This window comes from Tasmannia lanceolata, unplaced genomic scaffold, assembly GCF_043159265.1.
Source record: "Tasmannia lanceolata isolate RefF3 unplaced genomic scaffold, GAP_Taslan_0.1 ptg000048l, whole genome shotgun sequence".
In the NCBI taxonomy this organism is placed as follows: Eukaryota; Viridiplantae; Streptophyta; class Magnoliopsida; order Canellales; family Winteraceae; genus Tasmannia; species Tasmannia lanceolata.
This window is the reverse complement of record NW_027518725.1, coordinates 1911919-2032595: the sequence shown is the minus strand read 5'-3', so window position 1 is coordinate 2032595 and position 120677 is coordinate 1911919. Positions and strand designations below refer to the sequence as shown.

Here is a 120677-nt window from a genome sequence, read left to right as displayed (position 1 = left end):
AAAAACTTCGGCAAAATCCCTGAAATTTCGGGATAATATTAAATAATTAATAAAGTCCAGATTTTTTGGTGATTTTCCTTAAATTTCGAATTTCGGTCGAAATTTAAAACCTTGCATCCAACAATCTCCCCTTCAACGAGGAAGCTAAGTATGAACTATGAGATCTTCCTTAAGCTCTATTCACTCGCGTTCCCGGGAGACCAAATCTCAGGAAAACACCCCCTTTTTATCTCGAGAAAGCTAAAATTCGCATGTTCACTTGTCTTCACGGGATTTTGAAGGAGCCTAGGTGGAAAATGTCACATCTGACATGGAAATTGGGGGAAAAAAATGTGGAAATGAGTCTTTTCTCAAAAGTATGAGATTCATTTTCCCTTTATTTTGGTCGGATTTGCTTTCCCGGAAAAACTAGTGAAAAAAGTGGGCAAGCAGTTTCTCGGAAAACCTTTTCCTGCACATTTTCCCTAAATTTCTTTTCCTAATGCCACGTCAAATTCCCGGGAAAACAAGTGAACAGAGCCTTAGTGTACATACCACTATTTTGGTTTCAGTCTCAACCGAAACCCAAAATTTTGGATTTCGGTCGAAATTTAAAACCTTGCTTCCAACAATCTACCCTTCCACGTGGAAGGTAAGTAGGAAATATGAGATCTTCCTTAGTGTACATACCGCTTGTTGGGGGCCAAGTGAACTCATCCTTGAAAGCTAGCCGTTAAGGGGAGGGTGCCAACGTCCTTATAAACCCATCCACATCTCTCTCACATTTCCAATGTGGGATCTTTGCTTTCGAGTGGAACTCCCAACACTCAATTTTTTTGTTTTAACATTATAGGTCGAACAACCAGACCGTTGGATGGCATTGCTGCGCTAGAACGACCAATCCTAGTCATTTTCGATCAGGTGGGTGGCCCACAACATCTCTCTCTCTCTCTCTCTCTCTCTCTCTCTCTCTCTCTCTCTCAACAATTGGCTCTCGCAGCTCCACATGTGTGAAAGGACTTCGAGGAAAAACTAGGCGTCCACATTTAACACCCCTCCTCCCAATTAATTTATTTACCATTAAAGCTTATGTTGTTAGAGTTATGTTATTTAATCATTTATACTTTAACACCTCGTGTGTGCCCCTCTTGTTTTAGGTTGGCAATACACATGGATTTTTATTAGCAAGGAGTTATTGGGTTTTAAACCCAAGACCTGTCATAAGGCAATAGCTCCCATGCCATGTGAAATAACCGATTACTCCAAAAGCTTAAGTTGTTAAGAGTTGGTGTTATTTAATCATTCATACTTTAACATTTTCCTTCTCCAAAGTTTTCTTATTAATTTCTTTTTGTTCCGTCGCTTTTATTTTTAAAAGATGTTACATTAAGGGAGGTAAAAGGACGATTCTAGAAGAACGATTAGATCTCACATACACATGCAGGCTTTTAGTTTAATGGGAACCAATAAGAAACAATTTTTATTCAAATAATTTGACATCATGCCTGTGGGTGGGAAAATTTATAGGGGCATTTGTGAGAGATGGACGGGGAGGGAGATACATTTTGTCTGTTTGGTTGCCCAAAAGCCGGAATAGTTTAGGGATATGATTTTGCTTTGCATTTAGATGTCACGTCAGCAAAATCTCTTGTTTGCCAATGTAGCATCGAAATCCCTGGACACTATCAAACGAGCTTCATATGTAATTATTGCATGTCTTGTAAGGTGTCATCCACGTCCCCTCTTTATACCTTCCAAGTCAATTTCTCAAAAAAGGTGAAATTTGGCTCGGAGAATGATACTTTTTCTCTTTCCCTCTTTCTCTCTCTTCCCTCTCTCTCTTCCTTTCTATACTGACAATGACACATCCTCCCAGTAATCTATGAGGTTTGCAACCAAACACTGCTTATCACTATTCTACGAGGTAAATCCTATGTAAATCAAATGTTTATCTCCTCCATGTTGACTACTTATACCACTAATCTAAGTTGTCTGGTTTGTTGCATCCAAACGGGTGAGACTGAGAGGAGCATGAAAAGTTCCTATGAATCAAGAACAAACCAATTTTAGGTTGATTTATTTTGGAGATTTTGTAGTGATCTCTCATGCTCCCTCTACTCCCACCAATTAGGCCCACCAAGATTCTATGGAATAATTTCCCATGGCTTCCAAACATGGCCTCAGTATGAATTTATGTCAAACCCAATAGAGTGTAATAGTAATTACGGATATCAATTCCCTTTTGCATCAGTCTTTCCATGTCTTTTAAGAGGGGTGACAACACTACTTATTTTGTGTCAGGGGACTTGTATCGGCTTTAGAGATAATTGAGGAAAAATAAATAAAAGAAGAGAAGAAGTTGGCGGTGAGCATTGATGAAGGGAGACATAGAACAAGCAATAAATGGAAGTAGCTCATTTTTTCAAATTTACAACTTTGAATTCACACCAGGAATAAGAGATTTTCTCATTTGCTCTGGTCTCATAAAAGCACTTTTTATTTTGTCCACCTGAAGGAGAAGAAATTAGTAAACCCCTGCAAAAAGTGGCTGATAAGGGACTCAAAAACTACTAGAATGCTAGAATGAAGGGAGCCCTCGCAAAAATGAGATGAAAGGGCCCCTTTCATCTCATTTTTGCAAGGGCTCCCTTCAGTCTAGAATTCCTGATGATTTTGAATTGATGAAATGAGTAAGTGGAATTTGGAATTCTATTCATACATTCGCCCTTTATTTTACTTGGAACAGCCCATGTAATGTACTTATGACACTCTTTTAAGCTAGAGAGGACTGTCCCAATTAAATAAGTGGGCGAATATATCATTTCCGTTTGTGCATTTCATACCAAAAAAACCAAGTCATGGGACAGAAATGACACATGTGGAATTAAAAGAGGAAATTTTCAAAATATGTTTCCCGCCGCAAGAGGTGGTTTTCTGATTCGGCTTCGGTTCTCGTCGCACTGAATTTTTTATTAAATTTTTTTTGAATTAATTACAAATGAAGACTTAGAGTATTACATTTTTAACTCACTCCTCAGGCAATTAGGCCACGTTTGGATACCTCATGTTTTTATATTTGGATTTGGATTTGAATTTTGGATACTAGATCCATCAATCATCCATCCTCATGCTGATGTTATACGAGAGAGAGAGAGAGAGAGAGAGAGACGCGGTTGTTTGGGGTTTCTTATAAAATAGAAACAGGACACTTGTTATCTATAAATATAAGTAAAGCGGAATCCTCTAAGCCGTGGTGGTGCCACGTATCAGTCCCTCCTACACACGCACCTCTGTATCGACGGAATTTCAAAAAGTTTTTTATTTACTTTCCTATTTACTCTCCATAAATATAGCACAAAATCATGAAGAGACGGTTTCAATTCCCCTGATTTTATGTTTATGGCTTTCCACATTCCTCTCAGAGATAAACTGACGTTTCAATTAATTTCAACACATCTCATTATCGCCTACTTAATTCTCACCTACTAAATACGTAGAGAGGAACGGTTACTTTCTCCTTCTGTCTCCGATTTAATGACAATAAATCGGTGAGACATCTACGTTGAGTGGGAGTGAGATATGAATTATTGGAAAGAGATACGGAATAGAAAAGATAGGATCGGCAATAAAATAGGAAACAACCCCAAATAGCAGTTGCTATAAAATAGTTCTGTTGATTATTTGATTCAGTTTTTGTTGGAAAAAACCCATGTTTCATTTTGTTCGGGGTTCTTCTATTTCTTTCTAAGTGGGAAAGATCTAATACTATTTTCTTCTATTCCCATTGAAAGGTGATGCTGAAATGATTAGACACATGAGCAAGACCATGGTTATGACTTTTAGAATTGATTTGTGATTATCAGCACATCAATTTTGTTTAACTCTTGATGTTTTATAGGTCACACCAAAGATCTTACCCATTAATGTTTGCTGAGATCGATCAATGCAGCGTATAGTGCATGAAGCGTGTATGCAAGAGGGACAAAAAATGTAAGCCGGGAGTTGCAACTAGATGGGTCAATTGAGTGGATGGATGGATCAAGATATCAACCAAATACCTCCCCTGCACATCGAGAACTTGAGTCTCCTTCGTATTCCTTTTCAAATGTAAATGTTTTTCCATGTTCATTGAATGTCTAAAAGAACAATCCATCTATGGCTTTAATTTTTTTTGCATGTGAAAAACCACATAGATATGTGGCTAAATCAATACCATATTCAAGTTGCTTTCAGTTATGCCATGGGTGAGAAGGTACAGAAAACACACAATACTACAGTTGATTGTTTGAGGATGAAATTGTGTTGAAAAATTAGCAGTGGAAACATATGGAGTAAATGTTCCATTTACATTTCTGGGTTATTTTGTCATCTTAAACATCACATCTTCTCCACTGTTTCAATTTGAGACGACAAACCTGATTTGCAAATCACCAAATCCTCAAGTATATTCTACTATGTATTTCTGAGGTTTAAATTTGTGTGTCCTTCATCTCCATACATCTCTGGATTTAAGCTTCATATTCCATATCTATATCTGTATTTTTTTCATGTTAAAATGAAATTTATTGAATTCCTTATTTGGCAGCGAGGTAAGAGGTGGTTGAGGTGGCTAGCAAAATGGGAATAAATGAGACTGAGGCTTCAAGTGAGGTTTAGTTCATTTCTCTTTAGTTTGTGAATTTAAAAACAGGGCAAATACAGACTTTTATTTCGTATGTAGTTTCTATTGCTAATCACATCACTATAGACAAAAAAAACTACCACAGATGCAAGATTTACTTATGTATAAACTGTGAAAGTTAATGATTATTTCCTACTATGTCAGTCACTTTGTTTGTTTAAGAGCAGTACTGATAAAATATATAACTCAACACAACTGAATAGTAGAACGTGGATAACCTGTAGGAGATCAAATTAGTGAGAAATCCAAATGTGAGAAATCCATATCTTAATCTTGTGGGATCCAAACTTGGCGTTAAGGATAAGAGAACTTGTTTTTCTCATAAAAATGAGGGCTATCTTGATGGGTTGAGGTGTCTTGTTTCCTACAAAGCAAGAATAGTGACTCCATTTTACTCAAGCTGGTGTGTGTGTGTGTGTGTGTGAGAGAGAGAGAGAGAGAGAGAGAGAGAGAGGTGCGTGTGAGGTGCCTGTGTGTTCCATCTTTGTTGTTTTTTCCCTTGGGGTTTGTGTATGCTCTTTATTGAGAAGAAGAAACAGAAAGGGTTGTAGTTTGCGGGCTTTGAGTTAATCCTGATATAATCCTCGTATTTCGTTTCCTCGTAGTGGAAGATTGTGTTCTTGTCTATGTATGTAGGCATCTTGGCCAAACAACATAAAATCTCGTTGTATGCATCTTGCCATTTGTTTATTTCTACTAGGGATTTGCTACGACAGCTCACGAGGTGGCTGGTCGACGTGCGACAGACCAGCTGCGAAATGCCTTTTGCGATGGATGCTAGCAATTTCCTTTCTACTACTCTATTTCTTTGCCTACGGTCAGATCAAATTTTGCTCGACAGATTTCTCAACACATGGATAGAGTTGACACGAAGGTAACAAGAGTTCTACGTCCATTGGGATCGAATTTAGCTTTCAGTAAAATAATTAACAAAAAAAAACCTTATTATAGGAGTAAATTTTTTGACAAAGTACGATCTCCAACTCCTAAGGGCGAATTCAACCCCCCCCCCCCCCCCCGCCCGTGCGGCAATACACATGCGCCCCCTTATAATGTGATTTGACGTCAAAAAGCGTTAAAGTTGCCCACTGTTCACATCAAATCACGTTATAAGGGGGGCGCATGCGTACTGCAAGGGGTGAAAATATCATCTCACAAAAATTAATCTTCAATCGGAAGTAGATTTTTTATTAGCTTTCACCAGACCACCATTCATAGAAAGTGTAAAAATTACTTGAACAAAAAACCTTAGAAAGGGGTTAAGACTGGAAAAATCCATAGCCTTCATCAGAGCTCCGTAGTGACTGATGAGCTCTCTCTTTTGAAGTTAACCGGGGACTTTTGGGGGCCGAATGACCAATTTTATTTAAACCGAATGGCTTATGTGCCTTATATTTATATTGTATCGTCTTCTCCTTAACCTTGTGAACCATTCGGTTTAGATGGTGGAATCACCATGTAAATCTAATGGGTGAACCATTCAAATTGGACGGTTCAGATCAGTTTTTCGGCTCAAATGAGTTCTGATCGGACCGGTGCTTCAACTGTTAACCAGATGAAGAAAAGTCTAAAATAAAGAAGTGGCATTATCAAAGAGGAGTGCAGATATCATCTCCTAGAAAACAAAACAAAAAAAGAAGAAGAAAAAGACATTCAAGACTGCCACAATAGTTGGCAAACCTCCTAAGCCATGTTCCTTTAAGATCATGCCGACCTATTATTGGACTCAAAATCAGAGGTAAAAATTTGAGTCCAATGATCGGTTTGGCACTAATAATCTTAAACGGACAGGGCCTTTGGATTTTGAGAATCGATTTTGAATTCAAAACACATTCTTGGCAAAATTGGGAGTTTGCATCGAATTTGTACTCAAATTGATGCTACATCCCAGCAAGAAATACACATTGTTGGTATGTAGTATAGATTTGAGTTTGAGGCAAGTCTTGCAGCCAAGAAATTATTTTTTTTAACATGATAAAGTAGTCATTTTGAGCCGGATAGATCCTTTCACCTCCTTCATGAAAATTTTCTAACATTAGCCGACCCCAACTAGTTTGGGACAAAGGCTTAGTTGAGTTGAGTATGATAAAATAGTGTCCGAGTAGTGAGAGAGGGGTAAGTCAAGTGGGAGGTGGAGAGATAGAGGGACAGATTGAGGAGGGTGAGAAGCGGCTGAAAATAAAGGAAAAAGTCGATCCTAGTTTTAGCCACTTCTCAACACTTTGGAGACACTAGACACTAGTTTCCTCATTTTTAGCCACTTCACCACTCCAGACACTAGTTTATCATGAAAAGAAAATTCATGGTAGCGAAGCATGCCCTAAATCGATTATACACTGCAAACCAAACGCTCAACTTTGCCAACAATCAGTTTTGGAGTCGAAATTGATTCTCAAAATCCAAAACAAATGAGACATAAATGATTTGAAGACACTACAAGACGCCAGGGCCGGGACGGCCCCTGCTTGAATGCCCTAGGTGAAGGCTACACTATGATAAACAAGGAGAACAACAACAATGCAACTTGGGTCGGGTCGGGTTGAACTTTTTGCTAAAAAATGAATTGGAATCAACCCGAACCCAACCCAATTTTATGGTAAAAGCTCAACCCGAATTCCCCAAAATCAACCCAAGTTGCACCCCTAAATTTGTTCACTCATAGGAATTATTAGTGGTTCTATAATCAGTAATCACAAACAAGAAAAAAGCTCCATAAAAATGTTATACTCATTCTATAAGCAGTAATCACCAACAAGAAAACAAATTCCATAAAAAATGTTAAACTAGTTCTATAAGCAATTATCACCAACAAGAAAAAAAGAGTTCCATAAAAGTGTTGTTAAACTCATTCTATAAACAGTAATCACCAACAAGAAAAAAAGTTTCATAAAATGTTGTTAGACTCCTCGAGCTTCTCTTCACAGAAACAAAAGGAGAACCACTATAAGCAGTGATCACTAAGAAGAGAAAAAATTCCATAAAAATGTTGTCAAATTCGATCAGGTTTCTGTTCAACAGAAACAAAATTCCCAAGCCAAAAAGAATGATTACCAAGTGCTTTAAAAAGGCAATAATGTTTTTTCCATCTTCCAGAACATAGAGATAAAATGTCTTAATTTATTTGCAGAATAAGAAACAGCAACAAAAAATTGCTCTCCATGAAAACCAGACTAAAGAGAAAAAAAAAATAAGATTAAAAAATAAGTAACAGACCCATATGAAGTGCGGCGGCATCCATACAAGCAGCCATTAGGCTAAAAAACACACAAACTACCAAAACTGTCTCAGTCCTGCATTCCCCAATAAACTTGAGAAAGGATGGGGAAGAAAATCGAGAGAATAGGGAAAAAAATACCAATTTGCTAATCCATAAATATTAGAACACCTTTATAATCATTTCAGTTGAAGCTTTTGCTCCCATACTCCTTCAGTTATCAGCCACTTCACCATCGACTTTCTCAGCCCTACAATATAAGTTTTCAAAAAACAGTCAAATACAGAGCCCACGGTAACCGTATAAATGATTTGAATATGTCAATAATTATGACAAGAAGCAAACAAAAAAGGAGTTAATTATTATAGAACAACTACTTTTAGAACAGTTTGCAGTTTGGTAGTTGTAGATGATGCAAATATATCTGATTATTTGATTATATTGTACAGTTGAAACACACCAGAATGAAAAGCTGTAATTGGGTGTAATATTTTCTGAATAATCAGCCGTTCGAGGATGTATGAGGGGATTAAAGAGGGATGACAAAAACACTATTTGTGTTCTAAGAGATGTCATAAGTTCAAATGCATCACGAATAGAATGAATTTGGACACAATTAAGATCGATCAGAATAAAAGAATTGCAGAGGATGCCATTCAAAAAAGGCTCAAAAAAGCAAAAAAAGAATTACAAAGAATAGCACATGTATGCACACCATCATCATAACAATAATTATCACAGACAACACAGGCAATGGGAACTAAAGTTACATTGTGTTTATTAAATCAGGTCAGATTAACTAAGATATTTAGTAATGTATAGCAGTAATAGATAATGGCAGCAAGGAGGGAGAGGGCGATGAAAAGGAAGATTCGTCAATAATAAGGAACTCATTGATGATGATTAAAATCCATACTTAGATGCTTAATTTTCAGAGAAATTAAAGAGCATGGATTTTCAGAGCAATTAAAGAGCTCAAGCTATAATCTTTTTAAGTGATTCGGACCAGAGAGTCATTACGCAGAAGGAAAACAACGAATAAAAGGATGACAAGAACTCCATCAGGCTTCTATAAGATCCAACAAATAAAGTCAAATGCACCATTATTACGTAGCAAGGGAAAATTAAATGTGAGACACCAACTATTTCATATTTAAGGACAGCAGAATGGTTCACAGCTGTTTTCTTATCTATCTCTGTTAACAAGAGTAAAGCCTTCTATAAAAGTTCTTCACAGTAAATAAAGCCCACCTTATCGGGAAGCTTGGCATAGCTTTTATTCAAGCATAATGAAAACTAATTGATTGTGAAGTAAAATAATATTAAAAAGGCAAGTCATAAAAAATCTGCAACAAAGGACATCTTCTAGGATATGCAAAGACCAACCAGGTAACCTTCAATGCTTTTGTTCGTCACAAACCTTGAATTAAATGAACCAATGCCATTTTCTTAGAAGAAGAAACTGATAGGACATCCTCTAAAACCAAAGGCTGGAAAGAAACACATCAAAGATCAACCAATAGCCACTTAGCATATTTAGGAAGGCCTTTGAGATGAACTACATAAACCATGCCAATGATTTTATCCTAAAGACCTATGGCTCCACAGCTCAACATGCGTTTTTATCAAGAATAGAACACCTGAAATACGTAAAAAAAAAAAACCCTCTAGCATAGGCCTTTACCAAGAACAGTTTCTGACACTACTGCTTGGAAAAGTTGAAACAAATACACTTTTGGAGTTTTGGGGGAATGCGAAGTATTAAAATTGTTCTATAGATGCCAGGTCTCATGCATGTCACAACACGAAAAGGCTTGGGAAAATGATGACATAAATTTCAAGGATGTTGAAAGTTGAAACATGTAGAAAGGATGAATCAGGGACTTGATAAAGAACCAAGCCTGCATGAATAAGCTAGCATTAAAATTTGCTCTCTCTTGCATCCAGAACGTAGTTGTCCAGGAAGTAAGTTCTGGCTTGGTTGTTGAGCTTCCTTTTTGTTTTTGTTTCTGTGTTGTTGTTGTTTTTTTTTTTGAATGGTGGTTTTTTAATTTCCTTAGAAGAGAGAAATATTCAAAATTCTAAGTAGTTATCATGTTATCCAGTGTTTCAAAATGCAGATGCAGGTCAAAACGGGCCAAAGAAAATCATAGTCGACTCGGACATTCGATCCATAGGGATTAGTCCCGCCCTAAAAATGGGGTGGGGATACCCTATGTCATAAAAATAAAAATAAAGACTCGCCCAAGTTATGACCGCGTCAACCGAGTACTCGACCACATGGGCAATCACACGATATGTGACCCAGCTTACCACAATTGAAACGTTCGAATGTAGTGCCTTGTGATTTGGGTCCTAGAAGTCCACAACCTGTGTTCCTCTCACCTACAGGTGGTCTCGTGGCAGCGCTCTTTGGAGAAAGAATATGATTCAAGCGACCAGTCATAGAGTTCCTATTACCTTAATTAGAGGGGCCACTGTCAATTTCCCTTCGCAGAGAACGATAGGTGAAGAGAAATGCATCAACAAAAGTGAGAAGAGTGTGAAGAGAAACCGACTCCTGGAGCAGCCTGTTAATAAATCGAGCAGAAGCTTGCTCTTCATCTTCAGCTATAGCATTATGGACTGTTAGGAGATGAAACTCTTCTACGTATTCCTTAACGGATCTAACTCCTTGTTTAAGGCCCAAAAGACTTTGGTAGTGTCCCCTTAAGTCAAACGGCATGTAATTTCATTTCATCTTGGCCTAGTAGTTAATCTTGGGCTTCCCTCTTTTGAGTTCTCATATTTTGGATTTGTTTCTATTAAACAGGGTCAGCACCTTTTAGTTTCATGGTAATAAATTTGACTTTCTTATCTTCAATGAGGTTTTTCTACTCAAAGGAATTATCTAAGTTGACTACCCACTCAATAAAATGCATCAAGGTTGGGGATGACCCTTAAAATCCCCAACATCAACTCCAACTCTACTAGTCAGTTACTTCACAACCACCCCCCCCCCCCCCCCCCCAAAAAAAAAAAAAAAACCTCTGCAGTCTTTTGACCCTTCTAAGACTCACACTAGCCTATCCTCAAAAATGACGTCTAGGCTTGTCATACCTCATTGTGTTCTACCGCACCTTCATATTCAATCAGATCCAACCCTCAGCTACTCATCCCATCTTGCATTGGTGGATAGGTTTGGCATGAATTCCCAAGGCATTTTCGGGAACCCCAAGCCCAACATGCTCGCAGATGCGGTTTAGGGTGACTCTAATCTCATCTAACATGTCCGAGTGTTGGCACAACGTAGCTTGAATGCTTTATTGCCAGGCTCATCAGGGTTGGCCTCGACCTTGCCCTCGATGTGGAACAAGGGCCCTAATAATCATGGGTTAAAAGTGAGTAACTTATGTGCAGGACAACCCTATAAGCTTTGGAGAGATGCTAAAACACCTAAACAAGAATGGAAGGGCTCAAAGCTAGGTAAAAAACACTCAAACACTCTACAGTAGACTCTATGACCTAGGACAGTATTACGAACTACAAATCCTATCAAAAGATTCCCTAGCAGACAAAAAAAACGACTAACCAAGACGCTATTAGGAATTTTAGCTAATATCTGAATAGCACTAAATGTACTCTCTAAGAAGTACGACTGAGGAAGACTCGGTACTATTGCCGAACACCTAGAGGGCATAAATTGAATGAATTCTATTAGTTATCTAAAATCAAAGCTCTGATACTAATTTGGTGCAAATATAAGGTTCGCATGTCAGATATCGGAACTTTGGATTAATGGAAAAAAGTTTATAACTAAATTAGGGCAGCAACATACTTTCCCAAACAAGTTAAATAAAACATAGTAATAATTTGCAGCTTGAGTTTTCATACAAAGTTCAAAGATATTGAGTTCATTCATCAATAAAGAACATAACCAATCCTTGCAGTGTTTCATACGTCATATCTATAATAAACCAAGCTAACTAAGAAAAGAAGCAGATCACAAATATATGTGGCATAAACAATAGATACAAAAGTAAGTCTGAAAGTGGTTAGATCAATACCTAGGTCGTGGTAAAAAGGGTGAATACCTAGGTGGTGGTAAAAAGGGTGACAGGATGAGTATGATGGTGATGATAGGAAGAGGTTGGGGAATGGTTTCTGAAAGAGGAGATCAAGAAGTAGAGGAGAAAGGTTAGAGAAATAAAGAAGGGAAAGGGAAATGGAGAGGGAATAGAGGGATAGAGGAAAAATAGAAAAGGAATAGAAGATAATGGGAGAATACCTGAGAGGGGCGTGCTGGGGCATTGTGCCCTGGTCGTCCCGTGAGAGAATGGGAGCAAGAGGAGAGAGATAGCATGAGAATGAGGTGTGGCAGTTCACAGTCGTGAGTAGAGGAGAGAGAGGAGAAAGAAAAGAGGGTGCCTATCTCAGTCGTTAATGAAAACAAGGGGGGGGGGGGGGGGGGGGGGCGCGTAAAAGAAAGAACGAGGAGGAGCAAGAGGAGGGGTTTCTTTTCCACGTAGTAAAGTGGGAGAGGGGAAAAGCCATACAAAGAGTTGGATTTAGGGCTTTATGAGGTGGTTTATGGGAAATGTCAAAAGCGTTTTAATATGCATAAAGGGTTTTGGGCTTAGGTTATGGGTCATTCAGGTCATAGGACTTTAGGTGGTTTAGGTATTAGGCTTAGGGTTATGAGTGCTGGGCGATAGGAAGAGGGGTAACTCATGGTAGTGATGTGGATTGTGGACATCCAGTGGAATCAATCAAATATATTAAAAATAAAAATGAAGTGCCTGGATGAAATAAAACAAACATATCCAACAGAAATAAACTAATCCTAAGGCCACATCACATCAGCTTTGGGCGAGAGCTCTTCTGTTCGGTCTCTGATGGTGTAACCAATGTATGTCCATCCCCCTGATTGTGGAAGGTGACTCATCAAATGTGATTGCATGGGCCATCGGTACTGCGAAAGGCCCGTGGCGTCTCCGGGCGGTCATAGCGGAAATTCGGGATTTGGTACAAGTTTTCAACCCCCAAATTGAGCACAGACTTCTGTCTCCTAATGAAGCAGCGGACTGCCTGGCCAAAGCAGGGGTCTCGAGAGAGGAAATACACATCCAAATTAATACGGCTGTCATGGGAACTGGATGAAATTCACAAACTATGTGTGTACTACGTGTATCACCCATCTTTATGAATGGGTCATGGATCCTTAATCCTATCCTGTAATCGGGGCCATCTTGTCCCCTCTCTTTCTAGCCAATAAAGTCAACTTTCAAAAAAAAAAACATCACATCAGCTTTGTACCCATAAAGATCAAAGGCATGAATTCATAAACTAAAATAGAGTAGCAGGAAGAGCATCTAGATCAAACAATATAGGGTCATAGATAAAATCAATAGCTAAAGTCAGCAGTTAGCTCATAGCTCATACAAAAACCCCATTTATAATTACTTAATGATAAAAAAAAATCACTATTTTCATGTATGACTAATTGATATATAAGCATTAAAGCATCGATCATCTTGTAATCACCATTTTCAGTGTATGACTAACTGATATATAAGCCTTATAGCACCAATTATCTCGTACTCACCATTTTCAGATCATCAACGGTACCACACAAGAATATTTTGAAACAAAGAATTATACTTAGGAACTGATATTTATAAGAACTTCACTTAAAACCCATTAGCTAATTGATCTGAATTATATGAAATCCAATCAATCACCTTGCAGATTTATTGTTTTGTTAAGAAGAGGGTGTTCGGTACCAATCCCGGTGGGAATTGAACATGAGACCGTAGATAAGGTTCATGTACCTTTACCACAAACACAACAGAGTGGGGTTGGTAGATTTATTGTTTTGTTATCTCTACAATCCAAATATTTAAAGACAATTCACTGATATAAGAAGGTTAGGCAGATACAAGTAATGTTTTCATAGCACAGAATAAGAAACTGAAACATACTAAATACCACATAAAGTATAAAAGCAAAAACCCATTAGCTGATTGATCTGAATTATATGCAATTCAATCAATCACCTTGAAGATTTATTGTTTTGTTATCTCTACAAACTAAATAAAGAAAAGACAAATCACTGATATAAGCAGGTAGGGCAGATACAAGCAAGGTTTGAAATTTCGGTTTCGGTTTCAGCCTTAGCACCGAAATTTAAAACCATGGATACAAGTAATTTCTTCATGTAAAAATACGAGACTCAAACATACTAAATACCACTTATAAAGTATAAAAGCAAAAACCCATTAGCTGATTTATCCAAATTATATACAATTCAATCAATCACCTTGCAAATTTATTGTTTTGTTATCTCTACAATCCAAATAAAGAAAATGCAAATCACTAATATAAGGAGGTTGGGCATATACAAGTAATGTCCTCTGGAATAAGAAAACATACTAAATATCACAGAAAGTATAAAAGCAAAACTAATTTGCTTGCAATTCAATAAATCACATTGAAGATTTATAGTTTCGTTATCTCTAAAATCCATATAAGGAAAAGACAAAGCACCGATATAAGCAGGCTGGGCAGAGACAAGTACTGCCATGAATATGAAACTCAAACAACATACTAAATACCACATAAGCTACAAAACCAAAAACCAATTTGCTTAGATAATCAATCAATCAATCAATCAGACCTTGGAGGAGTAACATCAGCCAAATCTGTCTTCCTCCAATTCGTCTCCGTCAGATCCTCCGCACGCCCGTTCCCACTCCCAAAGCTCTTCTTCCCAAAAGAAGGCCCATCGCTCGAACCCAACTCCTTAATCTTCATTGACTCAAGCTGCTCATCAATCTTCTTCCAATCCTGTCCTTTCTCCGCTAATACCTCCTCCCTAGGCCGAGCTTCCCCAAACGGATTCGAACCCTTTCCTCCTCTCACCGGTCCCACTTGCTCCCCATCGCTCACCGGCAAAGTCCGTGGCTGTAACACAATCCGCGGCCTCCCACTCCCCTCCTCCTTCTTCTTCCCCCACGAATCCGAATCCCCACTTCGCGGCCTCTCTTCATTCTTCCTCCCCCACGAATCCGAATCCGAATCCGCATTCGAACCCTCCTTATGAAACATCTCAAAACCATCCCTCTTCTCTTTATAACCATCAAACCCTAATCCTCCCCCAATTCTCTTACTCTCAGAAGGAACAAAGCTCTTATTTGATAACCAGTTATCAGAATCATCAGCCCTAGATTGCGAATCAAAGAAACTTCCACTCCCTCTGTCTCTCCTCTCCGGTGGAGGGGCCGATTTTTTCCCAGCACCCCAATCATCAATCTCATCAGCCCTAGAAGGCCCTGATTCCCGATTAAACCCTAACCCACCATTCCTCCTGGGCTCATCAGAAACCCTAGAAGAACCCCAACGTGTAGAATTTGCCTCGTCACCGCCCACCACCGGTGACCTCCGGTCATAATCCCGGCCACCACCACCGCCATAATTACGAAACCCACCACCGAGGCGGGACCGATCGAGCTCTTCAGCAGAGCGCTCGCGTGGGCCCGTAGGGAGTATTATGAGTTCACCTGCTGTGAGGCCCACGGGCCGGGCCTGGGCTTGGGCCTTGGCTGCGCCATGAGAGACATTCTTACCTGTTGTGAACTCGGCTAGAGAAATCGGTTGTGATTTCTTCTTCTTAGGTTTTACTGCCGCTGTAGCCAAGGAAGGGAAATCAGAAAGGGGTTGTTGTTGTTGTTGTGGGTTTTGGAGATTATTCTGAGTTGAATCCGAGTTGACTCGGCCGTTCTCTTGTTCTAGAATTTCTAGGTCATCTTGTTGTTCAGAATCCAGAGCCCATGCCCCTGGTTTTGCCCACGCCGAAACTGTTGTCGCCATTCTTCTCTCCTTTTGCTCGCTCTAGTTTTTTCTCTATTACTTTTCTGAGAAGAATAGTGGGTTTATAAAGAGAGCCGTGTACATGTGTTTTACCTAGAGGGTGCAAGTTTGGCCCTGTCAGCCCCGAGCCCGAACAGGGTCGAGGCTGGATTTTCTAACCTGAGAGCGGGTCAGGATTCATTTTTTTACACCCTGACTCAGGTCAGGCAGGTTTTGGGTTAATGCCTCTGGTACCGTGACTCGGCCCGACCCTGAGTTTTCTATTATAGAATTGAACCATCTGTGGATGTTTCTTTTGCTAATGTTTTCTATTATTTTGGATTGATATTTCTTTAGATTATTATTATTAATTGTCTCTGTTTCCCGTCATGTTGTTGAAATCATATTGTCTTATTTTGTTCCTTTTATCTGTTTATTGATCATTTTGTTCCATATGATAAGTTGTTGCTTTATTTTTGGCACTCTTAACAGGTATTTGCACTACGATCAATTAGGGCCGGGCCGGCCCTGCCCAATCAGGGCGGGCCAGGGCCAGCACAATACCCTGTAGGGCAGGTCATGGGTTGAGGTTTTCCGGCCTTGACTAAGGGTCAGGGCTCAGATAATGGGATCCAGAGTTTCAGGGCTCAGATAATGGGATCCAGAGTTTGGCTAGGGTTTTGAAAAACCCGACCCAACCCAACCTGTTGCAACCCTAGTTTTACTTCTATAAGGATTACATCTCATTAAGTTACTAATTTAGGAATTTGATAGATTCCACTCCTGTTTTACTTGGGACAGTTACCAGGGGCTGTCCTAATTTAAAAAAATACTGAACAATACTGGCTTACACCATATAAATCCAGTATTTTTCAATAGTACTATACGGCCCACAACCCGTAGGATGATCCAAACTGCTCATTTAATGGGTTACAACGTAAATCGGAGGGTTAGGATCAACCTATAGAAATGTTTTTTGGGCACAATCTGTTTTGGTTGTGGCCCATCTAATGGACGGTTTGGATCAACCGTACTTTTAACAAAGTGAGGAGTGCGATCATCAAAATACAGTAGTGCTGATAACATTTTCCTATGTTACTAATTTTAATTATACATATTATGTCTCCTTCTCAACTCAAGCGCTATCACCGTTCCCAACAAGCTCTCACAAGCCAATTTAAAAATAAAAAATTAATTGTCGATATCAAATAGCGATCGGATCCAAAACAGCTAAAGCAGGAGGGACAATCCTATATCCGATTTAGTTAGGGAAATGTTATCAGCACTCCAATATTTTGATGATGGCACTCCTCACTTTATTAAAAAGTAAAGTATGACCCGCACCATAGGATGATCCATATTGTCCATTAGATGGGCCACAGCCTAAACAGGTTGTGCCCCAAAAATCATTTCCATAGGTTGATCCTAATCCTTCGACCTACAGAGAGATGGAATATTATTGGGTTGATCCTACTCCTTCGACCTATAGATCGGAGGGTTAGGATCAACCTACGGAAATTATTTTTGGGCCACAACCTACATGTAGGTTGTGGCCAAGTTTTAAATTTCGGTTTCAGGGATAATTTCGGACCTAGCCGAAATTCAGTAAAGACGCATGGAACATTGATTATTTTGGCCCAAATTTTGGCTGAAATTTGGGAAAGGTATTTTTTTCAAATTTCACTGAAATTGACTAAATTTCCGAAATTTCGACCAAAATTTGGTACATTTCACCAATTTCGGATTTCGGACGTTTCGGTTTCAGTCTTGACCGAAATCCAAAATTTCAGACTTCGGATGAAATTTAAAACCTTAACTGTGGCCCATCTAATGGATGGTCTGGATCATCCTATTCTGCGGGTCATACCGTACCTTTTAATGAGGAGTGCCACATCAAAATACTGGAATGATAGCATTTGCCTTTTGTTATACTACTTTACAAAATAACCTCTAATTTTTTATAAAAGTATTATTTTGGGGTATTTAAGTAAAGATAAAGAAGATGGATTTTTTTAACATTTATTATTTTTAGTATTTTTTCCATTCATCTCTCAACTCTGTAGTCACCCTCTTTTCTTCAGTCTCTAACCATTGACCCTAAGTCCCTAGCCCACTGTGTCGTTGCCATTGCAGCTCACTCTCGTGCTTGCCGTTTTATGCTGTGTAAAATGTAAATAGGACCTACTAGGACGCTCTGATGGACGGTCCAATTTGAAATGGAGAGTTACCGAGACATAGGAAGTATAAACTGAAGAACGCTCTGAATAGAATCCTACCGATAAGAGATTTGAATGGATTGTGACTGTGACACAGGTGGATCTGATCCCGAAGTGGATGTGTTGACAGCCCTAGGGAAAAAGACTATGGGTCCACATTCGCATTTTATGATCCAACGGTTCTAAATGCTTAAATGGAAGATCAAGATCATGTCCTACATTACATGAGTGTGTCATCGCCACGGTGGGAGTTTTTATAGAGTGTTACATGATACAATGGGCCCCACATTATTAGATGATCCAAACCTTTTATTTGTTGGGCCTCGAAAATTATCTCTACACGACGATCGTAACCCTCCGATTCTATAGAGGTCTCAATCGAAAGGTTAGGATCATCCTATGGAGATGATTTCTGTGGCATGGCCCATTTAAGTCGGGACTGAAAAATTGAACAGATTGGATCATTCAATAATGTGGGCCCTATTACAATTTTTGTTGTATATGCATATACAAGCAGATGGCATATAAAAACTCCAAAGAAGGTTTTTATTCGCTTCTGATATTAGTCAAGTGCTTCCCGCTTATGCTAACATATTCCTTAAGTTTGAATTCTTGGATTCATTGAAGAGGAGGCAAAGTAAAGTGAGAGTGACTCGAAGAATCTTATTCTATGACTAGTTATAAGTTATAACTAGGGGAATATGTTAGCTTAAGATATGTTATTCCGAAGGTGAAAGTGAACCATTGTGAGATGGAAAGTGATCTATAACTCTAATTATTACTTTGAGCTACTGATTATCCAATGTATACAATACACATACAAGAGATTTATAGGGTTTTGTTAGTGGTTTCCATCATGTACGGGTGTGGACTGAATAGTTTGTTGATCAGTTTATCATGTTTGGCAACATTGCAAAAACATTAAGGGTCCGTTTGGCTACCATGATTCTTTTTCTTAGAATATTAGCTTACCTAACGGTGAGGAAGGCCGGGAGAGGGACCGAGTGAGGAGAGGGTACGAAAAGTCTGAAAAAAAAGGAAACAAAAAACTCTACCCAAAATATAATCAACTTATTCCTTATATTTTAGCCACTTCTCTACTCATTATTGCCCTCTCAAGTCTCTCCAACTCCGACCTACACTACCCTCTCACCACTTGGAGAAACTAATTCACCGTGAAAAAAAAAAAAAAAATCATGGTCGCCAAATATTGGCCTACCAGAAATAAATTTTGCCTAGAAAACCAAAGTAACATTCTTTTACCTTTTTCAACAGTGCTTCAACATTTTTTTTCTGTTGCGGAGAATGAAAAACTCCAAGAATTATGTTATTCAAACACGACCCAATGCAAGTTTAACATAAGTGTGAGAACACGTTCCCAATGCACCTTTAATATAACAAAATCAGATTTAGGACTGTCCAACGGGCTTTTGTTAGTCGTCTGGATCCCGTATGTAAGAATCTCGGATCCGTATGATAGGGTTCTAAAATGTGTCCGAGGATCCTGGTAATGTGTTTGGGCCTTGTTTAAGTTTGGATTCGAGTCGCCCCACTCACGCCCTACACCTATCATGTGAAATATCCTTAAAAAAGAGTATTGCTAGAGAAACCAAGAGTAGGGACCTAAAAGAGGACCTAACAAATTGATTGACGCCACAACATCACTAGTGACGTGAGATTTCCCTTAAGTTTAGGGAAAGAGTAGTGATAAATCGACCCCCTATTATCTTAAATCAACCCCCATCTCTCTCTCTCTCTAAGCACTGCCTTATATGGGGTTCGATTTATCACTGCCCTTAGGGAAATAATCAAAAAGTATTTTTTTTAACACATGGCATTTTCTCACTGCAAGTCCCCTATTAAGGGGTACTCTTGGTCTCCATATCATTAGGTGTTAATACTGGCACTACCATATTTTGATAACTGCACTAACTCAACTTGTCCTTTCTATTTTAACCGGCTTCTGAGAGCATTTTGGGAAGTGTAATAACTTTGACAGCTGTTTAAATAATAAAAGACAAGACGATTTAGTGCAAATATCAAAACATGGTAGTGCCAATATCAGTACCCAAAAAACAAGAAAATCTATAAAAAAAGGGTTTTTTTTCGCTCTATTAAACCCTGCTAACCGAACATCAGGTCTCTCTCTCTCTCTCTCTCTCTCTCTCTGTGCAAAACCCTAATTTTGATCAGATCTTTCTGCGAAACCCTAATTTTCTCAGATCTCGAATTCCCAGATATGCCGCAAGTGAGAATCATAGCGAAGAATTTCATGGACATGGTTGGTGCTCTACCAGCAATGAAACTCGACAAGCTCTACGAGAATGCTTTCATCTGTGAAGCGGTTTTAAGGTTTTCTTTCAGATCTTTACATTTCGTGTTCATTTGATCTTAAATTTTATTTTTCTTATGTTCCGTTTTCTGTTTGGTTTTAGGAGTTATCTACGTTCAAAACTTGTAAAATGATCCATTTATAATGCAGAAAAGCCTCCAATTTTTTAAATTCAAACCCTAAAAGGCATTGTTTGATTTCCCATTCTACGTTCAAAATGTGTAAAATGATCCATTTAGTGTAGAACAGTCTCCAGTTGTTAAATTCAGACACTTAAACATGTTGTTGGATTCTCATTCTCTATTGCATTCCTTTAGGTTTTATTATCTGAAATTGGATTGGATCGTATTTACATTGAATTTTGCATTGTTCTGTCGTTAAATTAATTGGTACAACCAAGGAATTTTAATTTCGTAAGGTCAATTTTGAACATGCGGCCGTTGATTGTTCAAGGTATACGATAGATGTGATGTATACTCTAGTTTGATGCTTAGATGCACCTCACTTCTTTCAAACTAGCTAATAATATTGTTTTTTTTTTTTTTTTGAATGGTAGCTAATACTCAACTCAACACAACTCAACAAAGCCTTTGTCCCAAATTAGTTGGGGTCGGCTAAATGAATCCTTTAGAAAAATTTCATGAAGAAGGTGAAATGAATCTACCCGGCTCTAATCCTAGCTCTAGTTATGTTCTTCTGCTATCAAGTCTTTCCTCACTGTTTCTACCTAAGTTGTTTTCGGTCTGCCTCTACCTCTTTTTACTCCATCAATTTGGCACGAGTCGCCTCTTCTCACTGGAGCATCCAGAGGCATACGTTGGATATGTCGAAACCATCTTAAGCGGTGCTCTCTCTCATCTTCTCCTCAGTTGGTGCCACCCCCACCTTTTTTTGAATGGTAGCTAATAATAGTTAAATCTACAATACCTTTGATTCAAGTCAGCTTACCCACAACAACAACAACAAAAAAAAGACCAACAACAACAACAACAACAACACTACAACTCAAAGTCCTTTTGTCAAAGTTGTGGTTTGCAATGGATTTTTTTTTATATATTTTCATACATTGTCCATTTTCTTAAAAATGATTTTTTAAGATTTTGTAAAAGTAATTTTTGTTTTTTAAATTCGCGCCAAGAGAATGAGAAGCTGATGTTGAAAATTTGGTGCATTTAATGGAATTTTGTAGGTTTTGGTAGAATGTTTTACCCTTTTCGATCAGCAACCTTACCTGGTTCAATAAAATGGATACTAGATTCTGAACTCGTACAAAATGCACCGGTTTGGAGTATGGTTCATCTTCATCGAACCAATTGAGCCTACCTGAATGTACTGGGTTCATTAAATGACTAGCATATAATTAACCTTGAACCCGTGCTCGAACCAGGGTTTTGCCACACAACCAGGTAACTATGTGAGAGAAATTGTGTAATCTATGGCAAAGACTGAATGCATGCGCAGAATTTGTTTCAATGAATTTTGGGGAATTGCGTCTTAAATGAAACACACACAGACATGACAAAAAAGAAAGAAAGAAGAAGGGATAGATATCATATTAATATTACTTTTTTTTTCCAAAATAAATATCATATTAATATATTGTTGTTTCTTGTGCTCAGGTCGCTGCCTCCTTTGGCAAAGAATTATGTTTTGCAGATGTTATATGTTGATGCCCCTGTAACTGCCAAGTCAATGGAAGAATGGGTGATTTCAGATGGGTTCTCCAAGCATAAAGTTGCGGTTGATAGGTTGTTGCAATTAAGAATATTCCTTGAAGCTACTGACAGGTATGAAATATTTTTCCTTTTTAAATAAATTGCTCCATAGTTTTTGTTTTCTATACAAAAAATTTCTAATGATATCTGTGTAAGTTGTTCATATTATGCTATCTGTGCAATTTGTTCATATTCTAGATAGGATCTTAGAAGCTAAAGGAAACCCTGCAAGGTGATTCATATTATGTTCGAGGTGTAAAATAATGCAACATCTTACTTTCTGTATGGGTTACTTTTTTTTTTCTTTAAAAACAAGAATATGCCTTACATACATTGGTGAATGCTAGCATGGCTCTATAATTTGTGTTATCTCTACAAATAATTCTAATGCTATTTGTGCATGTTATTAATATTCTTGATTGGATCTGAGGAGCAAACGAAAACCCTGCAAGATGATTCATATTATGTTGGAGGTGTAGCATGATGCAACATCTTATCTTACCTTCTGTCTAGGGTTACCTTTTTTTTCCCTCTTAACTAGAATATACTTTATGGATATTGATGAATGTTAGCATGGGTGCTGTTCTGATTAATCTTATCCTTCTAAAACCTCAATACTTACAAATTCTTGTTATTAACAGCGCCCCCCCCCCCCCCCCCCCCCCCCAAACCACCACCCAATTCTTCGTACAATCTGTAATACATGTTGCCAATATGCTGAAGTCATGTACGGTCTTTTAAAATAGGGGTCGTTTTCTTACAACAACCGTGATTCACCATTTAAGATTTTGAAAATAATGTTGTTTAAGAGTTACATTACTAAGATGTTCATTCATGTATCCTCCAAATTTTCATTGCATATAGATGCTCGGATCTTTCTAGACTTCTAGTGCTACCTCTGATATAGCAGTATTACACTTTTGCATTCTTTCTTTTAACATAACGGTAATGATTTTATTTGTTTTAATTGTTTATTCTTTCCAAATGACCAAATGGATGCTTCAATATACTAGAGAAGATCCCAAGATTGAGAAAAATTTCTGCTAGTGTTGCAATCTCTGTGACTTTGTCTTTCAGCTAAAATTCTTCTTGTTACACTGTCAGGAAAAGGGAAACTAGTTACAGACTAAATCCGAAGTTCCAGCGTAATCTTCAGACATACTTGATATATGGGTATGTGTATTAAAAGCTATTGGTTGATATTATTGATTTTCAAACCAATCTTTAGTTTTGTTTATCTACAACAAATTAATATACCTTCGGTACCGTATGCTACTTCAATTTTTTGGTGCATTGCGATCTTTCCAACCCCTTTCTCCTCATTTGGTTGTTATCTGTCAGTTAGAAGGAGGTTCCATTCCGTGCATATTCTAATATATTACTGATATCCCCATTTACGTTACTAATTTTCCATGCAATACATTTGTATTGTGCATTCTAGAATGAAAATTATTGAAAAGAGAACACTGGTACACAAACCCGGACGGGTGTGGCTCTTTGGCTTAAAGTGATGGGTATGCTCCCCAGTGATTGCGCGCATCCATAGGGATTAGTCCCACCCTAAAATGGGGTGGGGATACCCTATGTCATAAAAAAAAAACACTGGCACACATATTAGTCATGAAACATGATCTAATATCAATTGGTTTTCTACCTTGCCCTATCAGCTCAAAAATCTGATCTTCATATTTATCGATGCATTTTTCTAGATTTTAGAAAATTGTTATTAGTTGCCATCTTTGGTTTATCTCACATCAAGTAGTTTCGTTTATGTCCCACCATGTACCAGGATTTGAAATTTGTGTTATGCTTTCATTATCATACTTTGTCATTTAGACAGAACACTTTTTTTTTTAAGCTCTAGGTAGTGCATTGATCCAGAAGAGATGAGCTAAGCCTCTAACAGGAATGCAAATCGGTGCGAGCGTAGTTCCTCGAGATTGGCTTTGGGAATATATGATGTCTGAATGTTTTTTCTTCTTGAGTGTCTTAATCATAATTTCCATGAATTTTAGTTACTTTGTAGCATCAAATTTTACTTAATTTGTAGCATCTCTTGATGCATGTAAAACATGGTTACCTGAAACGTTAAGTGAGAATTTTCTGTATATAATAATAATTATCTTTGTGAGAGAAGCATAGTCGTGCATACAAGATTAAACTACATTTGTTGTTATAATTATGCATGTGTAATTATTGGTTCAGCTTCTATTTTTTTGGGCTTCTTGTTCTCTTCTTAGTCCTAACTCTTAATATCTTAAACTAACAATATCAGATAACTACACCTGAAATCTAGTATTTGTAAGTAGATCTTGAGATCCAGCAAAAAAATCCAAGATAACTCCAGTGTAACTTTTTATTCTGAATGATCAAGATTGAACAATAACCTGTTATGGAAATTTGTAATAGAAACTTGAGTCGCAGAACATTATGCTAATTCTTTAAATTGCAATAGCATAGTTTAGAAAAAACCCATAAAAATATTCACATTATGGCGTAAGATGTTGGAACTTAAAAGTCATACTGATTTCCCATGAAATAAGGAATGATTTTCCTTATTCTAGGAACAAGTTTTTATTTTTTTTAGGAAATGCTAGGGAAACGCTTAAGGATGCTATTTTCCTGGAAGTGGGTGTACTTATGAAAATAATGAATTACCTTCAGTAAGAAAAGTTCAATTGATTTTTTCTCGAATTTATGAAATATCATATTAACAAAATACTAGAGTTATTGATTTTTTTTTTGATAAACTCATGAAAATAGTTGTCGATTTTGTTTCGACGGGCATTCGTGTTTTTTTTCTAGAATGAAAGATTTCTGCATTTTTGCTCATTTCTGTTTTCTGATTCGGTAAAGTTGCGACAAAAAAATTAAGCTGCTGAAATTTAAAAGTTAGAACAGAAGATAGAAAAAGATAAGAACACTAGAAAAAAACTAATGTAAAACATAAATATATATTTTATTAGACCTTCCAGTTATTATAATCATGTAAACATCCATCCATCAAAAATCAACATAAGTACCATTTATGTTTATCCACATAAAGAGAGGGTTTTGTTATTGTTAGATGCATTCCTTACTTCTTTTCCATGTTGGAGTGACTCGCCTGCTTGTCTTGCTTGGTGAATTGCTAACTTCAGTCGCATGATTTTGCGAGGATTTATTTGACAGATTGGTCTGTTTAGGCTTGTACGGTTGGGATTTATCTAATGCTTGGATTAGGGTAATTTGTAATTCCCTATAATTTTGCATATCACCTTCAACAAATGCTAAGTGGTTCAGCTGCTGCAGACTTGCATCTACACTTTGGTGTAAACTTTGTTATCTGCTCATTTTCAGACTAATACTTTTGGTGACCAAACAATACACAGGCATATTTTTAACTTTCGGCCGACATATTTCGGCGTCGGTTTGGACTGAAACCAAAATTTTGATGGAAATTTCGTTTTTCACTCTTATTTACAAAAGTTCCACCAAAACGTTAAAGATTTCCACCGAAATTTCCTCTAAAACCACCAAAATTTCCAAATACTGAAATTTTTATCAAGGTTTTACATGATTTCAGCCGAAACTAAAATATTTCAGTTTCGGCAGTGGCCGAAACCAATACTGAAACCGACATTTAATCCTTGTACTGAGGTCCTTTCTAACTATAACAATCAGTACCCTTTATCGTACTGTCAACCATTTCACATTTTCCTATAGTGTAATATGCATTTTGATTTTGTTGAGTGACACTGTGACTACATTCTTTACACCCTCACGGTGCATATGTCTGACCATACGCTTGATCCACCTGAAAAAGTTCTTATATTGCAATAATTTTTTTTGGGCCTAATTAATATTGTTTGTTGAAGAGAATTTTAGACTTTTTAATATATCAAACAAAATTTATATATCCTACACGATACTTGCCAATCTGGGTGTGGATTTTGATGTATAAACATGGAATTTGCAGTGGAGCTTTACCTAGAGAGCCTATGCCTTCAAGTATCACCGTGAGGCTGCCAACCTTGGATGATCTAGAGGCTTATGCACATGACCAATGGGAGGTTGCCATCTCTGTTCTTATGATTTCATAGCCTGTTTATTTATGTTTGCAGGCACTGCGTTGCAGATTTCCAGTACTAACTTTATTATGTCATCCTACGCTTTTTGGGATGAAAAAATTGGTTTTTTTTTTCTTTTTCTTTTTCTTTTTCTTTTTTTGAATGGTTGAAAAAAAAATGGTTTCTGTCTCTGTTCAATGTGAACTTCCATTAATTTTCAGGTGTTTCCTTTTTTCATGACTTGAAATTGTGGTAAACCAGTGCTTCTTACTGCAACTTGTTAGCTCAGCTCAAGTGGAAAGGCCGACAAATTTTAGCTCTTCAATGATGAAGGTTTTCCAGCGAGGCCTTTTGAGTGCAAGGTCATCGATTTCTAATATTCCTTTGTTAAGATGATTGTTGGGTTTGTTTGTTTGTTTTTTTTTTTTTTTTTTGAATGGCTAAGATGATTGTTCTTTAGGCACTATTTTATGTTCCTTTTCTAAAATTGGATATGTAGGATGAGTATCCGGGTGGCTGATATGTGCTGGTATGCCATTCATACAGGGAAATGGAAACTCCAAGATTAACTGAAAGTGGGTTCCAGTTTTTGGTGCGTATCATTTGAACTCTGGGCTGTTACCTTGATATTTTGCATCTTATAGTAACATATCTTGTTGAATTAAACCACAGCTGATGGATACCAATGCGCAACTTTGGTACATTATCAGAGAATACATCTCCACTGCCCAGGTATTGGCTTTGAAATTTATATTTTTCATTGGATTTAACTTTCTGCACGTCTTTATTGTGCTTTTAACTTAGTCCAGTCACTTTCGGAGTGTCAATGGAGACAAAGTTGTGTTACCCGTACCATGGCAAAGACTTGCATATTTCCAACTCTGGTTTCTAAGTAGTACTTGAGGGAGCATGTACTTATCCCTTAGATTAGATATTCTTATTTTGGTTTTTTCTCTCAATATGGTGCAGGAAAGAGGCTTAGATCCAACAGATTTAATTTCATTTTTGCTGGAGCTCAGTTTTCATGCTATGGGTGAGGTAGTTGATTAGTTCTCTGTATTCATGATTGCTTTTCACTAGTAAATACATATTTTGGCTGATTAAAAAAACCATATAAGCCATGTAGATTAGTTCTTTAGTAGAGGAGTTCTCTTTATTCGTTTCATGTTTGGCTTGTCCCTGCTTCCATATGTTTTTTTCTTTTTGAAAATGATCCCTGCTTCCATATGTTATAGGCATATAATCTAAGTTCCCTGACCGAGGTTCAGAGCAAGGCTATCAAGGACCTCGCAGACCTGGGATTAGTCAAACTTCAACAGGTTGATACAACCCCTACTGTACCTTTATGTGAATGCAAAATCTTTTTACTGGTAATATGAAAAGTATTTCTCTACGTCAGTTATTGGAATACTGAACTCTTCACTTTTCCCCTTAGGGTAGGAAAGAAAGTTGGTTTATTCCTACCAAATTGGCTACCAATCTTTCCGTGAGCTTGTCAGATTCATCTTCACGCAAACAGGTTTCAATTTTTCCACATGCATTTACTTTAAATCATGCTGAATGGTGAATCCACTTGTCCTTTTTCTTATTAGATGATTTGTTATCACAAATTTCTTTGTTTGAGTGCTGCCATTGTATGCATATTCTTGTCCAACTTTCAATGCTTAGGGAGCTTTAGTTATTTTCATCCACACATGTATGTTTCTTTAGTTAATTTTTGTGTTTCTCTTCATCGTTTCTTCGAGTATCTATGGGCAAATATCAAGCCTTTGATCTACACCAGATCCAATTTTCAAGATTGGTAACTTAGCATGCAAGTGGGGGTCATCATTAATTTGTACTAAAGACTATTTTGGTGGATTCAAAGTTACAGGGAGAATTATATCGAGCTATATGTTGAATTCTTTCCCGACTCCATTTAAGGATTTTGAATCCCTTTCGACGTACTATTCAGCTCATGAGAGCTCTAGATCGCATAATTGGCAGGGAATTATAGTGACTATCTCAGCTAATGACTTTCTATAAGTTTGATTTTGAACATGTTGTGATTGGTAAGGAGCAGCGAATGCTGGTCAAGTATGGTCTGCTTGGTCGTCATGTTTATTGTTTTCAAAATCCTTTCACAGTGGGGTTCTGATGCAATCCAAAAATCTGGACGCTCTTAGTTGCTTAGCGGCGGAGGCAAAATAGACAAAATAACAAGAAAAGGGGCCCTTCGATCACCGTCGTAGGGAATAAATTCTTCAATCACCGTCGAAGTCAATAATCAAAGTCTATTACAATGCTTACATAACATATATTTATAAGAAAAGAAACGTAAAAGCTAACTTAATACCCAAGCAACTAATCATAGCAGTCCGTCTAAAATAACATAAATAGAACCTAAAATGTAGTCTAAAACTTACCTAAAATAGTAATCCCGTAATAAGCATATACCATATCTGTAAAATGCCCACAACTTGCTCAAATCACAACCAAATCATGTGATCTTGGGCTCGTTAGATAGGTAATTGGAAAACCTTTCTAAAAGATGCAAAATATGCCAAACGGAGGCGATTTGATGCCTAAAAAGTAGGCTACAAATAAAATGAAGAAAATAATAATTAAAAATATGAAACTTCTTCCACGCCGCATGTTCTTGGCAGTTTCCAACTCCATCATGTTCCCTTTACACATGCATGACTGAAGAGATGATTTTAGTCCAATTGCCTGTTAGAATATATCAACTTCAACTAAAGGTTTAAAATTTCTGTTTCAGGTTCGGACATAGCTGTAACCGAAATTCGGTAAAAAAGAAAAATCTTTAAAATCCAAAATTTTTACCAGAGTTTCAGAAATTTCAGCCGAAATCTGGGTAAAAAATGAAAATAAAATAAAATAAAATAATAAATGCCGAAATATGGGCCGAAACCGACATTGGTACTTTCGGCATCGACCCCGGCCGAAATCCGAAATTTCAGCATTTCGGCCAAAATTTTAAACCATGGCTTCAACATATTAGTGGATTGCGGTTCTTTATCATCACTTGCGAGTTGTCAATATAGTTTTTTTATTGAATGGCGAGTTGTCAATATAGTTAACTGGTTATTATCCATTTATTATGCACTATGAAATGATTTGCATTTACAATTGGGTGCAGAGTTTATTTTCTTGTTTCCTTGTCATATATGACTTCTTCATCCATTGTTTTCTTGTCACCAATTTCAGTTTCGGCCCCGGCTGAAATCCGAAATTTCAGTATTTCAGCTGAAATTTTAAACCATGACTTCAACATATTAGTGGATTGCCATGCGTTATCATCACTTGCAAGTTGTCAGTATAGTTTTTTTATTGAATGGCGAGTTGTCAATATAGTTAACTGGTTATTATCCGTTTATTATGCACTATGAAATGATTGCATTTACAATTGGGTGCAGAGTTTATTTTCATGTTTCCTTGTCATATATGATTTCTTCATCCAGTGTTTTCTTGAGAACATAATTGTGAGTTGCCCGTTTATCCCACCTGGTTAGATGATATCGATCAGCCGATCTTCCAATCAAGCTTTCTTTGTTCTTGTCAATTAGTATTCTACCAACTAGTTTCAGACTTTTTATTTTCCTTTTTCCAGTTTGTAATAGTTCAACGTGCTTTAAATTGTTCATATGTTCAAACGTCAAGTTAGCAATTTAGTGATATTTCCTATGTATTATTTTCTGCGCAGGGAATTGTAGTTGTGGAAACAAACTTTAGGCTGTATGCGTACTCATCATCTAAATTACATTGCGAGATTTTACGTCTTTTCTCAAGGTATGCAACCCTTTTAACAAGTTCCTATGAGATGAGCATATTATGATGATCAATATTGTTTTCTATTTGTGGGTCACTTTGAATTTATGCATCAGCTTTGTGTCATTTGTTGATGTAAATATTGGCTAGCATATGATGAGTTGCTCTTTGAAATTAATCAGATTTGTTTTTAAAATAAATAAAGTTCTCTTATATAAGAATTTTCTTTTCGATACTTATTAAATTATCTTTGTTTACTGTTTAAAAGCCGTGGCTCGAAAATTGAATCGTTTCATACAATAATTTGGGTGGATTGGATCGAATCCTATTAATTAGACAATTATTGATGCGTACAAAATTCTCAAATGGATGAAAATTAAAATATGGCTGCATCAACCTTATTCTAGCAGTTACCATCAATTTTGTGTGTTTATAGCACTCTTTGGTCTGGCTATATAGTAATGATCTGCATATGAGGAATCACCCGTCTGGACCACTTAGACATGGTAGAAGTTTTATTACCAGCAGTTCCATTTCCTTACCCTTAGTTTCACGTGACTTCAAACACATTAAGGCCCTGTTCATTTGAGATTGTAACAACCAATTGTGGGCCCCAAACCTTTTATTGGACTCAAAATTACGTTTAATTTTGAGTCCAATAATCAATTTCGGGCTCACAATCGGTCATCACTATCTCAGACGAACATTGCCTAAGAAACACGTAACCATACACCATTTTGTCTTTTTGAATGCATTTTTGTCAAACAGGATTTAAGTTGAATCATGAATAATTTTCTATAGGAATGGGATGTCATAGGACTTCAACATCGCTGGTGCTTTCTTGAGTTTTTTTTTATTTAGTTGAATCTGTGACAAAAATGTGCTCCATTAATGTTCATAGACTGTATAAACTATAAACTGTCAAAATGTGTTACCTTATTGTCGTTAATTCTTTACCCTTTATTGTTTTTTGAGCATTTTCTAATCAGTTATTAAAGTGCCAGTTTCCACATTGGTACAATGCAGGATAGAGTATCAACTTCCAAACCTTATAGTTGGAGCAATAACAAAAGAAAGCTTAAATACTGCTTTTGAGAAAGGAATTACAGGAGAGCAGGTAAGAGTTCATGGTCTGGAGGAAAAAATTCTCTATTGTTTTATTTGTCTCTGATGCTATACAAAAAAACATCTTTGTACTTCTCAACTATGATACCCTGATACTTGTCTAGCCCCAACTGATGATGTCTGACATGACATTATTCTAATACTCATATCGGAAACTTCATATGGATGAAGACTATTAAAGATTCACAGATACTCGTACTGGGTGCCTTTTTTTAAATGGTTATTTGAACTAGATTCTTCATAGAAACTTCTACTGTTTAAAACAACTATCATGTTTCAAACATACACCATTCTCTTCGACTCAATTATCATGCTTTTTTGCTTGCTAGTGTCGCATAGTCATATAGATGCTATTTTAAATTTAGAGTCTAATTAAATTCAATCAACTAACAATGAGAGGCCTTCTATGACTTGGCCCAATTTCTATATTTTTTGGTTGCAAACTCCGTTTAGTTTTGCACCACTATGTGAACAGGGGATTTGCTAGGCAATTTTGCTGCTCAGTTTTTTAAGGAGAAAACAGCCACATCAGATGAATTAAATGAACAAGACAAAATCTGCTATGATCTATCTGTTCTCTCCTGAAAAAGTCAGCCACGAAATGGCTTTTTTGTGAAATTGCCTAGCAAATCACATATGAGCACAAATGCATCATTTGGATTGAGTTACGTCCAAGTTATAGATAGGTAAACAAAAATTAAAAGCATGAAAGCAAAGCCTTTATGGGTGAAACTGAGTTTTCCCTCACAAAAATTAAAAGCATGAAAACTGCGTTTTCCCTTACAAAAATTAAAAGCATGAAAGCAAAGCCTTCATGGGTGAAACTGGGTTTTCCCTTGCAAAAATTACAAGCATGAAAGCAAAGCCTTCATGGGTGAAACTGAGTTTTCCCTTTATATGTAGTATAAATTTAATGCATATTTATTTCTTTTACTAGTCTCTTTTTCTTTGGAGTTTTTTAAACCCCAAGAATTTCTCATCTATCATCCACTATGTATTGCTTTTGCCCATAGGTGTTCCTTTTGTGGCTCAAAAATGTGATAGGATGACCAAGATTTAATCTTAACTCTAGTTTCAAGCTCATCTATGAGTTTTTGAACATTGGAAGACATACTGCATTACTGGGTTGTTTGTGATCCCTATGTTCGACACTGACCCATGTGGCATCGAGTTTAAATAACATGTTAGTGCAAGCCAATCAATGGGCTTCAATGTACTTGTCATTTACAGTCAAACGTTCTCATCATTCAACTAAATGTGCTGAGCTCTTCTTTTCTGACAATAAGTATACTTTGTAGATAAAGGTTTAGAATCTTAAGACTAGAGTGTACCTAAACTGGTCTCAAAGACCATGCAAATTATATTCAGTTCTGAAGAAATTGGGAAGTTCTTTTATTATTATTATTATTATTAGGAAGTTCTTGATCCTTGATTTTCCAAGTATCTTATTTCATGACTTCTTGTAAATTTTTTTCTTACTTAAGCAATTAACTGACCTGCATGTTCGTAAAATATTATATTTGCAGATAATTTCTTTCCTTCAGCAGAATGCCCATCCTCGCGTTGCAGAGAGGACACCTGCAGTTCCAGAGAATGTTACAGATCAGGTGCCCCTTTCATTGTGCTTATTCAAAATTGGACTAGCGGACAGGTAGTCTGATCAGACTGGCTTCAATTAGATTGATCCCAATCAGTTAAACAAATGTTTTTGATCAAATCAGAAATTCAATAATTGAGTAAAAGGTGTAGAGAAAGAGAAATTATAATGAGGGTTGTAGAATGTAATTGTCTTTTTCTTTTCTTTTTTCTTTTTAGTTTTTTCCTGTTTCCCGTTTCATGGTTTTATATCAATTTCTATGTAATAATTAGTAACTTTTATTAAGAGGGCGAGCCTTGGCGCGAATTGTGACCTGGTGGTCACGGGTTCGAGTCACGGAAACAGCCTCTCTGCAAAGCAGGGGTAAGGCTGCGTACATCTAGCCCTCCCCAGACCCCGCAATGGCGGGAGCCTCGTGCACTGGGCCCCCCTTTTTTTTAATTAGTAACTTTTATTCTATGATTTGTGGATGCGACATGAATGCCGCATGTCAACATAGATACGACAAACCCCCAAAATGTAGAAACGGGGACACGGCTAAAATATAAAGTGTATATAATCATGATTTGTGGACACAGATTCATGTGTCGAGTTTCGACACGGATACAAAGTGTCTGCCATAGTAACCCCTAAAAATCTAGAAATTGTGACCGTCCATGCACGCCCATAAATATAAAATTATTGATAACTATCATAATTTTTACAATATAAATATGATATCATTTTACAAACTAATAGATCTTAGGATTAATCAATTATAATCTAAAACAAATGTGAAATAATCAAATAACAACTCATTCATCAATTTAATCTAGTTCTCTTCAATCTCCAATATGCAATAAGAAAGGGAGACCAATGATACAATAAATATAATGTTGGAATAAGAGTTTATTTAGTGTTTGAGGTTTAGGAGAGGAGATGTTACGGTACATATTAGTTAAAGAAGAGCCAAAAGAAGAGTTTATAAAAGAAAAAAGAAGAGTTAATAGTAAAAGAGATAAATACAATATTCAATAATTAAACAGAATGTCACACTTGACACAATACAAAAATGTGTCGACACTGATATTAAGTCTAACGCTTCTAGTACATTTAAGAGCGTCAACAGGAGTGTCAACAAGTGCAGACACGCGTGCAGACACGCGTGCTGTGTTGGACACGTGTGGACATGTGTGTTAGCAATAAATTCAAAGTGTCGGCTAAATCATAATTTTTATTGGAGGCAAAAAAAAAAAGATAAAATAGTGGGTATAAAAAAAGGTTAAAACTCAGTAAGAAATTGGCATTTAAAGAAATTTTCTTTTAGATAAAAACAGTAAGTCATTTTAGGGAAGTACTTGGAGGCTAGCAGATCTGCAGACTTTCTGGTTCCAGTTGAACCAGCAGATCTTGTTCAGGATTATTAAACATTGACTTTTCTCTTTTATTGCTACACTAATTTAGTAAGTATGCTTCTTACTTGTCATCTGATAAGATGACTTTTGTTCTACAGATTAGACTATGGGAAGCAGATCGGAATAGGGTTGAGCTGATTCCTTCTCATCTCTATGAAGATTTCCCATCCAAGGTAAACATGTCAAACATCCTTACATTGACATACTTTGTCTTTGCTATTTCTTCCCTTGCTGATTTTTCCCAGCCCAATTGATTACATTACATGTTTATGTTACCTTTGCAGGAAGTTTTCGAAGCTGCGAGTGACTTTGCCAGAGAGATTGGTGGGTTGTTGTGGGAAGATTCGAAGAAAATGCGTCTAATTGTCCGTGGAGAATCACACCAGGACATGCGAGATTTTCTCCGGCGCCAGAAATGGTACGCAAACTTGTTGATGGTATTTTAGCATAATCTATCCAATTTATGTCTTATTTTGAGTATATAATATATGTTTGTGATCAGTGGATCTTTGATACACCCCACTTACAAAGACTCAAATCGCAGCTCAGCTGTGTTAGGTGTTTGTTGCACACACAATTGCCAGTACGCAAATGTGTGGATCACTGGAATTATTATTATTACATGAGAACATAACATGAAGAACTGACTTTTAGCTGATCTCAAAAACTCTTTGATGACAGAATGGGATTTAGCCTCTCATGCAAATTCAGTCAAATTTCAGGACATCTTTCTTGCAGCCACTACTGAACTCTTTGCAAGGTCTGTCTTTCATTTCAGTGTTGTATGTACTTTTCTATTTTTCAGTGTAATTATTGTGAAACTGAGTACAAATTTATTCGACTTGCGGGATGCCCTATCTTTCCAAAGTATCATGTTGTAAAGAATGAAATAATCCTGGCCAATTTGCTTTGTTGTTCTGCTTCAACTGGGTAATTTAATGGAGAAAACAGGTGATGTTTTTATCCATGACACTCCATCTTTAGAAGGGTGTAATGGAGGATGCTAGGTAAACATGCAATCATGAAAAATGTTGATGTTTATCCCTTCCCTTTGTTTATTTATGTTTTCACTATTTTTGCATGTGACTTCAAATATTCTGTATAGATATTATAAAGTGAATGATTTTATGGAGCATGGCTCCACTTGCATGATGAGCGTCTACCATGGGCAGACGACATATGCTATCTGATATATAGAGTAAGAAGATGGAAAATAAAAATAAGATATACACATAATGCTCCACATTTAGCTGCCAAAAATTGATTAATGAGATGCCTAGGATGGTTCAATCAGATTGGTCTTTGGTCTTTGGCCATTGGCAATCCAAGTTTGGTGTCATTACTTGGTTGGTTTACATCTCTCACATTTAGCTGCCAAAAATTGATTAATGAGATGCCTAGGATGGGTCAATCAGATTGGTTTTTGGTCTTTGCCATTGGCAATCCAAGTTTGGTGCCATTACATGGTTGGTTTAGGTCTCCACATTTAGCTGCCAAAAATTGATTAATGAGATGCCTAGGATGGTTCAATCAGATTGGTCTTTGGTCTTTGGTCTTTGGCCATTGGCAATCCAACTTTGGTGCCATTACATAGTTGATTTAGGTCTTTCATGGAGGATGGGCTTTCAATAAGAGCTACATGCAGTAATATTATAGATTATGGGCCCATAGGATGCTTCCTAGAAGTTAGATGTTAACATGTAAAGATGTGGTGTGAATACAATTTTCTTGTCTTTGACTTTAGATATTATTATTGTACTTCAATTTTCTCACTGTTATTATCGAATTGGTATCAAGGTTTTAAATTTCAGTTTTGGTCGCTACAAAAAACGGAAATATTTCGGTTTCGGTTGGAAATTTCAGTGGAAATCCTATAAAATCACAAAAACATATGAAAACTTATGCAAATGACAGAATTTAAGGATTTTCGTGGAAAGCCAGAATAAGAACAAATACCCACTTAGAAGCTATCATATAAGCACCAATCAAAGAAGAAGAAGAAGAAGCTATCACATAAGCAAGACAATCATCCATAATGATTTAAAAACATCGAGCACACACCAGTTGCAAGCAATAGCGTCTTGCACTTTCCCAATGACCGATACACAAGCGATTTGCCATAGTCCAATTGATTGAGGAGGACAACCAATGACATGACATGCACTGTCGCACATTCTGGGAATTTAGTACATACGAAATTCATTTGTAAGTCATATAAATATTTATACATAATACATTTACCACATTTCCAATGCAATTCATATAAATATAATTATGTATTACATACTGATATAGCATATATTTTTTTATACATAATACATTAACCACATTTCACATGCAATTCATATAGATATAATTATGTATTACATACTGATATAGCATACTATTACAATCACGATTTTTGTTTTGCATTTCTGTCATTTGGGTTTCGGTGGAGAGGGAAACGAAAGCATTTCGGTTCGCTTCGTGTCAATTTCAGTGGAAATTTATACCATGATTGGTATCATCCTTGCTATGAATAACATTATTTGCTATTGTTACTGTTTATTCACTCGCGCCAATAAATCAGGACGTAAAAAGGAAAAAAGAAAAGAAAAGGATTGTTCTGATTGTTCTTGTTATCAATCTGTTTTTTAATGTTCTTGTTATCATTCAGTTTTTTTTTATTGTGCTGCAGGAAAGTGAGACAGTACTACCATTCAAAAAAAAAAAAAAGGAAGAAAGAAGAAGAAGTGAGACAGTACTTGTTCGATACTGCAGGAGATGGACAGTTTGTACAATGCGAAGCTTCGAGAGTCGAAAGAGTTTCTTAAGCTAGTAAGTTATCACTAATATTTCCACCATCAAGTTTCAAAGTCCTATGTTGCCAATAATCTAAAGAAGGGGATGTTTAATGATAAAGGTCAATATTCTCTGCTCAAAGAATTGTATGCCAAATGCATTTTATTTGTTCCTTATTTTATCCACTTACTCAACATCTTCTCACTCCTGCTCTCATATGTCTTTCTCCAGCCATCCCTGCCCCTCCCCCACTGCTTGATAAACTATTCTATGGGGAAAATGTTTGTGGCTGCCAAACATGGCCATAGAACTTTTTCTATGGAAAATTTTTTGTATGGTCAAAATGATTTTTACACTCGGTGCATATAGCATGGCTGGGTCCCATCATTTTATTTTCACATGTTTTGATAAGGTGAGGCACTTCATTTTACTCACATAGCATGGGTGGGCCCACCATTTTACACCTCATGTTTTGATTCCTGGCCCACCATATATTTGGTGGATCTCACCATTTTACACTCGGAGCGTGCCCACCATCTCCAACCGAATCCATCCAAAGGGTGTGACCCATCATTTCACCTCGTACTTTTATGGCACGGGTACCGTGATCCCAATCCAAACCAATGCATAAAGTGAGGCTCGATTTGAATTCCTCACTGGCGAACGCAGGCCCATGCACATGGTCAACATGATCCTGATCCTTCATCAGACTCTAACCGTCCGTTTGCAAGCCAACCGTGTCACAGTTAGAATCACCTAAAGTGTAAGTTAGGGTTACAAGAATTAAGAATCGGTATTGAAGTCAAATTCCAATCTTATTCCAAATCCTTCAGTGAAGGAAATATCAATTATTCTAGTGTTTTTGTAAGCATTAGAATCGAGAATTAGCTTAGGGAGAGATTTTCTCCCTAAATTTAGAGAGTTCTCACTAAAATTAGCGTTATGAGAGAGAAATGGAGAGATTTTAGGCATGGTTTTAAATTTCGACCGAATTTCGGATTTCGGTGGAGACCACCGAAATCACAAAAACCCGAAATTGTATTTTATTTCGGCCTAAACTTCGGAATTTCGGTCTAAAATTTCACCCAAAAGAACCTGTTTTTTTTTTAATCAATTTAATATTTCACCAAAATTTAATATTGAATAAAATATTATTTTCTTTGTTTCGCTGGATTTTGGCCGAAAATTTGGAATTTCTGTTGAAAATTTGGAATTTCAGGGGTCCGAAACCGAAATTTTAAACCATGATTTTAGGGAGGGAGTTAAACTAGAGAAGAGAGTGCCGACCCTCTTCAGGTTTTTCATGCTCATCTCTTCTCATGGTAGGGCTTATCCTATTAGCATTCTTTAAGTGGGTGCTTGGATGTATTAAAAACTTTTTCTATTAGAAACCAAATTTCCAATGCTTGGTAACCTCATTTTCCATGGATTTTTTTTTCCGATATAAAAATATTTCCCTGTTTTCAATGGAATTGTAAACCCACCCCGGAATTATTGAAAAAAGACATTCTTGGTAGGGCTTTTCATAGTATCATTTTTTTAAACTATGAAGCAGGGAAGCTCATGCTTGGTTGCTGTAGAGACCTCTAAATAATTTTCTTTGAAAAAAAAGAGGTTAGGGTAACCTAACAAATGAGCATAGCTTCCAATCTTGGATTGAACCGTCCACACAATGTGGGCCACTCACTAGCTCTCAGATGGGCAATTGCCCAAAACATCAAACATGTTTCAACCATGATTTTTTTTCCACGGAATATTAGCTTACCCAATGGTGAGGGTGAGAGGGAGAACGAGTGGCCTAAGATGGCCTGAGTAATAAGAGGGTAAAATATCAAACATTAATTTTTTTTTCATGGATTTTAGCTTACCCAATGGTGAGGGTTAGGGCTTAGATGGGCTGAGTAATGAGCTAGTGCAATCTGCCCACTAAGCTCTCACGTAACCCAAAATACCAAATACATTTCAACCATGAAAAGTTTTTCCATGGAATATTAGCTTACCCAATAGTGAGGGTGAGAGGGGGGAGAGGCTATGGACTGAGTACGGGAGTGGGAGCCTCTCCTCTGCTTGGATTTTTAAAACTCAATTTTGACTGATCGAGTATGGGAAACTCGGGCCAAGCCGGCATCAATGGTGTTGAGAAATGATGTAGCTTTGTGATTTGGGCGTACGCAGGCCGCATTCCTGTGCACCAAGGAATAAAATTACTAGTGAGCAAACTCTTAGACAAAATAGCGGTGGAAGGGGAATCCCTCAACGTGATTCCCCCGGAGAGTTGCAAATTTTTACCTTGAGATTAGTTACCGCGTGGGGACCTCGGATATCTCCTTTCAACATGTCAAGAGGTCTGCCACGCCAATGAAGGTGGCAGATACGCTTGCTCGGGAAATTCAAACATGCATTAATTTTAAGAAATAGTAGAAAGGGAGAACTTGAATTGAATTTTGGAAAAAAACAAACAAGAAGTCACTTTCAGGGAGCAATAGAAACACAGATGCTGGATAAGGTGGTGAAAATATCAAATACAGAGTGGCCTTGTAAAACCAAGGGAGTGCCGATATCATTTTCTCCCAAAAATGTAATAACACTCCCTATCGGTTGACAACCAAACACTACTTACCACTATTCTCCGAGGTAATTCCAAGCAAATCCGATGCTTGTCTCCTCCATGTTTACCTATTCCCCTACTCCGAGTCTATGCAGCACAACCAAAAAATGACTACGCTTGGGGCTTTCCGCGAAATTGCCAAGCAAATCCGAGAAATATAATAGCAAAAAGTCCAATGATAACGACTAAGATAATATAGAGATGATTTAAATAAACTAGCATAGACCTCTTGTTTTGATAATGCCACCCCTACACATTCACCATCTAAGCACCGGAAGCAGAAACAACATCAAAACAAGACAAGTTCGAACCTAATGAAAGCACTCGTAAGACTCGTGACTAGAGAAATGATATCGCCAACCCTAAAATAAACATGCCACCAAATGCCACTCTAACCGATGTGCAAATGGTGAACGCAGATTACATAATACAAATGCATAACCAATACTGAGTAAATACTATTCACCTATAATATAAATCGGTTGCCTAAAACCGCACTGGTATGCCAGTTTTAAGCCGTCATATCAGTGGGAAAGGCGATAAAAAGCAAAAAAAAAAAAGATCACTAATAACCTTGTTCGAGTTTCGGCATAAAGACAAAAACAAAAAAGTTTTGATAGAACCAGCAAAAGCAAAATCAGAACTAAAGGAACCCTCATTCATCACTACGATCAAGAAAGGTCGGGAAAACATAAAGACAAAACACGAACCATTACCCAGATCATATCAGATCAGATCACACTGATCCGCCAGTTTTAGCTGTCGGGTCAGTGGATAAGGAAAAAAAAATGAAGAGGCCATCACTACTAACTTTCTTCGAGTTTAGAGTAAAGATCTACCACAAAAGTCTCGAAAGAAACAGCAAAAACAAAATCAGAACTAAAGAAAACCTCATCGATCACTAAAATTTAAAGATAAAACAAAGATGAAACACGAACCATTATCCATATCAGATCAGATCGTGGCAATTTGTTGTTAAACTCAAGAGATCAGTCCACGATCAGCAATCACAACCGACTTCGCAGTCCTATCGAAGGAAGATCTGACATTCTCAATATCGCCTTCACGACATCCATTCCTTCAACCACTTATTCTCATACACTGAAGCTGACTGATGTACTTAACGTGGGAAGGATTCAACGTTCCAGATTGCCACGTACACTTCAGCTGGCTGTCCCATGTAAAGAAAAGAGGCGAATTCAATGTTTCTCTATACTGGGTTTACTAGATGTTTTGACTAGTTTTGAGGGTGTCAAGTCATCTAACAATAGTGTTCGGTTGCATGTAGAGTTTCATGCCACTAGAAGACTTTTCGGCTTGTCTCCTTGTCTTGCACATAACATACTAACTACTAAAGAAAACCTAAAACCCACTAAAAAGGCATCATTCCTAAGACGTGTCATTACCAATATATCGAGATACGAGAAGGGAACGGGGGAGAAAGAGAAAAGAAGAACCATTCCCAAGAAATTCCAAGAGAAATTTCACTTTTTTTGTGGAATTCGGCTTGGATGTTATAAAAAGGAGGGGACAAGAATGCCACGTCAACAGACATGCAATAATTACCTATGGGTGTGTATGGTTGTATAAAAACCAAGCTGGTTTAGGTTTTGCTTTCCATTTGAGCGCCACATCAGCAAAACCTCTTGCCAATGTAGCATGCAAATCCCTAGGGACTACCGTAGAAGTTTCATATGTAATTATTGCAGGCCTGGTGACGTGGCATCCATGTCTTCTCATTATACCTTCCAGCTTCCACGCCAAATTTCTCAAAAAATTGGAATTTGGCAATGATGCTTTTTTTCTCTCTCTTTTTCTCTCTTCCCCCCTATTCTCTTTCTACATTGGTGCTTTTTCTCTTTCTCTCTCTTCCTTCTCTCCTCTTTCTATACTGGCAATGACACCCCTTCCCACTACTCTAGGAGGTTGGCAACCAAACACTACTTAACACTATTCTACAAGGTAAATTCCTTTTTTTAATGGTTACGAGGTAAATTCTAGGTAGATCAGAGGAGTCTCCTCCCTATTGACTACATATACCACTAATCTACAACGTAACTACTTGCAGCCAAACAAAGCCTACATCCCAGGGAGTCTCCGGGAGTTCAGTGCTTAGCGTATTTGGTTGCACAAAATCCCACCAGCCGTCAAAATTTTGTTTGGATTTGGGATGCCATTCCTCGTTTGGTAGCCAATATTGCATTCGACTCCCGAGAGATTCGTTGGGATGTCTTCCAGGTAATTATTGCAACTCTGTTGAGGTGGAATTCTTGTCCGCTCCTTATAACTTTAAAACCAAATTCAACAAAAAAGATGAAATTTGGCTTGAAAAATCTTTAAAATGGTGTTTTTCTCTCCTCTCTCTCTATATATATTAGCAATGACACCCGCTGCTTTTTCCCCTACTCTGAGTCTCTATCGTGCAAACCAAACACTACTTGCCACTATTCTCCGAGGTAATTACAGGCAAATCTAATGCGTGTCTCCTCCCTTTTGACCACTAATTCCACTACTCTCCAAACAGTTAGGTCGGTTTGGTTGCACAATGTCCTGAGTTTACTAGATATTTTGACGGGTTTTGAGGGTGTCATGTCATCTACTAGTAGTGTTTGGTTGCATGTAGAGTTTCATACTACTAGAAGACTTTTCGGTTTGTCTCCTCCTATCTTCCTACGTAGGATACTAGCAAACTATTAGCAAAAATCCACAAAAAAGGCATCATTCTTAAGAGGTCACTACCCATGAAGAGAGAAGAGTGTGGGAATAAAGAGAGAAAAAAGCACTATTCCCGAGAAATTTCAAAAAAAAAATTTCCACAAGGTGGAATTTGGCTTAGATGTTACAAGGAGGAAACAAGAATACCATTGCAGTAGACTTGCAATAATTACCCAGGAGACATCTCAAAGAAAAAGTACCATTCCCAAGAAATTTCAAACAGAATTCCGCAAGAAGGTGGAATTTGGCTTGGATGTTACGAGGGGACGAGAATACCACTACAGCAGACATGAAATAATTACTGAGGAGACATCTCAGAGTCAAATTGAATGTCATTCCACATTTTGGTTGCCAAAAATAGCATTGGACTCCTCCTTTGACTCCCTTCGATGCCTCTCGTGCAATGATTGCATGTCTATAGAGGTAGATTCGTTGTCCCCCTCCTTATGACTTCAAAACTAAATTCTTCCAAAATCAAGGAATTTTGCTTGAATTTTCTAGGGAATTATGCTCTCTCTCTCTCTCTCTCTCTCTCTCTCTCTATATATATATATATATATATATATATATATATATATATATATATATATGTAATGACACCCCCTACTTATTCTCCTACCCTTCGAGTATATGTCGTGCAACAAAACACCACTAACACTATTCTCGGAGGTATTTCCTGACAAATCAAATGCTCGTCTCCTCCCTTTTGACTTCTTATTCCACTACTCTCCGAGCCACTCCTAGCAACCAAACATAGTCTAAAGCTTTGTTTGGATGCCACATGCTTGGCATCCTCAAGGATTTCCCAAGCAAAAAATGCACTTTTCTTCAATTTTATGGTGCTTGGTTGCCGATTTAGCATAAAAAATCCATTGAAACTACCGTACAAGTTTCAAAGGTAATAAACGCGGCATCAATGTGCTCTCCTTATACTGAGATTTTATATGGTGGCCGACCGTGTGATGTAAAGGTCGGAGAGAGAAAACCCCCCTCCCTTTATTTTTTATCCAAGAAAAGTCCCCTTTTTTGTACTTTTCCTTGGATCAGAAATCAAGGGTGGCAAGTTTTCTCTCTGCCCTTTTTACCACACAGTCGGCTCTCTCTGCCCTTTTTACCATATAATTTCTCCCGTATACTTTCCAAGCCAAATTCCACTACATCAAGAAAGTTAAGGAAAACTTAAAGATAAACAAAGTTAGATGAAACACAAATACAAAGTTAGATGAAACACGAACCATTATCCAGATAAGATCAGATCGCATTAATCCGCCAGTCTTTAACAGTCAGATCAGTAAATAAGGCATAAAAACGAAGAAGCCACACTACTAACCTTTTTCACATTTCAGAGTAAAGATCTACATAAAAAAGTCTTGATAGAACCAGTAAAAGCAAAATCAGACCTAAAGATACGATCAAGAAATCCAAGGAAAACTTAGATATACAAAGTTAAATGAAAGACGAACCTGTATCTAGATTAGATCACACTAATCGGACAGTTTTTAGCGGTCAGATCAGTTGAAAAGGCATTAAAAAAACAAGGAAGACATCACTATTCACTACTAACCTTATTAGAGTTTCAGAGTAAAGATCTACACAAAAAAGTCCCCGTAGAACCAGAAAAATTCATCACTGTCATCCAGAAATTTAAAGGAAATCTTAAAGAAAAACAAAGTTAGATAAACACGAAACATTATCCAGATCAGATCACAATAAAAAGCGGCAAAAAACTATCACTACTAACATTATTCGAGTCTCAGAGTAAAGATCTACTCAAAAAAGTCTCATAGAACAAGCAAAAACAAAGTCAGATTTAAAGAAACACTCATCGATCACTAAAATTTAAAGATAACCGAAGCAAGATGAAAAACGAACCATTATCCAGGTCAGATCAGATCAGATCGCAGAAATCTCTTGTTAAATTCAAGAGATCTGTCCGCAATCAGCGATCACAACAGACTTCTTAGTCCTACCAGATTGAGATCCAACACACTCGATCGCCTTCACAACATCCAATCCTTCAACAACTTGTCCAAACACAACATGCTTTCCATCAAGCCAAGGAGTACTAACAGTGCAAATAAAGAACTGAGATCCATTCGTTCCAGGTCCTGCATTCGCCATAGAGAGGATTCCGGCACCGGTGTGTTTTTTGATGAAATTCTCATCAGCGAACTTTTCTCCATAGATCGATTCACCTCCGGTGCCATTTCCTGCCGTGAAATCGCCTCCCTGACACATGAAATTAGGGATTACGCGGTGGAAACTCGATCCTTTGTAGTGGAGAGGTTTTCCACTCCGGCCCACGCCTTTCTCGCCGGTACAGAGTGCTCGGAAGTTCTCGGCGGTGATCGGAGTTGTGTCGGCGTAGAGTTCTATCACGATCCGGCCGGCCGGAGTATCGCCGACGGTCATGTCGAAGAACACTTTAGGGTTTGGTGCCATTTTTTCTGCAACAAAAAGTGGCTTGATAGGGTTTTGTTGGGAGATCGGTGGTATATATTGTCTGTCTTTGAGGGTTTGTTTTTGTTCAGGTTGATCTTGGCCGTTGGTTGTTTACACGTGGTGGGATCTGGATTGTCTGAGACTAGAGGTTGGAGCAGTAAAGTCATACAATTATGGATAGGGACATGATAAATCCGCACCCCTAGAGGATAATTCGTACCACGTTAACCTCAATTGACGTGAAAATAGCGTCAGTCCGCCACATACGCTCCTTTTTTACGTCAATTCACAGTAAAGGGATGCGAATTATCTTTGAGGGGTCGGATTTATCATCTTCCTAATTTAGAGTGATAACTGATAAGGCCTGTTTGTTTTAGATTGTTGCAACCGATTGAATAATGTGGGTGTCAAACAGAACAGGCCCCAAAATTCTTGTGTTTTTTCTTTCTAAATTTTTCAACAAGACAAAATTCTTGCAATCCAACCGGGCCCCTTGTAGAGTAGTCATAACCAAGGTTTTAAATTTCGGTTTCGGTACCGTTTTCGGACCCCACCAAAATCGAAATTTCGGCCGAAATCCGGCAAAACAAGATAAACAATATTTTATTCCATACAAAATTTCGGTAAAATATTTAATTAATTAAAAAAAACCTGGTTTTTGAGTGATATTTCGGACAAAAACCAAAATTTCGACCTAAATTCTGAAATTTCGGACTAAATAAAATACCATTTATGGTATATGTGATTTCGGTGTCGGTCTCGACCAAAATCCAAAATTTTGGATTTCCGTCGAAATTTAAAACCATGGTCATAACTCATAACATATCCATGGGCAGAAGGGGGTGTCATGAGAGAAAGAGAGAAAAAACATTACTTTAAAACTCTTTTAAGCCAAAAAAAAAAACACATTTACTTGTTAATTTTATATGGATGCTAGCAAATCCCTTTATATGGTGTTGCCATGAAGTAAGTATTTTTCAAAAACAACAGTACGGCCCACTTCACTGGATGATCCAAACCGTTCATTTGTTGGGCCAAAATGTAGATAGGTTCTGCCCCAAAAATCATTTCCATTGGATGATCATAGCCTCCGATCTAATGAAGGACGATTATGTGGACTCCCTCTATAGATCAGAGGGTCATGATCATCCTAAGGAAATGACGAATGATTTGGATCATCTGAATTAGACCTGGCAAAAAGTGACATGGACCTACGGGTCCACCCGACCCGCCCGTAATTTACGAGGTCCAGGTCCCTAGCGAGTGACCCGTTTGAAGTTTGACTCGGCCCTACGACTTTGATATTCTGGAAACTCTCTATCTTCAGACCTTTCGTTGGTTTCTGCAGAAAAGCTCCGCATCCGCTCATTTGAGCTAGCAATTGGGCAACAAACCTTTAGCTCCCTACATGGTTGTAACCGGCTACAGGGGTAGAACCCCCCCTACTCATCAAAGGCTATAAGTCCGCTAAAAAATGGAATATAGGATAGGGGCCAACTTCAGCTGCAAAAGCATACTTAGAGAAGGCCACAATATCTCCTGAATCCACTGGTTTCATGAAAGAAGCGAGGTTCTGCGCCAGTACGTCAAATTTGGGCCAGGCCGGTTGGACCCGTAGGTGCTAGTAAAAACACAAATGATTTAGAAAGGGAAAAATACACTTAGACCCATGTGGTTTCTGACGCAAAGTTTAAAAAGTTACAAGTAACCCCTGTGGTTTCAAAACTTGACAAGTACACCCCCTCCGTCAACTGTCCGTCAGTTTAACCTGACGGAAAGACTAAAACTAACCATGGTTAATATTTTGAGGACAAAAATACCCTCATTTTCAGAGGGATTAGGGTTACGACATTTCTCACCGCCGCCGTCGCAATCTCCGGCAACCGCCGTCACCTCCACTACAGACAATCGAACTCCACCCCATAACCCACATTTCAAGAAAAAAAACTTTGGTAAAAGCAAAAAAAATAAAGCCCTAAAACATTAGAGTTTTTGTGCAAATCATTATAATGATGTGAATGAAGAAAAATAAAACTCCTAAATGGAGGGTTTATGTTGATAAATCAACAAGGGTTTGAATCAAACCCCAATTTTTAGTTTTCAAGTATGAAAAACCTTATTTTCAATTGGGGAAGATGAGGGCATTTTGGTATTTTCCTCACGTCGTCAGCTCCGTCCAGTTAAAAAAAACCCAATGAAACTACAGGGGGTCTACTTGTAACTTTTTAAACTTTTGGGGTTAAGTTGAATGTGTCAGAAACAACAGGGGTCTAAGTTTATTTTTCCCTAAATTTTAAATGGTGTAAGATCTTATAGTCCCATTTTTTCACAAAGTACAGTACAGACCACATCATAGGATGATCTAAACCGTCCATGTGATGGAACACATCGTAAATTGGTTGTGCCCAAAAATCATTTCCATAGGATGATCCTAGCCCTTCAATGTATAGAGATTTTCATAAATAATAATATGCAATTCCTCCATAGATCAGAGGGCTAGGATCATCCTATTGAAATGACTTTTTGGGCACAATATATTTATGTTATGGCCCATCACATGGACGGTTTGGATCATCCTGTTATAGTGTGGGAATAAAAACAAAAAACAAAAAAAGAAAAAGAAGAAAAAAAAGGGGTGATCGGCAGGTCCACCGGCCCATACGGGTGGGGTCTAGGGTCACCAAATTGTGACCCGTAAAATACCCGGACCCGTACAGGTTGGGTGAAACCCGGCCCGGCCACCCGTTTGCCAGGTCTAATCTGACTAGGTGCGGCCCACATGTACATGGGTTGCCTGGTATGGTCCAGTAGATGAGCGATTCGGATCATCCAAATAGGTGGGGCCCACATGTATGTGCACATACCACTATAAAAGCTCACGCAGGACTGCAGTAGTACCAAAATAGTTGCTCTACAAGCAAAGGGGGTAAGGAAAACTGAGAAGAAGAAAAACCCAGAGAAGGCAAAGGAGAATCTCTTCTTTTTCTTCACCTCTTCTGTAGTCTACAGAGAGATGTCTGTAGAAACCTTACCTCCTCTAATTTCAGCTCAGCTCAATTATCTCATTACTCATTCCCCTCTCTCCATCAAGGTACGCCTCACTTTCCCTCACCCCTTTTCACTTATTTTATTTTTAGACCCATAGATCTTTACCCCCTTATTTTAAAAGCAGTACAACGAGAGTTTCAACAAGGTATTATTTTTTTGTTTCCTCTCTTTGCTTGATCTTTGTTATTGTACTTTGATAATCAATGACTTGTTTGATGGGTATCACAAATCAGTCATTTAGTTTAACATCTGATAATCAAGGGGTGTATATCCAAATTGGGTGTATATTCAATTTGGGTGTCCTATATTGAGTGTTTATCCAATTTTAGAGCCCTATCGCCCAAATTGAAATCTGGGTGTGTATCCAAATTGGGTGTATATCCAATTTGGGAGTCATATATTGATAATTTTTCACATATGAGAACACATAGCTATCTACCAACATGTTGTTTGCGTTATGATCTTGTAGTTGATTTGTGTCATAGTGGGGTACTGTATGATGTCTGCAGTGGGTGTATGGCACATTGTCGATAAAATGCATGTGAAGTGTAGGGTTTGATTGGGTGTTGAATCTAATTGAACTGTGGGTGCAATATGTGTGTGGACTTGCAATCTGAAAAAAAAATGGACTGCAAGTTTTCACTCAAATCGCACCCAAAATCTAATTAGATTGTGCACCCAAAGTAGCAAATATGATTGTTTGTTGCAGTTGACATGCATATGACTATGGGTATGTTAAGGGTAAAAAAAAACTTGGTGTTCAATGTGTGTATTTATGATACTGATTTTTTTGTTGGATGATGCAGTTTTTTCATATTGAGTAATTTTCTGTGCATTTAAAAGGGTGTAAATTGTGCCCGGGTAGCTGTTGGAAGGTTTTTTTTTTGTTTGTTTGCTTATTTCTCAAGAATCCATGAAATTAGTAGGGTTGCTCTCATGAATTAAATATCAGTGTGGTTTTATGTAAAAGTTTGATATTTGCTTTGTGACTAAGGGTACAATACACATTTTCTTAATTATTTTTTCCATGGTAATTTAGGTATGTAGAGTGTTGGGATAAGGGTTAGTTTCATAATCATTTTTTTTTATTGATAAAATTTTATTAAAGGACACCGAAGAATATGGTCACGAAGGCAAGCAATCAAAGAGAAAAAGAAAAAAAAGTTAGAAGACATGCACATCAAGAGAGAAGAAATCACAAACAACCACCCCCTCCCTAATCACCCCTTCACGCGCTAAAGCATTTGCCTCATTAGTACATCTACAAACGTCAGTTCAGATCAAGAGTTTCCTCCATAGGATCAGCCATCCTCCATGGATAATCCACCTTAGACCTTATCCACTTAATGGCATTGGGAGAGCCCCCGTCAATGATCAAAGGGCCCTTCAAAGCTAAAGCAAATAAGCTTGATACGAAAATTAAGTGCCAAAATTTTGGCTTCATTTGAATCTTTGAAGCCCATCAATTGGCAGCTTGATACAAAAACTAAGTGCCAAAACTTTGGCTTCATTTGAATATTTGAAGCCCATCAATTGACAGCTTGATACCAAAACGAAGTGCCAAAACTTTGTCTTCATTTGAATCTTTGAAGCCCACCAATTGACTTAATAATGTCTTTGACGTGATCTCTAGTTATGTTAGTATAATAATCTTGAATATCATATCGAACCAATCTGTTCGTAAGTATGACGGTTGTATGGAGTTAATCTCAGCTGTCATATCTAGTGTTTGATTTGATATCAAGATCCAACAATTTGATTTGGGTAATTTTACTCTGGATCATTGTGATTTTACCGTAGATCATTGTGGTTAACGTAGATCTGATATTTAAGGGCTAGATCTTGTTCTATTTTTGGAAAGCTTGTTGAAACCCTAGATCGGCTAGATTAGGGTGAGTTTTACATAGCCAAAAGTTAGAAGAAATCTCTCTCTTTGTTCTGCATCAGTCCAGATGGTGTCTTCTTAGTTTGGTCTTTCTATAGGGTTTTAGAGGTGGGAGTGTGTCAGTTGCTCCCACGTTTATGTTGTGGTCTTTCTTGTGTCCTTTGAGGGTCGTTGCTTTTTGTTGGGTTGCATGTTTAGTTAAGATACTGATGGTGGACTACCTCCCGGGGGGGGGGGGGGGGGGTTGGCATTCCTATCATGAGCAACATGGAGAAGACAATTACCCACCTTTTGTGGTCTAGCTATGGGAGCAGATCTTCTCCTTATCTGATGTGCGTTGGGTGCCTATCCCTGGTTCTTTTGAAGCATTAATTGAGAATTGGTCAGCAGACCTCCTCTCTCTTAGATGGAGAATCTTGTGAAAATTGATCTTGGTGTTCGGTGCTTTGGAAAGGACAAAATTATAGTGTTTCTCAATAAAAGGCAACATCTGACAGAAACAAAGGAGATCATTAGATACATTATTTCTTGAGCTAAAGTGATGAAGGAATTCAAGGACTTTAATTGTGAGGACTGTAGAAGGTGTTGGACCAAGATATGACAACCGCTACACCCCTCAAGAAAAGATTGGGATAGTGTCACCATCCTCCAGGGAATCACCTAAAGCTTAATTTTGTTGGCTGCACTTTTGGCTATCCTGGACCAGCTAGCATTGGTTTATTCGGAGATCATGCAGGGATGGTCATATTGTCTTTCTCTGGTTATTTAGGGGCAAGAGACTCGATTGAGGCAAGGTTTTAGCCTTCGTCAAGGTTTGAAGTCTGTTGTTTCTTTGAGTAGCAGCCCTTTGCCTGTGGAAGGTGACTCGAGGAGCATTATTAGATGGATATCCCAGGGCATCCATGTATCCTTGTAGACTTGCTGACCCATAAAGGAGTTTTTTTTAGATCATAATGCGCCAGTGGAGATTAGATTTTAGCAGTTCATGAGGGAGGTTAGTGATGTGTTGGATTCTTTGGTAAAGGAGGGGCATTGTGTGATTTATTAGTTGTGGCCTTGTGGGAGATCACTTTACTCCTTTGTTGTTTCAGATGTAGAGATGCCTTAATATGGTGTCTTTATGTCTTGTATGTATAACCACGGTTTTAAATTTCGGTTTCGGTTCCGGATGCAGCTGAAACCAAAATTTCGGCTGAAATACCGAAATTTCAGCTGAAATTCGGTAAAAAAAAAGAAGCAAATTTCATTATTGTAAAAAATTATTAAAGAAATTTCGGCCGAAATCTTGTAAAAAAAATTAAAAATTGCATTTTCCCGAAATTTCGAAATTTCAGCTGAAATTCTGTAAAAAAAAAGAAGCAGCAAATTTCATTATTGTAATGAAATTTCGGCCGAAATCTTGTAAAAATTTTAAAAATTGCATTTCCTGAAATTTCGAAAATTGGGAAATTTCCAAAATTTCGGTTTTGGTTGATTTCGGTTTTTGGTTCCGAAATCCCAAATTTCGGATTTCGGTCGAAATTTAAAACCTTGTGTATAACTTGTGTCCTGCATGACCATCTCGAGCTGTATTCCTTGCTCGATAAAATTTCTTTGCTATTGTTCAAAAAAATATAAAATAAAATGCTGGTAAAAAACCCACTTCTGTCAGGCCATATATTAAGTTGGATGATGCTTTAATCCATGTTTTAACTTGGTATGTCTGTGATATCTTTTATGAACTTGTTGATGTTAGATGGTACCTTATTGTATTGGAGTACTGTTCTATTTAACATTTGTGTTTTGCTATTTATTTATTGTACCGTAAGAACCACATTGTGTACCTTTTGTTATGGAAGTTTTTAAAAAGTTTTGCACTTATATTTTCAGAATAGAAGAAATTTTCTTGATGTGAAATTTTGTCTCTGACTTATTTCCAATCTGTATCTTATACTAATTTTGTTGTAATTGCGTGTTATGCACATGCTGTGTATGTGGCCATGCAGGTTGATCAGATATGGTCTGGTTGCAAGAATTCTTCTTATTCTGACCGGTTCTGTTTGCTGATCCCATTCTGCCTAGATTATATAAAATGTTAGTAAGAACATTCTTTTAATATTTTACCATTCAAAAAAATATATTTCTACTATTAAAAAAAATTGTTTGGTTTTCCGAGCTAGTACTTTTTCTGGTCAAACTGTTTATCTCTCGTTTTTTTTTTCAATGGTGAAGAATTTCATTAAAAAGACCAAGGAGGTCAAAAAATACAGTGAAGATGAGCAAGAATATACAAGCTATATACAAAAGAAAAGAAAAAACAAAAACAATGCGTCAGGGAGGGAGAAAATCATATTGCTCTCCAAATGCACTCCGCTTTTAGCCAAACTATCCGCTACTCCATTGGCCAATCTCCTAATGTGGCGGAAGGAGATGCCAGAAGAGCGCACAATGTCTGATATATCATTGAAAAAATCTGCAAACCGCCAAGGAAAAGGGTGAGAACCGGATAACAAACAAATGACATTAAGGGAGTCACGTTCCACCACAACTTGGTTAAGGTCTATCTTCCCCAATAATTTTACCCCTTGATGAGCAGCCCGTACTTCCACCTCATTCGAATCAGCAACTCCAATGGGCCCTGGGAAAGCCCACAAGACCACTCCCTTCTCATCCCTTAGAACTCCGCCAATATCGGCCGGCCCGGGCTACCAAGACTAGAACCATCGAAATTTAACTTGATAAAACCTGCCTCCGGAGGCTCCCAATCCTGAATGACATGGACAGCATTCTCGGCACTCGAACAAACCGATCTCCAACCGTGCCATAAAACAAAAGGGGAGACAAAAGAAAAACTAGGAAGTTTTTTTTTGAAAGTCAAAAGAAAAAACTAGGAAGTTATCTCTTGATTTTATTGTTGCCAATTGGTATTTTTGAAAGGTGTTGTTTACCATAGTTTGTTTTTTCAGGGGATATAATATACAATGCACAGTACCCTTTGGCTGCTCCAGATATCATATTTGCACCGGAAGATGATAGCTTTCATCCCCTTCCTATGTCTGGTGAGGGGGAAGGCGGAATTCAGACAATCAAGAGCAGTTTGTGTGATTGGAATAACAAAGACCCCACAAGGCTATTATCACTCATTCATGAACTAAGGTTAGACTTGGGAACCTATAGTCAGTATTTTCTTAAGAGTAAGACCATGATTACCAAGTTACTCTATATTAATTTTGATGTCGGCTTTTCTAAATTCGTTGTTTAGCACAAAGTTGCACAAAGTTTGTATTTATTTCCTGGTTGTACCTTTATTTTGATGTTATGTCTTGTAGATACTGATTGCTGCCTCGTTTTTAGGGATCTTTACATGGCTTACCAGAGGAAGCGTGTTGTGGAACTTGATGATGAGAGATTGAAGTTTGAAATTAGTACCATTCTCTCTAGGGAGGTATGATATTGTGCTTTATAGCAAATGATCTATGTATGCAATTAGTAGGTAGATCAAATTAGGAGTATAATTAAACTCCTAATTAGTCATTTTTGGAGGATAATTTAGTCATTTTTGGAAAACAGTTTAAATCACACAAATAATAAATGAGGGGGTGGAAATGCTGGAAAGGGTCTAGAAATATCAATCCCCAAATACTTTATTATCAGATTATCGTACTTTCTTACTTTTTCTTAAACATTTTTCTTATGTGATTACTTGTTCAACTGTGTTGCGTTGACTTGTCCAAACAGTTGGGTGGATTCCATGTTGAGTCCAAATATTCAGACGTTTCCTACCGCAATTATGTGTTCTCCATTTAGCTTTAGTTAATGATATTAGCGCCCCCCTGTTTTAATAACGGTGTTCAATTCTTAGTTTCATACCTTCCTTAATCATATGTTTGAGGCCGTTACAATTCGCAAAAATCTATCAACCACTGCCAATGAGACAAGTGCATAAAAAAGAGGAGAGCCATTATCAAGACAAGTGTATAATTCCCTTATATATATAATCCTATTTTCACCGCTGAAGTTTCTCTGTTTTTAAATATGATATCTTAACTATTTAAAAAAAATCCATTTTAAAAAAATTCCAAAAGAATTGGTGGACTCAGTCAGTTGCTTGGTCGATTTTTTATTCAACCTGGGATGGGCTTTACATCGTTTTTGAATCTAATGTGCATTTTCTAAACCTCTGTCCTTGCATGCACTTCTATCGGTTTGGCTGGTGAAATTTGATTTTTTGTATTAACTTCCATGATCATGGTGCAGGGAATTGAATTGTCTATGGTTTCGGGTTCTGAAAAGGTAAGTGATATTCATAGTTTCATGGCTTTTTTTATTGGTTCTACCAACTACTTTTGTAAGTGGTGATTATTTTGATTGTGAACTGGAATAAGCTTTTGGTTTTCTTGGCCTGTTTTCTTTGAGAGTATAATATGTATTTTTTAATTTTAGTGTAGCTAGAGGAAGTGAGATTCGCTGTCCCTTTACTGGACATGGACTTAAACAAACTGGTACACGGGTGCCCCTGGAGACATCAGCAAAAGATCTACTTACAGGTTTTTCTTTGGTTTCTTTGTGCTAGTGGCTTATCATATCAGTAAGATGATTCAGAACTCTTCTTTTGTACGGTTATTTGATGTAATATGTCACATATTATCAATAAATATTAGTTTAGTATGACCCAGTTTGGCACACTTATGTGTAAAATTTGAAGAAAAAAAAAAGTGATGTTATGAAGCGATATTGCATGTCTCGGTTATGAAATCCTCTTAATTCTTCTTGTGAATGCTTCCAACAACTGATCTTTTCTGGTACATTTTATTCAACTGAGTGGTTGCCATGAAAACCTCCAAACCACAAATATGGTTTTCTATTCCTGTTCTGATTAGACCTCGTATAACATTTATTTGAGAAATTAACTCAATTTGTTATTTTCCACGACATTTCCAATTCTTAAAAATTTCGTGACTTGTAACTAAAAAATCATGACCTTATCAATGATTTACAAATTTGTCAAATATATTGCAAATTTATTGAACACTGCAGACAAAAAGGAACATGGGGCCATGGGGGAACTAAACACATGACCTTTACAATCTAAGTGAATTATTAACCAACATACCAGTAAATTCACTTGTCTTACAAACTTACAAATTTTACTATATATAATTATATATAGTCAATATAACATGTATCTATTTTAAATAGAAACACAAATTATTTTTGAAAATTTCCCGATCTTTTCTTGAAACTTTACGGATTTTTTTCGAACATTTGCCTCCCTGAATTATCCCCAAGTCCGAACTTGGCCACTATGGCTCACTTGTTTCTTCTCAGTTGGGAGGTTAATTGTGCCTCCTGCATTCATAGGGAAGGCAACTCTACGCCTTCTCCTGCAAAGTATATTTGAAATGACATTTTCTAAAATCAAAGGACAGAAAATTGGAGACATTCAGATTTTTCTATTTAACTCCAGGAAGCATTTATTGAAGTAGCAGCTGATGCTTTCAGATTAGTGGTTACTGGTCTTTGTTTATTGTTTCTATGAATTCCTAATTCTTCTTTTTTTCTTGAATATTTCCTCTTTTTAAACCTGATACTTCTTTATTTAGAACTTGCATCAATGATATCTGCTATATAGGTTTGGGGCCTTAATGGGACTTATCTCATTTCTTCTTTTCATCGATCCATTTAAGTGGCTGCTTGTTCTATCATATGTAAATAACTGGGAAATAAGTTGCTTGAGGTTCTTTATTATGTTCTAAATTTTCAAAGGTTGCAGGTCGTATTTCCAGTCATCAGAAAATATTCTTCAGCTCCTTGTGCCCCACGTATAAAATTAGTCTCTTCATCAGAACTTAAGATGTTATTTTCTGTTGATGATATCAAGCTTCCTCCTTGGTTAGATGGAATGTAAGTTTTTTTTTTTTCTACAGCCACCATAGTCATCAGTCTACTAATTATTCATATATTTTGTTTGTGTTTTCTTCTCTTTCAAAGGTGCATGGCTGAATATCTTCCTACTTTTGAAGAAAATCTGAGAGTGCAGGTCAGTTACATTTTTTTTATTAAAAATGACTTCCTTTATCTCATTCTTTCAAAGGACTCTTGCTTCATAAAAGCAATTTGGTCCCTTTTAGAGAATATTTGGTTCACTAGTATCAAACAACAACCACAGGGTTGTTCTCCTATAAATAACGGGTGTTCTTATCATCTCCCAGTGCATTTTTGTGATTGTATGCGTGTTCAGCATGCGCATTACGTGTCTCTTTATTTTAAACTTCTCTCATTGGCTCTGCGTGTGAATGTCATAGTCTGAATTACATGTGTCTCTGAAAATCCGATATAGGGGGTCCCAAGTTGAATTAGAAATGGCAACTATGAGGAGGGAGAACACGGTTGTTTAAGAAAACTAGAATTTACCAATTTGAAAACCTTAAACCGATTAAGAGATCAAAAACAATATTTTAAGCATACAAGTTAAATCTAATGGTGCAATGCAAATGAAAGAGCAAAGAGATAGAAAGAGTGCACCCGAGATTTAAAGTGGTTCGGTCCTCAAACTCGAGGCCTACTCCACTCCACCAACCAAACCCGTTGATGGCTTCACTATTTGATCTTCTTAACCTTGGCGAAGATCGGTGCCAATTACAATTGCTTTAACCTTGGTGGCAATCCTCACCACGGAGAAAAAGGGCTCCGCTTCTCCGAATACTCGCCCGAATACAAATCTTGAAAGATGAAAGAAAGAACTAAAAGATCCCTTCACAAGGGTTACAAAAGATGTACAATTGAGAGCCTATGATCCAAATCCTAGAGTTGGTGATGAGAGGCACAATTGAAGCTTGATTCACTCTTGGGTATTCAAATGAAGTTTAAGAGTGTTAGGATTGATAGTTTGTATGTTTAGAACACCCATATTTATAGGAAAAACAAAATATGACCGTTCAGTGGCATTACGGTAATTCCAGCAAAATTCCAAACGGCTCTTTTTCAGACCGTTGGAGTGTTCTCGGAGTTCCGAGAAAAAATCTCGGAGTTCCGAGAAGCCTCACAGAAATTGGAAAAAGTCTACTGGACCATTTCTCGGAGTTCCGAGAATAATTCTCGGAGTTCCGAGAAAACCTCTCGGAGTTCCGAGAAGCCTATGCAGAGCAGATTTTCAATTCTGTTTTTTTGGGCTTCCAGTTCTCAATCAAGATGGGATTGCTATAAGGGTTCCAAGGTGTTGGAACTCCACAAGTACAATCACTTGTTTATTTAGGGTGTGTGAGATTACTTTAATCATGCCTCTAAAAACCTAATCTAGGTTTGGATCAATTACATTTAAGAAATGGTCTTCAATATTAATTTCTTCATGTCTTCAAATCTTCATGACTTCTTGCTTGATGACTTTGGCCTTCCAATTAGTGGTCCAATGTGGGCTTCTTGGCCTTCAATCCAAGCATCCTTGATCTTACTTTATCAAGATCTACAACTTAGACAAACAAACACATTAGTGATAAATGATCACTTGTGTATTGGAATCATCAAAACAAGATGGGAATGCCAAGGTAAAAACCATTGGGCTTACAATCTCCCCCTTTTTGATGATGACAAGCACAAGAGATTTACAAATCAAAGCATATACTCTTTTCACATTTTTCTTACACTAGAGACTTTACTCTAGATTCTTCTCCCCCTTTGTCATCAACAAAAAGAAGGGGTAAGAAAAACAAGGGTTTAAAATTTACAATTTTAAAGCTCCCCCTTTTTCAAAGAAAAATTCAATTTTAACTCCCCCTAGTTGAAATAATTTTACAATACAAGAGGGGTTATCAAACAAAACATACAAATGAAATATATTCAATTTTAAGTTAAAAAAAAACCCCTAATCTACACAATATGAATATCATCATATGGGGGTTTTGGGAACCCAAGATTTCTTGGTCCCACATCTAGCCCTACTCTTGGATGCACATTGGAATTGGTAATGACCATTCATTCCACAAAAATGGCATCTAACAAGAGGGTTAGATACACTAGTCCTATCATGATAAGCATGTTGAGGTCTAAGACTAGTTTTACTTAGGATTATGTCAATAATTTTATTTCCATTTAGAAATCCATGTAAACATAATCTAAGTCTTTCATTTTCATTATGAAGATGGGATGTTTGAACTAAAAGCTCATTTCTTTCATCTTCATAAGAATTGGAGGAGCTTGCCATATTTTGAAATTTTAAAAGTTGGCAAGTTTTCTCATCCAAGCTACCCTTAAGGGTATTAATCTCAAGTTTATGATTTTCAAGTGTAACTTGTTCTTGAGATATGGAAGAAGATAAATCACTTTTCAAAAATTCAAGTTCTTTTTCTAACTTTAAAATGGATTTTTTAAGAACTTTGTTTTTGGAAATTTGGGTATGTAAGGTTTCACATAATTCATCATAAGGTATGCTATCACTTTTACTACTAGATGAAGAATATGAGGGGTTAGAGTTTACCTCAACTTCATGGGCGAATGTCATGAAGCAAAGATCATCTTTTTTATTTTCTTCCCCTTCACTTGAGCTTTTGCCCGATGTGCTTAACGCATCCCAACCGGCGGCAAGAGCCTTATGCTTCTTCAAATCCTTCTTACCCTTGTACTTAGAGGAAGTTGATTTTAGAAGTGGACAATCCGGTCTTTTGTGTCCAATCTTCTTGCAATTGAAGCATCTTAAGGCTCTTTCAACATCACTTTCCTCTTTCTTCTTCTTATCTTTCTTATGCTTCTTTCTCCACAAGCTCTTGAATCTTCGTAAAGCTTCTTCTTCGTCACTATCCGCTTCACTTGATGAGTCTTCCTTGGAAGCCTTGAGTGCTAGGGATCTAAATTCCCTCTCCTTCTCCTTTGGCTTCTTTTCCTCTTGTCGGCTAGTAAGGAGCATCTCATGGGTGATGAGAGATCCTACAAGCTCCTCTATGGTTAGAGTCTTGAGATTTTTTGACTCTTGAATCGCGGTTACCTTTGGATCCCAATGGGGAGGAAGAGACCTAAGTAACTTACTCACAAGCTCATCGTTAGGATAAGATTTACCAAGATTAGCTAGTTCGTTAGAAATAATAGAAAAACGAGTATACATTTCCGAAATACTCTCGTTTGGACTCATTCTAAACATTTCATACTTGCTCTTTAACAAGTTTATTTTGGAATCCTTGACTTGTGATGTTCCCTCATGGGTAGTTGCAAGGGTATCCCAAATAGTCTTGGCGGAATCAAAAAGAGCAACTCTATTAAACTCCTCGGTAGCTAAGGCACAAAACAAGGAATTTATTGCTTTGTAGTTCAAATTAGCTTGCCTTTTCTCTACCACATTCCATTCTTCAAAAGGATTGGAAGGTACATTGTATCCATTTTCAACAATGTACCAAAGTTCCACATCTATCGAAAGAAGATAGATGCGCATCCTTGTTTTCCAATGTCCATAGTTTGACCCATTGAAGAAAGGAGGTCTAGTTGTGGAATGGCCTTCCGGAAGTCCGGTTCCAATTTGGTGTGCCATTTCACAATTAGAAGTTGCCAAATAAAATCTTTCCCTAGTTAGATTTTGAAATAACTTTTTCAAAAATTTTAAAATCTTTTAAGAGCCAAGGCTCTGATACCAAGTGAAAATCCGATATAGGGGGTCCCAAGTTGAATTAGAAATGGCAACTATGAGGAGGGAGAACACGGTTGTTTAAGAAAACTAGAATTTACCAATTTGAAAACCTTAAACCGATTAAGAGATCAAAAACAATATTTTAAGCATACAAGTTAAATCTAATGGTGCAATGCAAATGAAAGAGCAAAGAGATAGAAAGAGTGCACCCGAGATTTAAAGTGGTTCGGTCCTCAAACTCGAGGCCTACTCCACTCCACCAACCAAACCCGTTGATGGCTTCACTATTTGATCTTCTTAACCTTGGCGAAGATCGGTGCCAATTACAATTGCTTTAACCTTGGTGGCAATCCTCACCACGGAGAAAAAGGGCTCCGCTTCTCCGAATACTCGCCCGAATACAAATCTTGAAAGATGAAAGAAAGAACTAAAAGATCCCTTCACAAGGGTTACAAAAGATGTACAATTGAGAGCCTATGATCCAAATCCTAGAGTTGGTGATGAGAGGCACAATTGAAGCTTGATTCACTCTTGGGTATTCAAATGAAGTTTAAGAGTGTTAGGATTGATAGTTTGTATGTTTAGAACACCCATATTTATAGGAAAAACAAAATATGACCGTTCAGTGGCATTACGGTAATTCCAGCAAAATTCCAAACGGCTCTTTTTCAGACCGTTGGAGTGTTCTCGGAGTTCCGAGAATAATTCTCGGAGTTCCGAGAATTCTCGGAGTTCCGAGAAAAAATCTCGGAGTTCCGAGAACCTCACAGAAATTGGAAAAAGTCTACTGGACCATTTCTCGGAGTTCCGAGAATTCTCGGAGTTCCGAGAAAACCTCTCGGAGTTCCGAGAAGCCTATGCAGAGCAGATTTTCAATTCTGTTTTTTTGGGCTTCCAGTTCTCAATCAAGATGGGATTGCTATGAGGGTTCCAAGGTGTTGGAACTCCACAAGTACAATCACTTGTTTATTTAGGGTGTGTGAGATTACTTTAATCATGCCTCTAAAAACCTAATCTAGGTTTGGATCAATTACATTTAAGAAATGGTCTTCAATATTAATTTCTTCATGTCTTCAAATCTTCATGACTTCTTGCTTGATGACTTTGGCCTTCCAATTAGTGGTCCAATGTGGGCTTCTTGGCCTTCAATCCAAGCATCCTTGATCTTACTTTATCAAGATCTACAACTTAGACAAACAAACACATTAGTGATAAATGATCACTTGTGTATTGGAATCATCAAAACAAGATGGGAATGCCAAGGTAAAAACCATTGGGCTTACAGTCTCTTTATTTTAAACTTTCTCATTGGCTGTAACAATTCCAAGAAGCTATTATCTTCACCCCTCTCATTTTGGTATCAGCGACTGCCTCTTTATTTGAAACTTCTCTCATTGGCTTTAACAATTCCATCGAGCTAATATCTTCACTCTCTTGTTTTGATATCAGAAACTCTCTTTATTTGAAAATTCTCTCATTGGCTGTAACAATTCTAACAAGCTGACATCATCACGTCTGTATGCGTGTTCATCATGCACATTACGTGTCTCTTTATTTTAAACTTCTCTCATTGGCTGTAACAATTCCAAGAAGCTATTATCTTCACCCTTCTCATTTTGGTATCAGCGACTGCCTCTTTATTTGAAATTTCTCTCATTGGCTTTAACAATTCCATCGAGCTAATATCTTCACTCTCTTGTTTTGATAACAGAAACTGTCTCTTTATTTGAAAATTCTCTCATTGGCTGTAACAATTCTAACAAGCTGACATCATCACGTCTGTTTTAACCTCCACAAATCGAAGGGTTAGGATGATCCTATGGAGATGATTTTTTGGGCACACCCTATCTATGTCAGGCCCATCAAATGAATGGTTTGCATCACCCAAACAATGCGGGCCCCACTCTGTTTCTGGTCGAAGGACCAGATAAGTTATCTGATCCATCGACCAGACACCCTTTTCCCATATATGTGTCTGCATATGTGCTTTGTATCTCGTGTGTGCGCATCTCAATGATTGAGGATTTGTATCTCAATCTTGAGGTCGCAGGTTCGATCTCAGCTTGCCTACCAAAAAAATTTGTTTCTGCTATGCTGCAACTCTTCTGCAATTTAATGTGATTCCTTCCTTGCTAGGTCTTGGAAGCCGTTGAATCAGTTGGTGATAGAAGATGTTTTATTGAGGCTTTAGCCGTTTTCTTTGGAAGGCCAGTAGAAGCTGATCCAGTATGCATTTGGCAATTCTCCTTGTATTTGCTGATCATGTAAACCAAGAAATGATTTTTTTCTGATTGCTTCACTTGCCAGGTGTTTTGCAGGAGAGCCACAGTTCTAGCTGCCTCTGGAACTTTCACATTTCTGGTATGATAAAAATCTTGTTTATGGCCATTTATGTCATAAATGACCTTCATTTTCCAAATATTGTTGTGCTGAACATGCGTATGTAGCTTGCCATGGTTGTCTATGAGCTCTAATACACGAAGCACATGAGAAGCCTAACTGCACCCACTCACAAAACATTATCATGGTTCTAACCATTCTGCTTCTTCCCCCCAACCATGGGGGCCATGCAAGATCATGATGATTTTCATATCAATGTCTCTCTCTCTCTCTCTCTCTCTCTCTCTCTCTCTACTTTACCCCTTTCTCGCTTGTTTTGTCTCTAGTTGCTTGTTTTCTCTGGCTCGTGTGGGAATAAACAAAAAAGGGTATTTTTTTTTTGAAAAGGTAACAAAAAGGTATTATGGCACTTGGCAACAAAATTTCATGAACACAAAAGGGGTTGCAACAGCTAAGGAATAGAAATATCTCTCCACTCGCCCATCATATCTTTTCTTCTTCTTTAGTATTAGTAACTTTTTAGGGTGACGATATTTTCACCGCCCCTGCAGTACGCATTCGCCCCCCTTTTAACGTGATTTGACGTCAAAAAGCGTTAAAGTTGCCCACTATTCACATTATAAGGGGGGCGAATGCGTACTGCAGAGAGAGAGAGAGAGAGAGAGAGAGAGAGAGAGAGAGAGAGAGAGAGAGAGAGAGAGAGAGTATCATCGCCCACTTTTTATTGCCTATTATTTGCAGTTTAGTTAGTCTTAAATCTAGAAGAAGCATTTGATTGTTAAAAGATTGGCTATCCTCATTATTACATGTACCTATACCTATAGTTAGATTTGCTTTCACACACTTTCAGGGAGGTGCTTTTTTCATATCTTTTTTAAAAATCCTAAGTTTTAATCTGAATTTTTGTCTCTGTGCTGCTATTCACCTATTGCCACAATATTATTGCTCTTTTTTATTTCCGTGTCGGGAACTGAGCCAACTGTGATATTATTACTGTAGGTTCATTTTTCACTCCCAACTCGGTTCCCTAAGCAACAACCTGTTTTGACACTGCAAAGTTCACAGGTAGTGAAACATTTATTTATTGTACATACTAATTCATAGGTGTTTTCCAATTTAGAAAGAGTTATATACATATCTCTCCGTGCTTCTTTCTTCTTAAAATCTTGTCCATATTCTAACAAAAAGCTGGTCAGCTTTTGTCATTGTATTTCTTTCGAAGCCATTACTATTGTCCCTTAATTTATCAGCAAAAGATTTTGATTTTGTTGGCTGCAAGCATCATTTAATAATTCTCTTGTTCACATTCATATTTGAAGACGGACGATGATTTCATAGCTCTGAAGTATCATTTACTCACATAAAACTCAAGTGATTCTCAGTCATATACATTTTAATTAACTCGTAATGAGGAAGGATATATACACGCTTGCCTTTAAATGTTTTGTGACAACCTATGTTGCATGGATAGGGACACGGGTACTGAGTGTTGGATTCGGTTAACCTCCGAAAAAAGGATTCATGGATTCACCAATATATTAATTCTAATTTTAATTCTTTTACATTATAATAAGGTAATAACGTGTAACATATTAAGAATTTTTGTAAGTTATGTAAATATGATGTGTTATTTTCATATAAAAAACTTACTATTAGAATAGATAAAACTCAAAACATGTGATAATTTTAACTTGGGATTTGCTACGGTCCATCGCAAAAGGCATCTTGCAGCTGGTCTGTCGCATGTTAGACCAGCCACCTCATGAATGAAGACAACAGCTTTTGTCTTCATTCATGAGGTGGGTGGTCGCAACAGACCAGCCGCGAAATGCCTTTTGCGATGGACGCTAGCAATTCCCTTTTAACTTTGTTGTAGTAGTATTTAGAAAAAAAAAAATAGATAAAAGAGATCTGGAAGTTTCACAGTGAATCCTAAAGTAGTGGAATCCAACACATGTCCGATATGGATACGTTGCCCATTCAGAAGAATCCATGTAACATAGGTGACAACATATTCTTGTTACTGATTAAGCTGTTCCCTTGCATTTTTTTTAGCATTTCAATTCACAAGGTATACCAGTCATGTCTCCTCCTTTGACCGATTATCCGTGGAGCCCAAGATGGGAAGCATCACAAATGGCCGAGCGCATTTCGTAAGTTCCTACTGGATCTGTAATTTGAGATCATAGTTTGTCCAATATTTATTAGTTTGCCATCATAGTTTGTCTATAATTTATTTTATCTGCATGAATATATATATATTTTTTACAGTGAATTCATATCTGAGGAGTGTTTGAACTTTAAGAAGTACTGCAATGATACCCTACTTCAGCAACACTAGTATGGGGCCTTGAAGGTAATGTTTATCTCCCTTTACTAAACAGAATGACATTGTGCACTGTTTGTTCTTCTAATAAGTAATTTGACAAAGTAGTTTTATTGCATTTTAGTTCCTTTTATGTGGGTTTTGATCTAAATGAGCATTCATTTGTAAATGGACTTGGTTTCTAGCAGCTTAATCAATTTTCTTTCTCGATCTTCTTTGAGCATATAAATTAACTGAAAAAAGTCTAGGTAATACGTATAGTTTTATCAAGCGTCTTCATTTATATTCAACATGGTGCGCTTTCCATGTGTGCGCGAATGTTGTGAATGTTGATGGACAGGATTTGGGCACAACAGCTGGATCCAAACAGTGTCCGTTGGATCCATATCATAAGGTCAGAAAGTTTTTCGGATCGTGACCCGTAAATAGTGACAAAATCCAATGGAGGATTTTAGATCTGAATGGAGTGCCAATGTACGAAAATATCCTTCGTATTCTTGTTCATTTGTCTATTTGTGTAGGGTATTTTTGTCACATTAACCTCTCTCTCTCACCCTAAGCCCCGACTGTGTACAACTTGAGTAGGATCTACTGCATTAACCTCTCTCTCTCTCCTATTACTACTACTAATCCACCCTTGATAACCAAACATAGGTTCACCACTAATCTACGGGAGGACTACCACCCTATTACATTACCAGATGACTACTTACTATGCTAGGACTCAAAATTACATTTAATTTTGATGATAACCCCATTTCACATTGATTTGTCTAACTCCAATTATTTGACGGTATGCTTGACCCTAGATAATAGTCACATCATGAGTGCATTGGATCATGGTCATGTGTGCAATCAAGACCGTTGATCTTGTAGAACATCATGATGCAATTCACTTGGTCTTCGTCCCATGCCAAACTAACACCCAATCGTAGGATAAAAATGCTGCAAAAAATTAGCAGAAATCTCATATCTCCAGTCAAGGCTTAAAGATATCATTATCAACAACCAAACTATAATTAGGAAAGGGCAATGATAAATTCGCGCCCTTTTAAACATTAAAAAGTCTTATAGTCTGCCCCTGCCACATACCCACCTTTACAGTAGAGCGAATTATCCTACAGGGGGTGCGAATTTATCATTGCCCTTGGGAAATTTTCTGAAAAGGCCCATTCTGTCTATTGGATGTAACTCCATACACAATGATCCACAAGGGTGAATGATCTGATCCCTTTCTCCTTGTCTCAAGGATAATCCTTCACTCTCACCATAAATTCAGAAGACATTTAGGGCATGTCTGACAGCCAAGAAATTTTTTTTTTTTTCCATGATAAATTTAGGGGATACACGGATTTTAGAATACGGGATTTCTTCAAAATTGTAGCTAAGAGACGAGAGAAGAAGCAGACCAACCGTCGTTTTTCACTCGTTTTTGACTTCTCGCCCTTCTTTCCGTCAGCAAGAGAGTAGCAGATCCTCCTATATTTCCAGGTTTTATAAAAATCACAGGATGTGGGAGAGATTTTTAAAACCTGAATTTCTCACTTAAAATCCAAGAAACGCTGTCAGGACAGCATACAACAGTTTGATCATGAACCCTCTTTTACACTGTTTTCAACCTAAAAACCTGGTTTCTAAAATCCGTGTATCCAAACAGCCCGCTAGTGTCTTGAAGTGGTGAGAGAGGGGTAGGGAAGGTGGGAGGAGATTTGATAGGCCCGACTGAGAAGTGAGAAGAGGGTGAAAAGGGGAAAAAATCAGGAAAAAGTTTATCATATTTTGAGTAGAGTTTTTTGTTTCTGTATTTTCCCCAGCTCTTCTTGTCCTATCCTAACCCCCCTCTCCCACCGTCTCTCATCATTGGGTAAGCTAATATTCTAAGGGAGAAAAAAAATTTAGGATGATAAATTCACACGGATATAATTTGCACCCTATGTGACAAACTTTTAACACTTTTTACTGTCAATTCACGTTAATAAGAGGTGCGAATTTACCCCAAAATTTATAGTAGCCAAACAAAACGTGCCCTTAAAGTTCAGCAATTTTTTAAAAGAAAAATTACAGGACACTACCTCTAACTCAAAAGCGAAACTTGTTGCTATCCTCGCTCTTTCTGGTTGCTTGTTTCGGGGGGATTGTAGGAGTTTCAAATGCATAAGATCTCCCAAAGATCCCCCCAAGCATGTTTGGTTGTCATTTACACCTTTGACCACTTCTAGACATCATTATTGGTTTTTATCCTAGGTGGCGCCTACATAACTGAGATGCCCCTCCCCCCGTCTTCCATAATCTTCTCCCATTTTTTCACCAAAATGAAGAAATTTGTTAGGGGAATTAGGAGAAATTCTTGTCTTCTTCTTTTTCTCTTTCTCTCTCTTCCACCTATATTTTGATAGTAACACCCTACATCTTCCGCTAATTTCCTCACGCAACCAAACACTACTCGCAAATCTCCCTCCTAATATTCTCCACATCTTCCATTCTTATCTAATTCTCTCTGACTTATTTTTCTCTTATTCTCCCACAAATCTACAAGCAACCAAACAGAGCAATGAAAGATATTCCTCTTCTCCTATCTGTATCGAACCCATTCTTCCTTCACTGCATGTCATCAGAGACAAATAAATGCAGACACTCAAAATGAAAACCAAATATCAAACATCTTAGAACTTTGTCCCATGCTAATAAATTCTTTGCTCATCCACCAGAAAAGAAAGAGTGAAAATAAGTGTGCTATTATTAATAGAATAAAGGATTGCTGATATCATTTCCGTCATCGAAATGGTTTTACAAATCAATCTCGAACAAAAATCCCTCTTTTCTTTCGGCAGTTACGGATGAATTTATCAGCCATCATCTGTTTTTCAAAGCAAATTCATAGTAATCAACCAATATATCTTGGCTATGAGAACAGAAATAGAACAACAACAAACAAAGAAGACAGTTCTATAATAGAGCTAGAATCGCATAAGGTATTTCTCACCGAGTTCCTTTATTCTTTTCAGTTCTCGTAGCTGTCTTCACCACCCTCTTCGTATTCCCCCTCCTCATCCTCCTCCACAGTCGCATCCTGATACTGCTGGTACTCAGACACCAAGTCATTCATGTTACTCTCTGCTTCTGTGAATTCCATTTCGTCCATCCCTTCCCCAGTATACCAATGCAAGAAAGCTTTGCGTCTGAACATGGCAGTGAACTGTTCGCTCACCCTACGGAACATCTCCTGAATCGACGTGGAATTACCAATGAATGTTGATGCCATCTTCAACCCTGTGGGGGGCATATCACAGACGCTCGATTTCACATTGTTAGGAATCCACTCTACAAAGTAAGATGAGTTCTTGTTCTGGACATTGATCATTTGTTCGTCGACTTCTTTTGTGCTCATCTTGCCACGGAACATGGCAGAGGCAGTGAGGTATCGGCCATGGCGAGGGTCTGCAGCGCACATCATGTTCTTGGCATCCCACATCTGTTGGGTGAGCTCTGGGACGGTGAGGGAGATGTATTGTTGGGAGCCACGGGAGGTGAGTGGGGCAAAGCCAACCATGAAGAAGTGGAGACGGGGGAAGGGGATGAGATTTACGGCCAGCTTTCGCAGGTCTGAGTTAAGTTGGCCTGGGAACCTCAGGCAACATGTTACCCCGCTCATGGTTGCTGAAATGAGGTGGTTCAGGTCTCCAACTGCAAATATAGTAAATCACATAAGAACAGAACTCTTTAGTTCTAATAATCAAACTTTCCGTTTTTGTGGAAGTATAAATGATTAAATACCACCGACTCTAACAGCTGAAGCTTTTGGAGTAATTGGTTGTTTCACATGGTATCAGAGCTGTTGCCTCGCGACAGGTCCTACGTCGAAAACCCAACAACTCCTTGATATTAAAAATCAGCCAACCCAAAAACGAGAGGCCACACATGAGGGGGAGTATTGAAGTATAAATGATTAAATAACACCATCTCTAACAGCTTAGGCCCTGTTCCTTTTAGATTGTGGCAACCGATTGTTGGCCCCAAACACCTATTACTGGACTCAGAATTAAACAGAAATTGTGTCCAAGAATCGGTTTGTGGCTGACAATCTTAAAGGCCCTGTTCGCTTCAGACAACTGATTGTAACCCCAAAACCTATTATGGGGCACAAAATTAAACTAATCTTGAGCCCAATAATAGATTTGGGGTGTACAATTGGTTGTCACGATCTGAAACGAACAGGGCCTAAACGTAAATTTGAGTCCAATAATCAGTTTTGAACTCACAATCAGTTCTCAAAATCCAAAACAAACAGGGCCTTAGGCTTTTGGAGTAATTGACTGTTTCACAATCTTTCCCTACCTTAATTCAAAACAAACAGGCCTTAAACTCGGAGCTAACACAATCTATGTTGAAAGAACTTTGAAAACAATCCAAGTGCTATCAACTCTGAAACGGGTCCGAGTTATCGACATCTAAATCATATTGAAGTGGTTTTATGAACTATTGGGATGATACTTACAGCTTGGGGTGCTGAGCTTCAAGGTCCTAAAGCAAATGTCATAGAGCGCCTCGTTGTCAAGGACCATGCATTCATCTGCATTTTCCACTAGTTGGTGCACCGAGAGGGTGGCATTGTAGGGCTCAACAACTGTATCGGACACTTTGGGAGAGGGAAAAACCGAGAATGTAAGCATCATCCTGTCCGGGTACTCTTCCCGCATCTTTGATATAAGGAGTGTTCCCATGCCGGACCCAGTCCCTCCTCCAAGTGAATGGCATACCTGAAAACCTGACAGAATTACATGGAAAAGAAGAGATGTATTGTGTTAGCTCAGAGAAGCAGTGTCTAAAATATCACCAACATATAATGGTTCAAGACATTGGCCCAATGTATCAGATCAGATCAGCCCATCAAAGATAATACATGCTGATATTAACCTTCCACTCACTGGTTTATGATACTTACTGAGCAAATATAAATATGCAACCCAGTAATGATATATAAAGGCATCAAGGGTAGAGTTTAAGAACTTGTACTCGGTCAAGAATTCACCTCAGACAGAACTGAGTTGATTTGAGCAAGTGACACAAATTCTTTATCAGATGCAGCACAAGCCAGCCAAAACCTAGTCAAATCAGGTGAGTCCATGATTGACTCGATAAGTTTTGAAGCATTGATTTAAACCAAAAATCCAAGTCTCAAACAACTTTTAACCTTTATGTGGTACATAATTCAACATTGCTGTTCACCTTTGACACAGACTTCAGGAAAGATGGAATTAATAATAGGCAATAGCAGAATTAAACGAGCATGCCATCCTTTTTATTGCTTGTGTAGCTTGTTTGGAATATGACCAGCCATCAAATTCTGAGAAGAAATAACTTATGGTTTAATGAATGTGATTTTTAGGACCTAAAAGAAAACAAGTAAAATTTCAAGAAGGTAAGTTGTGGGCATTAACAAGAATGCGATCCTTGTCACATTTAACTGTTCCAAAGAGCAACATCAATACTCAAGGAAAGTGTCCCTACTTTGAGGCTTTTTACCATGGGGATAGCCAGCCACGATTTATTTTATCCTCGAATCGACTTGCTATCTTCTGTTCACTTCGATCTTTATTCTTGGATTAAATTTTTTTTTGAAAAGTATTCCTGGATTTGGGACAAAGGCTTAGTTTAGTTGAGTTGAGTTGAAAAGTATTCTTGGATTAAACATTACTAGAACAAAATCACTGAACAGCAGATAATATAATTTTTAGATAAACTTTTCCGAGCAGGATATCCAATCCCAAGAAAAGCTCATCCAAGGATTTCTATCTTTGTGGTGAACAGCCCCTTTGAGAGTGGGACCTGCTGTAGAAAGCCAAGAAAAAGCAAGATCACGATTGAAGAACCATATTATCATGCGATTTCCTAATCTCCAGAAAATTTCCACTTCAAGATGGATAGAATTGGAAAGACGCAATTGCTATCATCAGATATAAGAATTTTTGGGAAAATGAAAAAAAAAATCCAGGACCAAAGAATCATGATATGATGTGATTTTCAAATCCCAACCAAAATTCTGAGAAATTGGAGAGATTTTTCTTACAGAATGAGATTCTAGGAATACAGTGAAATAGGTGGCTTCAAATAATGCATCCTAGTTCCCTAAATCCACACAATTTCAGCACTGAATTAAACCAGTAAAGCAAATAATCTGGATAAGATGATACCCGCTAAGCCTTAATTCAGCATTGTAAGAAAAACACATACACAAAAAGCTAGGTATTGTCGTTACATGTCAGAACTGTATACAATAAAAGGCAAGTAAGAAGGGAAACTTCCACAGTAGAATTTCAGAATTTCATTCCAATCAATATTAGAATGGATCATCACATTACTATAAGATTGCAGCTTTAAATACAATAAAATCTAAAACCAAAGAATTCCAATCAAGGCCACACATTGGAAAGATCACCTTACTCTGAAATGAAGGAAACATAAGATAAATCATAATCTCCAGGGAGAAATACTCCTAAACAACTTCTAATCAAATGGATAAGCCTAGAATTACATTTCAGAAAGAAAGTATCAAACTACTATTATATAATCAATCCATTTTTCTATGAGATAGAAAAATAAATTATAGGAAAAATAAATCCTATGACAAGATCTTAATAGTCACGAAGGCTCCAATGTCTCATCATTTCAATCAAGATCTCTTTGATTTCAGATAAATGAGGTGCAGAAAGAACATATCCTTTAATCCAAAGTTCCAAAACTTCTCGTAAAATTGAAAAGTAGATGGATAGATCATGCTACATTATAAAGATCTTGTGGCAAAAAACAGAGATCTGAGATTTTAATCAAAATCACAGATAAAAAACCAAGATCTATCTACTAGAAGAGAAATCCTCCAAGATTTCCACATTTCGACGAATATCACAGATTGTAAACTCAATACTAGAATAGAAATCCTCCAATATTTCCACATTTTCAAATATCAGAGATCGGAAACTTGAAAGCAGGAAAAATAAATACAGAGGAATCACATGTGAGAGAGAGAGAGAGAGGGAAGAAATCGATATACCTTACATCAATTAACTGGAATAGAAATCCTCCAATATTTCCACATTTCAATGAAATTCAAAGATCGGAAACTCAAAAGCAGGAAAAATCAATAATGAAAAACCGCATTCAAGAACCGAGAGAGAGAAATATACAGATCCACAAACCTTACATCTATCTATCTACTAGAACAAAAATCCTCCAAGATTTCCAAATTTCAACGAATATCACAAATCGGAAACTCTAGAGCAGGAAAAGTCAATAAAGAAGAACCGGATTAGAGAGAGAGAGAGAGAGAGAGAGAGAGAGAGAGAGAGATCCATCAAACCTTACTGGACAAGATCTATCTACAGAACAGAAATCCTCCAAGATTTCCACATTTCAAAGAATATCACAGATCTAAACCTAGAAAAAATCAATAAACAGATCCACAAACCTTACATCTATCTACTAGAACAGAAATCCTCAAAATTTCCACATTTCAACAAACATCACAGATCGGAAACTAGAAAAAGCAGAAAAAAAACAATAAAGAGGAACCGTACAAAAGAATCGAGATAGAATAAATCGATCTACCTTGCAAACAATCGCAATTCTCAGCCTCCTTTCTCACAACATCAAGAACCGAATCGATCAACTCAGCTCCTTCAGTATAATGACCTTTCGCCCAATTATTTCCGGCACCAGACTGTCCGAAAACAAAGTTATCGGGCCGAAAGATCTGACCGAAAGGTCCAGATCTGATACTATCCATCGTTCCAGGCTCAAGATCCATAAGAACTGCTCTCGGAACGTATCTTCCACCAGAAGCTTCGTTATAATAAACATTGATCCGTTCAAGTTGTAGATCGGACGGTCCACCTTTGTACCTTCCGGTCGGATCTATGCCGTGTTCATCACAGATCACTTCCCAGAATTTGGCTCCGATTTGGTTTCCACATTGGCCTCCTTGAACGTGAAGGATCTCTCTCATTTTTCTGATCTTCTTTTTAGGGTTAGGGTTTGAAGAGAGGGGATTGAAGGAGAAATGATGAGAGGGAAATGAGGGTTTGGGTATTTATAGGCGTGGTGGGGACACGGACAGATAGATCGGACAATAATAGAGAGGCGATATTTGAAGTGAGATAAAAGAGCGGGAATACGGACAGCACGTGTGGTGGGAGAGGGGGACACGATAAGAGTGTGAGCACCACGTGCGTACCCGATTGTGCAACCATACGATATAGGGTAGTGTTATCGGCACAACCGTGTTTTGATATCTGTACAAACCCAGCTGTCTTTTCTTCTTTAATTGGCTAGTGAGTAGTGAGTGCTTTTGGGGAAATGTAATAACCTTTTGATAGCTCTGTAAATACAATAAGACAAGAGGCGTTAGTGAAAATATCAAAATATGGGTTTGTTGATAACGTTTCGCTACAATATATGTACATGCACATGCAGCCTAATAATACAGTAGGGCCCATGTTGTTTGGGTGATCCAAACCATTCATTTATTGGGCCCTGATGTAGATAGAGTGGATCCAAAAAATCTTCTCCATAGGATGATCCTATGCCTCTGATCGGTGGTGGTTTCTTTAATGTACTGTCAATATTAAACCTTCACAAATCGGAGGGCTAGGATCTTCCTATGGAGATGATGGGCCAATCTTAACCGTTGGATTGGTAGACTTGAATTTGTGTTTTTTCTGCACATTTTTTTACTTGAAACTGTTCATATCTAGATTTCTAATTGAATGCTTAGGATTTTCCCACGAGGGACATGTACACAGGGGGATCCAATGGGGGCGTCCTTGCCGTTGTTTTTGCAAGGGTGCCTTCAATTTAGCATTCCTCGAGAAATATATACTTTGCCGTCATTTTTTCTTTTCATGGAAAATTTTTATTTACTGTGAACTTTTCTTATTTTCAAGGAGAATTACAAACTTACTACACTTTCTGGGGTTTTCTATGGAATTTTTTTACACCTCATGTGCACAATGGGTGGTCCGCTGTTTTATACCTCTATGTTTTTGGATAGGGAAGGAGATGAAATTTGTGATTTTTTATCGATTTTTAACACCATATATATATATATATATATATATATATAGAGAGAGAGAGAGAGAATAGAGTTCCTAAGGTGTCACCTCATATAGCTTATATGAGGTGGCGCTCACAAAACATGAGGGGCCCACATTTTTGGGGCGATCCAAACCACTCATTTGAAAGGCCCCTATATGGATATGGTGCCTACAAAAAATCAGGTCCATAAGATCATCCTAACCCTTCCATTTATGGAGGTTAAAAATGGGCAGATTTATGAAGGTTTATACCCATCCATTTCAACTTCCACAAATGGAAGGGTTAGGATGATCCTATGAAGTTGATTTTTTGGGCACACCCTATCTATGTGAGGGCCTATCAAATGAATGCTTTGGATCATTCAAACAAAGTGGGCCCCTTATGTTTTTAAGCGCCACCTCATATAAGCTATATGAGGTGACACCCTAGGAACTCTATTCTAATATATATATATATATATATATCTCTCTCTCTCTCTCAAATGGAATAGTGGTTACAGCTCACAAGCTTCAACACCCCCCCCCCCCCCCCCTCCCTCAACAAAGCTGTGCAACGTTGCGCATGACCTCATGCGCAATGGCAGGGGGTGGAAATTTCGAACATAGGGTGTGAAAATATCGGACCATGGAATTGATATTGCGCCCTCGGGGGAGTTCGGTAAAAAAATTTCTCCGAGAGGCAAAGACTCATAGATAAATGAGATTAGGTAAGGGAAATGTTATCAGCACTGCTGTATTTTGATGAGGGCACTCTCACTTTATTAAAACTTAAAAGTACGGTATGAGCTGCACCATAGGATGATCTAAACCGTCCATTAGATGGGCCACAACCTAAATAGGTTGTGCCCCAAAAATTATTTCCTTAGGTTGACCCTAACCCTCCGATCTATAGAGGGTTCGGATGAACCCTCTAACATTCAGATCGGAGGGTTAGGATCAACCTATGGAAGTGACTTTTGACACACAACCTATTTAGGATGTGGCCCATCTAATGGACGGTTTGGATCATCCTATGGTGCGGGCCATACCGTACTTTTAATAAAGTGTGAGGAGTGCCCTCATCAAAATATAGTAGTGCTGATAACATTTCCCTTCTGTAATTATGAGATTTTAAATGCATGCACTTGAAGCCCAATATTTTTCAAAAAGTACTATGGGCCCACTTCATAGGATGATCCAAACAATCCATTTGTTGGTCCGTAAAGTAAATAGGCTGCACCGCGTAATTCATCTCAATAGGATGATCATAACCCTCCGGTCTAGAAAGGTCTCTATAATGGGCAATCCAACTCTAGATCTGAGGGTTAGGATCATCCTATGGAGATGAATTACCAGGTGCAACCTATTTACATTGTGGCCAACCAAATGAATGCTTTGGATTATCCCGAACTTTTTGAAAAATACTTGACTTCACGCGCACAGCATATAAAATCTCAGGACTTATCAGGATTTTCAAAGCATAAAGAGATTCACTTTTTAGGGGGATTGGAATTTATCAAGCGCTAGCATCATTGAGCATGGTGTAAAATAGTGGGCCCACTCATCGTAACATGCGGTGTAAATAGTGGGTCTAACTACATTAAAATATATATGAGGTGTAAATTATGGGTTCTACCTTTTGTGTGGGTTGAGGGAGATGGTGGGCCCCACCTATCAAAACATGAAGTGTAAAATGGCCGGCCCCAACATACTATAACCAAGATTTAAAATTTTGGTTTCGGTACTGGTTTAGGACCCTGAAAATTTGAAATTTCGGTGAAATATTAAATTAATATTAAAAATATTAAATTAATATTAAAAAAAAAAGATTTTTTGGGTCAAATTTCGGAAAAACTGAAATTTCGGTCAAAATAAATGACCGTTTCGGTTTTTATCGATTTCGGAGTTGGTCTCCACTGATTTCGGTTGAAATTTAAAACCATGGCTATAACAACCATTCTACGTCTCTCCTCGAGCAAATTACTGGCTCCGCCCCGGGCTGAACCTCCTCAACCGGAGAGTGAAGTTTAATGGCCCTAGTTGCACCCCTACATACATCATATGTATTTAGGTCACTTCATGTCCCAGTTGCACCCCTATATACATGATCTGTATTTAGTTCTCTTCATCCCTTGTTTTGTCTTTTATATACGAACTCTCTTTGAAGATATCCGTTCCAACTCAATTCTGAAAGATGTACAAACACAGCTGTTGTTTACACTTTACACCATACACAACTACTGAAGCTTTCTGGTTTTGTTCAATTGCATGCACAAAAACAAGAAAGAAATACTTGCATTATGCTGTGTACACCACAACCACTCAAATAGTACAAGACCACAAACATCTATTACAAGTGAAATAATTCACTCCCACTCACACGCTTTATGACACTACAAACCTAACAAGGAGACAAAGAAAAGTAAGAAGATAGAAATATCAACAAAAGGAGAGAAAGGAAAACAAAATAGAGCCTAAGGATAGATAATGGAGGATGTCACCAAGGAATTTTAGTGTTCTTAGGGATTTTGGGTTGCCTCTTTGCTCGGAGGAGAGATTGGATACTTTGGTTTGTAGAAAGGATGGGCTGAAAAGGGTGGAAGATGAGGCCAATAATGGAAAGGAGGGAGAGGCTTTTTGGGGAAAGGGGGAAGCTTAGGCAATGGAGGAAGCTTAGGTAGTGGAGGAAGAGGCTTATGAGGGAATGAGGGGAGCTTCGGCAGTGGAGGAAGAGGCTTATGGGGGAATGGGGGAAGTTTAGGCAATGGGGGAAGAGGCTTTATGGAGATAGGAGGAAGCTTAGGTAGAGGAGGTAGTGGTTTTATATAGATTGGAGGACATGGTTTTTTGTAGATTTGTGGTTTGGGCTTGTAGATTGGAACTGGTGGGGGCTTGTAGATTGGAACTTGGGGTGGTTTGAGTTTGTAGATTGGAACCGGTGGTTTGGGCTTGTAGATTGGAATTGGGGGTAGTTTAGGCTTGTAGATTGGAACTGGTGGTTTGGGCTTGTAGATTGGAACTGGGGGTGGTTTAGGCTTGTATATTGGAACTGGTGGTTTGGGCTTGTAGATTGGAACTGGGGGTGGTTTAGGCTTGTAGATTGGAACTGGTGGTTTGGGCTTGTAGATTGGAACTGGGGGTGGTTTAGGCTTGTAGATTGGGACTGGTGGGGGTTTGGGCTTGTAGATTGGAACTGGTGGGGGTTTGGGCTTGTAGATTGGAACTGGTGGTTTGGGCTTGTAGATTGGAACTGGGGGTGGTTTAGGCTTGTATATTGGAACTGGTGGTTTGGGCTTGTAGATTGGAACTGGGGGTGGTTTAGGCTTGTAGATTGGAACTGGTGGTTTGGGCTTGTAGATTGGAACTGGGGGTGGTTTAGGCTTGTAGATTGGGACTGGTGGGGGTTTGGGCTTGTAGATTGGAACTGGTGGGGGTTTGGGCTTGTAGATAGGAACTGGTGGGGGTTTGGGCTTGTAGATTGGAACTGGTGGTTTGGGCTTGTAGATTGGAACTGGTGGTTTGGGCTTGTAGATTGGAACTGGGGGTGGTTTAGGCTTGTATATTGGAACTGGTGGTTTGGGCTTGTAGATTGGAACTGGGGGTGGTTTAGGCTTGTAGATTGGAACTGGTGGTTTGGGCTTGTAGATTGGAACTGGGGGTGGTTTAGGCTTGTAGATTGGAACTGGTGGTTTGGGCTTGTAGATTGGAACTGGGGATGGTTTAGGCTTGTAGATTGGGACTGGTGGGGGTTTGGGCTTGTAGATTGGAACAGGTGGGGGTTTGGGCTTGTAGATCGGAACTAGGGGTGGTTTGGGCTTGTAGAACGGAATTGGAGGTGGAAGAGGCTTTGGGTAGATAGGAGTTGGTGGGGGCTTATAGAATGGGACTTTTGGAGGGAAATGGAATGATTTGAAGGGTGGAAGAGGGACTTTGGGCAAATGCTTGTGCCATGGGAAAATCTTTGGGAATGAAGGTAGTTTGTGCAATGGAGGGAGTTTCGAGTGAGGCCAAAGGAATTTTGAAGTGCACGTTTCCGACGTGAATTCTAATTTTCCGGCTATGCCGAATGTGTGCTTCTGGTTGGCCTTGGATTTGAGGACTAACTTGGAGGTTTCTAGTCCATTTTGAGCTGCACAAGGATTGTGCGAGGCACTATGGAGCTGTGCATAGCATTGTTCAATGAGCTTTCCTTCGTTGTCGACAATCTCGTTTGGAAGTTTAACGTGGAATTTTCCATCATCGTCTAGTTCACCGGAGCCTCTCGTCTTGAAATTCCCATTGGCAACCTTGCAATCAATTGTGACGAGGAGCCCTGTTCGAAAAAATTAAGCAATCCATGTATAATCAAGCTGTTCTATTCTTACATTTAAGAGAAGAGAAAATGTAGTGGCATAGCTATGCAAGCTTACATATATAGAAGCATACATACACACATCAAGTCAAAGGAATCATGTTTCACTTCCCATACCTTGATGAGTGAATGTAGTTTGACTAGAAGTGAGACTCTCTAGTAGGTTTTCTTGTTTTACTGAGTGAAAGAGGACGTGTTTATGCTATTCTTGAACTAGGACAGATAGTGGGGATATGTTTATCATTTTATCAAAAGATAGTGGTAATTTTTGTCAGAAAGTACAATTTTTGTACAATTCATAAAAAAATTTCTTCCTGAAAATTAATGCCTCCAGATTTTCAGGAATAAGAGAAACAAAAGGGGTGGAAATATCACTCCCTAATATAAAACCCATACGAAAACACACACGAGTTCTTCTGCCAAGAAAAAGAAAAACGGTAAAACCCAAGAAGCTTTCGGTGAATCTGTGGCTAAATAGCAAAACCCAACAAGCTTTTGATGAATTTGGAGCTAAAAAACAAAACCCAACAAGCTTTCAGTGAATTTGTGTATAACAAGCAAAACCCATCACCATTAAAACAAAAAAAAAAACCTACAAAAAAGAGTCACTTCATACCTGAAAAGGCATTGCTTTTCTTGATATTCCTCTCTACACAGTCCTTGCATTCTCCAACACCCACCACAACCACAGACTTTTCATTCTTCAGTTCAGCACTATCACAACAAAAACCCACCAAAAGCAGCGGAAATATGGCCAAAATGGCCCGGAGAACCTGCATTACTAAGCAGGAACCCAACCCAAAAAAGACGAAGAAGAACAATTAATTAGCTTCTAGTAGGATTAAGGATTGAAATGTCCTTGACCCATATAAATAAAGATCACAAAAGACTCGCCGACACAGCTCTTAAAAGCCTCACATGCTACAAGGTCCCATTAAAGGCTAATGAGAGTGATTTTTCCTATCAAACTCCATTATTTTCATTCAATGCTGCAAATTTCCAGCTGCATATTCTCTGTTTTTTCTCCACTTTAGTACACCTACTACTTCCACTCATAAATTCTGCCTCTAAATATCAACTCCCCCAAGCTGCTTTGGGCTAAAGAAGCAAAACTTGCATGAATTATTGAAGAGTTTGCACCAAAAGAAATGGTAGAAATTTGAAGAGGATGTGGGTTTTTTTGGTGAAGAATGTGTTAGTATAAAGTGCCCACGGGGGAGCTGTGAAACTCTTTCCCCTACACACTTAACTAAAATTTCAGCAAAAGTCTCATGATTTTTGGGTTGGTGAGTTTCGGAAATGGGTTAAGTTGGGATTAGTTTAGGGAGATGATATTTTCACTCCCCTTGCATTACATGCACGCTCTTCTTTTAACCTGATTTGAGGTGAAAAGTGGGCAACTTTATGTCAAATCAGGTTAAAAGGGAAGCGTGCGTGTAATGCCGGGGGATACCCCTACTACTACTACTACTACTGTAGGAGGTTGACAACCAAACACTACTTACCAGTTACTATTATTCTACGAGGTAAGTTCTAGGTAAATCCAATGCTTATCTCATCATTGTTGACTAATTAAACCACTAATCTATGATGCAAGAGTTTTGCTGACACAGTTTCTGGGCGACAGAACTTCACCTTAGTTGTTTCTTATTGCGCTGCCCACAAATCAGCCCTTCACTTTTTTGTGAAGGGGCAAGACTAACTTCACAAGAAAAACATGTTTTTAATCTCAGCCCTTGCACTTTTTTTTGAAAGTGAAACAACCTCAAAAACAAGAGGTACAAACGTACTTACAATGTTAAATAAAGCCTCATAAAACTCTCTGTATGTATAAAAGGATAACAGTGTCCGGCCTAAAAGGGCGCTGATAAATTCAGACCTATAAAAGCTCCACATCTGCCCAATCTGTCCACCGCCTCCGTTGGCTACATTGACCTAGAAGTGGATTACTGACTCAATGCGTTTGGATTGCCGGAATGAGGTGATGGAATTGGGATCTGATTCAAAATTTGTCCGATTCCAGTGTTTGGTTATAAAAAAAAAAGGATGGAATCGAGGGGACATAATTGTCATTTCAGAAGCGAGAATCTGACCCAGGCCTCAAGTTCAAGCCTAGGCATTAAAAATCATTTTCAAGTGTTTGGAATCGTGTTATTTTAGTCCAAAAAAAGACAAAAATATTAACTAACCAACTTCTCCAAAAGCTTAAGCTGTTGGAGAAAGGCGTTATTTTATCTTTTATACTTTAACACTCCCCTGCATGTGTGGCCCACTTAGCAAACATGTGGCACATGTGGTCCCACTTTGGGCTGACCATCGCATGTGGATTTTTGCTATCCGGGAGGTTTGAACTCGAGACCTTTGGCTCTGATACCATGAAAACTCACAGAAGATCAAATGGGACAAGAGTTTTACGTGGTTCGGAAATTGCCTACTCCACGGTAAGAGATATCGTTTCTGTATTTCATTCATAGAGAAGCTACAGACACCCATCAACAATATATAAAGAGAAGGAATGCACAATCTTGCCAATATTCATTTCCAATTTAATCCCATAGAATCATACAATCATCCATAAATAGCAACAAGGCTGCAATGGCAAGAATGGCAAGGATCTCCAACGGAAATATTCTTGCACGATTTCAACAAAAAAGATTCACTTAGGCCATATTGGGCAACCATATAAACTTTTTCCATGGAATACTCGCTTATCAAGCGGTGAGAGATGAGAAAAGAGCGTGGAAGATGAAGTGAATTAAGAGGGCATGAGTGAGGTACGGAGTTTTGTTTTCCCTTATTTGTCACTTCACTTCATTTCCTCTCTCATCCCTTCTCACCCTCGCCCTCTCTCAACAAGGGACGGAGCCAGGAGTTTGCTATAGATGCGGCAAAGAATGGTTGTTATAGCATGTTAGGGCCCACCATTTTACACTCCATGTTTTTCAAAAGTACTGTGGGCCCACTTCATAGGATGATCCAAACTGTTCATTTGTTGGGCCACAATGTAAATGAGCTACATTGTGTAATAGAAACAGGATTACCCGTTGTAGAAACCTCTATAGATGCAAACCCAGCCTCTAATCCAAACCTTGGAGGGTTACGATCATCCTATGGAGATGATTTACAGGGTGCAACCTATTTACTTTGTGGCCCTACAAATGTACACTCTTCTTGTGCCTCTGAATCCACAAGTACCAACGGAGAGGCAGGGCGCTATCCCCTTGACTCAAAATGATGAGAATTTGACTCCACGAGAAATTGAACAAAAAGCTGCAAAATCGGCCTATTTCTTGCGCGTACTCTCTTTTAAAAATACTAGACTTCACATGTACAAGAGGAGTTTTTATATGGTATTGCCCAGATACTCCAATATTTTTCAAACAGTACCGTACGGCCCACACCATAGGATGATCCAAGCGGCATCCCATTTGATGGGCCACAACATTAATATTTTGTGCAATAAAATCATTTCCATAGAATGATTTTAGCCTTCGAACTATAGAGGAACTTCATATTATGGAAACCTGTATAAATTATTTGGTTCGTATCATCCTATGGAAATGATTTTTGGGGCACAACATATTTACATTGTGGTCCATCAAGTGGACAGTTTGGATCATCCTATGGTATGGGCCTTACATTACTTAAAAACCGTGGACTACAGGGGAGGGCAAATATTCCACACACACACACACACAGAGAGAGAGAGAGAGAGAGAGAGAGAGAGAGAGAGAGAGAGATTACCAAAATCCATCATTAAACCTATGAAGAAAGGGCTCCCAATTTTATTTTGTGAGTGTGTGTGTGTGGCGGAGTGGGGGTGGGCGTGGGGGGCAATTGCCCCCCTCGCCTCCCTTGGCTCCGCCTCTTCTCGTAACACTTTGTAAGCTAATATTCAATGGAAAAAAATTTCACGGCCTCCAAGCATGGCCTTAGTTGATGGTTTTGGAACTTTTTGATTTGTTGCAAGGAATTTGAGATCCCTTCTTCCAATGAGAGTAGAGGAGGGTTGGGCGTTTGTATAGATTTCCTTCTTTCAAAAGATTTTGAGGGCAACCCCTTGAGCAAGTAATTCACTTCCATATTCAAAAGGGGAAAATTAATGGGCAAACGGGTCCATTTATGGGGCAGAAGGGTAGCTTTAATTAAAGGGGCGATTTTTTCAGCCTCCATCCATGTCTGGCTCGGGTAGGGTAGTGGGAGAAGGAGAGAGATTTGAGAGGGCACGATTCAGATGAGCCCAAGAAGTGGCTAAAAGTGATGAAAAAGTCTATCATAATTTGTGTTGGTTCCTGATTTTTAGCCACTTCTCATCACTTGGAGACACTAGTTTCCTGTTTTTTATTTTTTTATTTTTTTATTTTTTAGCCACTTCACCTCATCTCCACTTGGAGACACCCATTTATCACGAAAAACATTCATGGTAGCCAAACGTACCCTAAATGTTGGGTTTTGTCTAGTTTTCCATCCACATGGGTCTCTATATATGCTAGTTATCTAGGCTTCGTTTCGTGGTAAAATAGGTGTAAAACAAATTTTACGCTCATTTTATCATTTAAAATTTGTCTACAAATTTCTACAAATTTTTTTTACACCCATTTTACAATCGAAAGAAATAGAGCCCTGGTGTAAAATTAAATGGGATTTCTTTGTAGAGCTTTATAGCTACTACTAAGAAAAGAATGTATAGTAGTATGATTTAAACTTTAATAGAAAGACTGATTTTTGGAAAAGAACTTTAGAATTAAATATTTGATGACTTTGGATTGCTTTGGGGAATAATTATCTAAAGGACCATTTAAAAGGGTTTAAAGGGTAATTTAAAATGGTGTGAAGAAGTTTCAAATATGGGTCAACCAAAATTGCTTTCTAGCTCGATGTTACACTATAAACTTAGGAAAGCTTCTAAAAAAGGCAATGATAAATTCGCACCCTTGTAGCCTACCATGTAGGATAATTCACACCCCTTTAAAGGAGGGTATGTGGTAGAATTTAACGCTTTTTAACGTTTAAAGGGGTGCGAATTTATCATTTCCCTTTAAAAATGGGTTAAGAGATATTTCATTACATTTAAAAGAAAAAAAAAAAAAAATCATCATTGAAACACACAACCTTGGAGTGAACTTGTTAGGTCTTGTTAGGTCAAGCAGGAACAAAATAAGGTTCCTACAACTATTATTTATTTATTTTCATTCCAAATTTGTGCTTAAGGATATTTCAGTAGACTAGTATATTGAAATGTAAGTCACATATCATATTTTGTGAAGGACTGAGATTAAAAAACATGTTTTTAAGTTAGACTAATCTCAGCCATTTATAAAAAAAGTGAATGAACTGATCTCAGACTATACACTTATAGTCGCAGACGTGAAACAATCTCAATATTCAATACCATCTTCGAACTAAAAACTAGTCTGCTAGGGCGGTAAAATTGCCTTTTCATAAGATTTTATACTTTTTGAAAGGGTAACACACCATTTGACGGGTTCTTAGATTTTACGATCTTCGATAATAAAAAAAATGATCATTTGATAGTAAAATTTATCGTTCAACGGGATCTTATGTCCATCTATAATAAAATGGAAATGATAAATGCGCCCATTTTCATAACTTGGGACACCCAGCTGCACTGTACGATGTCAATCAGGTCCCTTCATTCCTTCCCATGTGATGATCAGCGACTTCGCAGTCATAGATACAATGCAGATGTGTGTGTCAAGTAATGGAAAGGAGCGCATTTATCATTTCCCTAATAAAATTGGCCAAACAATGGTAAAATAAGTTAAATCGTGAAATTTATTGATAGAATAATAAGCGTACATTAGGATGACATGAAACCTTGCTTAAAAAATACAAATTCCTTCATATATACAACTAGTGGGACAACCCGTGCGATGCACAGGTGTTTGAAACCAAAAAGTGCAACATGAAAAGGTTCAATCAATGGAAATAAAATTAGGTAAAAAGAATCACAGAGGAATAGGGAGAACATAAAATCGCTGCTAAGAAAATGCCAAGGAGATTTAGAAGGAAAAAAAATGAAGACAGAGAAATTAAGAGGAGAGAGTAGTAAATCGGTTCAAAAAAGCATGCATGTAATACCTATAGTATTTTTTCTTGAACTTATGGCATTTTTGCTCAGATGTGGACAAACTTGCAAAGGAAGGGGTGGCTAAAACAAACTTTTTATCTGAACTACATATAAAGAAACACTCTCATGTAGAGAAAGGAAATCAATAGAGGAAAGCTATTGGGAAGAAACATCACCGTTGTCAGAATTATAAACATCTATATTTATAATATAATTGCTAAGGAACAAACAAAACAGAACTGCTTACAACTTTATGAGATGCAAAGTGCTAGTTAGAGATAAGCAAAAAGCTTCTGCTAACAACTAACGCCTACCACTTTGATCGTCTGATATTACTTCCTCAGAAGATGCTTCACTGTCAATGACAATCAAGTCATTTGGAAAAGTGTGTTAGCCAGGCTTATGGTTTTACAACAAAGCTAGGCATGGGTTATAATGTCAAAGCATCATCTATTTTTAACCACTCAAACTTCTGCAATGGGTACACCATCTAAACACAAAAATCACCCTACAAAAGAAAGAAAGAAAGAAAGAAACAAAATAAAATAATTAGCTAAAATCTTCAGTAAAATTTATATAGCTGGAGATCAGTTAATCCTAATTGGTTGGTTGCCTTGAGTAGATTGATAAATCAGGGGGAAATGCATTCCTATGAACAAACCATAATGATATTATTTCACTCAAGATTTTCAAAAGAAAAATTTGTTAGAGAGATTTTTTTTCTCCAAAAATGAGTAGAAGAAAGGAAGTAGACGAGAGATGAAAACAAACCCATTTCAGTTTGGGTCGACAGGGAGATTTGCTTCCAAGTGATTGCAGTAAATCATTCCTTGATAGCATGGGAAGTATAGATGCCATATTCTCTTTGTATTTTATGTATATAGTATAAGCTCCTGATAATCTTTGTATTTTAAGTTGTTATAACGCCTCAAATTGGTTCGCTTATGTGGGACCCAAACATTTAAACGAACGGGAGGAGTTATAACCACTTAAGCGCACTAAAAAAAATGGTGCGCCAACATACTCCCCATATATATATATATATATATATATATATATATATATATATATATATATATATATATATATATATATGAGAAAACGGTTCCTACACATATGTGTAGAGAGTTCTCTACACACTAGCCTAAAATACAGTGGGGGCCCACATTGTTTGGGTGATCCAAGCCATCCATTTTAAAGGCCCTCACATAGATAGGGTGTCTACAAAAAATCAGATCCATAGGATCATCCCAACCCTACGATTTGTGGAGGTAAAATGGATGTCTTTAAACCTTCACAAATTAGTCCATCTTTTGCCTCCACAGTTCGAATGGTTAGGATGATCCTATGGATCTGATTTTTTGTGGACACCCTATCTATGTAAGGGCCTTAAAAATGAATGGTTTGGATCACCCAAATAATGTGGCCCCCACTGTATTTTAAGCTAGTGTGTAGATAACTTATCTACACATATGTGTAGGAACCGTTTTCTCATACATATATATATATATATATATATATATATATATATATATATATATATATATGGGGAATATGTTGGCGCACTAAATATGGGGAAACGTTTTCTGAGTGATACCTCAGATAAGTTATCTGAACAAGAGCTCAAAAAATCATGTGGGCCCACATTGTTTGGATGATCCAAAGCATTCATTTGATAGGCCCTTACATAGATAGGGTGTGCCCAAAAAATTAGCTCCATAGGATCATCCTAACCCTTCGATTTTTGGAGGTTAAAAATGGACAGATTTGTGGAGGTTTATACCCATCTACTTTGACCTCCACAAATCGAAGGGTTAGGATAATCCTGTGGACCAGATTTTTTGTGCACACTCTATCTATTTTTGGACTATCCAAATGAGTGCTTTGGATCATCCAAACAAAGTGGGCCCATATGTTTTTTTGAGCTCTTGCTCAGATAACTTATCTGAGGTATCGTGCAGAAAACATTTCCCATATATATATATATATAGGGGACAGATAAACCCACTACCATATTTTGATAAGAGCAATATTCACTATGCAGTTCTTTAATTATTATTTTCAACGCTGTTACAATACTGACAAAGTCATTAGAAACAATATAAAAACACTTAATCAAAGCAATTACAACTATATAAACCGAAAGAAACAAACAAAAGGCTTACATTTAGAGTAAAAACCATATAGATCATAGGTGTGCAATGGACTAAAACCAAATAGACGAAACTTGTAAGCCCCAAGAAATTCACAGAGCATAGAACTATAAAAAGACATGATGTACTGCCAAAGGATGAACAACAACTGCAAATATGGATTGTCATGAACGAAAGGAGCATATATGAATTGTCATACGAAAATAGAGAGAGAGAGAGAGAGAGAGAGAGAGAGATTGCCACACCTATGTTTCTCTGCCATCTTCGACTCTTAATCCATGCTGCAAGTCTAGGCCGATGTTTACGGTGGAGAAAAGGGGAGAAGGTGGAGGAGCTGTCCAGCTGACTTCGTCGAGATGGGAATGAGAGGCAAAAATCCAGGGATCTAGGTATGGGTAGATTGATGGAGAAAAGCGCGGGTATTTTTTTCGCGAGAGATATGGAGAAGGTTTAAGGATCTGATAGTATGGAATTTACTTACGATGATAAGTAGGGCTGCAACTCGGGTCGGGTGGGTCGGGTTTTGGAGAACCCAACCCTACCCGAGAAATATCTCGGATCGGGTCGGGTCGGGTTTTTTTTCGGAAAACCCACGATTCCCAAACCCGGCCCTACCCATGATAAATCTCGGGTCGGTTCGGGTCGGGTCGGGTTTTTTCACGTTGACGCAAATTTTTAAGGAAAATTCTTGTTTGGCAAGGCAACTCAACTCATAGAAGCAGAAATTACACTCACATTACACTTGAATCAAACAATGATGTAATTACACTCACATCACACTTGAATCAAACAATGCTGTAATCAAACAATGTTGTAATTACAATCAAACAATGCTGAATCAAACACTTGAATCAACTCAACTCATAGAAGTAGAAATTACACTCACATACAATAACAGTGGGTGCGTGGGTTTTCACTTTTAACTTTGGGATAATTACATTTACACCCCCTCTAGTTTCTGACACATCCACTTCCACCCCTATAGTTTAAAACGTGACAAATACACCCCTGTAGTTTCAATTTGTTTAAAGGTTTGCCCCCTCAGCTGAAGGTTCGTCCATAGATTGAAGGGTTAGGATGATCCGATGGAGCTGATTTTTTGGGCACACCATATCTATATCAGGACCCATCAAATGAACGCTTTGGATCATCCAAATAATGTGGGCCCCTACCCGAATCCAAACACTACCAAAAAATCATCCAAATAATGTGGGCTCACATTGTTTGGATGATCCAAAGCGTTCATTTGATGGGTCCTGACATAGATAGGGTGTGCCCAAAAAATCAGCTCCATCGGATCATCCTAACCCTTCAATCTATGAACGAACCTTCAGCTGAGGGGGCCTACCTTAAACAAATTGAAACTACAAGGGTGTATTTGTCACGTTTTAAACTATAGGAGTGGAAGTGGATGTGTCAGAAACTAGAGGGCGTGTAAATGTAATTATCCCTTTAACTTTTAACTAACAATAGAAAAAAAATGCACATACTATAACTTATGTAACTCGGGTCGGGCCCCTTCAAACCCGGCTCGACCCGAGATTCATGCGGGCTTTTGAATGTTGAACCCGGCTCGACCCGAAACCCATGAAACCTGAACCCGACCCAGGCTATTTTCGGGTCGGGTCGATGCGGGTCGGGTAAAACCCGGCTCGAGTTGCAGCCCTAATGATAAGCACTGGAAATTGTGTTAAAATAAATCGAAAAGGTGAAGAGACGTGTCTTTTGAATATTTGGAAAGAGTTTTAACGTACTGGAAAGTCGAACAGTTGAAATGATTCGTATTTCTAATTGCCACCTAGGATTTTAATTGCCATGTAGACGCGAGGGTGGGAGGGGAGGGCTCCCACGTCAGCGGTGAACAGTAAACCTCCCTTCCTCTTTATTTTATATACTAGTAAAATCGCACGGGCTGGCAAAGAACTGTACGGACCACGTTATAGGTTGATCCAAACCGTCCATGTGATGGAACACAACATAAATAGGTTGTGCCCCAAAAATCATTTCCATAGGCTGATCCTAGCCCTCCAATCTATAGATGTTTCCATAATTCCTCTTAAATCGGATGGTTAAAATCACCATATAGATTTTTTATTAAAAAACCATAAAAGAGGGGGGTAAGATTGAAATTATATGGCTTTAATGGGTGCCTTTGTTAAAAGCATAAAGGAGGGGTAGGATTGAAAATATGTGAGTTGAATAGGTGCATTTGTTAAAAAAAGTAAAAAAAAATCATTTCCATAGGCTGATCCTAGCCCTCCAATCTATAGATATTTCCATAATTCCTCTTAAATCGAATGGTTAAGATCACCCTATAGATTTTTTATTAAAAAACCATAAAGGAGGAGGGTAAGATTGAAATTATATGGCTTTAATGGGTGCCTTTGTTAAAAGCATAAAGGAAGTGTAGGATTGAAAATAAGTGAGTTGAATGGGTTCATTTGTTAAAAAAAGTCAAAAAAAGTGATGTGTAATTCTCATATAATTTTCAAAAAAATTAAAAAATTCTCTTCTTTTCCTCCAAGCTTATAGTAGTAGATAGATGCGCTTGTTTGGCAAACCCAAAAGATCACAACTTACAGCACCTCGAGCAAGTTTCGGGAGATCAATCTAACACTAGTAGACACTGTTAAATTTTCTATCGTAGAGCCCCTTGTCAAATGCACTTTGAATGAAAATTCATCAATATCTGTTAAAGTATAAATGAATAAATAACGCCTTCTCAGCAAATGCTTGGGTTCATACCTCCTCGATAGCAAAAATCCACATGCAATGGCCAAATCCAACAGAGGGGCAACATGTGCCACGTGTAGGCCAACCTAAAGAAAGAGGGGCCACACGTGAGGGTGAGTTAAAGTATAAACGCATAAATAGCGCCTTCTCCAACGGCTTAAGCTTTTGGAGTAACTAGTTGTTTTACAATATTTTCAAAACTCTCCAAAACTCTCCAAATCCTCTTGGAACTACTAAATACTAATCTAAGTCCCAATACATCTTCTAATTAATGGCCCTAGGTCTCATACAATGGGGAAGAGTATGTTAAGGTCCATTCATGGAATATAAAACAAGAATATAATGAATTCTCATTAGAGAAGACAGCAACCCCTTCTTCTATCTTTCTCTTTTTCTCTCTCCTCTCTCTTTTCTCTCTCCCCTTGGGTAGCCAAACAACGAACACACCTAAGCCTCTTGACGTTTTGCTGCACCCCTATTTCACGTTTTAGAGAGTTTTATACCATAGGGTTTCTATAAAACCCACTTTCCAAATCCATGTTTGCCTTCCTACCGAGTGGCGGGAAATAAGGCAACTTTCCCAGCAATTTCAAAAAAGCACTGCGATGGAGCTTTGATGATCAACACGGTCAGACTAGTTTGAAAATGGAACTACCTCAATCATTGACGACAACATATAAAATATTAACGAATCGCAAAATGAAGAGAATACGAAATTGAGAGAGAACGAAAAGGACTTTCGGAAGGCGCGCAAGATCTGATTTTTCACCAACTAGCCAGCGCTCATCTCGAACTTTGAGGACAAGGTTGATTACAAGAGGGGTGGAATATTTTGTGCCTAGTTGAGCCCACTTAGGTAGAATAAATTAGTTAATATTTTGTGAGGATAAGAGTCTTAGAGATATGTGTTATCTAGATCGGCTTGGGTAGGAGTTTTAGGTTAAGTGGCAAGTGTGTTTTTATTTATAAATACAATTTAACCGGTCCATTGGAAATAAATGAAGAAAATTGTTTCCAAAAGTGTGTTTTTGAGCACAAAGAGGATTGTGGATCAAGAGGCTGATCTTCCACCGAAGAAGATCAATTTTGTTACTAACCAAATTAGGTTTGTAACGAGATGATGCGAAGTGGCTGATAAGTAAAGAAAATAAAAACTCTATTTTGATTACAGTTTTTCTTTTCCTTGCATTTCAGCCACTTCTCACACTCCCCTATCTCACGCCCTCTCAATTCTCTCCCTCTAGCAACCTCCTCGCCTCTCTCCCACCACTTGATAAACCAAAATTTTCATGGCTGCCAAACATGGATTGGTTTGGGTTCAGATTGATCAAAATTGGATCTTATTGAATTTCTCTGTCCTGTCCAAACGTTGTCCCATCTAAAGGATCTGATGGGTCCGTTGACAATACTACCCATGAGAGTTGTTATATATAGAGTGCAACTCGGGTTGGGCTGAGGCTAACCCGAACCCGATGTTAGAATCAGTTTTTCTTTTTCCTATTCTGCTAGTTCAGATTGTCTTCTTTGTTTAGGTTATTGCCATATTAGGGTTTTCTTATTTTCCTTTTCACATTCTACTGATTTATGTTTCTTTATTTTGCTTACCCTAATTTCTATATAATGTAGATGACTATTCATCAAGGAATAATCAAATTAAGTGCAGTTTGCATATTGGAGGTCGAGTTTCCTCGAATTAACTCATTATTTTCCCCTTTTCTATTATCTTCTTCTTTATTTTCTCTTCTAATAGAACGATGTTCTATCAACTTGGTATCAGAGCACTTTCCTGGCCCATGATGCTGACTCGCCATCATAAAGAGTTTTCTAGCATCACTGACCTTCAAATCTATTCCATGGCGGATGCCTTGAAAGCTGAAATCAGAGAAGAACTCAATGCAATTTATCAGGTACGGTTCAACAACATTGAGACACAGTTGCAAAAGATCATAGATCTTCTTCTACAAACACGAGCGTCACCTGGTGTGAAGTTAGGAGAGCCTCTAAGTGAAGAGTTCAGCGAGATCGCTGTCGAGAAGGCTTATACAATAAAAAAGAAAAGACGAAACAGAAAAAAGAGAGAAAGAAATCAGATTGAAGAAAAAGCCACAAAAGAAAGGGGTTAATGATTATTAGCGTTCTCGAGTCCAACAACGTCGACGCCAAAAAATTTGTTATGCCTCTCAACCTTTCCAACGCAATAGAAAAGATCCTCACCTGAAACCATCCGTGAATAAATCTAAAAAAATACATCAAAGAAGCTTTGATGAACGGCATAATAGGATTAGTTTGCAATTGGAGTGGCCTCAACATAAATCTAAAAAAATACATCAAAGAAGCTTTGATGAACGGCATGGTAGGATTAGTTTGCAATTGGAGTGGCCTCAACTCTTGATGATAACAGGCAAAATCGTGACTAATTACAAGACAAAGAAAAGGCAAGGAGGAGGGAGAAAGATTAAAAAAAGGAGAAGAGAGAAGAAATTTGAAAAGTCTTGCACAAGATCAATCTCCAACCTTGGGACAAGGTTGAAATTAAGGGCGGGGGAATGTTAGAATTAGTTTTTCTTTTTCCTATTCTGTTAATTTAGATTGTCTTTTTTATTTAGGTTATTGCCATATTTAGGGTTTCCTTATTTTCCTTTTCACATTCTACTGATTTATGTTTCTTCATTTTGCTTTCCCTAATTTCTATATAATGTAGATGTCGTATGGCTATTCAGCAAAGAATAATCAAATTAAGTGGAGTTTGCATAAGGGAGGTCGATTTTCCTCGAATTAACTCATTGGAGGCCCGTGTTTCCTTGAATTAACTCATTATGTTCCCCTTTTCTATCATCTTCTTCTTTATTTTCTCTTCTGATAGAACGGTGTTCTGTCACCCGACCCGTGAAACCATTTACTCAATCCGTACCCGACGAGTTCCAACCGGATGAGGTTCAACTCGACTCAACCGAGAAACCCTTTTTCCATCCCTAACCCGACCTGAGTTCCAACCCGAGTTTTTAAGCTTACTAAAAACTTAAAAAAAAAAAAAATGTCGAGTTTCACTCGGGTTGGGTTGCAAACCCTTAACCCGATCCCGATCCCGATCCGAACACAACCTGGGTAAGAAAAACCCAACCCGAACCCGGCCTGAAAGACACCCAACCCAACCAGACTTTAGGCCGACCCGAGTTGAAACCCTAACTTAGTGGTCCGATCCTAGCTGGAAATGGAAATACAAATTATGATGACAACACGCTATTTTAGTAATCTGGAAATTTCCTTCTATGATTTCCTCTCAATGACAAGTGGCATATAATTGGGGCATTATTTTCATCGAATCACTGAGACTTCTAAACATTTCACGGCCAAAGTAGAGGAAATCCCATAGAAATAGGGTAAGATAAAATTCACCGAGCTGGCGAATAAACGCATTAAAACCAAAGAAACGCCATGCTCTTCCTCTTGTTGCTCATAATAGTCAGCTAAAGCACCTGAATCAGTAGTCCTCTTCTATCTCTATCCATATACACGTGGCCATATAGAGTAATCCAGACCGTCCATCAGATCGATCGACTATCTTAAAGCGATCGGATTGTTGTAAACCACCATAATAATTCAGTCAATGCCTGTTTCAATTCTCATTGATTGCGTGTAAGCCGTTGATCCGACAATTAAGATTGTATGATCATTGATGAACTTTTATATGGGTGTCTGCGCGTTGTTGTGTGTAATCAAGGCGCCTCCCTTCATATTTGATCCAATGACAGTCGATTTTACGCAACTAAACGATGAGATTCTGCGGAGCAACTCGGAGTCATTTCTCCATAATCTTATCCATCTCTTTCTGCCGGATTACATCGGCTAGAATGAAAAGCCTTGCCGAACACGCCTGTACACTCTCTAAAACTCTGACTCACCCTCCTCTTAATTACTCTATCAATGGGAGGTTGCGACTTCTTCTATTTAAGATTAACGGATCGAAGCGACTTACAACCTTAAAATAGATCATTTTCCTAACGGTCCTCGGAAAAAATTAGTGCTTTAAATTGACTTCTTTCCCTCGATCACCGGACTCGATCCCACCGATCGGGAAGATCCAAAGAACCCATTATTTATGCTCACTAGAATAGACCCACATTAATCATGAAAGATCAATGGCGGGGCGCAATAGATAAACGGTTCAGATTACTTATATCATAGATCACCACCAATTAAGGTCCTCCTTCGGACTACAGAAAGGAAGACATAGATAGAAGGAATGACAAAGTCCCTCTCTCTCTCTCTCTCTCAAATAACATAAACCCTAGGGCTAAGGGGCCTCCACCTCCACAGAGTGACACGTGACACAAGCCCAGAGCACACACTGAATCTCCAATATAAAAGAACCCTTCTTCTAAGCAGGACGCTCCCAAATCCCAAATACATCCCACCCCCACCATGATATTTGCCCCCTCAAATCTACATCCAGCGCCCCCCTCTTCCTCTAAAAATGGATGTTCAAAGGCTGATAACGGAGCAGAGAACCCAACAAAGCAACCACTTCTTTATAGAAGATGAACTCGAGGCGGCCCAAATCCTCCTTCAAATCAATCATCTCATTATCAAACCAAAACCCATTCCAATCCTTCGTTGGGGACTGAAAAGAAAACGATCAGTTCTCAATGAAACCCAACCCCCTTGTCTTCCTCTTTCGCCCCCTCTTCCTTTAATTTCGGAAAAAACCCAAATCCCCATTGAAGGAACAAGTCCTTCGAGTCCTCTTTCTCTCTCCAAAAGCGACACAGATTCAAAATCTAAACACTCTTCTCGAACGAGTGCTCTGAAAAAGAAGGTAAAAACCCATTTTTTTCTCGTCTTCATTCACTGACTTTTTTTTTTAGAATTTTCATTTTTGAGTTTTTTCTTTAGGGTTTTTAGCATCTGGGTTTGATCTGGTTTTTTTGTTTCTATGCGTATATTTCTTGAATTTGATAGTTTAAGGTTTTTCCTCTGTTTTTTATTAGCTTGCTTTTCCTTCATTGTTTTTTCTATTTTCATCTCTCCATTTTTGGGTTTTCTTCTTTTTGGCTTTTAGCATCTGGGTTTGATCAGGTTTCTGATTTTGATAGTTTAGGGGTTTCCTCTGTTTTTATTAGGGTTTCTGGTTTTGCAGACTCATAAGCAGTTGAAGGACTTAGAAGACAAGTTATGCTCCCAGCAAGAACAGCTAAAACATGTGGGTTTTTTTTTTTTTTTTTTTCTTTCTAATTATGCAATTCTTTTTATTTATTTTTTTCTATTTTTCTTTATTTATCACTAAGTTGATTTTCTCTTTTTGAGTGCTATTGATTTAGGAAGTATCAAAGGTGAGAGAATATTATGAAAAGGTGAAATCTGAGAATTCCATGCTGAAAGCAACGTTAGAGGTATATTTCTCTCATCAAAATCCCTTTTTTTTTTGCCCTTTCCTTTTCTGGGTTTTTCTTATTTATTTCTTAACTTTTTATTTTTGGGCAGTTGGGTCTTTTTCAATCCAGACACCTACCTGATTTGAATCCCAAACAAAGATTAGAAAAACCAACACAAGAACCCTCCCCTGTTTTTGAAGAAAAGCATAATCCTCTCACAATTCATCCAATCAACTGTTCCAATCCCAAACAAAGTTCAGATCTTTCTCAAGAACTAGAACTCACACTAGAACTCTCCCCTGTTATTGAAGAACAGCATAATGCTCTCACAATTCATCAACCACCAAGGCCCACCATCATCAATCAGGCGGAAAATTCGGAACCTTTATTACAATCAAGAGTTGGATTAAGGTTGGAGAATTGCTTTAGCCCTAATGGTATTCCTGATCTGAACTTTTCCGCGGATTTTCAAGTGGCCATGGCGGCTAGAGCAAGGAGGAAGAGAAGAATTGAGATCAACAGGGTGAAGAATTGTTTGGCCCTCAGAGGGCCACGTTTGAGATAAATAAATGAGTAGTTTTTTGGAGGTTTTTCAATTTCAAAGTTTCTCAATTGTATCATAGTGAACAAATTTCTTGCATTGATTGACATTGTTATGTGTTTTAAGGTCTTTTCTCTGTTCTCTCAAATCTGTTCTCTGTTTCCTTCCCAATTTTACCATAATTCTAAGTTAAATTTTCTGAACTTTTGATGAGATTGATTGAGATGAATAGGAGTCTGATTCCGTGGTCCTCTATGGAAGTTATAGCTCGCCAATATAGTTTGTTTTTCTTGTTTGGGATTTCCCAAGGGTCACGACTTTTGGGAAAAAGACAAGGGTATTTATGTCTTAAAAGGAGGGTTATAAATTTAATGTTTAACACGTGATGCAAAAGAGAGTGCTGTTAGGAGTCCATTGTGAAACGGGTGTACCTCCACCTTCTTATCAGTTCCCACTAATTAAGTAAGTTTTAGAGGCCAATGTGATATTAAGTGTGTTTTTCGGGGCTGAGTTTTGCACTCTTTACCAGATTTTGTCTTATTCATTTCATTCATCTGAGGTGGCTCTTCTCTCCCTCGAAAGTCAGCGGGGAAATGGCTTTCCATGTAATTGCGTTTTAATTTAATAAGTTCCTAAGTTTGGTCATTTTCACAATGAATATTCTGTTTTAAAATGCCCACCAGAAAAGGGCATTGGTTTGGGTCTACCTCTGTAGACTGTGGACAGACTAACTCATTGGGATCAACAGGGGTCCAACCACATTGCATTACAAGAATCATCTGGATTTGAATTGGGGAGAAAGGAAAGAAAAATTCTTTTTAGGATGGTGAACCAGATACCTCTGAAATTATTTAGGATCATGGCCCAAACTTAGCCACAAAATCCAATGGTGCATTCTATATCTGAATAGAGGGTGCCAATGTGTTAAAACAAACCTCATATTTTCATTTATTTATGTCTGGTTATGAGGGTATTTTGGTAACACTATAGACACCCTATTCAAAACCTCAAAACAACATTTCATTCTTACGCTTTTAGTTCCTTCCCACTTCTTTCTTCACTTGGCCATGACAACATAAGTAGGACATAGGACACTTCGTTGGACAGTCCAATTTGAAATGGATCATAATACAATTTGGGCTCTAATAGAAATTCATAATCTCTTATATCTAATTACTCAGAGATCGCGAATCAATACTATTCCGATGATAATTTATACTCTCTTGTTTCTAATACTTAATATAAAAATCCAGCGGTATAACTTATCAGGGTCTCTTCTTAAGTTATTTAATATGCAATTCCTCAATAGATCGGAGGGTTGGGATCATCCTGTAGAAATGATTTTTTGGGCACAACGTATTTATGTTGTAGAGGGCGAGCCTTGACGCAAAGATAAGGTCGCTCTGTTGTGACCTGGTGGTCATGGGTTCGAATCACGGAAACATCCTCTCTGCAAAGCAGGAGTAAGGCTACGTACATCTAGCCCTCCCCAAACCCCGCATGGACGGTTTCAATCATCCTATGATGTGGTCTGTACAGTACTTTTTGAAAAATGGGGTACTACACCATATAAAATCTCCATTTAAGTGAACATCAATAATGTTAAGAAGTGCATACTGTATATAGGTAAATAGGAAACGTTCTTCAGTGGAATCGGTTGTGGTGGTTGTGGTGGTCATAGTAACCATAGACTCTTGCATGGCGATGTTAGCAGCATCAATTGCAGATTCAGGTACGAAGAAATATTTTTTCTAGTGGTGGTAGTAGGTGGTTGCCGGAGGTATAATAAAACTTGATGCACCCAAAATGAGCGTAGACAAGAACAAATAGATGGAGGAGGAAGTGTCACTGAGGGTAAAGGGCATGAGTGATGGACAACACTTATTTGATAATTAATAGTTTTTGCTACTTAATATAAATTGTGGTCACCGTTAAAATTAATTATTAGAGCCCCAAATGACTTTTAAAAAGGATCAGATTGATAAGGAATCTGAATGGATTTGAAATCTCAGCCTGCGATTTCCTCTGACACAAATGTCAGGTCGGTAGCCTAGATCTCAGGCTGCGATTTCAAATCGCAACCTGTAATTTGGAAACTGAAATCGCAATCTGCAAGGGCTAATTTTACTATACTATAAAAAAAAGTGGTCATTTTGATTTCCCAAATTGATTCTTGGCTTCCGAGAGTGATTCTCAGTTCCTGAGAAGCAGTTTCTTGCTCCAAAAGTTAGTTTTTAGTTCAGTGCTGTGTAAGAACAGCTTTTTGGTGGTGCCACAAAAGGTGGGTGCCGTGTGAAGACGGGTTTTGGTTTATTTTTGTAAAATTCGTTTTAAGGAAATATTTTCGTTTTGAAGACCAGAGAGAGATCAAGAGAAACAATAGAGAAGCTCTTAGACTCATCATAGGACTCGTCCTCGCGCCAACCTATCATTAGCATGATCTTGACAAAATGGGGTGTCTACGGAAATGTATTGCTAATCAAATATACCTGAGAGAGCATCTTTCACTGGCTGCTTTCCTAGAGCATCAGAAATAAACTCAATATTCAAGCATAACACCATGTAGCTAGGCGTGGCAATGAGATGGGCAGCATAGTTTGTTGCCTTGTAGATGTGATTAATATCTGACGTAAGAGCATCCTCTGGCCATTTTACGTCAGCCTCCATGTCTCCCTAGTGTAGGTTTTATTTTGGTTTCACCAGTATTAGTAATGTCGTATCATGTTTGTACTTTCTTATTCATCATATGACTTTAGTTGTCATTTACTAGGAGTAGTTAAGCCATTTCTTATTATAATGGGCTAGTATATAAAGCCTCATGATCTCTCATTTTAGACTCCTTGATGATTAGAAAATTGGAGAGAATTTCTCTCTTGTATCTTCTTTGTAAGCCCATATAATACATTATTTTTCAAAAAGGATTGTACGGACCACACCGTAGGATGATTGAAACGGTCCATTTGGTAGTCCACAACGTAAATAGGTTGTGCCTAAAAATAATTTCCATAGGATGATCCTAGCCCTCCAATCTAGAGGAACTGTATATTATCGAAGCCTCTATAGATTAGAGGGTTGGGATCATACTATGGAAATGATTTTTGAGCCAGTACCAATTTAGATAGTGTCCCATCAAATGGACGGTTTGGATCATCAAATGGTGTGGACCGTATAGGACGTTTTGAAAAATAATGGACTGTACGGGCTTGCACCATATAAAATTTCCATATTGTAGTGTAGTGGTGCCCTTATCTTACCACTCATGTTTTTATAGGTGGGGCCCACTATTTTACTCCAATGCAACATGGGAAGGAATGATATCAGCACAACCATGTTTTAATAATTGAAAGAAGCACCTTGTCTTTTCGTTTTTATGACGGCTCGTAAGAGCTTTTTAGTTCTAAAATACTAAAACACAAGATGAGTTAGTGTATAACAAATCATGGTTGTGCTGATATCATTTACCTTTCCCTTTATAGCCACTTATTCTGGCAGGATTTTCAAATAACCATCCGTGTTGAGTTTGATTATGCCCCTATCCGGACTAGTCCAAGGCTCTGTTCATTAAGGCCATTACATGATGTTATGTTGTGTGATCCAAATCAACTGTCCAGATCAATCAAAGTCTGGACCCACTCTGCTATTGTGGGTCCGCTACATTGTATAACAGTAAGGTGAAGCCGGATGATACTTGTATTCCTTTCTTTGGAGGTTTTATATGATGGGTGGGCGTGAAGTCAAGTATTTTGTAGAAAGTTTAGTGTGGCTCACTGTTCATTTGATGTGCGATAGGAGCACTGGCTTATTTATGTTGTGGCACATCAAATGAACGGTTTGGATCACCCTAAGAAGTGGGCCCACTGTACTTTATAGTTTAAATACTCGGCTATTTTTTCCGATTAAACAGATTTTCCCAACACCAAACAAAAGGCTAATGATATTAGCACTGCCATGTTTTTATAATTGCACCATCTCATCTTGTCTTTTATTATTTAAACAGCTGTCAAAGACCAATTCAGTTTCCAAAAAATAGGTTGCAACTTGGTTCAGGTGGGACATGTTTTCCAAAACCATACCCAACTCTAGAAATTTTCTTCGGTTAGGTTGGGTTTAATATTTTATGGCTCTGTTCACTTCTTTTCCCTGGTGCTGTTTTCCCCGGAAAACATCCTTTTTTTTCCCCTCACAAGACAAAATTTCTGTGTTCACTTCTTTTCTGGGGAAAAATATTATCAGATGTGGAATTTCTTATTTAAAAACTAAAAATGATGTGGAAATTGATTTTTTCCCTGTTACTCGAGATTTGGTTTCCGATTAAATATATCGGAAAGTGGTTTTCCAAGGAAAACGAAACCTTGTCCTTGACAGTTTCCCTGGATTCTTTTCCTTCTGCCGTGTCACCTGGAAAGGAAAGGAAAACGAAATCCTTTCATTTTCTTTCCGGGGAAAAGAAGTGAACAGAGCCTATGGGAAAACCAGAGATTCGTAAACCCGACCCTACCCAAGATAGTTTCTTGGGTTGGGTTTTTATTTTTAGCATAGGATAGTGACTAATTTTTAAAAAAAAAATTGTAGAAAACAACACATTTTGACACAAGAAATCTCTAAATTTATGTTGAGAAAACGGTTCCTACACATATGTGTAGAGAGTTCTCTACACACTAGCTTAAAATACAGTGGGAGCCCATATTGTTTGGGTGATCCAAGCCATCCATTTTAAAGGCCCTCACATAGATAGGGTGTCTACAAAAAATCAGATCCATAGGATCATCCCAACCCTACGATTTGTGGAGGTAAAATGGATGTCTTTAAAAATTTACAAATTAGTCCATTTTTTGCCTCCACAGTTCGAATGGTTAGGATGATCCTATGGATCTGATTTTTTGTGGACACCCTATCTATGTGAGGGCCTTAAAAATGAATGGTTTGGATCACCCAAATAATGTGGTCCCCACTGTATTTTAAGCTAGTGTGTAGATAACTTATCTACACATATGTGTAGGAACCGTTTTCTCATTTATGTTATCAATTGTATAAATTTATATATCATTCAAAAAAAAATTTAAGAATTTTTTTTTTCAATCACAAACACAATTACCCCAATGAAAACAATTATATCAATATATTAGAAAATAATTTATTCAATAGATATTTAAGAAAGTCATTGTACAACAAGTCGAGTTTTAGGTTTTTTTTTCCCTTTAAATCCGACCCTACCCAAGACTGGGTTGGGTTATTCAGCCTAATACCCGACCCGACCCGACTCCCATGATTTCTAAAGCTGCAACCTTACCAATAAGATATGTAGGAGCCAATTAGAAAAGAAAAGACAAGCTAAGCTTGTGCAGATATTAAAACACAAAAAATCCTCTTCATTTTGTTTTGCCCAAATAAAAATTCCAACTAGCTCCTTTGTTTTTGTTGTGGATTTGGGTGAGAATACAACAAAGGATGTCTGTGCTTTCCACATCTCTCGCATCATCTCAACTGTCTGGTCCAAAATCCAAATCCTCATTCTCCTCTTCTCCTCCGCAATTCTCTGGATTGCTTACTTCCTTCTCCTTTAATAACCTAAATCCCTCTCTCTCCTCCACTCAAGACCTCTTTTTCCAGCAAATCCACGCTCATCTCACTATCTCTTCAACTCGAAAATCATCTAGATCTGTAGTTGCCATGGCCGGATCTGGAAAGGTAACCACTTTTTTCACCTCCCTGATCTTTCTCTCTCTCGATTGAGAAATTCTACTCTGATTCTTTCTTATTGTTGTTTTTTAGGTTATGACATTCTTGTGGATCTTCTTCTTCTATTTTTTTTTTTTTTTAATAATTTTTAGAGTGTGCTGTTGGATCATTAAGGATTAGATGAGGTAATTTGGTTTAATTAGGCTAGTAGCTAGATTAGGCAAGTAGTTTGGATTAGGTTTATCTTTTCTTAATCTTATTCGTATGTTTATCTGTAATTACTTTATTTAACAACCTGTTACAGATTAATGAAAATTAACCGAGATTAATAAAAATCTCTGATTTTAACAATAATTTTGTCATTTTTGTGATTCTAGAACTAGAGATTTCCGGTTCTGTTTCTCTACAAACTTTCACTTTGATTCGTGCTTCTTCTTTCTTTTCCTGCTTATTACATTCTTCTGAAGAAGAATCCTCTTTTTCTGTTTTTTTTTTTTTTTTATAATAATTTTGTCATTTTTATGATTCTAGAACTAAAGTTTTCCGATTCTGTTTTATTCTTCGTCTTCTTCTTCTGACAATTCGGAAATAGATTTTTCATCTCCATAAAAAAATGAATATGAGAAATCAATACATCAGACAAACCCTCCATTTTCCTAAACAAGCTTCAGAACCATCCCCAATGTCAAGAAGATACTACTGATTATCTACTGATTATTTATGCAAGTTATCACAAATTTGTTATTTTCTGAGTACAGAACCATTATTTTCTTGAGTTTGATTTACTTAAGGTTTTGACCTTTTAAACAACTATATTTAAACATCTTATATGATTGTATTTTATCAGATATGTTATGTGAAACCTGCACTGGTTTGCTTTCTTTCTAATATTGGAAGTTTGGGTTGATTCCATTGTTTGTTATTGGACATTAAATTATGGGAAATGTTATCAGCACCACTGTATTTTGATTGTTAGAGTATTGATCCTAACCCTCTATAGATCGGAGGGTTAGGATCAACCTATGGAAATGATTTTTGGGGCACAACCTATTTAGGTTGTGGCCCCATCTAATGGACGGTTTGGATCATCCTATGGTGTGGGCCATACCGTACTTTTAATAAAGTGAGGAGTGCCCTCATCAAAATACAGTAGTGCTAATAACATTTCTCTAAATTATTTCCATTTCACAATAAGATGCCATATGCTATAAGGCGACATTCTGTCCAGATAATGAACCCATTCTTTACACATGAAACAGAAAAGTTTGGTTCGTACTATTTTGAATATTTGGAGCTCTTTATAGATCTCATGTCATACATATACATACAACTCTTCATATCTATGTGTTATACATTCTCCCTTTCTCCATTTCTGTTCTTGATCCTTTTGTTTATTTGTGGTTGCAGTTTTTCGTTGGTGGTAACTGGAAGTGTGTAAGTATGCTTTTGCTAGTCATTCTTTATCATTTCTATTATGTACTTTATCACCTTTAACCTATTATTGTGGTTTATTTTTCTTCCTTTAGGTGTTTCTGTACCTTGTTGAAATAATTTTAAGGAGTACATAAAAATGCCCGCTAGTTTATGTGCCTATGTTTGTATCGTGAATTGCATTTATTTGTTTGATATTTTGGAATGGAATTTTATCTGTGCTATGGAGCCTCAAATAATAGCACATCCTTGAGATTGTGATATTGTTTTGATTCTTTGCTCAAAACCTTGTATTCCGAATTTCTATTTAAATGCACGTGAGTTCTAATTTCTATCACTTGCTTCAAGTTTCAAGAATAATATTGCTTTATATTATTATTATTTCAGTTTTTTTTTTCGCCTAACACTTTAACCCTAGCTTTACAACTTCTTTAATTTTTTCTCTATAAACTTTGTATTCTTGGTATGCTTTTCTGTTCTAATAATTTAGCTTGGGCTTGTATTGTTGGATGCTGTTGTTCTTTCCATGCTTTTAGTTTATTCTATTTAACCTTTTTTTATTTGCTGACATTGTTTGCTGTAGAATGGGACAAAGGGCTCTATTAGCAAGCTTGTTTCTGACTTGAATAGTGCAAAAATTGAGGCTGATGTTGGTAAGATCATAACTTTCTACTTTCATCATATTCTCTCCTTTTTTCCCTTTTCTATGCATCTTAGAAATATTTGATGCGTAAACTCTACACGCATTTGTTGGATGCTAAGATACTGGCTTTTCAATTTGCATCAGTTGGGAAAGCTGTTTTCATGCATGAATATCTTAACCGAGATATCATATTTTTTACCCGAAATATTGGACAAACACCTATGAAGACTAGAGAATTGATAGCTGCATTTTTCAATGTTAGTGTTTCAATGAGTAGGTTTTTGACTGATACATTTTTTTCCCGTGCCACCTCATCCCTAATTCCAGTTATATACCATCTCTGCCAAAGTACAGAAGTGAAAGCAATATCTATTCATAAAAAAGAAAAAAATGTGAGTAATACAGGCTACAAAAGAGGCAAGGAATTCCCAAGAACCAATAGATACTTCCTTTCCAAGTATGTGCATGCTAATGGCACCTCTTGTTTAAAATTTCTCCTAAAACACATGGAATGTGGGTTTATATTATAAATTACACATCTGGTATTTGATGGAGGTTCTGTGTCTTAGATGATAGTTTCTAGAAGCTTGCCAGAATTTTGCGATCTAATATACTAGGATAAAAATGTGGCTATGTCGTTATCATTAAAAAAAAGAGAGATATTGCTTGACTATTGTGTTATATGCATGGGTATTCTTTATGCATCCTCTCCTAGCTTTTACATTTGGCAGCAAGCAGATAGCCTTCTTTTATATTTTGGTCAAAAATCAAAATAACAGGTACTCATCTGATTCTCCTTGTTGAAATCTATTCTTTTGTTTTATTTTGAGGATGCAGATGTTGTTGTAGCACCTCCATTTTTATATATTGATCAAGTAAAGAACTCATTGACTGATCGGATTGAGATATCTGCTCAGAATTCTTGGGTTGGAAAAGGTGGAGCCTTTACTGGAGAAATCAGGTTGTCTATCTGCTCTTAGTTGAACACAAGAAATGTGTCCTTTACAATCTCAACGTTCTAATTTTTTACTTACACTAGCTTTTAGACTTGAACGAAAGTTCATCTGAGAATTTATAACTTGTTTGGTACCAGTCAATTTCCTACTTTGAAATTGACATTCTAAGAGTAGTTTCCATCAATGTGTGTGTGCGTGCATATTTGATATTTTTTATGAGATTTCTAGGGTCTATCCACTTTGTGACTTGTTTATGGATCTTATCTATTCACATCATTACCAATTTTTCATTATCCTATTTTCAGTGTGGAACAATTGAAAGACGTTGGCTGCAAATGGGTTATTCTTGGGCATTCTGAACGGAGACATGTTATTGGCGAAGATGATCAGGTAATCATTTCAAAATTATTCCCACGATCAATTTCCAGTTACGTTCAGTTTCATAATGTTCTCCAAAAGGTTCAGATCGGGTCTGCAACCCAATTGCATCTTGGTTGCAATTTGTGGCTAAATTGCAATGTTGAAGGGCTTTGTAGATTGTAGTTTGCACAAAAATTGCATCCCGAATGCAACTGGGTTGCATCCCCAAACTGACCATATTATAAATTCAAAATGTGACTAAAACCTTGTCCATGCTCAGTTTATTACTGACCATATTATAAATTCAAAATGTGACTAAAACCTTGTCCATGCTCAGTTTATTGGGAAGAAAACTGCTTATGCCTTGAGTCAAAATCTCAAGGTAATTGCTTGTATAGGAGAAAAATTAGAAGAGAGAGAAGCAGGGAAAACTTTTGATGTCTGTTTCCAACAAATGAAGGCTTTTGCAGGTGGGCATTTCATTTTCGGGCTTGTCTCTTTTTGTATGAAATTAGATATTGTTGGGGTGATATGTATTGAAAAAAGCACAAGGATGACTCTGATTACTGGTTTTGGATGTGTTCATGGATGCAGATAATGTGCCTGGTTGGGATGATATAGTGATAGCATATGAGCCTGTTTGGGCAATTGGCACGGGTAAGGTAGCCACTCCCCAGCAGGCTCAGGAAGTACATGTTGCCATCCGTGATTGGCTCAAAAAGAATGTCTCTGCAGAAGTTGCATCTAAAACGCGTATTATCTATGGAGGTATTCCTTTTTCAAACTGAAATTTATGCATCGTGAAGATTGGAGATTATCATGGTTCTAGATTCTGGAATATAGATTTGTATAGTTTTTCAAGTTGATTAATTTATTCAACAACCATTTAATAGCATAACCATGTGTATATTCACTTGAACACAGAAACAAACATATCATATGATTTATGGACAATTGCATGTTTCATGTTTCAGTTTCAAAAAGAGTAGTAAAGATCAAAACCCAAGAGACCGAAGAAGAGCTTACTAACCACAGCCCAATGAATTATAAGACCCCTTTGGTGGAGGACTCCAGTGAGGGGAAGGGGGATCAGAGCCAACCACACTGAGGTGATACAAATCCCAAGAGAAACGAAGATTAGAACCCAAGACATCATAGAAGACCTTAGTAACCACAGTCCAATAAATTATGGGGCTAATGGTGATGCTTTTTAGTCCCCGAATTGTTTTGGATTCCCCTTCAAATATCGTCCAATTTCTTTCATTCCAGATGATCCACAACAATGTAGGGAGGCAAAGGGACCATAAGAGCTTATCTCTCTTCAGCCAAGGAACGAAGGCCCATGTCCCAATAAAGTCAGCAATTGACTTAGGAAGGACCCACGAAACCGCAAAGAGATAGGGCGAAACTTCGCAAAGAAGGGACTGCACGTAGTGGATCGACACGTGATCGACCGATTCTATAGCAACACAAAACATCGAGCACCTGCTGACAATAAACTAATGATGAGTAAGATGCTCCACCATAAGGATCTTGTCCAGGCATGTGGTCTTGCAAAAGGAGATTAGAGCATAGCAAAGGTAGCCTACTCACATAGGGATTCAATAAATGACAATAGAAGGATCTAATTGAAAACAGACCAAGGGTAGACCAATTCCAAATGCAACAATCGTTTACATGTCGTCGAATGAAGACATGCCCCAATCTATACATAAGATCCACCGCCATTCCCACCTCTTGATCAAAAAAGTTCCTATGGAAAGAAGAAGCCCACTTTGTTGCTTCATATCTGACAACATAAGAATCAATCACATTCGCCTACTTGTCCACAAACACCTTGAAAATACGTTGAAATTTCTCCTTAGAGGATGATCACCGAGCCACGCATCGTGCCAAAACCTAACCCTGTCTCCAAGTATATCTTTTTATCTTATGCCCTTTTTAATGGCCTGTATCTTATATTATGCCCTTTACCGAAATCCTCTTATCAACCAAGCAATGTCTCTACCTCCCTGTGGATCATTCGAAAGGAAAGAAATTGGAGGATATTTGAAGGAAATCCAAATCAATTAGGGTACTAAAAAGCATCACCCTTAGCCCCATAATTCGTTGGGTTGTTGCTACTAAGCTCTTCTCTAGTGTCTCGAGTTATGATCTTCGTCGCTCTTGGAATTTGTATCACCTCGGTGTGGTTGGATCCGATTCCCCTTCTCCTTGCCAGAGACCTCCGCCAAAGGAGTACTGTAATTCATTGGATTGTGGTTACTGAGCTCATCTTCAGTGTCTCGAGTTCTAATCTTTGCCGCTCTTTGGAGTTCTATCACCTTACTATGGTTTGCTCTAATCCCTCTTCTCCTCTCTACTAAAGGCTTATAAATTAGACTTCGATGGTTACAACTCAGTATCCCTAGTTCAGTTGGCATTGGGAGAATTTTAAGATATCACATCGATGATTGGAGGTTGGCTTTCTCGAGTCCTATTGGGGTAAATGATTCTAATTAAGCAGAAGTGTTGGCTCGGAAGCAAGGTATACAGTTTATGCTGGATTTAAACAACCTTGAACCTATCATTATGGAAGGCGATTCCCGGAATTTCATTTGGTGGATTCATCCTAATGACCTCTAGCCTTGGAGATATGCTGATGCTATCAAGGAGATTGTTGGCAATGTTTCGGGCCACAATTTTTTTTTTGTCACTTATTTAGGTGAGCTAATGAGGTTGTGGGCTCTGGCTCAAGAATGTGTTCCTTGAGCCTCATTGGTTGTCTGCAAGTCCTACCCTATTGAGGAAAGTGCCTAAGGTTACTTGTAACTCCTTTGCTGCTCTCACTTCTGTGCCTTAGCTCATCTCGTTCTCGGTGCATATTCTGTAATGCTTTGGCGCATCAATAAACATCTTCTTACCATTCAGCAAAACAAAAAAAATTGGGCGAGTATCATCGTGCTTTGGTCATCCTTGGTATTTTGCTGAAGTTGTTTGATAAACATATGGACTTTCTGGTTTGTCAACTAACAATGACCCATTTCCTGTAATTGCAGTCTTGTAAGGTCGTTTTCTATGAATATATGTTCGTTTAACAGACTATACTTGCTCTGTCTCAAAGAATATGACAACTTTGAGCCTCCTCATTCACTAAAAGCATGATGATACCTTAAGAAATGATATTTGCTGTTACTTGTCTGTTTGAACGATTTTCTTGAGAATCCAAGTTTTGGGAAAATATTCTAGTATTGATACCTAAGCGTATTTATGGGGGTTTTATAACCACTACCAAGATTCTTAAACTAGGGATCTCTTTGTGCTTTAGATATTGCATATATGTATGTATTTACCTAGATATGATAATGTGTGTTGGATGAGAGCCTCTCCCATACGAATGTGTTATCTCTTATACCCCCTTCACGAAAGGTGTGGTATAATAGCCTCACCTCTTGGCAGTGAATCTTAGTAACTCCTATATAAAGGCCATGTCTGGCTGCCAGGAATTTTTTTCATTATAAATTGGTGTCTACAAGTGGTGAGAGAGGTGTAGGGCAGTGGGAGAAGGAGAGAGATCTGAGACATCACGATTGAGATGAGCCTGAGAAGTGGCTAAAAATCAGGAAACAGCTGATCCAATTTTGAGTAGAGTTTAAAATCATGTTTCACTATGATTGTTGTATTTTCATGTGTGTATGACACCCTTGTCTTACATGTGCCAAACAAGTATAAAAGGCAAGTTTCATTTTCACACATTCATATCTAGCTCTGTTACACTGATTCTTTTGAATGGGCAAAGTATCCATGTCGAACACGTGGCGGATTGCCGGATTCCAATACTTCAGGACTCTTTGTGACACTACTGAATCTTTTCTGAATACTAGTACCACAACTTTACAATTACCGCATATTTGGAGTTTTATCAATCCCATTTTTATATAGAAATAAATTATTATATTTGCTGAACCTATTTAAATTTTTACTATATTACTTTTTTTATGGCTTCAAAATATTACTTTTTATAATCACACTATTTTATAATAAAAAAAACTCTAAGAATTGATTAAAAATATTTTGGCGAATCCACAAATCTTTCTTTTTGAGGTCTTACCAAATCCAACCCTCAATAGCCATGTCGGATTCCGGCATTCGTACCCGTACTGATTCCAGTGCTCTCTAGCTATTATCGGTGGTTGATATTCTGGGACTACTGTATGGACCTACCATTTTTTCTCACAGGAACTGAAAATTTTGATCAGCTCAGACTTTTAATATTATTATTATTTTGAATGATAGACTTTTAATATTATTAGTCAACAATCCTTGACTCCTGGGCTTTTGCTCATCGACCAAATTATGCCAATATCATATCGTCATTGTGATGCATATATTTTAGTCAGTGTGTTCAAAGTTCAAACTGATTGCCATTGCCATTAATTATTTCTGATAATGAATCAATGTTCTCTGGTTGCAGGTTCTGTAAATGGAAGCAACTGTGCGGAGCTTGCAAAGCAAGAAGACATTGATGGATTTCTTGTCGGTGGTGCTTCCTTGAAGGTATACTCTTGCAGTATGCCATCTCTAGAACTGGAAACTATGGCATGATCATCTCTAATACTCAGTTTATTGGGATTCATAGCACTTATTTTATGATAAAATGGCACAACCATTTGTTTTCTTGTTTATACGCCCTGTTTGGATTGCAGGAATTTTCTGGAAAAGTTTGGAAAAGGAAAATATTTCCAAAATTCCTGCTTTGTTTTTACAGACTAAAAAAGATAACTTGAACCAATCCTATTCAATTTTTATGTGGAGGGACCTTCAATTTATCATAATATTGCTCTAAATTAAACATGATCATAACATTTCCCCCTAAATCGTAGAAAGAAAGAAAAAAATTCCCATGAAAAATATTTCTGTCTGAAATGTTTTTCTTGCAATCCAAACATGGCCATTAATGTGTCAAACAGATGTGCACCATCCACCTAATTTATTTATCTGGCCTCCTAATAGTGTGATGCAGGGAAAAAAAACCTACTTCATCATTGGCCTCTTCTCTTGTGTATCTAACCCCTCACACTCACATTCAAAGTTAAAATCTTCAATTTTTTTATTCATTTGTACGTCTTTTCCCTTACCCTCCCTCCTCTTTGAAACACTTCCTGCCCCGACCCTCTTGACTGGATTTCCCATCATCACTAGTCATGGAAAACAAATCCATAAGTTGTTGACCATAATCATAAATATCTCCAACATTTTCGAACATACCATGATCTTTTGTAATTTTTTGATAGAACGACATAATCCTGAAATTTTCATAAGATTTTGAAAGATCATCAAGATGTCTTCATATTTTATTTTTTACCGCCAAAAACCATGAAAATATCTCGATTAATTCGTGATATTATTTTTTTTCTTAAATTTAATATTTTTTATAATTTGTTTTTCAAGTTATTCCCCGATATGAACCGGAAATTAAAAAAAAAAAATTCTAAAATATCCTGAGTTACATCATTACCAAGAAATTCCTGAGAAAAGTATTTGTGACTATGATGCTGCAAACTAAAAAAGTAGGCAAAGTGATGCACCACATATTCAAGGTTGTACATTTGTAGTATGTTGCCATTGGCATGTGTTTGTGATACATTGGCTGTTGTTGTATAGGACTTAATGTAAATAACATGTGGGCTTAAATTCGATATTGCAGGGCCCTGAATTCGCTACCATTGTCAATTCAGTGACTTCTAAGAAGGTAGCTGCTTAATTATTGCTGGTGATTTCGGCGCGAAGATAGGGTGAATAAAGACCCAAAGGTAGCTCTTCTTGTTAGCAATATATAATGTAATCTATGAGCAATCTGTATTTCATGGGGTTTTGGTCTCCTCCCAGAAAGGAATTGAAGGTTTTATGGATGTACTATGAAAATTAGATTAATAAACTGTCTTCCCGTCATCGTGTGATCTTCTATGATATCTTTATCCAAGGTCCTGTTCATTTTGGATTTTGAGACTCGATTATGAATGTTACCTTTAATTTTCATTCCATGCTCTCAATATCGATTCTCAAAATCTCAAAAAAACAGCGCCCAAGAAATCCTCAATACTAGAACAATCGATGAGCTGATCCTAAATCCTTAGGAATTCCCAAATCCCAAAAATATAATGACGATGGCTCAATGAGACAAACACCATACAAAGCACACAATTCTTCCACAAATCAGGCAACTCAATTCAAAACTAACCACATCTGACTCCAACAATGGTGACCGGAAAACCCATCTGAAGTAAAAATGAAACAGAGAAATATCAAACTCACAACTATGTCAAAATCCTACAAGGGCAACGAGAATTTGAGACCCAACAACACAATTGCTTCTTCAGAATCAACCAAATAGTTTTCCAAAGTCCAAACCAAGGTGTTTCGGATCGTAAACCAAAAGATAACATCAAAACTTCAATCCAATTGCTACCCATTAAAACAACCAAATAAAATTTTGCAATTGCAGAAACGAAAGAATGGGTGGCCAAAGACAAACAGGCAAAACAATACAGACAGAACAAACGCAATCCCCACAATGTTGGTTCAAAAATCCTAAACACTATATTTACAAGAGAAGAAAGAGTCCTAGGATGGAAGGTTTTGAATGCCTATTCAATTAAGAGTTTTTCTAAACTGAAGGGCGCCCTTGTAGAAATGGGATGAAAGGGCGCCCCCATTGGCTGCGAGGGTGGTTATGGATTTGGTAATGGTTGAAAGTCAAAATGCATTAAATGCTAACCGCCCCCTGCAGCCAATGGGGTCGCCCTTTCACCCCATTTCTACAAGGGCGCCCTTCAGTTTAGAACACCTCTTCAATTAATAAAAATGTAACTGGATCTCAGTAATGTGAGACGGCACAGTCAGGTTACTGCTGGTTCGATTGCCCTGTGAACAAGGTCTTAACAATTCATCTAATATTAATAGAAAATAAATTCACCAAAGAATAAGACCAGAGAATGCCTTCTTCATTGATGCCTCCGCAACACAATCGAATTGCAGAAACAAGCAACAAGGGTTAAGTAAAAGAAGGAGACGTTACAAACTTCCTCTAGGAAATGAAAAAGGTAGATGTTGTGTAATGATGTTGAGATCCTTCTGAAATTCTTCTCCTCTATTTATACACTTGGGCCCTGGCAGTGGTTGATCTCCTTGTTCAATTGGCTTATTAACGTGTGTGTTAATTAGTCTAACCGCTTGCACAATATTTAGTAGAGAGATGCCAGTGCAATTCATCTTTGCACCGATCTTATTTTAGAGGTATTATGTTTACACCAGCATGGTGCGCACCGCAAATCTCCCATGAACTTTAGCCATTGCCAATATGGCTTACTCTATTCCTTAACATTTGAGAAACAGATCATCCACATTTTTCTTCTAAAGATCACCGAGTATAACATATTATAAACTCAAAGGCGTCCTTGCATAAATGGGGTAAAAGGGCGCCCCAATTGGCTGCAAGGGACGGTTATGCATTTAATACACTTTGAAAGGCGTCCTTGCATGAATGGGGTACAAGGGTGCCCCCCATTGGCTGCAAGGGGCGGTTGTGCAGTAATAATGGTCAAAGTGTATTACTGCAAAACCGCCCCTTGCAGCCAATGGGGGGCGCCTTTCACCCAATTTTTGCAAGGCTGCCCCTCAATTTATGAACAAAACTTGGCTGCTCAACATTGCACAGAAGATTTTTCCTCAATTTATCATACCTTTTTTTTTTTAAAGATGGATTATTTGGAAGAGCTTTTTTTTAAGGGAAAGTTACATGGTGGCACTGGAAATAGTCGAGCAGGGGAAAAAAAATGGTATAGTAAGGTCCATCCATTTGAATGATCTTAGCCATTCATATGTTGGACCCCAAAAATCTTCTCCATAGGATGATCTAAGCCGTACGTTGTACAACTTTGCAACAGATCTCCAAAAGCTTCTCTTCTTTTTTTGAATGGTAAAGAGATTTATTAAAATATAGGGAAACCAAATAACCCCAAGATAAATGATGGCCAGATACAAGAAAACAAAAACACACCACAAACATACAACTTGAAAAAAAAAAAAAAAGAGGAATCAAGGTGGAAGAAAATCAAACAACTCCAAGTGGGTTTCGAAGACTCCAGCATGAGCTAACCAATCAGCATCACAATTGGCTGACATGCTGAAAGACGATCTCGTGCCCGCTCAAACGTTCTCGAATTTCTGTTTAGGGATGATCTCCTGACTTCCAACAATAAAAAATGTTCTTGGGGCCTAAAATTCTGTTTAGAAAAAAAAATGTTTATGCATAAAAATGATAATATATAAGCTTCCCCGTATCTTCCTTTGACCCTGTCAATGATCAACAAGCATCTTAGACCTCACCCAGTTCAGCTAAACCATCCATTTTGCAGTAATTATAGTAACCAAATGACCCAAAAACAGTTATATTCGCTTTTGAATACTCTAAACTAAAAGCGTCCTGTGTGTGAAATCAATGAAAATGCTAAAAAAATGGGACTAAGAAGGGAAGCCAGATTGTCTATGCCGCAGTAACTTTCTGTTTCTTAACTTTTTTCTTGAGTGGAGTAAAGTCGTCGTCGTCCTCACCAGAACTATTTCCCATTTTGCGCTTCTTGGATGACTTTGATATGGTTTTGGATATGACTTTTTTCTTTGAAGAAGCCTTTGGAGTGATGTTATCATCGGCTTCATCTTCACCCGAACTATTTCCCATTTTGCGCTTCTTGGATGACTTTGTTATGGTTTTTTTGGACACGACCACCGTCTTTGAAGAAATCTTTGTTGTCTTCTTAACAGTGACAGACTTTGCCGGCGAGCTGAACTTCTGATTCTGATTCTTTTTCAGCTTCTTTTCGAAAACTTTTTTTGCTTCATCTTGGGGTAGTAAACCCCACTCCATCATCCTGAAATCAGTAGCTATGAATATTTTGTACAACAAAATTGAAGCAAATGGAAGACACAACATTGTCTCTTTAAGAATATAGGAAGCAATGCAACATATAGACAGCAGAGAAAGTGACCATGCCTACATTATCACAAAATAAGGACCTGTTTATGGTATATTGTGATGAAATGAGATGGGTTCATGCCATTCAAAAAAAAAGAAGATGAGCTCATGCCATTAAAAAAAAAAATGGGTTCATCGTGCATCGCCACAATACACATTCCCAGTTCATCACAACGTAACCGAAGACCAGCTCATATGAAATGAGCCTAGAGACTCATATGAAATGAGCCTAGAGACTTGAAGGATGATATCCTGGCCTAGTCATATGATAAAGAGTCACCAATGGCAAGTGGCGATCAGTGCACTATTGGCGGACCGTGGAAATGACTATTTATCACCATACTTTACAAACTAGCCAGTGGGTCACAATCAGATCAGTGACCTAAATGGCTTGTCGTTGACTCTGAGGGTTCTCCACATTAGCCAGCCACATCTAAAATGCATAGATTGGATCAACATCAGTTGGGCCATCTAGTATTGGTTCTTTGATTGGATCCAAGTCAATTGGGATATCTAGTATCGGTGCCGCGCCAAGATTTACAAGTGTCCTGATGGAAACAGATAAATGCCTATTCCTTGACTGTTCTATGTGACCGACCGGACATGATTTTCTTTCCACTTTTCAAATATCCAAGTGACATGGACATGATCACACTCATATCATATGTTACTTCTTAAAGCAGTCAGAGAGCTATTCTGCTTAGAAAAGTGGGAGTGATAGTGACAGATGAGAACAAAAATGATAAAGGGATTAAGAAGAAACTTTAAAATTTTAAATTTACCTTCTTTTCGAAGATATTAAAATAATTCTATCAACGGAAATATAGGAAATTATAAAAAGGGGTAAAGATTGGTCCACATTGAGCGACTCCCCATGAACATCTTTAGCTAACAAGTCTGCTAACCCAGTAGCCCCTCTAAGAATGTGAGAATAAATAAAAATTATTCCCCCTAATAAGATTATGGATCTTATCAAAGATGTGAGTCAACCACCACAGTAACACAGGCTACAATGCTATCCCATTAAATGACATATGTTGGGTTGCCCTACGCTTATGTTCACAACAAATTTCACATGCATGAAAAAGAGAATCACACACATAAAATGCATTGAGATCAAATTTCCCTCTTGCGAAAAGAGGTGTTATTAATTTTGGTGGGGACGTACACTTCTGGCTCTATTGGTCGGTAATTACATTTCTTGAAGAAAGAAAATACCTCTGATTATCCATCAAGAGGTTCCTTATCTAAATACAACTTTTGGTTAATTATCCTCCAAAAAGAGGGACTTATTGAAAGATCTAATTTTTGTTAACAAATCCTCTCGGACGGAATTTCTTTGTCCTGGAGGGAACTTTCTTCATCTTTATCGTCTTTCTCCAGGAAGAGAAAGGTCTTCTCCATTTAGGGAGTCTCTGGGAAGAGATCCTAAAGAGACCTTTAGAGAGTCTCTGGAAGATATTCTAAAGGGATTCTTTCGTCTTCCCTTTTGGGGAACTGTCATCTTTACCATCTTTCTCCTGGAGGAGAAAGGTCTTCTCCCTTTAGGGAGTCTCTGGGAAGAGATCCTAAAGAGACCTTTAGAGATTCTAAAGGGATTTTCTTTCGTCTTCCTTTTGGGGAGCCGTCATCTTTATCATCCTTCTCTCGGAGAAGCCAAGATCTTCGCCAGTAGCTTGTAAAGGCGCCCAACGAGATTGATAGATCGAAACTCTCCAACATATGAAGCACCCTTAACCTTCGGGAGAAGTGCAATGAAAGTTGAACTAGCGCCTCTATCAAGATCCATGTGGTGATTGGCGACAGCAATAAATCTCATATGTGGTGATTTGGAACATTTGGAAGGAAAGAAACCATAGGGTTTTCCATGACCATTGCAACACAATAGAAAAATTAATCAAGGAGATGAAGGTTGAATTAATTCAATGGGCAAAGAACAAGAAAAATATGAACCCAATTCCTAACCAAAATGAGTTTATGAATTCTAAGACTCTACGTGATCCCCAACAAGTAGTTTTGCTTTTCATTATTGCTTTCTCTATGAAACAACACAATATTCTGGTCTCCATCTTGTTTTCTATTGGGGTATATGCTTGGTTTTATACTTTTATTGTGGGTTGACTTTAAGTTTGAAACATATAATTGCTATTTTATTTCCACTACACAGCTATCCAACATGGAAGAAGATATTTTCCTTTCCATTAATCCAACCATGACTCGTGTCTTTTTACCATATGATCCTGATGATGCTAGTGAAGATCACTGCTTTTTAAGAAATAGATTTTGTTACGAGAGAGAGAGAGAGAGGGAGAGGCTTGATTGAAAACTAGGGGTATTGAGTTAAACTAGTCGACGCCCAACTCCACACTAGACCTGGACACCACTTTGGTTCTTAGAATTCCAAGACACTAGGTTATCCCCAACAAACATACAATATCTAGTAGTCGACCCCCTATATGATGGGGAAACTACCCAATCTGCATTAGTGCCAATGTCTCTGAAATAATAAACCATGCCCAGATGCACCTTTCAGATACCTCACTATTTAAAGAACTGCTTCCCAATGGGAATGATGAGGGGAAATAATGAACTAACTAACATCAATGACGGCAAACGAGATGTCAGGCCTTGTCACGGTCAAATAATTAAGTTTTCCAACTAGCCTCCTACATATGCCTGGGTCAGCTAACAAGTCTCCCTGGATCCATATGCGTCTCAACCAGTTTAGACCCAAAATTCAGTTTCCTATAGAAAGTCTAAGACAAGCTTGCACTGTGAAAGAGAAATACCCTGGCTGGAGGGCTAAGTTGCTATCCTTCCCTCTATCAGTCTTTCTATGGCTACAAGCAAGGGATTGTAATTCAGAATTCTTCCTTGGGATTGCTACCTCCCGAGGTGAGGAAACTTCTCAGAAATTGAAAATCAACGAAGTTGATTTCAAAGCTAAGAAAAGAACGGAGGAAGCAACCATCAGCACCTCTTTCTTCGTCAAGCTAGAATGCCTGCCTTGTATCAATGGTGGTTTTCCTTTTTAGTCTGATAGATAGGGTCAATTTTGAAAGAGATAGTGTAGGAAACCTTCAGGAGGAGGAGGTTATTGTGAAAGAGATAGTGGAGGCTGTGGAGCTCTATAAGCAATTATATACAACCGAGAGAGTCGAGCACTGTAGGCCTGATGGGGCGGATTTTAGCCCGATGGATGAATTGGATCAAACTTACTTAGAGAGGCCCTTTGATGAGGAGATAAAGACATGCCTTTTTGCTTTGAGTATGGATTGAGCCCTGGATCAAATGGATTTTGTTTGTTTTTTCTTCCAATGTTGCTTGAAAATGGAGAAAACTGACATTCTAAGCTTCTTCAAGGCCTTTTATGAGGGCCTAGTTTTGGATAGAAGCACAGCTTCTACCTTTGTCACCCTCATCCCTAAGATTCAAGGAGCAATAAATATCAATTTTCACCCAATTAGCCTAGTGGCCTCATTATATAAATAATTGGCTAAAGTTTTGACAGATTGGTTGAAAAAGGTTCTATCTAAGATCATATATTCAAACCAATCAGCGTTCATACATGATAGGCAAATTATTGAGTGTGTGTTGGTAGCAAATGAAGTGGTGGGCTATTATGTAAAGCATGAAACGAAGGGAGTAGTTTGCTGATTGGATATGGAAAAGGGCTATGATATGTTCGAATGGGAATGCTTGGATTATCTCCAGGGATGAATGGTCTTTGGGGAGAGGTGGCAAGCTTAGATTATGAGGTGTGGGTCTTCAGTGTGGTTCTCTGTTCTGGTTAGCCAGATTGCTTGGTATTCATATCTCAGAGGTGAGTGGCTGTTTGGCGAGGTTGCTATGGTGCTCTATAGACCATTTTCAGAAGTCGTATCTTGGGCTCCCTTCTATGTGTGTGTGTGTGTGTGTGTGTGTGTGGGGGGGGGGGGGGGGGGGGGGGGGGGGGGCGCTCAGAAGAAGGCGTAGACCAAATCATTGAAAAGGTGGGAGAGAAGACTGGATACTTGGAAGTGGAATACTGTATCTTTGGGAGGTAGAATTACCCTAATAAGGTTTATTTTTTAATGGTAAAGTTAGTGCTTTCAAATATACCAATTTACTCTCTGTGTTTAAATGTCCGACAAGTGTGATAAAGCGCATTGAACAAATTCAGAGAAGGCTTCTTTGGGGTGAGTCTTAGGATAAGAAGTTTCACCTTGTTGGTTGGGACGAAGTGTGCAAACCCATCAAAGCTGGAAGCCTAGGCTTTAATATGGTGTGCTGCACTCTAGCATGGGAGCATCTTATGAAAACCCCAAGAAAGAAGTTGAGAAATACATGTGTTGCACCAGCAAGACATGGAGTCAAGGTTCAAAAAAGTACAAGAGAAACAGAAATGCATCAACAACAAAAAAATGTCAATCAAGGAACTATCCAAAAGTGTTCAAACAAAAATCTACACCCATAAAACTGTGCTGAGCTACTGCCATATGGCCCATATGCATAAATCCCCTTGTACTATTTTCTAATCATCTACACCCATAAAACTGCGCTGAGCTACTTCCATAAGCATAAATCCCTTTGTACTATCTTCTAATCAAAAGGCCAAAGAGAATGCAAAGAAGATAAAATGCATTGAGAAGATAAAAAGAATACAAACACCCGACCAAAAATCTCTCACCAGATCGCCGCCATTTCGCTGCCAGGTAGCTGCTTATACAGTGTTTCATAGAAAATTCTTAGTGGGTCTCTCTGCAGTTCAGAAATGCAACAAAATCATCAACCAAAAGACATCAACATAAGATGTCACAAGAAACACATTGCAAAAAAATTAAAATAATAATAATAATAATAGAAATGTAGACCTACTTCCTCTGGCGGATCGTGCTTCTGACCGGGCAAATCATACAATTTCTTCTCTTTCTTCTTAGAATCCCCTTCCCCAGTGATAGCCTTCTTCCCTGCCTTCACTTCCTCTTCCTTCCTTTTTTTCTTCATCTTTTTCTTATCTTTCAGTCCCAACCCCTGCAAACCCAAAACTAACTGTTACATACCAAGATGGGTCCCACTTGAGTGGAATAAATTCGTTTAGATTTGTGTAGCTTGTGAGTTTGCTATCTAGTTGTTTGGTAAGGGTAGGAGTCTTAGACATAAGGGTTATGGTATCTAGATTAGTTTGGGTAAGTGGCGTATATGGAGTGCAACTTTAGCAATGTAAGGAGGCAGGGCAAGTATGTAGTAAATATGATTGGACAGGAGGTACCTAAGAGGGATATCTTTCGCTATCTTGGTTCAATCCTACATAAGGAAGGACAGATTGAAGAGGATATTAACCACAGAATAAGAGCAGATTGTTTGAAGTGGAAGCATGCTTCAGGGGTTCTGTGCGACCGTAAAATACCTACCAAGTTGAAGGGTGAGTTTTATAAGACAGTTGAGAGGCCAGTCATGCTGTACGGCTCAGAATGTTGGGCCACCAAGAAGCAACACGTGCATAAGATGAGTGTAGCGGAGATGTGAATGCTTACATGGATGTGCGGCCACACACAGTTAGATCGAATTAAAAATGAAGATATCCGTAAAAAGGTTGGGGTGGCACCAATTGAGGAGAAGATGAGAGAGCACCGCTTAAGATGGTTTAGGCATATCCAACTTAGGCTTTTGGATGCTCCGGTGAGAAGAAGCGGCCGGTGGGTGCCAAGTTGATGGAGTAAAAAGAGGTAGGGGCAGACCGAAAACAACTTGGGTAGAAACAGTGAGGAAAGACTTGAGGGCTAGGACCAAAACAGAGAACATGACATTGGATAGGATAGAATGGAAGAAAATGATCCATGTAGACGAACCCAACTAGTGTCAGGATTAGACTTAGTCAATTTGAGCCGAGTAGATCCTTTCACCTTCTTCATGAAAATTTTCTAAAGGATTCATTAGCCGATCCCAACTAGTTTGGGACAAAGACTTAGTTGAGTTGAGTTGATTGTGTTTCTACACATAGAGACTGACCCTGACCCTTCTCTTCCCTCGAAGTAGGTTAAGAGGCTAATTTCCCTCTAAGAAGATCAATCAAGTTGCAAACCCATTTGGATTCATAACACTAGCCCACATTTCAAAAGCCAACAAAAAGCAGGAAAAAAAAATATGATCAAGATGTAAAAATGAGGAGAAAAATGAGAAAAACCTTTTCCCCCTTCTGAGAAGCCTTTTTGGTGGTGGGTTTAGATTTAGCCTTGTAGTCTTCATCTTCTTCTTGTTCTTCCTTCTTTACCTGAAAAAAGATCAATCATGTTGCTAACCGATTCGGATTTCTAACACTAACCCGCATTTCCAAAGGCAATGAAAAACAGGAAAAAATATGACCCAGATGTAAAAATGGGGGGAAAACCTTTTTGCCCTTCGGGGAAATCTTTTTGGTGGTGGGTTTAGGTTTAGCCTCGTAGTCTTCATCGGATTGTAACCCACATTTTAAAAACCAGTAAAAAGCAGGAAAAAAAATGACCCAGATGTAAAATGGGGAGAAAAACCTTGTCTCGCTTCTAGGAAGCCTTACTGGAATGAAAAAAATAAGAGCCAGATGTAAAATAGGGAGGAAAAACATTTTTGTCATTCTGAGAAGCGTTTATAGAAGGAAAAAATAAGACCCAGATGTAAAATAAGGAGAGAGAAAAAAAACCTTTTCGCCCTTTTGGGAAGCCTTTTTGGTGGTGGGTTTAGGTTTAGCCTCAAACTCTTCATCGTCCTCTTCTTCTTCTTCTTCTTCTTCATTGTCCTTTGGTTCTTCCTTCTTTACCTTTAAAACATTTTCACCGTTCTGAGAAGACTTTTTTGTCGTGGGTTTAGGTTTAGCCTCGTCTTGTTCTTTGTACTTTGGTTCTTCTCTTTTTACTTTGCCGCCATTGATGAGGGTTTTCTTCTTCGCATTGAGAAGAGACCTGAGAGTATTGTCATCGTCTTCTTCTTTCTTCACTGGCTTTGCTTCTTTAGAAGACATTTTGGTGGCCAATGTGATCTCTCTCTCTCTCTCTCTAGTGTTTTTGCAGAGTGGAAGAGAAAGGAGATAAAAGGTACGGAAAAGTTCAAAAAAAGAAGGGATGATATATTAGAGGGGGTGGCCCTCGGGAAGAAAATGGGGGATAATATAATACTTCCCAAAAGAAGGGCGTTTTGCTTTGACACGGACTGCATGCTTAGAAATCTCACAAAAAAGAGTGGGCCCCATTATTAAATGATCTGAACCGTCCATTTGATAAGCCTTGCTTTCGATCTTCTATAACCCATAAATCACTCCAATCATGCTTTCCTAATTTCCAGTGACATGTATTTTTCCATCATGTTCAATTGTCAGTAGGGCTGGGGTTTAGGTGGACCCCACCATATGTATTTCTCTAATAAAAGATACCAAGTTACATTCTTACACTTATGAATGGGGAGGGAATAAATGTCTTCCGTTGTGTGTTGAAGGAGAATGTCGTGGGACATTGTCTCTCTAGTCAGGTACAACTGCAAGCTTTTGCAACGGTTTGCTCTGAGGTGAGTGAGCATCCAAGGTTGGTTTTACGGTCCTGAGTGGGGGTCGCCTTGGTATGGGACTGGGTGGGAACCAGCCTGGCATAGGACATGTTTAAAGGACCTTGCCTAACACGTTCCATCAGATCGGGAGCTTCAGTTTGGCTGCAATTTCATTATTCATTTGGTTGTCTTGATCTTGCAGCTCTAGGTGGTTTACTCTACTGCTAATAGCATCTACTATATTGTTTAGGACTGACCTCTTGGGCTGATTCGCCCCCTTTTCTTCCCCAGGCCACCTCTTTCTAGTGTATTTCTAACTACTATTTTTACACTATAAGGAGGTGGCTTGGGGAAGAAAAGTTCCCACAAGAATGTGATGATATTGGCCCCCTCAAACTTTGGTGGACCACCTGCTCATAGAAAAATTAGGGAAGTCATGTATTCAATCCTTTCTCTTCCCTCAATCAGTCCCTTGTAGTGTAAAAAGAGTAGTCATTAATACACTAAAGGGGTGATCAAGGAAGTAAATGGGGTAAATATATTACTTCCCCAAAAATAATTTTATGAGATTAGCCCCACCGCCCAATCGATCTGCCGCAATGGATAATATTTTGTGGGGACCTCAAACTAAACACGGATGCTTCACTGTCCAACGAAGGAGACGGAATAGGGGGTCTCATCAGAAATCATTTCGGGGAGGTAGCTTGCTTCTTCTCTATGAATGTTTTAAAGGAAGAAATCTATATACTTGAGATCCGTGCCATATGTGAGGCTGTAGCTGCTGCATCAAGACTAGGAATCAGACATCTATGGATCGAGGCAGATTCATCCTTTGCCGTTGATGTTTTCAATGAGAAATCGCAGACTCCTTGGTGATCAATCACTGAATTTGACACCGCAAAAGCTTATCTTGATGGCATTTAGTGGAAAATATCCCATATATGGAGAGAAGCCAACTCTGCAGCTGATTATCTCTCGAAACGGGACTGCCCGTGCAAAGGAGAGGATATCAAGCTACATGGTTTTTTGCCAGTTTGATTCCATTTTATGTTGATTTTTATTGATTTGACTCTATCTTTTTTTTTTAATTCTTCTTTTTCCTTCTCGTCATCATCTTTACTATTTTTAAGACCACAAATCTTCATTTTCCTTCTTCCTCACCCT

The 120677-nt window shown here is 37.9% G+C and overlaps 9 protein-coding genes across 12 annotated transcripts; 4 read left to right on the top strand and 5 right to left on the bottom strand.

Moving 5' to 3' along the window:
- Window positions 1-7831: 7831 nt before the first annotated feature.
- LOC143864108 (eukaryotic translation initiation factor 4B3-like) lies at window positions 7832-15773 on the bottom strand. The gene is made up of 2 exons (XM_077374902.1): window positions 14530-15773; window positions 7832-8124 (listed from the first exon to the last, which is right to left on the bottom strand). The coding sequence occupies exons 1-2, from the start codon at window positions 15720-15722 to the stop codon at window positions 8088-8090; spliced, it is 1230 nt and encodes a 409-aa protein (XP_077231017.1). The 5' UTR covers window positions 15723-15773; the 3' UTR covers window positions 7832-8087.
- Window positions 15774-20063: 4290 nt separating this feature from the next.
- Window positions 20064-36882, top strand: LOC143864109 (general transcription and DNA repair factor IIH subunit TFB2-like). Its single transcript, XM_077374903.1, has 16 exons — window positions 20064-20269; window positions 21869-22036; window positions 23069-23137; window positions 25923-26016; window positions 26275-26375; window positions 26560-26605; window positions 26686-26745; window positions 26983-27051; window positions 27249-27332; window positions 27449-27532; window positions 29717-29802; window positions 30808-30898; window positions 32433-32513; window positions 33996-34070; window positions 34182-34334; window positions 34579-36882. The coding sequence occupies exons 1-16, from the start codon at window positions 20157-20159 to the stop codon at window positions 34588-34590; spliced, it is 1386 nt and encodes a 461-aa protein (XP_077231018.1). The 5' UTR covers window positions 20064-20156; the 3' UTR covers window positions 34591-36882.
- Window positions 36883-43711: 6829 nt separating this feature from the next.
- Window positions 43712-44478, bottom strand: LOC143864272 (peptidyl-prolyl cis-trans isomerase 2-like). The gene has a single exon (XM_077375184.1). The coding sequence runs from the start codon at window positions 44441-44443 to the stop codon at window positions 43922-43924; it is 522 nt and encodes a 173-aa protein (XP_077231299.1). The 5' UTR covers window positions 44444-44478; the 3' UTR covers window positions 43712-43921.
- Window positions 44479-47354: 2876 nt separating this feature from the next.
- On the top strand, window positions 47355-63841 carry LOC143864271 (BRCA1-A complex subunit BRE-like protein). Of its 2 annotated transcripts, none has more exons than XM_077375183.1 (13): window positions 47355-47534; window positions 51362-51449; window positions 52322-52511; window positions 52710-52800; window positions 53613-53648; window positions 53804-53902; window positions 55129-55247; window positions 55347-55395; window positions 61102-61191; window positions 61273-61326; window positions 62305-62370; window positions 63361-63458; window positions 63577-63841. In XM_077375183.1, the coding sequence occupies exons 1-13, from the start codon at window positions 47457-47459 to the stop codon at window positions 63644-63646; spliced, it is 1128 nt and encodes a 375-aa protein (XP_077231298.1). In that variant the 5' UTR covers window positions 47355-47456; the 3' UTR covers window positions 63647-63841. The 2 variants fall into 2 exon arrangements, with proteins under 2 accessions (XP_077231298.1, XP_077231297.1); XM_077375182.1 differs by having other exon boundaries at window positions 55129-55259.
- A 1813-nt stretch (window positions 63842-65654) lies between these two features.
- Window positions 65655-71702, bottom strand: LOC143864125 (tubulin beta-1 chain). Of its 3 annotated transcripts, none has more exons than XM_077374942.1 (4): window positions 71234-71702; window positions 68127-68396; window positions 66615-67315; window positions 65655-66232 (listed from the first exon to the last, which is right to left on the bottom strand). In XM_077374942.1, the coding sequence occupies exons 1-3, from the start codon at window positions 71628-71630 to the stop codon at window positions 66633-66635; spliced, it is 1350 nt and encodes a 449-aa protein (XP_077231057.1). In that variant the 5' UTR covers window positions 71631-71702; the 3' UTR covers window positions 65655-66232; window positions 66615-66632. The 3 variants fall into 3 exon arrangements, with proteins under 3 accessions (XP_077231057.1, XP_077231055.1, XP_077231054.1); XM_077374940.1 differs by lacking the exon at window positions 65655-66232 and adding an exon at window positions 66351-66488; XM_077374939.1 differs by lacking the exon at window positions 65655-66232 and having other exon boundaries at window positions 66351-67315.
- Window positions 71703-74967: 3265 nt separating this feature from the next.
- Window positions 74968-77874, bottom strand: LOC143864383 (uncharacterized). Its single transcript, XM_077375313.1, has 2 exons — window positions 77664-77874; window positions 74968-77008 (listed from the first exon to the last, which is right to left on the bottom strand). Exons 1-2 carry the CDS (start codon window positions 77824-77826, stop codon window positions 75216-75218), a joined length of 1956 nt encoding a protein of 651 aa, XP_077231428.1. The 5' UTR covers window positions 77827-77874; the 3' UTR covers window positions 74968-75215.
- Window positions 77875-92303: 14429 nt separating this feature from the next.
- Window positions 92304-94085, top strand: LOC143864276 (uncharacterized). The gene is made up of 4 exons (XM_077375188.1): window positions 92304-92840; window positions 93162-93224; window positions 93343-93414; window positions 93506-94085. The coding sequence occupies exons 1-4, from the start codon at window positions 92499-92501 to the stop codon at window positions 93959-93961; spliced, it is 933 nt and encodes a 310-aa protein (XP_077231303.1). The 5' UTR covers window positions 92304-92498; the 3' UTR covers window positions 93962-94085.
- Window positions 94086-99339: 5254 nt separating this feature from the next.
- LOC143864150 (triosephosphate isomerase, chloroplastic-like) lies at window positions 99340-108937 on the top strand. The gene is made up of 9 exons (XM_077375007.1): window positions 99340-99625; window positions 101024-101050; window positions 101631-101700; window positions 102528-102651; window positions 102952-103036; window positions 103344-103476; window positions 103601-103774; window positions 107460-107542; window positions 108693-108937. Exons 1-9 carry the CDS (start codon window positions 99386-99388, stop codon window positions 108747-108749), a joined length of 993 nt encoding a protein of 330 aa, XP_077231122.1. The 5' UTR covers window positions 99340-99385; the 3' UTR covers window positions 108750-108937.
- Window positions 108938-111289: 2352 nt separating this feature from the next.
- LOC143864399 (nucleolin) lies at window positions 111290-119111 on the bottom strand. Its single transcript, XM_077375333.1, has 5 exons — window positions 118678-119111; window positions 118186-118272; window positions 116877-117032; window positions 116689-116759; window positions 111290-111915 (listed from the first exon to the last, which is right to left on the bottom strand). Exons 1-5 carry the CDS (start codon window positions 118993-118995, stop codon window positions 111531-111533), a joined length of 1017 nt encoding a protein of 338 aa, XP_077231448.1. The 5' UTR covers window positions 118996-119111; the 3' UTR covers window positions 111290-111530.
- Between the last annotated feature and the right edge of the window lie 1566 nt (window positions 119112-120677).

Coding starts and splice junctions, on each gene's coding strand:
- LOC143864383 (XM_077375313.1), bottom strand. CDS start 77,826: ATGCAGGTTCTCCGGGCCATTTTGGCCATATTTCCGCTGCTTTTGGTG. Junction 77,009..77,663: donor GAAAAGCAATGCCTTTTCAG/GTATGAAGTGAC, acceptor TTTTTCGAACAG/GGCTCCTCGTCACAATTGAT.
- LOC143864108 (XM_077374902.1), bottom strand. CDS start 15,722: ATGGCGACAACAGTTTCGGCGTGGGCAAAACCAGGGGCATGGGCTCTG. Junction 8,125..14,529: donor GCTGATGTTACTCCTCCAAG/GTCTGATTGATT, acceptor CTTATATTGTAG/GGCTGAGAAAGTCGATGGTG.
- LOC143864276 (XM_077375188.1), top strand. CDS start 92,499: ATGGATGTTCAAAGGCTGATAACGGAGCAGAGAACCCAACAAAGCAAC. Junction 92,841..93,161: donor CGAGTGCTCTGAAAAAGAAG/GTAAAAACCCAT, acceptor CTGGTTTTGCAG/ACTCATAAGCAGTTGAAGGA. Junction 93,415..93,505: donor TGCTGAAAGCAACGTTAGAG/GTATATTTCTCT, acceptor ATTTTTGGGCAG/TTGGGTCTTTTTCAATCCAG.
- LOC143864150 (XM_077375007.1), top strand. CDS start 99,386: ATGTCTGTGCTTTCCACATCTCTCGCATCATCTCAACTGTCTGGTCCA. Junction 99,626..101,023: donor CCATGGCCGGATCTGGAAAG/GTAACCACTTTT, acceptor TTGTGGTTGCAG/TTTTTCGTTGGTGGTAACTG. Junction 103,477..103,600: donor ACAAATGAAGGCTTTTGCAG/GTGGGCATTTCA, acceptor TCATGGATGCAG/ATAATGTGCCTGGTTGGGAT.
- LOC143864399 (XM_077375333.1), bottom strand. CDS start 118,995: ATGTCTTCTAAAGAAGCAAAGCCAGTGAAGAAAGAAGAAGACGATGAC. Junction 116,760..116,876: donor AGCACGATCCGCCAGAGGAA/GTAGGTCTACAT, acceptor TCTGAACTGCAG/AGAGACCCACTAAGAATTTT. Junction 111,916..116,688: donor AGCGAAATGGCGGCGATCTG/GTGAGAGATTTT, acceptor TACTGATTTCAG/GATGATGGAGTGGGGTTTAC.
- LOC143864109 (XM_077374903.1), top strand. CDS start 20,157: ATGCCGCAAGTGAGAATCATAGCGAAGAATTTCATGGACATGGTTGGT. Junction 23,138..25,922: donor CAGACATACTTGATATATGG/GTATGTGTATTA, acceptor TGGAATTTGCAG/TGGAGCTTTACCTAGAGAGC. Junction 26,606..26,685: donor AAAGTGGGTTCCAGTTTTTG/GTGCGTATCATT, acceptor ATTAAACCACAG/CTGATGGATACCAATGCGCA.
- LOC143864271 (XM_077375182.1), top strand. CDS start 47,457: ATGTCTGTAGAAACCTTACCTCCTCTAATTTCAGCTCAGCTCAATTAT. Junction 51,450..52,321: donor CTGCCTAGATTATATAAAAT/GTTAGTAAGAAC, acceptor TTGTTTTTTCAG/GGGATATAATATACAATGCA. Junction 63,459..63,576: donor CAAATGGCCGAGCGCATTTC/GTAAGTTCCTAC, acceptor TATTTTTTACAG/TGAATTCATATCTGAGGAGT.
- LOC143864125 (XM_077374942.1), bottom strand. CDS start 71,630: ATGAGAGAGATCCTTCACGTTCAAGGAGGCCAATGTGGAAACCAAATC. Junction 68,397..71,233: donor GAATTGCGATTGTTTGCAAG/GTAGATCGATTT, acceptor TAATTCTGTCAG/GTTTTCAGGTATGCCATTCA. Junction 67,316..68,126: donor GAAGCTCAGCACCCCAAGCT/GTAAGTATCATC, acceptor CTATATTTGCAG/TTGGAGACCTGAACCACCTC.
- LOC143864272 (XM_077375184.1), bottom strand. CDS start 44,443: ATGGCACCAAACCCTAAAGTGTTCTTCGACATGACCGTCGGCGATACT.